The following is a 144,179-nucleotide window of genomic DNA, read 5'->3' as shown; positions in this document are numbered from 1 at the left end:
TTATGAGGGGCATTACCAGGACACCCTGGTGGAGGGAAAAACCTACTTGGAGCATGCAAGCAAACATGCTGTGTGTTTATTTACATAGCTCACATACCACAGCAACACATGGAACCAATTACCGTCTTGTTGAAAAGACACACAGTAACAATGCTTCTGAACACCGGGCTTATGGTACAGACGTGAAAACAAAATCACAATATTTTGCACTTGGAGAATGTTAAAAGACTTCTAATCAGCCACCAGTGGGAAAACCCGGTGCTTACAAGGTTTACAGGAGGAGCGAATGTGTGTCGGAGAGCAGCTTGTCGACAGCTGTTTTTGTCTTGTTAATGCGTCCTAGGTTTTCCTCTCTCCCGACTCCTATCTGATGGCATATGAGCAGCACCTCCCTCATCCTGCAACTCCCACTGCTTCTCAGATCGGCACTTCCCTCCGCAAAGTCAATATCTTAGACATGACATAATGCTGCTGACTAGTGACTACAGGGCTTCTGCTCCCCTTTTCAAAGCCACAAAATCTCCATTCTAGAAAAATGGTACAATAACATTCATGCCTATTTGAGTATGGCTATGCTATTGGTGATAAGTGATGGCCTAAGTTAAGCCAAGACAATCGGTATGAAACAAGGCCAAAATATCAGCACTGACTACAGACAGACTTTCTGATGAAGAGCAAAGCATATGGCTACTGTAGCTCAAATTTTCACACTTTATTGATATTTGGATTGTACGACCAACAGTTAACAAGAGCTATTAAAAACGTAAATCAGGCTGGTATAGCGCCACCATGAGGCCGATTAGAAATATTTGTGATTGAGTGTTCTTCCTTGGCCTACTGACAGTGTGCAGTGCACAAACGGTTTGACGCTGATCGGCCCAGCAGGTTGCAAGATTAGTTCCAGAAAGACAGAGGCAAAAAACATCATCTCTGTCATCCGTCCCCAGCCTTCGGCCTGGCAGAGATAATATGCAGCCCAGTGAAAATAGGACTACGCCGGCTGACTACACGTGTAGGCACAAATCATCACGGGGGCCCATGGCTAAGCGTCTTGGCAGGCACCACAATTTATCCATATGCCCATAGCACTGACAGTGACACAAACTCACTAAACACCATAAACTAGGCGTCATCTACTACATGGCTAGACTGTGTTGTGTTCAGAGGACCACAATGGAAATAACTTAAGTCCTGGAATTTATTGTGCTTTATCCTCAAATGTTTTTAACCATGGTCGATGCCTACACCCCTGCCCGACCACTTCGGTCTGCCACCTCGGGGCGACTGATTGCCTCGTCACTCAAGGGTCCTTCTGGCCGATCCACACGGTCACGACTTTATTCTGTTCTGGCCCCACAGTGGTGGAATGAACTTCCCACTGATGTCAGGACAGCAGAGTCACTGCCCATCTTTTGCCGCAGGCTGAAAACCCACCAGGAAACACTACCCTTCCTCTTTGCCTGGCCTACTTGTTGTTAACTAGTTGTAACAACGCTTGTTTTATTGTTGTATTGTTTTATTGGATCTTGTTTAGTCGATACACTTATTTGTTTTAGCTCCTGCTCATTTGATTTTGCTATTTTGTCTCATCTGTTTAAGGAAATAGGTAGCTGATATATTGCACTTTTACCTTAGCGCTAGGTATACTCTTGGTTGCTTGTTTTTGTAGAAAATGTACTTAAGACTTCTGGTGATTAGTAGTTTTCGTTACCTACCTATGTTGAATGCACTTATTGTAAGTCGCTTTGGATAAAAGCATCTGCTAAATGACTGTAATGTAATGTAATGTAACCAACATGTATGATTTGTGGGTAATTTGCAATTCAACTAAACTAAACCAAATTAACACATAGAACACACAAGGACAACCAAGAAAACTATCTAAACAGTTAGCACTAAGCAGTTAAAGTGTCAGCTAGAGAACATTTTGTCTGCAAGCAGTCAATGCTGCTCAAACCACTATGCAACATTCAATGAAGGCCAGGCATCAGACACAAGTACACACAAGCTATACAAATATAAATGAACACTGTAAGCCAGATAGCCTATTTGACTTATCATTGCTTTCTCCTGCTTTTCTTGAAGTAAAAGTTATTAATAAAGTAAAAAAGTAAATCCAATTAAAATCATTTGCTAAATGTGGTTGTGTTCTAAAAAGAACAGATCTACAAGCAATCACTGTGTCACGATCTGTTCAAGCAACACTGTTGCGTGGAGTATATATTAATGTTACAACAAACCCAGTCAATACATAGGAATATGCAGCGTCTGTGCAATAAACTACAATAGGAAGATCCATCTTGATATAGTAGTCTCAGTATTCCACATGAGTCAGTTCACTTGTTTACTTCTGCCTGGAGGCGGGCCTTACTATACACGAGGGCATCCACCCGCATAATAGCTGTATGTGTAAACCATGACAGAGGCGCTTCCATATATGAAGGGCAACATCTCCACTCCTACCTATGAAGGCGTACTCCAGAGGGAAGGTGAACAGAGCTATTGCATGCATAACATAGTTGTCGTTCACGGATTGGAAAAATATTCAAAGAGTGTCTTCCTGGGCACCAATATGTCCAGCAGTATGCAATATCATTTCCGGACTCACGCACACACTCACCAAAAGTGACATTTCTCTCATTGACAGACCAGGGGGGAGATAAATAAGAAATGACAGAAATCATTGACATAAGCAAAACATACAGCTAAAATGCACAAAACCACAAATAAACAACACTGTTGATATGTCACAATACACTGTAGATAGATATAATTAGTAATAAGTTAGTAGTTACAATTGCATTTACAATTTCACACTAGGGATTTCCCTTCTATTTGCAACAGGCACATTTTCACTCAGAGGAGATTATGTCATGACTGGAGCTTTTTATAGTGTAGTTGGCTTCTGTGTGAAACATCATAAAGGTCCCTTTGATTGACAGGGCACACCTGCATTTTGGCATGGTCTCCTGGATTTGAAAGGCTGAACTGCCTGACCTCTCAGACACTACTGCATTGACTGACAACTTCCTGCCGACTTCCACACGCACACACATACACACGTGCGTGCACACAATTCACACACAAGATTTCTAAAAGTCAACTGGCTCTTTGAGTCTTTGGGGTGACCTCTCAAACAGAGACGCTAATTACCACGGCCTTAAATCGCCCCTTGACTCCACCTAAGGCCCATCCCCCATGACACTCTCCACCAACCAAACTCCCATCTGTCACCTCCTGGCTGTCCACCCCCACACACTTCAGAGATGGAATTCAACTGTAGGTGAAAGTGAATGTTTTAACAAATGCATCCAATTAACTACAGAGCCATTACAGTCAGATCGTAAAACTGCACTTGACTTACAATAATGTTGAGTAATCATGAATTCATCTACTAATAGGAGAGGAATGTGATTGAAGCAACCAGATGCCTCAGTGGTGATTGTTTTAAATGGAGCCTTGGTAACTTTTTTTTTGCAAATGCAAAAACATTGCCATTTATTTGAGTGTGGTTTATTTTGTGCTGCACCATATTCATATGGGTGGTATTTATCTAAAAACAATTAGTTAAAAGTGTCTATGCACACTTTTAACTCACGCATCCTCCCAAACGCTATTTCAAAGAGCGTTGCCCCAAGCATGAGTGGACTAAAGTTTGTAGGCTAAAGTTTGTAAAATGTCAGTCATCTTCGAGTTCGATCTCAACCTCAAAATGATTCCACAACAGTTTTTCAAATGCCAAGGGATTATGGGCAATAAAATCTCTTTCTCACACTCCCTCTCTCCCACAGCACAAACACACACACACACACACACACACACACACACACACACGCACACACACTCTCTCTCTCTCCCTGTCCTATTTTCCCAGAGCCACATTATGTCGAAATGTAAACATCTATACTCGACCAAAGAGCAGAGAAAAACAAATATTGATAAGTGCGATGACGAACATTCTGTACAACTGTGGTGACCGGGCAAAAAGTTGTGATGTTGCAAGCAGGCTCATAGCCATAGCATTGATCTCTGTCCACAATGAGAGTGAGACTGGACTCAACTACAACCCAGATTGAGAAGATAAGATACTGGATATTTGTTTTGCACAGAATTCGCTGTATGTAATATTTAGCATGGGATGTGGGTGACAGCTGCAGAACCTTACATGAAAGGTGACATGAGTACAGTATGTCAAGATTATGCTGTGTCAGTTCATATGTACATAGATCAATTCTACAGTGACCGGGGGGAGGGGCAAGCCTGAATGCTGAATGAAATTAGAGTTGATGTGCATTTCTGATTAGTTTGCGTTCTGCAGGACTGTTGGGCAGACCAGGCAGCGATGACACTTTTTTTCACCAAAGGAGGGACCACTGACTGTATGGAGTGACACAGTGAGTGAGGACAGAAAACACAGATGACAGTCAAGCTCAAGCAGGGAGTCATCCAGACCAGAACCCTGAGTCACTCTAAGCTAAACATATTAATTTATGGAGAGCTGTCTGAAGTCAATTTGTATGGTAATCAAACCACTCTATCTTTACTCCAGGACGGAATGTAGACTCAATTAGTAGAATTTGAGCAACACTGTACAAACTAAGCAAGACTAAGCACAGTAAGTAAAACAGAATGCTGCGGTAGGCCTAGACATGCATTCAATTGGATCCAGTTTAAAAGAACGAGGCTTTGGCTTCAGTCAGCCATGACTCTTATCTGCCAGTCTCAAAAAGGCAGCAATTCAAGTCGTGCTGACATCAGTGTCCCCTGAGAAGGTCCAGCAATCACGAACGCAGAGCTGCCCCCGAAATGAACAAAGGGCCCTTTTATCAGCAACCTCAAAAGTTCTGTTGTGGGGATGAGAGGAAAGACGAGCATTTGGGAACTTAATCCAATGATAGTTTGTGGAGCTGAGCACACAAATAAACTAAGTGTGGACTGTGGAGGCAAATGTAATAGGTGTTACAATCTCCAAAAACCCAATGTTTGGATAGACAAATGGCCAATTATCAAGTTCACTGTCGCATAAGATAACACCATGCCCTCAAAAACATTTGGCAACTGGATGTGAGCTTTTAGGATCTAAAGTCAACAAATAACGAGCTTGTGTTAACATCCTGCATCAAGTGTGACTTTATCTGCACTTTGCAGTGGGGGGTCTCTCAACTTCACAGCGGGGGGCATCAACACAGTCGGCTGGAGGGGAGGGGTGGACCGACTCCCTTAAATATTATGCGACAAGCTGGAAAGTATTTTCGATTAGGAATGCAAGCAAGCACGCCTCCCCGAAAAGCACAAGATGTACCGGACTGCCACTATCTTCTATTCTATTATGTTCCATCTCCGAGGAGCAATGCATGCCAGGCTAAACACAGCTACCAGTGAGCAAATGATGCAGGGATGCTGCTCGAAGATCAATTTAAAATAATCGTACGAAAACATATATGATTTCATGTTCAGAAAGCTAACCTTAATTCTAAACACAGCCGCATCGATCATTAGCATAGGCTACGATGAAACACTATATACATCCATATTTTGTTTTAAGCTCTCTCTCTCTCATCATCACTGCGTTACCTGAGAAGATGATGTGCTGGTTGTTGCACAATCATCTAATCCTGGGTGTTCATTTAACCCTGAGAGGGGGTGAAAGTGGAACAGAATGACCCATTTGTACCATCCCAGGCAGCAAGAGAGTAACACAACCCAGCCCTAACCCAGGGTTTTACAGTGTGGTGGGGGAACCGACGCAGACTTTTGCTGCATTGAGTCAAGCCTCCTCCCGTGGGACGCGGACCATGTGACCAAACTCTGCACCGTTATCATCATGGAGGGAGAGGCGAGACGAGACTAAAAACTGCACACATTGCATTGAATGCATTCCCTCCCATGCAGCATGTGCGGGCGCACTGGGTGAGGAAAAAGTTAGGTGCGTTAAGGATTGATCAGATCTCCATAAAAAAATTATGTTATAGCAGGCAACGATCAACTTTTTATGTGTACAATATGCTGCTGCCGACGTGAGAGGCAAGACGTAGTAGCCTAGGTAATATAACAGTAGGCGAGGCTGCAGCTGTCCTTGGAATGCGATTGCGAAGGCTTTCGTTTCAATATAAGCGTTCAGTTCCATGAGAGGCTACTGTTAATAATGGGGAAAGGTGATTATTTAATAGCGGGAATCATAATAAGTATTTCACTTAAATACACACTCTTCTTTCGCTGTGTGTGAGTGTGTGTATATAAGCGTGAGTGCATGAGTCACAGAACGACGCCCACAACACACACAACGCCGTCCCAATAAAGTGATCACGAAAACGTCCCAATGACGACACGACACACCAAAACACACGCAGTTTGGCGCTGCATGCGTGAATGAAATTACTGCGACCCACACAGAGATGAGTGCAAAGTTAAACGATTATAAATAACAAGAGGCGATCCCGTATTTTACCTGATAGGATGATGTTTTCCGTGGCCGATAGTTTCTCAGTCATAATATCCCGCTGCAGCTTCACCTCCTCCAGGTCCAGAGCCTTCTCCCCTATGCAACTACACCAAGCAATCTTCCTGGCTTTAATGTGGAAAACCGTAACCACCGGAGAAAAAAAAAGATTTTTTTTAAAAAGACCTTCCTTTTACTCAAACTACCTCCTTAAACCCGGGTATCTCCACGTCCTCTCTCTCTACAAATGGCGCGTTAAAAGCACATCTGCACCAGGGGGGGCGGTTGGTTGGTTGACCCTTTCAGCCGTAGACTTTTGGAATTGGGGCCAATGTGTGGAGTCAGGGTGGACCTCTATCTACAGAGAGGATGTGGACCCCAGGCTGCTATACTTTCTCTGACTAGACGGACCCCTCTCTCTCTCTGTCCCGCCCCTCCCATCAGCTCTGCTCTGTCCTGGACAGGAATGCTGCATGCTGCCCATTCCTCCACAGTCCACACAGTCTTTGTTCAGGACAGCCGGTAGGGAACGAGACGGGGTAGGCTACTACTGTAGCTCCTATTCCTATCCTAACCAACAACCAGCCAGTTAGTTACTCTCCTCCCTGCCCTGACTAGAGAGTTTACTAGTGGTGGGAAAAGTAGTCCTCACATTTTTTTACTTAAGTAAAAGTATCAATACTGCAATGTAGAAGTACAACACACACAACGTCGTTAAGTACAGTGCTTAAGTAAATGTACTTAGTTACTTTCCACCACTGGAGTTTACCACATGTATGCTAAGTATAAAGAATACATTTAACTGGTTTTTCAAGTCTAAAAGTAAACATCTCTATAGACGTTTTATAAGCTGACGAGGCACACCCTCGGGGGAACAAATTCCATATTCCCAGTTCCATGCATCATCCAAAACAGAAGTGGATTAGTATCTTAGTCCAGTGGTTCTCAAACATTATTATGCCAAGGAGAAGGTACCCCAAGTTGGCCGCGGACCCCTATTTGAAAAGATGTGCCAGGGAATATTTTGCCAAGATATTTCAAATATATTCGAAAATAGCACATCTACAAGCTCAGATCGGCTATTTTTGAATATCTGAAAAGAAAAACAGGGTTTATACGTGTTTAAACTGTTCCCAATTTTACTGGGGACTCCTGGCCCTGGGGTCCCCAGACCCCACTTTGAGAACCAGTGGCCTAGGCTTAGATCCTTTACTTATAGCTACCGTAAGTAAAAGTAGTCTACTAGCTAAGGAAAAAATGCATAGGCAAGTAAAAGTCCTATAAGTAAAAGTCCTACATGAAAAATCCTAAGCTTCTTACAACTAAACTAACCTAAAAACTAACCTAAAAGAAATCCGGTCCTCAAAATACTAGTGATCATAGATAGTTTAACTCCTTGAACACCTTGATAGTACAATCCTCTGGCCCCCGCCCACCACTCCTTTCTCTGTAAATATACCTCATGATTCTGCTGAGCTGAGGTAAGTAGGTTTCTGAACTGTCCATAGCCCACCAATGAGACGAGGAGTGAGTAGTTGACATGAAATCAGCATGTAACTGCAATTCTTTCCTGTTCACAGATGACTCGGTGCTCCTTGGACAGGGACAAATTGATAGGTCGAAATAGCCCTCAGTATTGAGCTCAGCAGTATCTGCACTTGGCTTTCCGATAACAGAATGTCATTACACCTGGGAAAACAGAATCCATACTTTTTTGTCCAATACCAACCTCAGCAGGTCAGAGTCGGTGACAATTTAATCACAAGCAAAGATGAGGTTACCTATTTGGGTTGTATTTTGGATGACACTTCTGGTGGAAGAAATGCCATCAAAAGTGATCACGAAAGTCACCAAAGAACAAGATTTTGGGCAGGATCTCCTCGTTTATTAACAGGAGTGCACTGAGGACTCTAGGACTCTGTCATTTTGACAATACTTGCACCTCATGGTTCACCCCCATGTCACTAATAACAACACTGCAGACCTCTCAAAACAAACCAGTAACTGACACCCCAGGACTCACCTAACCCCAGCTCACTTTGCCAGGCTGAGATGGCTCAGGGTGGAAGACAGAGTACAGCAACTTGCAAAGCAAAGGGTATGGTCTTCAAAATACTCAGAGGAACAGTGCCCTGTCAAACTACTTCTCTAGAGTGAGAGAAGTACTTCTCTAGCGTGAGAGACGTACTTCTCTAGAGTGAGAGAAGTAGTTTGACAGGTACATGGGAATGGGCATAACACCAGAAGGAGTTCCTCCTACCTCGTTCCCGCTGAATTCGGCACAAACAGAAAATGCATTCTACTATTCTGTGGAAATGTGGAATGCCCCAGCAACAGCCACAAAACTACTGGAGTCCCCAACCAAATTTAAAATGACTGATGGCTGTTCTCAAAATACAATTGGACTTCGGTAAATGTGTCCCCTACTAACTTGCCTGCAGCAAGCTCCACGGAAGGAGCCCCATGTGAGTGCGTGGCATACTCTGTACCCAGTAACTGAAGCTGTCAAATAAATGTAGTGGAGAAGAAAGTACAATATAGGCTATTTCCATTTTAAATATAGAGGAGTGGAAGTAGAAAGTAGAAAGAATGGAAATACTCAAGTACCTCAAAATAAGTACAGTACTTGAGTAAATGTACTTAGTAACTTTTGACCACTGTCTACAAAGCTATCAGAAACATTTATCAGGCCTACTTGAAACACACACGGTGGTGGAACAAGCCAACACTGGACCCTAATGCGGGGTGGTCAACACGGGCCCAACACAACTCGGCGACTGACGCCTCACTAAAACGTGACGGCCGTGTACACACTGCCTGCACACCGCACACACTACAACTGATTTTCGGCCACAGACACTCTCCAACTCTTATCAACGCGGACGTCGGACCGGTGTGTGGGGGACTTAAGGCCAACTGTTGAAGACTGCAGTTTCCCATGCATATAGATACCTTGTTGGCAAATTAATTTTAACAGCCACTGTAGGAGCATGAAAGTGGGTAAAACACAAAATTAGCAGTGAATAGGGATCTTCACCTAACATTGCATTGTGATGATGACCACTCTAGGTTTGTTCTGTGATTGGTTCTAATTGTGTTTTTTCTGTTCTGTGTAGGAGGAGAGGGCCAGCCTGCCAGGGGTGTGTCTATAGGATGAGGCACACCTGAATCCACTAGTCCTGGAGTATTTAATCAGGCTGGCCAAGGATATTCTTTATCTCTTCAACCAGGCAACTATTTGTTTGGTTGACTTTAGCTTGGTTTTTGCACTTGCACATACAGTACACTTTCACACATCCACACATGCATTATACTACTGATACCACTGACTCACACCACATTGTATATTATGTATAGTTTTGTCTTTTTTAGTTCAAATAAAATAACATTTTAGTTACCCCTGTGTGTCATCTCCCACCTTTGTCATGATTGTTGAGCCAGTTCATGACAGCATGATGTAAAAAAAAAAACACACACACACACACACGCTCTCTTAATAAGAGCTTTGTGATCATTCGAGCACTGGAATATTTAGCATCCATCACATAGGCACTATCAAACTTTACATGAAAATGCAACACAATGTGCGACTTGAATCTCATGACCTATATGACCTCAAATAAACCACATATTTGAGCCTGGCAAAATTAGTAACAAGTAATGTTGTCATATTCCAGTCATTATAAGTTGTCCTGGAAAAGATAATTAACTGAAAGCCAAAAATAAATACAAAACAAATGCTAATAGTCCAACATGGCCACCACATGTTGTCGCCACTATGTGACAGTCACAGCAAAGTGTTACTTGGCCTGGTGTCTAGGTGGCTTTTAGACATAATGCCATGTGTTTAGTACAGCATTGGCCACATGGTAGCCATTTTGCTCTTATGTCATACATTTTACAGTCTATGTGTCATACTCAATGGTGGGGTGGGGTTTCCCACCTGCTGAGTATGACATGATAAGTGCAGTATAGCGGCCTTGGCACAGATTGGCTTATTACCTGTAGCATGTTGTTGCTCTGCATCATCTTTCTGCCCACTTGAGTCATGTTGAGTGCTGTAACAAAACAAGGATGACACTTGGGACTAAATCATCAAAATGTTATTTTGATGGAATACATAAGGTTGTTGGGTTTTCCCTTTACCATGGTAACTAGTGAGAATAACCTCCAAGGTCATTTCATTGCTCATTTTAACGCCAGAATGGTCAGTAGATCAGTGTCTTGCGCCATCTAGTGGTTATTCAGACTATCCATCAACTCACAGTGGATGTTTTATTTCAATTGGAGACTTGGTTGTACATGCAATATAGGTGAAATGACTATGCCTCTTAATGTGGAAATCCATGTGTGCTGTAGAGTCCAGTCAATGCTTTTGAAAATGAAAATATCTTCCACACAATAGTCATAATTATTAATATTGACAGGTATGTTTGCACATATGAAAACATTTGTCTCGGTGTGGTTGGTGCATTGAAGCAGCAGTATAGTTATCTACAGCTATTTACTCAAAATATAAAGATAAGCAAAACAATCTGGAAACAACACAATATGCAATATATATGCATGTGTACACTATAGACTCTTGAGGCCATTCCAGGGTTTTATGGTTGTAAGGTGATGGCTGGAGGAAAGGCCACAGAGTTATTGAAACCAATAGGGTGCATGAAGGTGCACAGTGAATTCTTCTATGGCAACCCAGCCTGTAGTTTGCTTTTCGAGATACTGTATTTCCTTTGGGACCATGTGTGGGATGGATCGACCAACATTGCCAGCCTTACAGCCTCACTGCTAGCAGGGCTAAGAATGTATCTGTCTGAGGAACGCAAAACAAGATTTGCCCAATGATGGGCTCAAAAGCACCTTATGCTGTGTCCTCAAGACAATCATCAACCCTTCCTTGGCCAACTGTAGTTTGCTAACAGACCCAACGGGTCTGTAGATGCTGCAGTCGACATAGACCTACACTTGATCCTCCAGCAACTGACTACGTCAGAATCCTGTTTGTGGATTCCAGCTCTGCTTTCAACATCATCGTCCCAGCACTGCTCCAAGACAAACTCACTCGGCTGAGCATGCCTGACTCTATACCACCTGCAGGTGGAACACTGATTTCCAACAGGGTAAGCTTGTCTGGGACCCCTGGCCGACTATCAGCGCTGGAGCACCACAAGGCTGTGTACGCTCTCCACTGCTCCGCCCTGTGTGACTCCCGCTCCCCAAATAACACTGTGTGAAGTAATTCAAATCCCTGGGGACAATAATCTCTCTGGACCTCAGGTAGGGAGGAGAATAACATAACCAATAATATAATCACCAAGAGGGCCGAGCAGCAGCTGAAGAAAATCAATCTGCATCAGAAAATGGCCCAGTTCTACACACCCATCCTCACCACATCATTCAATCAGCCAACATGGTCATCCGTCAGGGTTTTTACATCATGGCTCCTAGTGGCCGAGCCATAGACAAGGTTCTGTATGTCTGCCAGTCTGGCCATGCCAGGCTATGTCTGTGTGAGTCTGTTTGTCCATCTGTCTGTAATTTGGAACCATGCCATTCCCATCTGGATCCTGAGATCTTTAAGTCTAAAACTTGTTTGATTAACACAATGCTCTATCTTTCTCCTGCTGCTCTTATTTTGGTTTCAGAATCTGAACTGTTTCAATGAATTGTGGTATCAGAATCGGCTCACTTAATGTTGAAACTCTGGCCCACGCTTGTACCATCAGAACAGCATGTTCCCATGGAAGTGGGGCTCACGAACAATAGCTCTGCAGCAGCTGCTATTACTCCTGTAAATAATATAAGCAGGTGCAATAGTAGGCGATTCATGCATTATGCATATTCCTATTAATGCTCTTACATAGCTCATATTGTTTCTATAGTTTTTTATCCTCTACTTTTCAACTATAATATAAACAAATGCAGTAATAATATACTATATAAAAGTTGTAATATTAAAACTGATATTATTATATTATTATTACTCGGAAAGATGTAAATTGGGAACGATGCAAGATGGGAATGCATGCCCCATCTGGTTATGCTACCCGTTGTACCCATTGTCAGAGTACTCACTGTACCCGTTATTAGAGTAGGCTACCCAGTGAGGCTGCCCACTGGCCGATTTGAGAACGATGAAGGTCGGGATGTTGGGAAAGCATGCCCCACCCATTTGTGCGATACCCATTGTAATCATAATACTTGTTGTCAGAGTACACGCTGTACCCGTTCTCGAGGTGTGGTACCCGTTACCAGTTACCACAGTTCGATTGATTGATTGAATACTTTATTACTCAGAAATGTTAACAGCACGTAAGACATTAAGGCTAAAGGGATAATACAAAAAAGTCCTGGGGACTTGTTTCCATTGTGGTCCTATGTATTCAATTCATCAACATAGAAAATTATTAACACAGTAATACATGTCATCAACAAATACAAACAATATATGTATAAAAGAGATTACAGTTACCTCCCCTTGTGGTCTCTTAATAGATGTTTTTCATGCCAATTTAGAAAGAAACCAGTGTTACACATCCTTTAAAGGAGTAGTTCACCCAATTACTTATTCATGGAGATTTTTTTATTTTTTTGTCGCATTCCTAAGCCAATTATTTGATGACCGGCGGAGCTCCGGTAGAACACTCAAAGAGTCTCAGTAGGAGACTCAAAGAGTCTCCATTGAGTCTCCTACTGAGTCTCCTATTGACCGATGACCCGGTCATCAAATTATTGGCTCAGGAATGCGACAAAAACAAAAAACTCTCCATATTCAAGGCCTCATGGGGTGTGTAATTGATAGAAAATAAGTAATTTTTGGGGTGAACTACTCCTTTAATCATTAAAGGATGTGTAAGTTGTTAATTTAATGTAATGGACACATTTAATGGAAGCCATTCATTCAAGTGTAATGGATGGAGTCAGGGCATTCCACATTTTGGTGGCAGAGTAGTAGAATGAGAATTTTCCCATGTTTGTTCTAAATTTGGGTGGTACCAGATCATGTTGTGCCTGTGGGTGTCACTCGAGCACTGTCCTTTTGACTATCTTAAATACCAATCCCATTGATATTTGTTTAACTGTCTTCTACCCTGAGCCAACCCAAACTAGCAAAGTGAGTTGGAATTAGGTGGGTCATGGGCTTAATTAACTGAGTGAGAAGTAGTCGTATGTATCAGTTTGTTTTGGGAGGTATGAAGCTTTAAATACAGGCACAGGCCTAATTGGGAACAATGCAAGTTGGTAATGCATGCCCCACCTGTTTATGCTATACTAGTTGATGTACTTGTTGTCAGAGAGAGTAGCCTACCCAGTGCAGTACCCACTGACATAAGACTGATTGACTAAATATGGAGATATAGCCGGGACCCCTGAAGCTGTTAGAAACTGCTGATGCTGTGTTGTAAATGGGAATACAAGAACGCTCACCCCAAAACACGACCACCCTGGGTCTAATCCAGCGACCTCGGAGTGGTCGCCACTATATTCCTAAACGTAAACTCAGTAAAACTATGCCAAAATCTAGCCTTATTCCTAACCTTAACCTCAGTAAAACGAATACAAGAATGTAACCGCTGGGGGCGAGCGGTCCGCAAGAAAAATGATAGGGAGTACCAAAAAATCCCTAAAGGGGGCGTCAACATGTGTCAATTGGTAGCAGCCGTTGTTGGGTCGGAGGGTACATAACAGCTTGGAGTGGAAACAGAAACAGTGACTTTCTCCTCCGAAAATAGCCGATCTACAGGCAGTGTGCTTGTAGATCAGCTATTTTCGGAGAAACAGATTTAATGTGCCTTTTTCGGACACTTGGACAATGCTGCAGTAGCAGCATGTAAACTTGTAAAGCATTGGTGATTAACAAAATGTAGTTCACCTTTTATGTTATGTGACCAACATCCGAAAATAAAAATGAACTGAACTGAACGTCAGCAAGTACATTCCTCATGTAAAAACATAGTTGGCGAAAAATAAATTCTGATTCAATTTGGTTTGATTCTGAGACAAATAATCATTCGTTGCCACTAGAGGGCAGCGTTGGTGCAAAAAAGGAAAGAACAATTCCTTTCCTCTCTGACACGGCAGTGCATCTGTGTTTATGCTGCTGTGTCACAGCCTAGGAGCACACGGCCCACGGCCACTACTATGGTTTAGGCTACTAACTGACTGGTTTAATAGGTTATTTGAATTTGATTGAATCAATAAACCAATAAACAAATTAATAAACAAAAAAGTGAATTAGTTGCAAAAATGGATACAGACAACTTTTATAATGTATATGACCGCCTACCTATAAGCCTATCTAGACTCTAGAGTTTTCAATTATTATAGTAGGACTATAACAATAGCCACATTTCAGAAGAATTTGTTGCGGAAGCGTTGTCTATAATTGATATAAAATGCCCTACATCCTATGTAGGCCCGTGAGAATTAATTCAAGCAAGTTGAATTCATTTTATTATGTTCTGGCTAGTAAAACCACCTCACTAAATATGTTGTTAACATATAGGCCCATAGGCCTATTTTTTGTGGCCAAAGTTCATACTGTTAAGGCAGGCCCAACATTATAACAAAACAATGAAATAGATGAAGAAATATTAAATTATTATATACATTATTATTTGCCTTTGGTAAATTATTTTGGTGAACTATTTCTTTTTTTTTAGAAACAAAATAGCCTACCAAAAGACCTGCCGCAAAGCCTCTAGGATTTCAAACACAAACTAAAACTTGTTTATGCATGATCATGTAGAGAAGGTCGATGAAGTTATTTAAGTAACAAGTAAACATTTGTTCATGAGCTTTTTTTAAAGATATTTCTAGGCTACAATGAACTACTTTGCGGTTTACTTTTTATATAGGCCTAGGCTAGCATATTGCCCGGCCCCCGAGTGTAAAAAATACAAAAAACGAACAACAACTAGCCTAGTTCTTGGTTCTTCCATAATTCAAGCATCCAGTAAGCTGTATCAAAGTTTTGAATTCGCCTATAACGTTATGTCCTTGAACTTGAAGAACTATTTGAAAGCCGTTCCTGTTAAGTATAAAAGCGGCCTATCCATTCAGCTAATTAGTCAAGTGTCTTTTCGGACTAAATTAGGCCTACATACAAAACAAATAGTGTTTTGTGTAAAGCACACTCTTATGGCTTAAGGAGTTTTCTGTAGATCTTGTTTAAGACATTCTCCTAAGCCTGCTGAGTGCTGAGAAAGGGTTCATGGACAGGTCGACCGGGGCATTAAGGTTATACAAAGGGACAATGCAGAACAGAAAACTACCTGAGCATGTGTGCAGAATAGATGATGTAGAAATGTCTTCCCTTCCCCTCCGAGACGTGTTCTACAAACAAACAAACATCTGTCAAAACAAAAACACATGGGAATGAACGGCCTGTGCTACATCATCACAGACATTACCAAACGATATGTGTCTGAATTGTCTCCCCATTATGGCAGATCGGGAGTTGATAAGGTCAGGTGGGTTTGTCAGTGTCAGTGATTATGAGTGGCATTTTTGTTTTGAAGCGAAGAACATTCTTATTAACTTTGTTTCACAACTATGCAGCCTATAAGCCTATGGCTAACCACTATCATCAGGAAAAGAATAGCCTATTCCATTAAACGATGAAATTCCCATTGAGTACAAATACAAAAGTATATTGGCATCAAAATGTACTTATAAAGTACCAAAAGTAGAAAGTAGGCTACTCATTATGCAGAATGGCCATTTCACAAGTTTTCAAATATATAAAATGTATACAAATCTTTTGAAAATAGCAGATCTACAAGCACACAATGCCTGCATGCATTGTGAGCGTGTAGGTCGGCTATTTTCAAATGGCTGAAATGTATATAGGGTTTGTAATAATCAAAATCTACAAAGTAACTAGTAACTAAAGTTTTCAAATAATTGTAGTGGAGTAATAGCCTACAACATTTGCCCCTGAGATGGAGTAGGCTAGAAGGAAAAGTACTGAAAACTGGAAATACTCCAGTAAAGTAAAAATACCTCAAAATTGTACTTAAGTAGTAGTATTTGAGTAAATGTTCTTAGTTACTGTACACTACTGGATACGACTACAATTTATGGAGTCTGGCAGTGCAGTGTAGATTATTGCCTGCATGCCTAAAAGGCAAAAACATAGTGCGGCTGCGCTTTCCACAAATCACAAACAGTCTGATCAGTGAGCAACGTGTGTGTGAGCAACGTTTGTCGTGTTTGTTGTGCGTGGATCTTCTCTCTCCACAGCAGCTCAGTCATGTGTTCCTCTTCAGCTCCTTGCTGACACAAGTCTACATAAAAGAGAGCTTTTGGGGCCACCAACACCAATGCTCCCATTCAGACGACACCTGGTCAAGTTTGAAAACATGAGCGGGGTATTTGATTTAGAGGCAATTAGAGATGACAACCAGTCTACTACGTCAGGGTGTGCGGGCTATTTTAGGATTGGAATTGAAAAAGACGCGCTAATTAGACCGCAGGCATGTTGTTCTGCTTCACGTGACCCAGCGAGACGCATCGCAAGCTGTTTAACGTCATTAGGAGAACAATTAAAATGTGTGAATTCGTTGAACGGGGTAGGGGTAGGCCTACGCATGCTGATATAAACAGACATTTTAATGCAATGGGATGAGTTATAGGCCTATATGCTGCGAGCCTATATATAGAGCTAAGGGTGCCTTAGTTATAGATAACTTAGGCTAGGCCAATACAAAAAGAAATCTTCCTTGTTCTGGGCTTTTTTACAAGACATGACATCAACAAGACATAACAATAAGACAGACAAACACCAGACTACCAGGCGTGTTAAACATGAGTAATTAGCTAGCTCAGCTATAGCGTTATACACTTGAAGCAATAATTCAAAGCAATCTATGTATTTCTCATTTAACTATACTATAAAATAATAATAATAATAATAATAATAATAATAATAATAATAATAAAATGAAATTGTAATAAATATTTAAACAAAACAAAAACCTGGTAAAACAATTTCAAGTGTTTCGGTCGCCCAGACCTGAACCCACAGAACGTTTTTCTTGCCAGCTGTTTGTAAAGGCTGGATGGCCGGCCCGGCCCCAACAAGACCACCAGACCTATTGCCTGCTGTTCAGAGGCGCAGAGGTTGTTACTTTCAGGGTTCGTTTTATTGGCTGAAAGCAGTGCCTTTTAATATTTGGCTGTTCTGTTGTGCTATAAAGTATTACAAACTTGACTCAGCCATTGACTTTCTTCAAATCTTATAGGTATAGGCTATAGTCTAATGCTCTCATATAGGCTAGAACCCGTTAACCGTGCATGCTGTGCATAACAATCTAGACTTAATGTATGTGTTGTTTAGTGATTTCTATTACTCTGCTGTGTTTAAAAGTGTGTTAAAACACTGTGGCATTCTTTCAACTTGTAGGCTACGGAATAGACATATAACCGGCTGTGTCCAGGCAGGGGCGCCAGTAGCTTAATTAGGAGGATGCCAAATAACCATGCCATTTTAATGTGTGAGTGTTAATTTAACTAAATGTTATCCTTTGTAGTTACACAAAAATAATTTCGTTTTTATTGCTATCGTGTCTTATTTTTAATTAACCTACTAGGCGTTTTCATAAAAAGGTTCCTTTATGTTCCTTCTTTTATCATCTCGTCGCCAGCCAGAATTAGGCTCACTGAGGGGCGTTTTTGATATGAATTAACAATCTGTGATGACATTAACATCAATCTAAACGAACACCAAATGCCAAAGTGATGGAGATAAAGAGTTGCTGATTCCCATAAGACGGATTTACTTGTGTGTCAGATATCATTTGCGTCAATAGCATCTGTACACACCCCAGACACAACCTGGATGCCATCCAATGAGTGCGCTCCAATGGGTGACGTTGCCATTAGGCTACTGGTGGCCTTTCTGTGACTTGCTGTCCTGGGGCAAAGTGCCCTCTCAATGAACCCAGGCTACATGATGCTGGCTCTGATGCACGAGCCTCGTGGACAGCATGGTCCCCCTCTCCTCTTCCAGTCCAGTGTGTGGTAGCTACACACCGCCAACACCCCGATACGCGAGTCTGTTAATTTATCATTTATAATCACAACTACACGAATGAGCTTAATTATATGAACTTTCAGCTGTGTTTAGTTTTGAAATGCCCACAGGCTACATGATGTCACCAAATTACAAATTACGCACGGCCTTTTTCTGTCTCCTTTTTCCTTCTTTTTTTTTTTTTTTTTTTTTTGCCGGTAGGCTATTACATGGTTTATTGTTTAGTAGTTCTATAGTCACTATGTATTTATTTATTTATGTCTGTCTGAAGTGCGCGCGAGTCACATAGATAAAAAAGAAAGAAAGAAAGACGTAACAGCAGAGACAACCCTACATATTTTTCTTTTTTTAGCCTACCTACTCGTTTATGACGTTTTGTATATTTGTCCGTCATTAAATGTTTTGATGAATTTAATAGGCTACACAGGACCCCAATGGAAACATGTGCTTTCTTGGGTTTAGTCCTTTTAGCATCCTTTTTGTATAGAACTGTACTTTCATGGTCTTTTTTTTGCAAACTGTTATTACAACTCCACAAGGTTTCAACTTGAAGTTTAATTACCCGAAACTTAAAGTGTGTGAACTAACACACACTGTTTTGACAGCAGCCCTTTATGTGGATTAGGAGGCGATCCGTCAAAAATGTCTTCGCGTTTATCGAGTGCATTAACGACAATCATTTGGGGATGGCCGCCCGTGCGTATTGCGTGCGCTTTGACGCGCGGGAGCGTGGACATCTTATAGATGGAACATACCGCGCGCAGAGCACTTTGACTCGTTGATCCGTCATGAGGAATGTATTTATGGGCTGGTCTAAATTCATAAAACTGATCTTAATCTGACCTCTGCCCGCTAGTTGACCTCGTGTCACAGGATTGAACCCTGGCTGGCTTTCTTCACACAAGCTGTGATACCCTGGGATTTAACAAATAGAGAAATACAAACCGCTATTATAGCTATAGCCTACGGGTATAGTTATGTTTAAATAACTAGGCTATAACTGTAGGCAGCAGGCAGGCATACATTAACCTTCATTCATACCATATTTCTAGGCCTACATATTGATTGATTGATTGAATACTTTATTATACAGAAATGCAAACAGCAGGGGTACAGTCATATACATTTGGGCTAAAAGGTTAACAAAAAAAAAACCTGCAGGCTATAGGACCACCATTGTGGTCCTATAGCCTGCAGGTTGTCCTTTTGTGTTAATTAAACTCTGAGCGCGTAAATACAACCTGTATATACACATTCGTGTGTATTTGTGGTGTTACAAATGTAAAAACTAGGGGTTTACTGTAACAAACAGAACCACAATAACGCATTATACTGTAGTAGCCTACATCGCTGCAACACAGAAGCATTTCGGGCTATACTATCAGTTTTGCTGTAATCACTCTCTGTGATTCCAACGGGAGTCTGCAGTCTTAATTGTGTGCGAGAGACCATCGTCCATTATCCCCAACAGGATTTGAAACAGGTCAAGAGTTCATTGTGTTTATCGGCTACAACCTACGGGTGATTAAGGTCACAAACTCGGGGATTAGGCAATATTTGAAGGAAAGCGCGGATATGTGGCTGGACACAAACATATAGGCTATAAGGTTTATGTATTACAGCTTTAAGCAAAAATGATAAAATGTCAAACAAATCTGGCCAAATACCACCCATTTAGATTGTGCATAGGCAATCATATATTTTATTGTAGGCTACAAATAACTTACCATATCTTCAAGGCAACAATAAAATGTGCTTTTAACTAAAGGCTGCTATGGGGCAGTTTTTATTGAGTAAGTACGATTAACCTGATATGTATAGTTGTCAATTGACATTTCATTTTAGCAAATAATGCACAAAGCCCTTGGGTTATTTTTGGGTCCTGATGACGTGGAAATGTTTTCCATTTACTTTGTTATTAAGACTAACTGCCATGTGTTAGTTTGTTGTTCGATTGTAGTCTAGTCTGATGGTTATGCGAAAAATTCAAAAATAATAATGTATGACTTATGACTTAGGGCCATATGTTATAAGCGGCTGACAGACACAGATGTTAATGGTCCTATAAGAACTGTCTAATTCTATCCAGAGCAAGGAGGAGGTTGCGTTATTTAAACCCTCTGATCTGACTGATATAATTATCAATGTTTCAGCTGAAATTGAATATATATATATATATATATATATATATATATATATATATATATATATATATATATATATATATATATATATATATGTATATATATATATATATATATACACACAATAGGCCTACATATACAATATAATGTAAAGCCTTATTTTTGTAAGATCATGTGACTATTATAATAATGTATATAGCCTTCGTTGCCAATTAGATGTTTTGCAAAAACATTGTGTGCGTGTGTGTGTGTGTGTGTGTGTGTGTGTGTGTGTGTGTGTGTGTGTGTGTGTGTGTGTGTGTGTGTGTGTGTGTGTGTTGTGTGTGTGATATTAGTAACTTTAACTTTTTATTTAAAAAAAAACCCAAAAAATAATTAATATAACTGTTTAACGCTGTTCAAAAAGTTTTTATTTTATTTTATAGCTACCATTTGTATTTTAAGGGTTATATGGGATTGGGGCCACTTTTTGAAACTGAACTTGCTTTCCTTATCTTTAATATAAAAAGATAGTCGAACACCATTAGAAATAAATAAGGTAGGCTACATGTTAATTTTGGGGTCGATTATTTTTCTATACTGGAAATTTTTAATCTCATCAGTTTCTTGTGCCATAAAGCAAGTATGATGTTAGATTATTTAGTTGTTGTATTCTGTTAGTATACCAGCAACATTAAACATACAGTTACAGAAATCCATGGACGCGATGTAGGCTATAAGATCAAAGTGATCAGGTACCCAATGGTAGAATATCAGCCCATAGCCCGAAGGGAAAGTGGCACTGTGATTGGCTAGTTGCTAATCAGACAACCACACTGACACTAATGCTCCCATTCATTCATAATTTGTGTGTTGTGTGTTGTGCAGTAAACATTCTACACAACAAATAGGTTGTTTAATAGTTATAAAGGGTGTTGATGTTGATCAAAATATGTTGAGAAAAAAAACGAAATGTAGGCCAATCAGGCTAGTAGGCTATAGCCTATAATTGGCCTACATTTATCAGTATATGTGGAATTAAGCACTTATGTAGGCTATAGCCCATGGTTCTCAAAGTGGGGTCCGGGGACCCCCAGTCCCCCACGGGTCTTTGGGAGGGTTCCAGCTAAAGTTATAATATAGCATCAAAAGCAGTTATCACTTTACTTTAACCCAATATCAGCTATTTGAAAATATAGCCAATATGCTGAGCAACGTGAGGCGTTGTGATCTTGGTAATTTTGATGAATTTCTTTTAAACAACACAAATCTTGGTGGTTCCTGTCTAGCACAACATATTTTCCATGGCCAAACAGGCCTAGTGGCCAGGTGGTCTACAAATTAATTTCGGGGTCCGACTCCTTAATTAAAAAGTTTGAGAACCACACTGGGCTAGCCTGTCAAAACGATAATTATAGTATATAAGTAAGGCCTATTATTAAGTATTACAATATATTAAGTATTAAGTATTTTCCCTGTGAGAATAGGCTATATTATGTAAAGAGATGGACTCCATGTTCCAACATAAACTATATAATCGTATGAAAGTTGAAACAATAGAATAGATGGAGTAAATATGCATACAGATAGTTTGATAGAAACCAGAGGTTGCCAGACAACTTTGGTAACCATGGTATCAATTGCCTGTTCACTTGTTACGTCACGTGAATAGACACTATTTAATGCAGAGGTCTTCAACGTTTTTCAGGCCAAGGACCCCCTAGCTGAGAGAGAGATGAAGCAGGGACCCCCATTGCATATTGTGTAAAAGTGTGTTTCAGATGAAACTTTTACTAAGTCAATACTTAGTAAACTTGACCTTTCACTCATCCTATATCACACACAGATTTGGTCAACCCCTGTAGTAACTCTGAGGACCCCCTAGGTGTCCCAGACCCCCCTGTTGAAGACCCCTGTATGTTTGTTGGTCCAGTTCTTGCCCTGATGAAGAGCTTTTGACCAGTCGAAACATGTTGGCATTTTTATAGATTTTTTATTTTATTTTTTAACTTTACTTCCACTCCTCTACATCTTTTGAGTGCTCTGATCTCCTCTTTAGGTCTACGTTCCCGCTGATCAGAAGCCCCTTCAACACACGTTTAAGACATATTTATCTCCTGCAAGAGATAAATATGCACAATGAAGATGCAGTGCACAGACGTCAGTCTCTCTGATAAAGTAGTTGATGATGGTTATCGTATCACAGATGAGACATCAATATGCTTACGTAGATGCACATGTATGTCTGGGTCAAGCAGATGAAGGTCATAAATCATGACAGCCTCTGTGTTTTTTCGTTGCCAGACAACTATTTAGCCCATTGGTTCCCAAACGTTTCAGCTCGAGACCCAAAAGAGACATTTTATGTCTCCTCAGGACCCAAACTACTGAAAATAGCCGATCTACAAGCTCACAACGCTATTTTCACAACTTAATAAAAGTATTTTTTCCCCGTCGATTTCCCCCTTTTTTATGGAAGTCTTCTGAAAAAGTTTGAATTTAGTTTTTAACTTGTGATTTTTTTATTTTATTTTTGAAAATCTGTTGAAAAAACAAAATAAAAAACAAACTCTAGGAAACACAAAATAAATGGGTATTTACTCGCGACCCATACAAATTGGTCCGCAATCCACATATGGGTCCCGACCCACCCACTGTTTGGAGCCAGTGATTTAGCCAGTGACAGAGCGACGCCTCAGGCCATGAGATCTAGCGGTGCGTTCGAAAATACAGCACTGAGCGCACTGGCCAATACAAACTAATAGGCGAGTGTGCTCCGGTGCGTAATTTTCGAACGCGCCCCTAGACTCCACTACTAACGTCCAGTGATGGAAGAAGTAGCCTACTCACTTAAGTAAAGTATCAATACTGCAGCAATGTAGAAATACTCTGCTACAAGTAAAAGTCCGGTATTTAAAATTCACTTGAATAAAAGTACAAAAGTTTTGGCCAAAGTAGGCCTAAGTAGGCATATATATAGGGTTGAAGTGGTCAATGTATATTTTGTAATAATAATCCAAATCTACAAAGTAGGCTAACTAGTAGCCTAACTTAAGTTTTCAAATAATTGTAGTGGAGTAAAAAATACAACATTTGCCTCCAAGATGTAGGCTATGGAGTAGAAGTAAAAGTATTGAAAATTGGACGCACTCCAGTAAAGTAAAAGCCTACCTCAAAATTGTATTATAAGTACAGTACTTGAGTACATACATCTACTTAGTTACTTTAATTACACCACCGGTAACGTCCTATCACGTTCAGTTGCTGGGCAACCACTGTACACAAAACGATGCTTGTTTGTTGCTGTTGTGTGTTGTAGTCGCTCGACCCGACGTCCGTCAACAGATCGTTATTATTAGCTATAATAATACAATGTCTTATAACGGGTTTCTACGCTGTAACAGTCGGCTCTCAAAAGAGGAACAACAGTTCCGTCAACTAAAAAACAAAGCTGCAGAATTCTACCAAGGAAACGGAGTCCCACAGAAGATAGAGTGTGTCTTAACAGAGCTGTTCCTGGATCAGCCGGATGACATATACGGTTACCTGGTATGAAGAGTCATTTCATCTTAAAACTGTATGATTAAGCTGTTTGGTATAATTGAACAATAGGTGATGATTTGCATCGTATTTTATTTGCGCGCGCGCACACACACACACACACACACACACACACACACACACACACACACACACACACACACACACACACACACACACACACACACACACACACACACTTAGTGTAGTTGTCCAAATGACCCATGCAAGCTACATAGTCTTAACAGTTAACATGAATACTTTCTGCATTTGCTACTAAGTGCTGAAATCAGCTCATGCACGGCACTGATCAGCAACACAACAGAAAGAATTTGGCAACATTTTAGTGGTCGGTAAAACTTGGTTTCACAAAGGTCTTCCGGTTCATCCTATAAATCATTTAGCAGTTGCAGGTGTATAGTGTATTCAAAATGGCCATATGCATTTAGAATCTGCACATTTACAAAATATTTGGAGTGCATATAAGTGCATTGTAAAGAAAGGCCTGTATTGCACCTACATTTTATTTTTTGTCTTAGTGGATGGATTACATTGTTTTTTGGGTGGGCAGTAGTACTGGTTAGATTATGGTTATACTAATACAATGTCATCACAAGTTCTACATTCTTGGTCTGCTGCCCAGAAGATAAGCGTTCTGTTAACAGCTGTGATGCTGTACTGTACTGCAGAGGTTCCCAAACATTTTCAAGTCAAGGACCCGCAAATGTATAATTATGTATTTGGCAGCGGACCCACATCTGAAAAAGGTTTTGAGCCATGGCCCCCGAAGAGAAGAAAAACAATATCAAAATTGATGTTTTCCAAACACTTTAGCTATTTTTGAATCGTCAAAGTATAAATGGATAAAGTGTTTAAAATGATTGTGATGCTGTATTAACACATTTTGCTGGGGACCCCCTGGAACCCCCCCAAGGACCTCTGGGGGTCCCCGCCCGGACCCCACTTTGAGAACCACTGCACTAGGGCATGGCTCTAAATTACTCTGCAGTACATAAATTAGTTGGCTAAATTAGTTTGAGCAATCAGTGTCTGGGTAATTCAAACCATTCTCCAGCCAACATGCTCCACTTGTCATCACTGACATGAATAAATTAAACCCCAATTTCTCCCTGATAATTTCAACACAGACTTTAAAAGAAAATTGAGGTTGCTGTATTTTAATCGTTTAATTTCACTTTAGGCCAATTACTTCTCAAAACTCTCTGCACCACCACGGATCAGCAAACTAAAGGGCATTGAAGTATATAATGCAAAAGGACAAGCATCCATTGAAGCAGAGGTCTTCTGTATCATCCGAAATGAAGAGAAGGTAAACCTGAAGACCAGATTGTTACTGTTCTGCTTTTTGGCCTTAAAGGAGTAGTTCACCCACAAAATTACTTATTTTCTATCAATTACACACCACATGAAGCGTTGAATTCATGGATAGTTTTTTGTTTTTGTCGCATTCCTAAGCCAATAATTTGATGACTGGCGGTCTCTCCGGTAGGAGACTCAAAGAGTCTCCTTTGAGTCTCCTACCGGATACATTAGCATCTTTCCGCCAGTAACCAAATTATTGGCATAGGAATGTGACAAAAACAAAAAAATCCCCATGAATTCAATGCTTCATGGGGTGTGTAAATGATAGAAAACAAGTAATTTTGTTGGGTGAACTACCCCTTTAAGCTGCCCCCCCCTCTTTGTTGGGCAATTTATGCTTGGTCTTATTTCCATGATGTACGTGTGATGACTGAATGTTTGAGTTTCATACTTTCAATATCTCCTACAACTGTCATGGACTAATAGTGCTCCTGTTGCAGATCATCCACTGGTGGGTTTGTACACCTACAGTACATAGTTATATGCCAAAGCGTGAAGCAGGCTGGTATAGCACCACCATGAGGTGGATTAGAAAAAAATGGGGTGGGCATTCATTCTTGGCCTACTGGGAGTGTGTGTGCAAAGTGTTTGCCAAGCAGACATTTGGCCTGGGTTCATGATTTGTGGCGTTTTGTGCAAAACGGGCCTCTACTGCAAACTTTGAAAGCCAATCGTAGTCAATCGGAACAGAATCAGAAAAATCTGACAGATACACCTTGATCATGTGAACGCAAAGATAATGTGTACCGATTTGCGTGAGCTTTTGGACAACTTGAAGCAGCTGGTTATAGGGTCACCATGAGGCTGATTTGAAACATTTGAGGCAGAGGTTCTTCCATGGCCTACTGGGAGTGTGCGTGCAAAGTTTCATGCCGATCGGTCCAACATTGCGGGAGATTATGTGCTCATAGACACGCACGCACGCTAGCACGCACGCTAGCACGCATACTATTCAAGTGTTTTAACAGTAACAAGTATATGCTTATATAGGCGTTCTTTTAGTCCCCTTTCCCTTTGACCCTCCTAATAACGTCATGCCTGAGTCTGACACACAAGAAATAGGTTCTGATATCACTCTGAATGTCCACAGGCGTTTGTTTAGTCAGCTCTTGGCACATAGTCTGGTTCACTATGTAATTTTGTCGGATTTTTTTGAAGATTTGCAAAACTATACATTTTTGGAAAGGTTATTGTCTAAGGAATCAGAAAATCAATGTTTGCATTTGCCCAGATGTGTATATGGCGGCCATATTGGCAATTACAAAATGGCCACCCTAAAATGTACGTTTTTTAATATCTCGGCCTCTAAATAAGCTGGAACATTGATTTTAACTCCTAAACCTACATTTTCAGTGTCGAGGAATCCAATGGTGGTAATTATAAAGCTACAAAACTTTACAATATTAACCCTTAGATGCATGACTGAGTCCAAAATGACCAGATGTGGTTGTTTTCTTGCAATATCTTTGTAATTAAAAAAACATTTATCAATTCATATTGAAGATTTGCAAAACTATAAATTTTTGGAAAGGTTATTGTCTAAGGAATCATAAAATCAATGTTTGCATTTGCCCAGATGTCTGTGGCCATATTGGAATTGACAAAATGGCCGCCGTAAAATGTATGTTTTGTAATATCTTGGCTTCTAAATAAGATGGAACATTGTTTTTAATGGCTAAACCTACATTTTCAGGGTCAAGGAATCCAATGGTGCAAGTTATAATTTCATTTTTTGTATCATCCCATTGACATAATCCATCATATGGGTAAAAACAGCACAGCCCAGGCAGTCAGTCAGATACTAACTCAGTGTTCTTTTTATTTCTTTTAACTGTGAACTTTGGATGTTTGTGTAACCATCTTAAACATCATGACATGTGTAATCTTAGACAGTCTCTATCCATCATCATCGTCATCATCATCATCATCATCATCATCATCATCATCATCACTTTCGTGCATCACAGCTTGGGAATCATCATCATTCTGGCACTGGCTGCTGCACTGACACATTTCAGTACAGGCTAAGTCCTTAGCTTTGCAGGAACATCTGCCAGAAGAACAGTCTGATTTGCACTTGCATTGAACCATCTCAAGGATGGCCTTTGGAGCTGGGAGGACCTCTGTGGTCGTTGGTTTCAGCATGCCACCCGAGTGTTTGAAGTACCCATTTTGCAGGGGATCCAGCTGTGGATCCTGCAGAGCAATGGCTGCTTGTGCCCATGCCCTTGTTTGGACATGGACTCTCAAAATGTGCTGTTTCAGAGCTCCAGGTGTTGGAGGGAGCTTGTCACTTTCTGCCCTGTGCTTGCAGAACAGATGCCATCGCATTTCAGGGATTGTCTTGATGTTGATACCCTTGGGTGAGTAAGCTGCACATACAAAGGACTCCAGTGTTGACAGCATTCCTTCTGTCACTTCTGCTTCATCCAAAAGCATCTGCAGAGCTTTGATAATATCTCCATCCGTTTTGAGGTAGACCTGCAGCCAGGTTGCCTTGCTTATACGGGAGAACCTCCCTGTGTTGTCGGCCCCAGTGAATGCATGGAAGGCTGGCAAAGCCTTTGCTCTTTCTTTACCTAGAGCTCGCCACAATCTTCAATCTGCACAACACCAGAGGCCATAGAAATGGACGTGTTCATCAGCAGGAGGTCGTAGTTTGCTGTGACTAGCACTAAAACGTCCGTATCTGGGGAGAAAAATACCAACTGTGCATCAGGTGGGTTTCGCTGTGAAGCCAGCACAGCCTGGTGGATCAGCAGTGTGTCTGCTTCTTCGTGGTTATTTTCTTCAAAGACCAGGTCTTTGTTGCTCCTAGTGTATCTAGAAGCAGACGTGATGATCAGCTTGGAGGATCCCCTGTTGTACTCTAGTGTTTTGGTATCAAGATAGTCAGTCAGATCAGCCTTCGTCTTGTCATGGGAGAGGAACCTGCTCATCGGGATGTGTTTGATGGTAGGCAAGGCAACCTGGCTGCAGGTCTACCTCAAAACGGATGAAGATGTTATCAATGCTCTACAGATGCTTTTGGATGAAGCAGAAGTGATGGAAGGAATGCTGTCAACACTGGAGTCCTTACAGCTTACTCACCCAAGGGTATCAACATCAAGACAATCCCTGAACTGCGATGGCATCTGTTCTGCAAACACAGGGCAGAAAGTGACAAGCTCCCTCCAACACCTGGAGCTCTGAAGCAGCACATCTTGAGAATCCATGTCCAAACAAGGGCATGGGCACAAGCAGCCATTAATATGCAGGATCCACAGCTGCATCCCCTGCAAAATGGGTACTTCAAACACTTGGATGGCATGCTGAAACCAACGACCACAGAGGTCCTCCCAGCCCAAAAGGCCATCCTTGAGATGGTTCAATGCAAGTGTAAATCTGACTGTTCTTCTGGCAGATGTTCCTGCAAAGCTAAGGACTTAGCCTGTACTGAAATGTGTCATTGCAGCAGCCAGCGTCAGAACGATGACGATTCCCAAGCTGTGACGCACGAAAGTGATGATGATGATGATTATGATGATGCATAGAGACTGTCTAAGATTACACATGTCATGATGTTTAAGATGGTTACACAAACATCCAAAGTTCACAGTTAAAAGAAATAAAAAGAACACTGAGTTAGTATCTGACTGACTGCCTGGGCTGTGCTGTTTTTACCCATATGATGGATTATGTCAATGGGATGATACAAAAAATGAAATGATAACTTGCACCATTGGATTCCTTGACCCTGAAAATGTAGGTTTAGCCATCTTATTTAGAAGCCAATATATTACAAGACATACATTTTACGGCGGCCATTTTGTCAATTCCAATATGGCCACAGACATCTGGGCAAATGCAAACATTGATTTTATGATTCCTTAGACAATAACCTTTCCAAAAATGTATAGTTTTGCAAATCTTCAATATGAATTGATAAATGTGTTTTAATTACAAAGATATTGCAAGAAAACAACCACATCTGGTCATTTTGGACTCAGTCATGCATCTAAGGGTTAAAATTGTTTTGTAGCTTTATAATTACCATTGGATTCCTCGACACTGAAAATGTAGGTTTAGGAGTTAAAATCAATGTTCCAGCTTATTTAGAGGCTGAGATATAAAAAAACGTACATTTTAGGGTGGCCATTTTGTAATTGCCAATATGGCCACCATATACACATCTGGGCAAATGCAAACATTGATTTTCTGATTCCTTAGACAATAACCTTTCCAAAAATGTATAGTTTTGCAAATCTTCAAAAAAATCCGACAACATTGTAAATCTAAGCATAAGGAACCAGACTAACACTGAAATCTGCAGACCCATTCGATTCCACATCCTCCTGACATGGGGAGCTGAAGAATGGATAAGTTACATTTGGATGTTCTCCATGGCTACAAGTTTCTATCCAGCATTCGCTAGCCACATCCTGGTACCCTCTGGCTCCCTACAGGGAGACATTGAGCTGTCAGCACAGCTTTTGTTACCAGTTTCTGCTGACCTTGACTACCATGGGTGATGTTGCTTAATTACCTACCCTCATAAGGGAGTACATGCTCATTCTGGATCATTACCAATTTAGAGCAGTCTGCGACGTGTAGTCTGCTGGAAGCTGAGACCTTAACTCATAATGACATTAAATACAGTAACGCATATACATGCTCTATATGCATGACTTCTACTCAGGGTTCAGAGAGCAAGTTATAACATTAGGTTTGATTAAATGATACTTGGTTATTGTAAGTTTGATAATCACACAATGACAAGGAATCAACTAAGCTAGATAATGATTAAAAGCATAGTATATGATTATATTAAAAGAGACAATTAAACATTTAATGACTAAATGAAATAATATATACAAGCCTCACTTGGTTATTATAATCCAATATCTAAAATCACTCATAATCACCCAGCCTCCACAGTGTCGCACAAAAACAGCCGATTTGAGGTCTCTCTGTGCCCAGTTAAGATCTGGTGCATTACCTCTGGCAGTTGAGGTGGGTAGATATACTGGCATTCCTGAGGAGCAGCGAATGTGTGTTCTTTGTGACCTGGGAGTTGTGGAGGATGAGGTTCATTTTGTTTTTCACTGTCCACTGTACAATGATGTACGAAACTCTTTATTTGAAAAAATGCAGGATAAGAATCCAGATTTGTTTTGGATGTCTGAATGTTATATGTTAAGTTGGCTATTCAATAAGGCCGTTTTTGTTTTAGGAAAATTCATAGAGAAAGCATGGCAGTTGAGGTGGAGGACGATGTACCCGCAACCCACAGCTTGGACAATCAAAATGTTTATGTATTCTGTTTGTGGTGTATCTTGGTGTATGCACATTGTGTGAGTGTCTTATAAGCCTGTGCGGGCTGGGCATCATGTGGTGCAGGACACTATAATAAAAATCTATCTATCTATCTATCTATGTAAGATCACAACGCTTAGTATGGCAACGCATTGTGAGCTTGTAGATCGGATCACGATTTTTGAAAATGTCTGAAACAGTTTGATAATTTTCCGCCTATAACGACATGCCCAAAATAGGTTGAAAGCTGATGCTTTTGAAGCGACAGTAGCGGGCCTAGTCTGCAGCTGTACAGTAAACACTAATGTGAAGAGACGGCCGGGGGCAACAAGCGAGCTATCGAAGGGTAGCAATCAGAGGACAGACGGTGACCTTTGACCCTTGCCATTTCAATTTTCACAGTATCACACAGGACGGGAAAATGAGATGTGACACCATGAGCCAAGGTCACAGAGAGGTCACGAGAGCAGACACCTAAGGCCTTCTAAGCACACCTCGACCCTTTCACCCCGGAAATATTACCCTGCAAACCAAGTACACCATTTAACTCTGATCAGTGTAGTTAATGTACTCATGCTAGTTATCAATCGAAGAAATCCACAATCCCACCTGGGAGACAGATGCTGCTAACACAGAAAGGAAGTGCAATATATATATATATATATTATTATTTATTTTTCTTTTCTTTTTGGTATACAGTAAGTAAAAAAACAAACAAAAAAGTACTGACCAAACCAATCAAATGTTTAGTTGACACAGGTTACAGTTGGGAGAAAGGAAAATACAGGCATAAGCATGGTGGAGTGACTTTAGAGCGATGCTTTTGGATTATCACTCGGCCCATTTCCAGTCTTAGCACTGACAGTAATCTGTTGTGACAGGAAACAGCGATGATAGTGGTTCGACCTAAAGGAGGAGAGAGAGAGAGAGAAGGGGGGGAGAGAGAGAAGAAGGATGAATGGCGAGAGAGCGATGGGGAGGCAGATGTAAAGATGATGAAGATGGAGGAGATAAAGGAGGTGGGGTAGAGAAGAGAAACAGAGAGAGAGAGAGAGAGAGAGAGAGGGAGAGGAGAGAGAGAGAGAGGAGGATGAGTAATCGAGGTAGAGGGAGCATGGTGGCGTGCAGACATTAACTCAGATACTCCACTCCCTCTGGTCTCACTCCCAGCTCTAGGTCAGATGCTGACATCACCGTCACAGCTCCCAATATTCCGGGCTTGAGGATTACATGTACTGTAACTGTATGTTGACCGGCCGGGCAGAGAAGCTACACAATTAAATCCTAATTATTTTAACTGAATGTAAATGTTTTTACATTTGTGCTCCACAAATGAAAAAAAAAAAGAAGTTACATTTGCAAACTCTTGGGAGTTACAAATGGATATATTAACATTGAGGATTTTACGGCATTGCGTATATATATGTGTGTGTGTGTGTTGGGGGGGGGGCGCTTCATCTCACTGTCCTGCCTTTACTGCAGTAATTGGATTGGTTCACACATTGAGCAGTTGTTCAATCAGGGTCCCGCCATGAGGATTTTGACATCTGTTGTTGTGGTTTAACTAATGGCTCCACACACACACACACACACACACACACACACACACACACACACAGACACAGATATATTTAGCATATGCTGGCTAAACAAGCAGGTGTTTCAGTGTGCCTCATTTAATGCCAAGTTTTGAATCTTAAAACTATCACCCGGTAATAATACAAATGATACTGAAAGAGTCCGAGTCAAATGGCCTGTCCTTACTCTTGGAACTAATCATTTCCTTTAAAAAAAATATGTGTGTGTGTGTGTGTGTGTGTGTGTGTGTGTGTGTGTGTGTGTGTGTGTGTGTGTGTGTGTGTGTGTGTGTGTGTGTGTGTGTGTGTGTGTGTGTGTGTGTGTGTTTTGGTGTTCAGAGGATGTGCACTGCATCCATCTCCACCAACGACTTTGAAGAGAATTCAGTGGATCCAGGTGCTGACAGTGTCAGCAATGTATTGACTGCCCTCTGTTGGGTCAATGAAGATCTAAGCACATTGGTGAAAGACTGTAATCCTTGTGACCAGACTGGCGTGGATCAGATACTGAGGTAATGTATGTTAATAGTCTTCTTCTAATCTTTGACAAGCTTTTTTCCAATACTGCCTTGTATGATCATCCATCTGCCATCCAATGTTTCAGAGATTCAAATTGTTTTTTGCAGTTTCTTTACTCATTGATGAGACAATCACATTTACTCTCTGTCAATTCATTGTCATGTGGCTCATGGAGCAACTAATAAATATGAACAATATTTGAACTCTTTGTGACTGCAGGCAAGTTGACCGGAAATTGACCGCCACTGATCTTATGTACTCATTGCTGAGATTTCATAACTCGTACTCTTTCGTCCTTACTTTCTCCTTCAATTTGTTCAGTGGGGATTTGTTTGTTTTACTAGACGGTTGTTATATGTTGCTCGTGCACGTTCACCTAATGCATGTGTGTGCGTGGGTGTGGGTTTGAATACAGTGGTGGTGTGGTTGTGCACGTCAGTATACAAACCTAATCTATAAATGAATAACAAAAAAATGAGTTATAAAGACAAATAAGGGAACGAGCAAATGAATAAATAAAGGGCTCCATTTCTGTGCATTAAACTCAAACGGGATTAAACGTGGCTTGCTGCGCGTTGACCTTCTGGAGTGGGGTCATGTAGAGGTTGTTTGCCGATTGTCACATCCTATCATATCACGGCACACCAGGCTCCTCTTATTGGCTGCTTTTGCATCATCTCACATTAACCAACTGTAGTGCCAGATGAACTGCTGCGTGTCACTATGGCTTGACAGGGGAAAATGTTCCATAAATATGTCTATTGCATCATTTTCTCCCCCCATGGTCTCTAAAAAAATACAGTGAAAACGACGAGTCAAATATTTGGATGTACTGTAGAATAGTGAGTATATATTGTATTTTCACTGTATTGCATAGCCTATGGTGCCCGTTTCCCTTTTAATTGTTTTTGTGTAGCCCCCCACTTGAAGTCTATAATATAGTTTGTTGACCGGGGTCCCCCTGGGTTCTGTACTTGGCCGCCCTCCTTTTTTCCCTCAACACCAAATATCTTTGCTGAAAAAAGCAGATCTACGGTATAAGCTTGTATATCTGCTATTTTTGCTAAATGCTCGCCTATGTTTGTCGAACAGGGACGCTAGGGTTCATGTGGTTAACTGACAGCCCCTGGAGGGGCAGCAGAGAACCTTGGTGCACTGATTAGCTAGTGCAGAATAGCTCTCAGAGTTCTATTGTCTATTGTCTCTAATGCTCTATGTCTATTGTCTACTCTTAATGCCAACTGTCTGTCTGCATGCGGTTTTGGGCAGTGATTTCCTCTTGGCGCGCTACCTGGAGGAGCAGGACCTCCACAAGAGAGAAAGAGAGAGTCATCCACCATCTGAGCCTGAGGTACAGTCTCCACCTCCTCCACCTACAGCACCCACTAAGGAGAAGAAGGGAGGTGACAAAGGTAGGACGCTGACTAGAGATAATGCTCTAATGCTGCTAGTGAGGTTTGGGCAGACACCAGGCTGAAACCTGGGCACTGGCATCGCCAATAATAATAATAATAAATAATAACCGTATGTTTACAATATGAAAAAAATATATATTGGCGTGACAAAAGGATGTAATATACAGTATATGTGTGTCTATCTATACACACACACACACACACACACACACACACACACACACACACACACACTCTCTAGTATACGGGTATGTAGCCTTTTGTATCACCCCGGAAATGAAAATGAAGCTCTCTCTCTCGCTAATGGAGAATCTCTAATGGATTTACAGTATGTCAGTTGTAATGGCTTTGAAACAAGGGTCTAGCTCTTTATGTTTCGGTGAAAATAATGGATAATTAAAATCAATTCACAGTATGAGCCAAGATTTGGCACTTGTTACTTGGCATCTGTATCAGCAGGTATATTCCTAATGGTAGCTACTTTAAAAAGGACATTCAGCTGCTCTAATAAATTGTACCTGCTGTTGTGTTTAGCAGGCATTGTTATACTATACAGTTGCACAAGGAAGGTCTGGCCAGCACATGCTTTATTGGCATATTTAAAATTCTGCCTAACATGGACAATGGAGCATACCTCCCATCACATCAGACTTCAAATTCATTCATAATTCATAATTCATGTCATGCTACTACATAATTTCGGGGGTTTCAGAACATGAGTATGCTCTCAGTGAAATATCATAGCCAAAAACCCATGGGTGTGTTTAATGTGTATACATAAAGAGCTGTTACTTGCATGAGCGATCAGCTCTATGTATCTGGGTTGCAATATTCTCTATAGTAACCCGCCTCATCCATCCCTGAAAAACAGAGGAAAAAACTAAATATTAATTAACTATTTTTTTGCCTTGTTATGAAGTCCCCATCAGGATACCATCACCTCATAAGGCACCTCCACATGCCACACATAACTATCAGAATAATGCATTAACACTGAAAACATTAAATGATGCTTGTTTGTTCTGCCAGGAAAAAAGAGAAACAGCATAGCAGAGAAGCCAATCACCCCACAGGTTCCACCAGAACCGGTCCTGCCTGGAAGCATGGCCATCGGTTCAGTGTCCCTGGCTGTGGCAAAAACTGGAGCACAAATCCAAGATATTCCCCTGTACAAATATATTGCAAACCTGAGAAAACAAGAGGTTAACACAAGTATCCCTACAATTAACACCGCACACACACACGTACACACACGTTTTCAATTTTTCATTAAAATTGCCATTTGTACTAACCCTGACCCCTAAATGCCTAACACACACACACACACACACACACACACACACACACACACACACACACACACACACACACACACACACACACACACACACACTTACACAGACATGACAGAGGGCAGTGTAATGATTATTGTGTCTTTCACAAATTCATCCAGACTCCAAAAGAGTTCCACATTCCGTTGCCCTTGGTAACTTTGCTGAGCTGTGGGAAGATGTCTCCAGGAAAGTTGAATTTACTTGAAGAGGTCATCCTGATGCCCAAGGCAGGACAGCGAGTCAAACAAGTACTACTCAGCACTCAGAAACACACCTATTCTGCCATTGTCTGACTGTCTGCATGGAGTTGCACTTGTTTTCTGTCTTGGACCCACTTTTACTGTAGATGATTGGTGTAAGTTTGGTCTTATTGTTGTTTGTAAATATTTTCTCAAGTACGTCTGGGGGTTAGGTCAACAAATGTATTTTCTTTGTTCTTTCTATATGGTATGTTGGTTGGTAAGGCCACTTCATTTTTTCAAGGTCAATATTTACTATATCGTGGAAAACATGCTGAACTAAAGTGAAATTCTCTGACAGATCACCAGAATGGCCCTTGATATACAAAGGGAGATGATGAGAATAATGAACGCTACATCAAAAGCTGGGGTGAGAGAAATATAGATTTCTTTACTGTGGGGAAATGTAATTTTAAAACGTCCATACATAACACAAGAAATAGAATGCAGAGCTTTATGAACATACACTAAGCTCATTAAGTTTTTATACATGGCCAGAGCTAATGTGTACTGTAAATTAAGTCAGAGCATGTGTGGCATTATACTGTAAGTATGCAAAGATTTGTAAAACATTGAAAACGGCACAATTGAATACACCCATTCAACTTTTCCTCTTATGCAATATCGATAGTTCTTATTTCAGTTTAACTGTAAGCTGACATTTAGCACTTTAATGGTGAAGATAAGTGGCCTATAATACAATCATGTCTAGCTAAAGAACCTTATATTGATGACTGTCTCATTCAGATAATGAATACTCATTCACCGTCTTTAATGTAAAGATTCAACTCTTTATGTTAACCCTATGAAACAACCATGGGTTGACCATAATTGCACATGGAATGCTTCATTAAACCTTTGTGTCTGTCAAATAACTTTAGATAACTAAAATCTAATCACGTGTGACTATTCTCATGGAAGACCCTGAACAGTGTTTGTGCCTAGTTTGGTGTGGGCGTCTGGCCCCAAGTATACATTAGAAAGTTAAAGTGGACCCACATGGACACTTAATAACAAAAATGTTTAGACTTAAAGCCATACTGTATAAAGTATACTGTATATATATATATATATATATATATAGTACGTATATTTATACAAAATTATAATTACATAATTCAGAACATTTTAATATATATATTTCTCAAAAGGATTTGAGTGTACATTTAACTAATACATGCCTGATGAGTCTGCGTGAATAACATACGTTTGATGAGATATTCAATGTCTTTGCTCACAGGCAGTACAGGCAACAGTGTCGACGTCTGGAGCGCTGGTTGTTGGATACGAGCGACCTGAGCAGCCTCTGGATCTGATCGCTGATGCGTGCAGCAACCTTGGACTGGCACTTGGAACAGAGCTTCATTTGGCAGTAAACTGTGCGGCTCACGAGCTAATGGACTACGTAAGTTGCCGAAAGGCTCTCTCTCGCTCATATCACATGTGCCCTTGTGCCAGAGGCCTTGTATAAACCAAGCCTTGACTACATAAACCTGAACTGTCGCTTTAGGGCAATTCAGTAGCAAAGGTGGATAACGTTTGTTAAAGGCAGACTAGGAAAGAACTGAACAGCTTTTCTTCTCCCCAGTCTAAAGGAAAGTATGATGTGGTGACAGGAGGTCCCAAGTCTGCTGATGAACTAGTGAACATGTATGAAGCTCTGATGAGCAAATATCCATCAGTGGTGGCCTTGATTGATCCACTGAGGAAAGAGGTACAGTATGTTCTTTGTTACAGAAGCAACCTAAAGAGAAAATCAAATATGTATGCCAATATTTGTGTTCACTCCATTTGAATGTGAGTGAATGGTTCAAAAGTTCAAATATGATTAATTTGGGGGGTCATGGCCTGAAAAGGTTGAGAACCACTGGTATATATGACTCCAAATGTGGGCTAAGTTTCAGAGAAGTAAAAAAAAGGGGGGAAAAAGGTATAAAACATATGTGAGGTACTTCTGTGGTCTACTGCCAGTGTGCACAAGAGATCTGTCTGTCAAGCTCACACCCGGGGATGGAATGTAGGACCCACAATGCAGAAAACACTCTTAACACAAAAGAAGTTGTGGCAGTTGGGGCAAACCCTCGCCCCAAAACATGATTTACGATTCTGTGCCTATCGGTACATAACTCGGACGGCGCTGAGTCGGCTCAAGTGAACTTCGCAACGTTCGGCACAGCAACTCGCTCGCTTTAGCTCGCTCGGTGGTTCCTCTCGTGGCTCAAGTTTGCTTGAGACGGCACGCCTCCATCGTGGTCCAAAACTATATTTAAATCGGCAAAAACATTATAGATTGCGGTTGTCGGAAAAAAGAGTACCGGCAGCAGGATTCTATCACGGTGGGTTGGGGTCGTCAATTCAATGCTCAGCGAGACACGCCACTAGACCAGATAAAAAAAATGGGTTTTGGGCTGTATTAGAATGTGACAACGCTCCATGTCCTTGTTTTTGCATTCAGCCAATCGCAAGGCAGGCAGGGCAGGGCTTGGTAGAATCTAGTTACCATTAAAGGGGCCACACCATGAATTTCATTTTTTTTGGGGGGGGGGGGTATTTTTTTAACATTCAGTAATTCATTCTCATTTCAGAGATTTTCAGAATGGGCGTGTCTGAACAGGCCATTTCAGAATGGCAATGCAAGTGACATCACTTGCATTGCCATTGCATTGATGCTGGCCAGACAGAATTGCTCAGTAGCCCCCCCCTGCCCAAGAGGACGTTTTGGTATTGCAGCTGAAAGTGCTGTATAAGCCAGGGACAATTGACTTGGGATGAGTATATCTGAGTAAAGGTTTGAGGGACATACACCATATGATATTAAATATCAAATTTTTTTTTTTAATTCATGGTGTAGATCCTTTAAATAATACGCCTCAAGGGCAGAGTCACATTATAGGAGAAAAACTGGACAGCGAGGGGGACAGAGCAGGGGCAGATGCAAAGATTGTGACACTGGCGCTGGTCGGTCCAGCGGTTTGCAAGATTAGCTCCGGACACACAGACGGACTGGACTCTTCAAGACGGCTCGCCTCTGAGGAACCATGTTATAAAAACACAATTCAAATATACTAATGGGTATATATCATGAACTGGAATCACCCACAGTATTCAGGGGTATACTTTAACCATGTGTACTGTATGTATCCTCTCTCTAAAGGATGTTAAGCAGTGGGAGAAGCTGCACAGCGTAATCGGAGCCTCATGCTCCCTGCTGTCTGACGTCAGCTATGAACCCCTCAGTCATGGCATGCAGCCACCCGCCACACCCCTCCCAGGGGTCAAAGGTTTTATCCTGAAGCAGACCAATGAAATGTCAATCAGCGATCTGATTCGCATCACAACAGAGCACCAAGGTAACGGAACCTGCATGCATGCGAAGGGCATGATAAGAGGCCTCTGACCTTGTTCCCCCCTAGATTCGGCACAAACATGGGGAAAATGGGGAACAGCCATTAACTCTCGATTCCCCATTCACATTTAAAAACCTAAAAAATATGGACTGACCTCAAAATAGAATTGGAATGAATCCCTACTAGCTTGCCCCGAGAGAGTCAAACAACGCAACTCCCTCAGCGAGCTCCACGGAAGGAGCCCTGTGGGAGTGGCATCCTTTGCCCCCTCCCCCACCCCACTTTTTTTCTGAAAATATTCTATCATTCATTATTCATTGCTTTTAGTGTTGTTGCTGATTTGCAATGTACAGTATTGTACTATGTATTGTATGCCTTTATAATTAATTGAGTACAATGGCCCCCTGGGGCTTTTTGTGTTATCATTTTAGCATGCCTTTTTTTGTTTTACTTTACTGCCATACCGTTTTCAATCTGGCTAATAAAGTATTAAACACTCAAAAAGAAAAAAGGTACCAGATTTGACTTTAGGTGATTTTTTTGTTTGTTTTATATGACTGCATGCTGAACATAACTGATTCATAATTGGTCTTCTTTGTTTTAACATTAAAAACAAATTATTGCTTATAAGCAGTCTCGGGTTTTACTTAGTACAATATTGAATTAGTTCAGATTTCAGTGAAATTGTTGATACCTTAAAACAGTGACTCCTGTAGCGTGGGAGCAATATTTTTGGCCGACGTCCAAGTGAAACTACTTAATTTAGCAGCATTCATTGCAAAATGTGGTGTGGCAGCACCAACCTGACAAATATATTATTTGATGCCACTCAAACATCTTAAATTTACCAATGGAGTGATTTTATTGTGAGGGCATTTTAGATCACAGGAGCTTTTTTTCAGTTTTTTTTTAAAATCTACTTTTAAATGTATGAATAATTGACAAACAATTGTGTTTGTGTCCACACGTCGGAACGGCAGGTGCAGTGATAATGGGCATGACGTTCAGCGAGCCCTGCTGTGATGCATCTCTATCAGATCTGGTGAGTCACAGTCATCCGTTCTGTCTTTGTGTGGCTTTAACCGTTGCTTTTAAATGAAATATCCAAGACTATTAGCCTTTTGGGGTAGTTGTTGCTATGTACAGTATATAGCAACATAACATTTTTTGTAATTCTTTCAGAAAACTTATGTGTGGATTTAGAAGGTGTTTTTAGAATCGGCCTCATGTCTAAATGGGCTAATATTAAAATAATAACTGATAACACGCATTGAGAGCTTGTAGATAAGCTGTTTTCGCTGCACAACATGCGTCCATAGAAGACATGCTGGCTTCTATAGAATCCAAATGACAGAAATCAGTCGTGGGGACTGAGAACTTTAATCCATGAGCTCATCTCAGCGTGCTTTGCTTGGCCGTTCCTAGACGCAAAAACAATACTCTCTGTCAAGTTTATATCCCTTTGCACTTTCACCACAACAAAATGATCTCTATGTCTCTTTTCTTTTTGTTGCCGTGTGGTTGTTATTGTTATCACTCTGTACTGGTTAAACTGCTTTCTTCTTCTTTCCCAAGGCCGTTGGGCTGGGTGTGAGCTATGTCAAACTGGGAGGTCTGAGCGGTGCTGAGAGGCTGACTAAATACAACCGTCTGATTTCTATAGAGGAAAAACTGGCCCAGCAGGGAATCCTGGGTATGGCGTTTTTGTTTTGTGTGTGTGTGTGTGTGTGTGTGTGTGTGTGTGTGTGTGTGTGTGTGTGTGTGTGTGTGTGTGTGTGTGTGTGTGTGTGTGTGTGTTTTAACCCATCCCTTGTCTTGTTTGTGAGGTACGGAGAAAAGGAGGTTAGACAAAGCTGTGTGAAGGGAGGACGCAGTAATGGCTCGGTCTGTGAGAACACATCTCTCTCTCTCTCTCTCTCTCTCTGCTTTGGGTGTGAAAGGAAACTGTGACTGAGGAATCATAGATGTGTGTGTGTGTGTGTGTGTGTGTGTGTGTGTGTGTGTGTGTGTGTGTGTGTGTGTGTGTGTAGGGAAAGGAGGAGGATGGGGGGGGTTTGGAAAAAAGGAGCCCTACCTTGTATGTTTTAATTGGCCACCTAATTACACATAGAGACACATATTCCCACCCACCCAACCCTCTACAGCCACTGAAAGATGGTGTGTATATACAATTTATATATATATATATATATATATATATATATATATATATATATATATATATATATATATATATATATATATATATATATATATATATATATATGAAAAAGTGTGTGTATAAACAACATTTCAATCCCATAAAGCTGTTGTGGTTCCCTTTCTTTGAAAATATGATATTGTAAATGTACTTCTCTCTCTGTATTTTATCCACAGTCCCCCTTGAGAAGCACACATCCTCATGGTTTGCTGAAAAAACACAAGAGCAATCCACTACTATGGACGATACAGACGAGGATTGAAACACATGATTTGGTAATGGTACAAAATGTAATTTAGCACTAAACTCAACATTTTGTTCACCTTTCTTAACAAATCTGTTAGAGAAAATGCAAAGACTGTTCTATGAAAGAATACACTGGCAATATGAAACTGAATAAACCCGTTTTTAAAAAACACAAAACCTTTTGCCATTTCTTTCATAGCAGCTGGTCGAGAACGCTTCGACCTTGTTCAAAAAGGTCTGCATTCCTTGATAAAAAAAAGAGCTGATGGCGACATTAGCATGTACAGATTCATCATCTGAAGAGAGACAGATGAAAAGGCACAGAGATAAGCTTGAGATAGAAAACTCAAGGATAGCACCTCTCAACACGCTCAACAGGGCTACTCTAAGTACTGACCAAGTGGACCAGCAATTTAGAATGGACTTGATTAGAAACCTGCAGACACACTGGCAACAGTAACAATGTGGACTGATTGAGGCACCAAGGCTCAGGGTGACTGTTTGATATGACCAGCAATACTTAAAGCGGCAATGTGTAACTTTTCTTTAATGAATACAATGAAAATGTGTCCAATCTGTATGGTAGAGTATGTTAATACAATATAACTTATACAATTGGGGTGGTTGTATTTAGATCGTGTCAAAGGTCATGTAAATGATAAATGGTGCATTTATACAGCGCCTTTATCCAAGGCGCTTTTACAATGATTGTGCATTACATTCACCCATTCACGCACATTCATACACCGATGGCGGAAGAAACCATGCAAGGCACCAACCTGCTCATCGGGGCAATTAGGGGTTCAGCGTCTTGCTCAAGGACACTTCGACACCAACTCTAGGGGGAGCCCGGGATCGAATTGGGAACCTTCCCGTTCCCAAGCAACCTCCTGAGCCACTGCCACCCCTTGTCTCACCTAGACACAGGATCTGACACAAATTTTTACCTGATGGTCAAGATTCAATTTAGCCCCTGGGCAAGCAGGGAGGCTCTATTAGCTCGATGGTCAAAATGTCAGCACTTGCGCAGGAAACCACGTTCAAATCCGGGGTAGAAAGGGAAAGTTACATGGTGCAGCTTTAAATATCAAAATACTGATTTTGTTTCCGTTATTGATAGAACAACTTCAGAACAACCCCCCCCCCCCCACACACACACACACACAAAGCGAGCTCAATGTTGGCCATCAAAATAGAGCCTCCGCATTGTACGAGGATGTGCGAGAAAAGCCTCCTTTAAAACTAGTCAGCTCCTCATCCGACCCCTGTCATGGCTCCACTCTTCCTAGCGGAAATGATTATGTCACATTGTAAAAGACCACAAAAAGCAGGTTTGTCCCCAGATCGTCTGAAGCGTCCGCCTCGGCTCTGAGACAGAAAGGACCAGTTGTGTATAGTGGGAAGTAAGAGGAGCTTCAGTGCTGCTTTGTGTCCTGGCGGCTGGCCTCCAGAGAAAGACCAACACAGACTCACAGCTGCATCAATGGACCTGTCAATTGACTGCTTCTCTGTTTAACAGCCAACAAACTGAATATGAGACAAGAGTAACAACCTGACTACTAGTAAGGATATGAATTTAATATAAAAATTACTGGTAGGCATTGATTACTTCGATTCAAAGCTGAAATGACAAAACTTGACATTCCGAGGAGAGATGTAATTCGCACAGCGTTTAAGGCAAGAGAATACAGTTTAGTACAGAGCAAAGGATTAGCCTTGTGGACATTTACCAATTTTTCTTAGGTTTTAAGGTAACAAGTCACTCGAATTTCATTAAGTCACTTTTTTTCCCATCAAGTCACAGCTTCAGTTAAACATTTTAATTGACTGAATAATCAAATTTGTCCTAAATGAAATAAATTTACCCCAACTGTGTAAATATCAATTCACAATGTGCTTAATTTGAGCAATGGCTTTGTTTGCTGCACACTTAATGTTTGATGTTTTACCACTTAGACAGGCGTTCACTCTGCAAATGTGTGATGCGTACCCTACGTGTTCGTACCGTACAACCATCACTCTGTGATCAATAAGATGTACTCAGGCTACACATGCAGGAGTAGCTTAGAGACTTGGCTCTGAGCAACCACAGCTTCCCATCAGGCAATTACTGTGTTTGACAATAAATCAAATGACTAACAAAATAGCTAAGATTAAGTGTTTCCCAGACACACCAAAAAAAGGGTGTCCCTAATTGCCAGTCCACTCAAGGGACAAAAAAAATTCAAAAAAATATACAAAAACGTTAAGTTGTATCGGCCAATGATGAGCACACAACAGAGGACCACACATTAGCCTTGCAGGGGGGGGGGGGGGTTGGCAGAGGGAAGAAAGGAACGCAGCATGGCTTTGTGTAATTACAGCTTTTGCTTTGATCGACAGAGTGTTTACCACCCGTCAATCATTGCCAACTTCTCTGACATCTCGAGCAGATGGCAATGGAAGGGATGGAGCTGCACGGCCACTGACACCGTTTTCTGTAACGAAGCTGGACGGTAAGACAGATGGTTTCAAAAGACACGACGAAGATGCTGTACTGTATGCTGGCATGCTGCTGAGGTTTGACTGTACTTCACTGAACATGGAGGCCAGTGATGACTCTTAAAACAAAAGTGCATGCCATGCCTATCTCTTTGTTGATCTCTCCTTTCAGTTTTCAGAGTAACTTAGCTTACATTAGCTGGTATTCTTGTCATTGACACTATCCCCTCAGTCATTATCCTACAGAATTCAGAATTAATCTCATCTTTCTTTGCCTTGAGAGAATGACAAGTGAAAAGAAAATATTTGACATTGGTACAACTGGCCATTTCCAAGCACATATCTGTGGTGCCTCTCTTTGATGACTCTCTTTTGTCCACAAAGTACACTGTTGAGGCTAAAGCCTCATTTACGCTTTGTCGCACGATAGTGTCGCTCCTCTAAAATAACAGATTTCCAAGTAATAATTCCCTAAAAATCAGTTATTTTCAATGAGCGACACCGCCTTGCAACAAAGCATAAACTAGGCTTAGTCTGCTTCCAAATAAAATTACAGAGCAACTTCCTCTGCGATTTTAGGAGCAGTCAAGTGATGAATCAAATAGTTACAATGTATGGAAACCAGACTCACAGTCTGATGAATCTCTTTGAAGAGGAAGGTGAGGCAAGGGACACTCTGCCACATTGAATTTCCTTCACGCCACGTTAAGAGGGGATTGGGACTCTTTCTCTGGGGTGGAAATTGCACCTTAGTGCTGAATGAAGCCCAAAGTCTTAATAAGCAGCAGCACAAAACGGCTGATGGTCACAGCCCACAGTTTGCAGCTCTCATGTTTCAACCCCTCATTCAGGAGTAAAAGTCTAGGAAATTTGACCAGGTGTCAAATGAAAACACCACAAAATGACAAAGGGCCCACCATTGTGACTAACTAACCGCAATGGTCATTGAGTTCTTGTTTTGTTTTGTTTTTTGAGTGCACAAGTTTATCCTTCTATTCATTCCACACCTATAACTATAGCTTAACCTTAAGAGTCACATGGCCTAACCCTGGAGTCCATTCTACAGCAGAATCAGCCAAACCAAGCCACTGTTTGACAATATGCTGGTTATAATAATTTAGTCTTCGACGAGGTCATGTGCTGCGACAAATAATTCACAACAATGCATGCTGAAAGATCCCAAACCCTAATGGTTTGGGCACCACAGTGGCCTATAATTGCTCACTGAGAGTCTGCAAGGTTAATAGTGGTCTAGACAGACAATTCAAAGATACTTTGCCTTGGCAGACGCTCAAGGCTATAAAAGGTTCTTGCGGTGTAAACAAAAATAATTATGTCCATAATTTGACCTCATATTCAATACTGTACGAAGTTGGGACAAAGCCTCGAAAGGTGGTTCCGGGAAAGTATTTTATTATGTCTAAACCAAATGGCCCAAAAGCAAATTTTTCATCTGCTCACTCCCAAATCAGGGCTGTAGAAACTGTGATGTCTAAAAATGACCAGGGAACAAATCTTGAAATAAAATCCCACCAACACTATGGCACAACTTATATTAACTCTATGTACTTCTAACAACCTTGGCAAACAACAATATTACACTTAAAAGGTATTGTGCCACACAACATGTTGAACCATAAAACTCGTATGAAAAACTCACATGATTAGTGATTAGCGAACTCCCGCTAACATAACATGACATTCTCATGGTTAAGGGGTTTATATCTTTGCTGAGGGTTAGACACTCACTCAAGTGCCCCAAAGTTTGAGGATGTGTCCCCACGCTTGGAGACAGCTGGGTGAGTCTAGCTGGTGGTGGAGCCCTGGAAGCCTTGTTTGCCAGGGTTCTGGGGCCGTCTGACCCTGGTGACATCCAGCACAGTGCTGGGGAAGGGACGGGGCGAGGACCATGCACCTGGACAAAGACACATCCCAGCATCACACTGGTGTCCACTTTTCAACAAATAGTTACTCAAATAGTCAAATCGTTAACTTTGTATAATTAAACCATTCAATCCGGGAACGCATCTGTGTTATTTTAAGATTTATTTGGCTATTAAAAAATAGCAGATATACAAGCTCATAGCGCGGCACCGAGTGCTGCGCTATGAGCTTTTAGATCTGCTATTTTTATTTTCATCGTGATTTTTTTTTGCAAATCTTTGAATATATATATTTTTAAAGCGAACATTTAAAAAATATTTTGTTCCAGGGACCTCCAGAAGCAAAGATGTAAGTTACAAATGTTTGCTTTAAAAAATATGTATTTAAAGATTTGCACAAAATTTCACGATTAAAAAAAAATGCAGATCTACAAGCTCATAGCGCGGCACGAAGTGTCGCGCTATGAGCTTGTATGACAGACGCGTTCTTGGATTGAATGGGTTAAGATCAGCGTAACTCTGGCCATCTCAGATTCAGAGTGAGCAGCCTATGTTTATGACATCTGTTAACAAAACATCACTAAACTGAACACAATCAGTCCATTACATATTAATCTCTTCCAAGTTCATAACATGTTCATAATAGGTCTATAACCATGCATGTCTTTTATAAAGCAGTAGTGGCTAAGCAATTTCTGAAAAGTTTTTGGATCATTTGTTGTGTCCGGGTAGCTCAGTTGGTTGAGAACTCGCCTTTGGACCACAAGTTTCTGGGTTTGATCCCAATCTCTTAACTGTTACACCCAGTTAAATACTGCATAATTTGTCAGCAAAACCTGTCAGTTGAGAATGTGTGATCTAAACACACAACCAAAAATTTTAATAACTATCAGTTGTATTCCAATCATCTACAGTGTATCAGTTCATAGAGCGAAGGGAAAGTGGTGACAGAACAACAAGGGCAACTACCAGAGGGGACTGTGAGGTACCATTCAGACAGAGTGTGTTTGTTAAAACAGTCTTCTCTGTTAGAGCCTCCCATCACTGGAATAGTCTCCCTACAGATGTAAGAGAGACCAACAACTATCTAACCTTCAAATTCAACCTTAAGAGATGGCTTAAAGCTAACCAAATTTGTAATCATGGGTAATTATCAGCTCAACTAATCACCGGTGTCTCATATTTTACTGTATTGTGTTGTCTTTTGTACTATGTCTTGTATTGTTGATGATTATGTCTGTTTTTGTATGGACAGCTATATCACCATTTTTTAACAGCCTGCTCAGGGACTGCAGATGAAAATTAGCCAACTCTGGCTAACTCTGGCTCATTTACGTGGATGTGATAAACTGACATGTTGATTAATGTGCACTGTCCCTGGTAAATAAATAAATAAATAAATAAATATCATGTATTTCTCTTGTGTATTTTGTTGTGATCGGAGGGCTGGAGCGGCCAAATGGAACAACAATTTACCCCCAGTGAACAGTGCTGGTTTTACAGAATGTTGTGTTCAAAGGAAAACAAAACTCACTATTGTCCTGTGTGGTCTCCAGTGCACCTCGTCGCTTCAACAGAATCCTCTCCAGCTCTCCGCTGCCGTTTGTTGACGGAGATTCTGCCTTCGGCTGGGGGGAGGACCCCTTGAAACTCTCCTGTACACAGTTTTCGACAAGAAAACAAACTCAGAGAGACAGTGATGGAAAATAATCAGGCAGTCTGACTATTTGCACTTCACTCGACTTGATTTTCAGAGAAACTCCTTCAGAGTTACTTGTTGTATTTTCATCACTACTAAGTTACAGCATGTTACTTTTTCCAGCGTTAACACAATGCATTACATTGCGATGTGTTGTAAGCTTGTACATCAGTTATTTTAGGCAAATGTTCAACTACTGTATTTTTACCAAATGTTTGCCTATCATTACATGCCCAGAATACATAAAGTGAGAATGTAACCTTTAATAAGACCTTCATCCCTGCAGATGTTACCATACGTAAAGTCATACTGTGTAACTTTTTCAATTAAAGGAGTAGTTCACCCAAAAAATGACTTATTTTCTATCAATTGCACACCCCATGAAGCCTTGAATCCATGGATTTATTTGTGTTTTTGTCGCATTCCAAAGCTAATAATTTGATTCCTGTCTCCTACCGGCTAATGTATCCGGTAGGAGACACAAAGTAGATTCTTTGTGTCTCCTACCGGAAATACACACGGTCATCAAATTATTGGCTTAGGAATGCCACAAAAACCAAAATAAATCCATGTATTCAAGGCTTCATGGGGTGTGCAATTGATAGAAAATAAGTAATTTTTTGGGTGAACTCCTCCTTTAAACAACATATTTCCTTGGTGTATTTTTCACAAAACACATTCCACACACTTTTTTGACAACTTCTCGGAACATTAGTAAACATTGCTTTTATTCGCGAGTGTCTGCCGCCGACACTCGCGGCAACGTGGCGTCGGAAATGTATTTTAGTTTTTTTCTATGTCTCTATGTTTGTATAAACTGCTGGACTTATGAAAACGAAATGTCTTGTGCACAGTGCCAGTAGGCCAAGACAGTACATCCACATAAGGTTTATTTTGTAATATTTAATAACAATAATAATAATAATAATAATAACTTGAATTTATATAGTGCTATTCAAAAACCCAAGGACGCTTTACATTAACAAAAATAAACCAAAAATAAAGGCCAAAAGCCTGAGTGAACAAGTTTGAAGGTATTTAACTTTCATTTTATAATGTAAGTGAATGCTGGCTGGATAATTCTGAACCGACTTCATTTCAGCAAAAGGTTACACATTCAGACACAATAAAGTTGACCTTGAACCTTTGCCACACTGTGGGATATTTCAAAACGTTACACTGACAAAAATATAAACACACATTTGTTAAACATAACTAACATAAACATAGTTATAAAACATATTGTTGCAACAGACCGTAAAGTCTCTTTTGTTGAGGCAACAAAACGGGGGCAGCTAGAAAATTATTTATAGTGGAAAAAAAGGTGGCTTGTGGCTGTGAGGACATTTGATTGTGTGAAAGTTCCATTACCATGATTCCTTTAAGTTCCTGAATGGCAGAATTAGAGGGCAGCCTCTCCATCTGATGAAAGGAAAGGAAGACAGAAAAGATGGGTTTGGTAAATAAACAGCATTTTGACACATTATACTTATTTTCCCTCATTTGGCACTTAGAGGCCTTTTATAATGGAGACGAAACACTGTAGACATAGGCACCAGTGTTCTCTTAAAAAAAGACTAAATGTATCAACACAGAGTCAGTCATGTCAATTTTCCCATCTTCACATTATTGATAATTACTTCCTACAACAGGCCTAATTCTATCTAATTTTATTGAATTGTCACGGTCGAGACGCACAAAGACTAAAAGATATCTTGGGCATTTATCACGTTTTATCAAAACAGACTACACATAGATAATTGGTTACACTGATGGATTTCTAAGTGCATGAAAACACTGAAAAGTGTTTAATTCTGCGGCTACATACTTTCAGATCTGGCATCCGGTGACTCTACTGTGGGACTCCTACTAAAGGGATTATGCCCTTTAAGGTAAAAAACTAACACAAAACTGTAGGGGTAAAATGTACAAAGCAGTGGTTCTCAACCTTTTCAGGATCAGGGCCCACTTGAAAACCTCAAAAGCGTTCGCGACCCCACCCATCTGACCAATGAACACGACTGCCAGATGTGGTCAGACGGGTGGGCCGCGAACGCTTTCTATTTATTATTATCAATCAATTGTGTTTATTATCACTAACATAGTATACTTTATTTTATATATATAATTTTTATCCCACGATTTTGTAACCCTTATTTTTCACCCAGTGCCAATTTTCTAAGTGATCCTGGGCGCTACACTCCCCTCACCAGCCTAGGGAGGCCAGGGCCGAGCTCATGCCTCCTTCAATGCATGAGAGCCAACTGACCTTCTTATCACCTGACAGGGGGGAGTTTCCCTGGTTGGACGTAGCGCGTGGAAGGAACACGTTATTCCAACCAGTTCCCTTCCCCTCCATCAGGCGCCCCGGCTGTCATGGTGGAGGCGGTATAGCGACCAGGATTACTACATGTTTTTGTGAGCGTATTAACTACCCTGAGAGACACGGGGAGAACATGCAAACTCCACACAGAGTAGGCCCTTTCGCCAACCCTACCTAGGGTATGAGCGCTGATGATGCGGAGGAGAAGACACGCCCCCAGCGCCCACAGCGTCCCCGGCGCCACCGTGCCCTACTAACATAGTATACTTTAAGTTCCTATTTATTGGTATCACAAAGAAAACCTTTTTTTTCCAAAGGTTTTAAAGGAAAAATACCATGACCTTTTAATGTTATCGTGTTTTTTTTTTACTTTTTTCGTGTTCATCTTATATTATTATCATTAAAATCTTAGTGTTTTGCCAATTATTTGGGGGCCCTCTTGCAGTACCCTCACGGCCCACAGATTGAGAACCACTGATGTAAAGAATGAATACCGGTGGTTTGCTCCTACTGGGTGACGACTGGCCCACGGGTCGAAGGTGAACCCCTTTCTTTATCCTCTGCATCATCTCATCCACTGCTTGCTGCCTGACGTCCGGCTCTGATAGAGCAAGAGAGAGAGAGAGAGAGAGAGAGAGAGAGAGAGAGAGAGAGAGAGAGAGAGAGAATAAGAGAGAGAGAGAGAGAGAACCCACACAAATCAGGCCTTGAACCCATTCAATCCGGGAACGCATCTGTGTCATTTTAGATTTCTTTGGCTACTCAAAAATAGCAGATCTACAAGCTCATAGTGCGGCACCAAGTGACGCACTATAAGCTTGTAGATCTGCAATTTTTTTTAAATCCTGAAAATGTGTGCAAATCTTTGAATATATTCTTTTAAAGCGATTTTTTTAAACTCAAATCTTTGCTTATTTTGAGATGGGGGTCCGCAGCCCATCCGTTTTCTAAATCCTACCAGTATGTTGCTATATCAGTGGTGCTCCAACTTTTTCATGTCAAGGACCCCCAAAATTATATGTATTTGGCCAAGGACCCCGATCTCAAAATATTTTGTTCCAGGGACCCCCCCAGAAGCAAATATTGGAGTTAAAAATGTTCGCTTAAAAATATATATACATTCAAAGATTTGCAGAAATGTTCACGCAATTTTGTTGTTTGTTGCAGATCTACAAGCTCATACAGTAGGTGCCACACTATGAGCTTGTATATCTGCTATTTTTTAATAGCCAAAGAAATCTAAAGTGACACAGATGCGTTCCCGGTCTTAATGGATTAATGGGATCAATAAGCATTGCAAACACATTCTTCTGCTGCTCCACTGAAAATAAATGGTTAACTGACTTGAAGGCAGTGGCTTTGTGCAAGACTATTTCTAGCACATATTTATGCAAGTTCTGTCGTGATAAATGTTTATTAATATATAATGAATAGTAACAATAACTCAAAGTGCCCAGTTTTCAGCTGTGTTATAATTACTGTTGAGCGTTGACCAAACAGCAAACCACAGAATTATTCTCTAATGAATTTGATCAATTTAATACTAATTAGACAACCTCCATTTAAAAGCTGGAAAGTAAATTTAAGTTCAAGTCCACATGTTTAATTCATTCTACATGGATAATAAATTAAATGAATAAATGAATACCGAGGACAATGGCAGAGCTTTAAATCATCATAGTACCAACAATGACAACTACTGAATGGTAGATAAGAGCATTGGGTGCAATACAAAACTTCCATAAAAATTCTAACTATACTGTATTCTAACGCAGTACAGTGAGGTATGAACTGCACCGCATGGTGAAATTATGACAATGGAATGATGACGTGTTGGAGGTTACGAGGATAAACAGAATCGTACCTATGTAACGTTCAATTGTTTTAAGGCGATGAGAGAAATACTGATATACAATTGATGCACTTATACACCTTCTAAATACTCCTTCAAAGTGTTTAAATAACTATGTCTAAGCCAAATGAACACTGCATTTATCTGGGAGTTAAATGCATTCTTTAAAACTGACTTTATACTGATAGCTAGTCCCATTTAAGAACAAGGATATCCCTGATATTGCAGTTTTTAGCTTTAGATTTAGCTAACTCTGAAGGAAGTATCACTAAGACAATAATATTATAATAAAAAACGCACATATGGGAATAAAATATTTGATACAAATATTACATTTGAGCACATATATTTTATGTAACCTGGTCACAGAAATTGTACTTATACTGTATACTTGTCATGGGGAAACAAAAGGGGAATATAATATTTGTGCTGTGCTAGTTTTGCACAAGCACAGCACCCATTCGAGTGTGATGAGGATAACAACTAGAATGCTGTCAATTGCCTTTATTGCACTGTGGTCGAACGTTAGCAAGAGAGATATCAAGGGAGATTGAAGTTATTACAGTAACAGATGTTTGTGTATTTTACCTGGTGTCTTGGTTGAGTCTTGGGTCACTAGTGGAATATCAGTACTGATGTCTCTTCTCTTCCGGATCAATGACAAAAGTGAGCTTAAAAGAGTAGTGAAGAATGATGTGAACAGCACCATGCATAATGAAGACAGATTTAAGGTGGTTTGATCAACTTCAAAACTCTTGTTTAGTGACACAACGGTGGTTCAACTGGTTAGTGCACTGAACATATCTCTGCTGTCCGGCAGAAACCAGCTAAATCCAAAATGTTAATTTTTCAGGAAATGACAAAAACAAAACAAAAAGGGGAGTTAGGAGGTTTTGTTCATCATTGATAAGTACAGCTAAATGGACCTCCAAGCTCATAATGAGGTTGGAGGTCAAAAGGGGGTGGAGCCTGGAGTCAGCAAAACCAGCAAACTAAAGCAGACTTAGCTGCGGCCATAGCTGAGTGGTTAGTGAGCCCGCCTAGGGAGCCAGAGGCCCTGGTTGCCCCAGGTATGATTCCAGGCTAGGCCAGCAAATGTGTCGATGAAATGAAATTTGTCCCTGAGCAAGACTCTTAACCCCTAATTGCTCACAGGCCCTCATTGGAAACAAGACCGTAAGGACTTTCATGAACGGACCTGTTAAAGGAATTATCCTAGCTGGTTTAGCAGAAAGTTTGAGGATCCAATGGAGTTAGCTGGTTTTGTCAGAAGCACATTTTAATACTTTCCATTGGTTCAATATTTTTTTAATCAACACACAGACGTAAAGGGTGTTCAATAGCACTGACTTATGGAAAACAATGCAAAAGCGGAAAAAAATTGAGTTAGCTGGTTTCTGCCGGACAGCAATGACAGGTAATTTCAAAGTCCCTGGATCAAGCTTGTAGACCTCTGTTACCTGTCCTTCCCCTCCCTCTACACTTACTTTCCTGTCAGTGAGTGCACGGGTGTATCCTGCTACCAATCAGCCTCTGCTTCCTCTCCCCACTGGGCCAGTCCAAAGATGGTTGATATAGAAAGCTCGACCACCCCAATTGGAGCCACTAGAGGCAAAATCGTTCACAAATCCTACAAATGGTCTCAACGGCAACGGCAGATCTCGCGGACGTCCTATGTTTACTGGTGCTAGATCCCACCAGAGTGTGTTGCTGGGACAGAGAAAGGTCGAAAGTTTATTAGTATTATTAGTATTATTAGTTTATGTCTCTGAAAAAAGCCATTTTAGTATGAAAGTCCTGGGAAGATTGTCTGGCTTGTGATTATTGGGTCCAATATTTAGTTCAGTGATCAAAGGGCTAAGAAGGATTCAGGAAGCTGTGTTCACGTTCACTTTTCCATTGGAGATAATACTCCAACCTGCTTCCAGTCTCCTATAAAGGCGGCCACCTACTTTACGCAGATACGGGAAGTAAACCGAAGATGGCATGTCTTTCTTTTAGTTTTTTTGTCTCGGGCCAGTCTGCAGCATAGAGTCAGAACACACAGAAAGGACACCAGGGAGGGAGCGAGGAACGTGGCAGAAAAAGGCAGGGCTGCGACAGGGTGCCCTTAAATGTGTGCTCCACCACTTGCTTTCAATTGCATCTCTCGCTGCACTCACTTCCATTTCTCACCTCACTGTCCTCTCTAGTAACAATCAGTGGGCAGTGTCTATGTTTCACCTTACCCCAGAGGGCTGGAAGCAGGTGCTGGGGGTGGAGGTGGAGGAGGTGGAGGTGGAGGTGGGGGAGGTTGCGGTGTCTGAGCAGCTGGAGGGTTGGTAGCGACCTGGAGCCTCTTCTGGAGTTCCTCGACTGGCCAATCATAGACATGACACACGAGTGACCCTCAGCAATGACCACTTAACAGCCAGTGGTGGACAGTAACTAAGTGAATTTACTTCAGTACTGACTGTACGTAATAAAAAACAATTAAAAAATGATCTTTGCTTGAGTATTGTAAGGTGTAAATAATACATGTACATTTTGTGACACCTGCATGCTGCAAAGTCTGTACAGCTGTTACTTCTTCCCAGAAAAAAAGTTTAATGAATCCAAACTAAAAGAGAATTTGTAAATAAAAAGTAAATCAAATCTATGTAATGATGTAATCAAATCTATTATAAAGATATTTCTTTTCATAATCACAAGCAATACCAAAACAGTTATTGTCATTGGGTTGGATAGCTGTAACTACATATTACCTCTGGGGCACTTGAGATGAGATAGACAGAGAGAGACAGAGAGAGAGAGAGATAAATGGCACATCACAATTATGAACGCACTTATTTTTTACAGCAACGCACTCAATGTCACGATTGATAAGATGACAGACATCCTTTTATTCACAATGGTGGATATACTCCTGTGGAGAGTTTTGATGCCCATGTGATGAGTTTGGATGAACTGCAGTCAAGCCGCTTAGCAGAGGGGAGATGACACTCAGATGACACCTGCGTGCCTGATATACTGTAGCTGGTACAATTAACAACAGCTGGAGCTTTCCAGCCACGTAATACGCACATAGTAAATTACATGGACATAGTGAATTTCACACGCTTGGTCTAGCCAGGCCATGCATTTGGTCATGGGTACGTATACTGGTGTGTTTGTATGTGTGCATTCAGTGTGTATGCGTGCTGTTTTTGAGCTATGATTAACAGAGACTGTAGCTCAAGACAGCACACACATTATGCACACACACAAACACACAGAGCGAGTCTGTGACAGAAACCTAATGCGCCACGGTTGGTCACTAGATCCACATCACCAGCGTATCAGACGAACGATCCAGCTTAAAACCGAACCGACCTATTAATAATAGGACTACATAATCTCACACTGTCGAACAATTAATTGTATTCAGTGAAAAAAATGGTGGAAAATATCTAACATTCCTTGGGGGTGCTACAGGGGTGCTATGGTCTTCTTGGGGGTGCCTCCATCCCCCCCGCCCCCATGCCGCCTATGATTACAGTAGGTGAAAACAACAATCGACATGACAGCTGGTCAGTTTTACACGTTTCAGGGCCATAGATTGAGTGAGTGAGAGAAAGAGAGAGAGAGAGAGAGAAGAGAGAGAGAGAGAGAGAGAGAGAGAGAGAGAGAGAGAGAGAGAGAGAGAGAGAGAGAAGACGAATCCTAAGCCACCAATAGGTTTCCTCCTCCTCACCAGTAAAATGCAGATCCTTGACCTCCACCTCTGCCTTGGAACACCTCGCACCATACTCCTTCTTCTCCTCTTCCAGGAGCTCAAGTTTTCTCCTCAGAGCCGTCAACTCCTTCTGAAGCTCACAGCTATTCAGCCTGTCTTCCATCTGCTTCACCTGGGGATGCACACACACACACACACACACACACACACACACACACACACACACACACACACACACACACACACACAGTTGCAGAATGGATGGCTTAACAAAGACCTTGTGGTCATGGTATTGGTGTGAAGTGACAGTCCTGAGTTCACTGTCAACATTTATCACTTCCATTCAACACAAACTACATCTGCTCTGTTACAACATAATTTTCTTTCACACCATTTCCTTCCGTTCAAAGCAAGGCTGGGTAACTTAAAGTAAGCAATACATTTGTATTTGTCAAAAGTATTTGATCATGTAAGAGCATTTATCCTTCTTCTGTTCAGCAACTAACATGTGGACCATACTGGGGACCCAGACGCTGGTGTTTCCCAACCCCCCTGAACAGAGCTTGTGTTCCTAAAATACTATTTGTTCCTACATTGAACCCAAAAAAATAATAATTGAGAAGTGGTTATTTGATTAATAAAAAATGGCTCGCTAATAATTTCTTAGTTAATAGAAAATAATTGATAGTTGCAGACCTACAACCAGCTAACCAATTACAATGCGACAGTCCCTCTGGGTTATGGGATCGAAGAGGCTGAGGCGGCCCTCCCTCTGGGTTATGGGATCGAAGAGACTGACGCGGCCCTCCCTCTGGGTTATTCGATCAAAACAGCCAACAGGAAGCCAACAATAATAAATGCAGAAAAAACTAAACTAAAGCTCCAAAACGTAAGTAAATCTGGGGTTGGCTTTTACCCTTTGGCAAGAATTGAAGGGAAGGATGATGAGGAAGAAAGACACAGAGGTGATCTGTTTTCTGTTGGATTTTATGGCTTGTGTTTACAAGCATACTACTCAGCATGAATTAAAAAATTCACCATCTTGCATCAAACGACTTTGCATCTCTTAGCTGTGCAATGGAGTTAAACAAATGTGCAATGGAAAATTATTTGCTTTCCTGTTACTTTTTCTCCAGCTACCATAGCTACCATACTTTCAAGACAAAATTGTTCGGTTGGGAATCATTTCTGAATGATAGCTCTCAATTTTCTGCTAAGTTGCAATGGTTCGCTGCCAGTTGACATAAAGTCATTCATTCGCCAACGGGAGTTCCTTTAACAGTGTTAATTGTTTTATTAAATGGAGCGATGGCTCACTGCCACCAGGAGAGATCAGCGATCCCACTCATGTATAATTATTCTCCATCAGTGCCAGAGGAGGCAGGAGGAAACCAATGTTCCTTTTCTGGCAGGTCACTCCTATTGGTGCCCTGTCACAGCCCCTGATAATATAAAAGACTTTCTTCCACGCTAAATGGCTTGAAAAATTATACTTTTTGCGAGAGAGACAGGGGTGGAACAATCAGTCGCAAAATCCTTTTTTTCTCAGAAGATATTTGAGCTATTTAGCCTTCCTAATGAGTTACAAGTGAATCATTTATCATTATTAGGTAGTGGCTCCTATCATACCCATGACCATTCTGGTATAAGGTAAAAATGGGAGGTCTACTCTGGACACACCTGCTGCTTGTGCTCCAGCCTTTGGCTCTCCAGGTCTTGGGTAAGGCCGGTGACCTCGGTGAGGGCCATCTCCAGGGCCTGGCTGGGCATGGCACTCTGCATCAGGATCTGACTCTCCCTGTTCAGCTTCTTCTGCTCCACTAGCATCTGGATGACACACAAGTTGTCATGATATTGCCGCCTTTATAGGAGGCAAATGACATGATACAGAACATCTTCCCGGAAGAAAATAATAGCACATAACCGAAGCTACTGAGAGACATTTAAGTACAAGAAAACACCTGACAGAACTGTGAACTACAGAATACAGCTAAAGCAACGAGGAGCCCAAATAGAGCCTGATTTCAGGGACAGTAACACACAGTGGAGCACAACCTTATAGGTTAGAAGATGGAGATATACGTAGATCCTGACTCATGTGACAGAGGAGGGAACCACAGCTTCAGTACCACAGAGAGTCCTCCATATACAGCATCGTAAGTCTAATTTATACTTCATCACACAATGTATTGGTTTTCAAAGTGAAACTGGTTTTCAAAGTGAAAATCATTACTGCCACGGTGTTGTGTGACAAAGCATAAATTTAAGCTTAACTGATATTTAAGATATGCTGTGTAAAAGACTTAGAGATCTGAGCTGTGGAACATTCCTTTTCAGGCATTTATAAGCATTATGTTTTGGAATTCATTTATTGTGACATGCCAAAAACAGCGAGTGTCGTTTTGTTGAATGCATACATATGCTTATTTTATATTCAAATAAAAGTTGCAGCTATGTTTAATTATAATTCTATAATTCTGTCTTTATCCTGAACAGGTGCTATATCAGAATGTAATGATTGGCAGGTGGGCTGATTATGTCATAGCTTCCCTTCCCCATTCATCTGCACCAACTGCAATAGAGACTGTGGCCCTCATTTATCAACGCGGTGCAGACCAAATAATGGGCATACGGCGAGATCACCGCAACTTTCTGCATTTATCAATATATCCTGACGTTGGTTTCAGCCTACCGTACGCTGAGATCTCACGTCTGGTCGAGACCAGTTGTTGACGTTGGCTGCACCCGTTTATTCCATCCTAGACCTGCGGAGCAGCATTGTCTGACTGTCTGACAGGCATCTGGACGCATAATCCACTCCTAAATGTATATCTACACTAATAAATAATCCCTGTGAAAATATAACATTTTATAAACTAATTTAAACAAACTGCTTTAACAGTCATTCAGCTAAGCTTGCAGATCTGGCTGCATTGTCTATTTGAAAATAGCAGATCTACAAGCTCACAACGGGTTGCATCGCAACGTGTTGTGAGCTTGTAGATCTGCTATTTTCAAAATATACGAGCACTTCTGCGAGCGCATTTTCGGGAGTTTAGACCGGCGCAGCGGCGCTGCTGTTATATTTTCATGGCCACCGGAAGATCAGACATTTAACCCACGGTCCAACACACACCAGCCTTCATCCATTAATGTTCTCTCCAGGCTATCTCTCATTAATGTGGCGCGGCACGGGACTCGCCCGCCCGACGGTCCAAGTCTCACTGGGAAATGGGAATAGCCTTGACTGCTTTATTTTAGTGTAACTCGAACGCGCACTGCTCGGTATGGGTTAAATACATTAATATACAAATGTATTCCATTCATGGCGAAGTGGTATCATAATCTGTCATTCATGTAAGCTACTAGCCTACTTGATTGACAAAGATTGTACCGTTACGCAGTTGGGCTTCAAGTAGGTGTGTGTGTGTGCGTGTGTGTGCGCGTGTGCGTGCGTGTGCGTGTGACTTGACAGGCAGCGAGGCGAGGCGAGCCGGCGAAACTCTTTCTTATTGGCTTCCCATGCTTTATTTGGTCGTATTCTGGTTCTTCATGTCGTAAAATCAGGGTGTTTCGAGAATATTTAAGGGCGTGTTATTTAAATGACGCTCGGTTTCAGCCTTGACATTTATCAAGGCTCTGACCCAATGTACGCTAGTATTGGCTGTATAGGATTCGTTGATAAATGTGACTTCGACGTTGGTGTACGGCCGAATATGGAAAAATATAAGCCGGTTTTATACGCTCCGTTGATAAATGAGGGCCCCTCTCACTCCAGATTGGGCTGTACAGCCACAGTCGTCGCTGCAAGAAAAATTGACCCCTCAGGCGCAACCCATCGTCATCACTGACAGACGGATGCCTATGATGAGCTTTGAAACAGAATTAGTGTTTGGTGCCTAAGCTGTAATGATGAGACATGTTCTCATGTTCTGTGGAGTAGGACTGCAAACAAAGCAGCATATTAATCTCAGTAAATAGTGATACATCAAATATCCCTCCAAAATTGGTAAGCTTATTATCAGTAAGTAAGAAAGAGAGAGAAAGACAGACAGAGATATGTGGTTGAGAGAACTTACTTCTCGGGCAAAGTTCTCTGCCTTTGTCCTCAGGTCTCTCTCCAGGTCCAAGTTGTCCAGTAAAGTCTCATACTCTTCCACGGCAAACTGAGATACTAGACAGAGTGATATCTCAAGTTTCACGATCACAATTTTACCTCCACCTTTTCATAATTCATTCGATATTCTCTACCTTTTGACCTCCCCAGCAGGGATAGAGAAAATTAAACCTTCATTTTAATCTTGAGCTCTATCGTTAATTTAAGCATAGGTTGAGATTGACTAGCTAAGAGCACCAAAACATTTAAATAAGACGAGAAAAGAAACACAACTAATGTACTAACAACTAATATTAAAACATATTTTGCTGAAAAACAGCCGATCACATTACTTACTAGCCGATACTACTTACTGCTTAATGCTTAAACAAGCTGTTGAACTTCAATCACAAGAATGCAACAGAAGCAGTTTAAAAGCCCTGCTAACTGGCCCTAGAGGCCATGCTGCTCCTTACACCCAACGTGACCAAAATGGTTTGAACAGGCAAACATTACCTGCGCTCTCACTACTACGGCTGCAATTTGTCTATTAGATTATAAGATTATCTTAAGTGAAAAGTTTATATTTTTGGCCAATGTGTGGTGCAACAGGAAAGGTCATGGGGTCACTCAAATGGTTAGCGTTCATCATCTGGGGAGCATAAATATACTCAAGTTTCACGGTAATCCACCTATTATATTTAGAGATCTGCGTTCAATTGGAAATCCAGCTAGTAGGTTTCGCGATATCATGTTTGGGACCAAAGTGTTGGACCGACTGGCCGTCCCGTCCAATCGCCTGACCAAAGGACAGGCGATTGCCATCCTTAGAGTCCCTCTGCATAACTGATCATATCTGTTACTTTAGGATGAGCCAACACTCAGACCTAGAAGTAGACGTAGAAGAAGGACTGACACTGACCTCTGTTGTATTTTCCCAGGAGTTTCTTTTGTTGCACCGTCTCAGCAATGAGAACAGTATGATCATGTTTCTCTTTCAGCAGCTGCAGACATGGGAAGGGGAAAAGTGGAAACTTAAACTAGCACTAACTAACACCGTCTTACAAAATGGAGGCAATAAATGTGAAAACTACACTGTGTAAAAGCCCCATTACACATTGGGGAGCATCTGATCAAAATGACAGATTCCAAAAGTCTGTTTATACTCACATTTTCTCTGGTGTCCTTCAGCTGGTCTCTTATTGCCACAAGATCAATGACTGCTTGTTTTTTCTCTTCCAGTGTCAACTCCAATTTATTACGCAACTCTGAGGCAAAAACATTTACCAGCTGTTAAGTATCCTACTGTCTTTTATAATAACCTGTTCATCTATAATATTGGCTCCACGGGCTGATTGTCAACATCTTGAAACTTAATAATTAAATAATAAGTAAATAATATCAAGGAAATTGATAACCTAGTACTGTATTTACCAGACATGTAAGAACAGTGCTGATCTAGTATGCGTTTTGTCATTATTAGATGATGATTAAAAGGTTATGATGATTCACATGTACAAGACTGGATGGTGATCCTAGAACAGCACTGTTTGACCTGATGAAAAAGCACCCAGAACTCTATATTAGCTTAACTTAAAGACATGGCATCAACATGTTCCTCATTGATCTGAATGTGAAATTAATTGCGACGATGACAGATTCTAAAACAGAACATGTATTTTCAAGTTGTACGTATCGTAATGCAAATACATTTGTGGTTGTTAATATGATCTATTATCCTGAGTGCTAGTTTAATATTTGTGGTTGGAGGATGCAGTACCTTTTTATGGCATGGCACCAAAGGGGTGATATGATGACGTCCTCCATCCTATCCTATCCTATATTAATGGGGGGGCGGTTGGCTGGCCGGCGGACCACGTCATCACGCTCATGTCACTATGACTCAGCCATAAGTTCCCAATGCAGCTACGCCCAAATATGGAGTGTGTTGTCTAAACGTAATGTGTCGTCAAGACATCAGGCGCAAAAAAAAATCAGTCAGCTCCATTTATGGGCACAAAAGGTGGCATGCCCATGTATGGGCATATACTGACATCAAGGATCTCTTTATATATGGGCATAAAAGGGACAAGGACTGACAGATACACAGATCTCCATATATGGGCATATCAGTCGGATCGGTGGTGCGACGGACGTAGGTGTGAGGGCCCCATATAGTAGGGGGTACTAAGCACAAAAAATGGCCAAATCGTTACGCGGCGGATAAAAGCACCAAATTTGGTACACGCACTCTTTAGGATGTATCTCATCATCTCAGAAGGGGTGCCCAAAAATTTGGACCCATTAAAGGTTTTTTTAAAGGAAAAATCAAAAATGGCCGCCAGAAATGACCCATGATTCCTAAAAGTTGATATAATTCTGACATTTTGGCTGATTGTGCTAAATATAACTTTTACATTTATAGTAAATAGACTGATATTAAAGGATTTGGCAAAAATAACCCATGAAAAATGTCTTAAATATTTTTTAAACAACCCTAAATGCCCAAAATTTTCTTAAAAACCACTCTGAATAAGATGACCTTCTATACTTAATTGTTTTCTAAAACTTTTAAAAGACCCTATGAATGATTACCAATACATAATATATTGTACAAATCTTCATATGACCAGAGATCAAGCCCTCTTGATATAAAAAGAGGGGCGGCCATAGCTGAGTGGTTAGTGAGCCCGCCTAGGGGACCAGCTGGCCCTGGTTGCCCCAGGTTCGATTCCAGGCTATCCCAGCATATGTGCCGATGATATGAAATTTGTCCCTGAGCAAGACTCTTAACCCCATTTGCTCACAGGTTCTCATTGGAAACAAGACCGCAAGGACTTTCATGAACGACCTGTTAAAAGGAATTATCCTCTATTGGGGCACAACTCCATAGCGTTTTAATGCCCCAAAAATGTAGGAGAGTGTGGGAGCAGACAGGTTCTCGTGCTTGGAGTGTGGGAGCAGACAGGTTCTCGTGCTTGAAATTAAACAAAGTTGCAACCTTGTGCGGGAAAGCAGAAGATCAAAGACACACACACCAGCACCCCCCCCCCCCCATTAAAAACGGTCTGGGGGGCTCACAAAAGCCTGAGTAGACGATAAAATGACCCAAAGTTTTTTTGAAAGTGAAATATCCCTTTAACATGTTGTCCCTGCTACCTGCATGTCACACAGTTAACATGTTGTCCCTGTTACCTGCATGTCACACAACAGTTAAGATGTTGTCCCTGCTACCTGCATGTCACACAGCAGTTAAGATGTTGTCCCTGTTACCTGCATGTCACACAACAGTTAACATGTTGTCCCTGCTACCTGCATGTCACACAACAGTTAAGATGTTGTCCCTGTTACCTGTATGTCACACAACAGTTAACATGTTGTCCCTGCTACCTGTATGTCACACAACAGTTAAGATGTTGTCCCTGCTACCTGCATGTCACACAACAGTTAAGATGTTGTCCCTGCTACCTGTATGTCACACAACAGTTAAGATGTTGTCCCTGCTACCTGTATGTCACACAACAGTTAAGATGTTGTCCCTGCTACCTGCATGTCACACAACAGTTAAGATGTTGTCCCCGTTACCTGTATGTCACACAACAGTTAAGATGTTGTCCCTGCTACCTGTATGTCACACAACAGTTAAGATGTTGTCCCTGCTACCTGCATGTCACACAACAGTTAACATGTTGTCCCTGCTACCTGTATGTCACACAACAGTTAAGATGTTGTCCCTGCTACCTGTATGTCACACAACAGTTAAGATGTTGTCCCTGCTACCTGTATGTCACACAACAGTTAAGATGTTGTCCCTGCTACCTGCATGTCACACAACAGTTAAGATGTTGTCCCTGTTACCTGTATGTCACACAACAGTTAACATGTTGTCCCTGCTACCTGCATGTCACACAACAGTTAAGATGTTGTCCCTGCTACCTGCATGTCACACAACAGTTAAGATGTTGTCCCTGCTACCTGTATGTCACACAACAGTTAAGATGTTGTCCCTGCTACCTGCATGTCACACAACAGTTAACATGTTGTCCCTGCTACCTGTATGTCACACAACAGTTAAGATGTTGTCCCTGCTACCACTAAGTGACTGTCACTTCCTGTTTAAGATTTTTTTGGGCACCCCTTCTAGGATGTTTTAGGATGTGACACATTTTATACTTTTTGGAGATTCTTTAGTTGTCTTTTGAGTCAATCGACAACACTAGGCGGCCTTTTTCAATTTGGTCAATAACTCACTTCCTGTTTCAGATTTTTTTGGGCTCCCCTTCTAGGATGTCTTAGGATGACCCAAAGGACATGTGTGCCACATTTTATGCTTTTTGGAGATTATTTTGGTGTCTTTTGAGTCAACGGTCAACAGTTTAGGTGGCCATTTTGGATTTTGTCCATAACTCACTTCCTGTTAAGGGACATCTGTATCAAATTTCATGCTTTTATCCGCCGCGTAACGATTTTTCACTTAGTACCCCCTACTAATAGCGGCCCGAACCTCTAGTACTATAAAATCTCTGATGTCAGATTTACGACCTCAGAGATTCTCTAGTATATAGAGTACAGATACCTAATAACTTGCTCTCGTAGCAACAGATTGCACAGGGAAGCCATGTCGTTATTTGACCCCGTCTTGTTGCCATAGGAAAACAGAAGGTAAAGTATTGATGTACCTGAGACCACCTTGTACAGTACCTGAGATGGTGGCTTGGCACTGGGTTGAGATGCAGACCTTGCTTGCTTCCTGTACATCTAAACCCCCTTCATCCTCCTCCTCATCCAGGCTGATCTCAGCAATGGTTTCTGGGCCCAGGTGGGAGAGCATCAACATACTCTTCCTCTTTAGAGAGCGATTCTGGCGGTTCAACTGGATAGGGGAAGAAGACGTTATGGCAATATGAGGGGCAATGGTTTTAGGGCGGTCATAGCTGAATGGTTAGATTCAGGTTCGATTCCAGACCTCAGCAATGTGTCGAAGTGGCCCTAAGCAAGACACTTAACGCCTAACTGCTTCCCCCCATGCTCCTCTGTGGGTAGCACTCAGCTGGGTATCCAAAAGATAAAAACCCAGTCTAAACCCATCTATATCACCTGTCATACAGTATAAACTGACATTAACCACTATTAACTGGTTAAAGGCAGAAATGTGTGTACTGTTTAGTGGCAAAAATGTTGATCTGGACCTCATGTCCCTATCTTTTCCAGACATAGTGTTGTCTCTTATCAAACTGTAATCAAATGTTTCTGTGAAGTACAGAGTGCTGACAATCTTGTACTCTATATGCAAAACAAGGATGTGAGGTCTACCATTGAATCAGAATCAGAGTCATTGCATTGGCAAAGTAGCTGTAAGCTTGTACCAAAACCAACTTGAAATGTTTTAATTACAAAAATGTAGAGATGCAGAACAAGCAAGCCAGACTTAAACAAAATAATATGTTTTGGGTGATTTTGTGTTTGAAAATGAAAACAGTCCAACAGCCACTTGCAATGTCTGCAATGTGATTGTTTTGACAGGCGCCAAATAGGAGACAAACGGGAGACATGTGTGTTTACATCATAAACAATGATGTACACAATGTTTAAAATATAAACACAAAATATACGGTAAATAGTACCATGAACCTCACTCACAAGTATGAAATATTATGGATTGATAGAATCTGTACCTGAGTTACACAAATTCAATAAAAAAATGGATGCGAAATAACTGTGTTATTTGAGATAAATCTTTAAAATCCAGGGCATGGGCCTTTTACAAGTATTAAGGCAAAACAGCTAAAATAACACCATGCAGTACATGTAGCATAAAGGCAGCTATTATTAATAGCACAGCAGCACAACTCTAACAATAACACTGAATTCTGCACAGCTTTAACTCAAGAGGATAGCTACACTTACCATACTTTTATTCTAGATTAAATAGTGCTGTCACAGAAATGGCATCAGAATGTGCATCTGTATAGCCTCACAAGGCCATTCACTATTAAGCCAGATGAAAGGAAAATAAGATAGCGGAGCGACAGACAGACCAGATGAGATGCAGCTCTGATCTGCTCGTTCCTTCGTGCCTTCAATCAGCCGTAGTGGCAGGAAGCATCCAAGAGCAATAATAAGGTGTGAAATAACAGACATCTTAATACATCAGCATGAGGACGGGAAGAAAAGGGCACAATATCTCTCCTTTTAGATGTAATCACAGTTTTTTGATGGGATGCGTATATTTGCATGTGGCATTTTGGTGCAGCACTTTTCTCTCTGGTATTTGTACGTGGCATTTTCCTTTAAACTTCAATGCAATTTGATCAGTTTTATACGTATATCAAGCATCCATAAAAGTTCTGCCATCAAGGTGGCCGTATGTGTCAATTAGGAATACCATCACTAAGTAAAATACTAATGAAGCATATGGGATGGAGATGGATGCCAATTACGCGTATTTCTTGTCATCTGAAGGAGGGAGAGTGCCAGGAGAAGGATAAAAAATGAAGGCGGCCTGATAAAAAAAGCATTTATTAATGGCATCCCGGTGGGAGCAGATTGCAGCAATTCCATCTTTTGACGACGCCCTTCAGAGTGCATCTTTTTCTGAAATGCAATCAACAACACATAACATGGGAATCACACTCTTTTGATAATAAGCTACAACTGATGAGAGACGTACGTATAAAATTACATGCTCATAATCAAGGCTGGCGTATAGCATCAGGCTAGCACTCTCCGGAGGTCACTATTACAAAGTCACGGCCTCTCGTCTCCCCTTTGATCAGACATCAACACAAAAATGTCAAGCATCAGCGCTGCTTTCTGATTTGACTGGTTCCAAATTGGTGGCTCACTCTATCATTACTTTTTAATTCAAAATGTGGAGGGTTAAGGAATCACATTGAACTTTCTCTATCTTATGCTTTGAGAACAGTTGGCAGACAAAATTACAGTACATGCACACAAGGAAATTAATACAAAGTCAATTTTGCCTGTCTTCCTCTTGCAAAAAACTCCCTATATTTTTTGGGGGAGCTGATTTAAATGTAAATGAATCATAAATCAAAGCTGAAACTTTCAGCCTAAGCATATTGAATACATGAAATGCAACTGCCAAGAAATTATGCCTAAATCAAGTTCCCACCCTGCCCTTAACGATGGACGTCCATATATGGGCATATCAGTCGGATCGGTGGTCAACCGGTATATGGACGGATTACTGGTCAACTATTTAAAATTTTAGCACGTAATACTGGCTACCTGCAAAGTACATGTTAACAATACAGTCAACAGCATCCATACCTGCAAGGTTAGGTTAGGTTAGATTATTTTGGTCCTTTTTAAACAAACAAGTATAGTACAGTACATATCAGTAAAGCACCCTAAAATGGTCCGAAAAGGTGTAGGCTGAAGCTAAAGCATTCTGCCAAATCAAAACAGGATCTGCTGCAATTCTGCCGCAAAGTGACAAAATACCATTTGTGCTACAGCAGCTGGACAGGTGGTGGTTATAGACAGTTAAAGTGAACAGTTATAGACACAGACACAGTTTCTCATAAACAATAGTTTATCAATGATGAACAGAGGAAGAAAACGGCCTGCTGGGCAGACACAAACTAAAAGCTGATCACAGTCACTTAACCACTTTCCCCCTGGCCTAAATTGGACATGTCATTTGTAGGCGAAAAACATTTCAGAAATACCTGATCTACAAGCTCACAAGCTCACATTTGTTGTGAGCTTGAAGAATGGCCATTTTCACTCCACGACACCATTGTATGATGAAGCACAAAACAGGGCTTAAGTGGTTAAACGGCAGTGCAGCAAGCTTTTAGATGGCAAAAAAAGGACAAAAGAAAAAAAAAGATTCAATACTTTACTGTCAGTGCTGCAATGGAGTGTAAAGCATTGTAGCCGTGCCTCTTTGCGGTTGCTTTTCATTAGACATACACAGTCAAATCCAGAGTGTGAAGGGTCGAATTGTACACTCTCAGAGTTAAATGAACACTGTGGGTTTTACTGCGTAGTCCACTATTACTTTTATCCTCAACAAAGCCATAGGAAATTCGAAAACTTTGACCACAAACAATTCTTGCCAATGTTCACATCAACGCTTTTCAAAATGGCATCATTTACCATTATGAATTCACTCTTCACAAGCACTTCGGTTTATTTCCAAACCTATACCTCTGGGTCTTTTGTGTATCATGGCAAAGAATAGTAAATATCACAACAAAATTCCATTTGACGGCAATTTTAACAATTAATTGTATTACTGGAAAGAGTTTTACTTTTGTTCTGCTGATGTTAGTCCAGTTTTGTTTAGAAGCTATCCATAAAATGATGTCTATACAGTGGAGCAATTTTCATTATTTATCCAGTTTTGTCATGAATCCATATTTTAAAAACTTCCGCTTGTATTTGCGGCTCTTTATAAATGCCTGTGGCCTGTATTAACCTCTTTGTGTTTCTTATTTTACTTTCAGGTGTGGTACTTTAGATGTTTCCAATTTTTTACTTTCCATGTTTTAGCGACAAAAGCGAGTAAAGGAAGTGCTCCTCGGAGCACAGGTCTCCGCCAGGTCAGGTAGGTTATTGTGGGCCAGAAATATTCGGAATTCAGTCATTATAGAGATCTGTAGAAGTTGAGGGATTTATGTTGATGAAGTTATTTCACAGACAAAATACGTTGATTTGTGGGAGTGTAGAATATAGTTTTGTGTTTGAGTTAATTGTATTATTATTAATGTGAAGTGGCTTGTTATTGGCCTCCTGTTGGCACTATAAAAGGCCAATGTGAAAAGGGTGGCATTTCTTCCTCTGCCTTTCACGCAATCGGATGCTGCACTCATGATTTGAGGATTTTTTTTCAAAACGAGCCACTCCTGCAAACTTTAGATGCCAATCTTAGTTAATCAGGGATTATGGAATAAAAAACATTGGACAGATCCGTCTTGATCACATGACTATAGAGATAATATGTACCGATCTGCGTGATGTTTGGACAAAATCTGTAGGAGTAATATCCAAAAATGTGTTTTGCAAAAATCGGCCTCCTGGTTGCGCGCTATAACAGCCCGATGTGAAAGATTTGGGGCATAGGTTCTGCTCTGGCATCCAGGGAGTGTGTGTGCACAGTTTCACGTCGATTGGGCCAACGGTGCCGGAGATTAGCTGTACACAGACAGACACACGCACGCACGCACGGACGCCCAGACGAATGGACAGACAGGGGCGAAAACATAGTGTAGGCCACGCCTTCGGCCTGGTGGAGACAATAACAATAATAAAAATACATCTTCCAATTTGGTAATCATGATCTATTGCTTTTTGACTTGGATCATTATTTATTCAACATTTTTGTCAAAATCTCTGAGATGGGATGATTAGTTTAAAGATTAGATTAGGATGAGATAATAGAGGATCCAGTAGAAAATGAGGGGAACTGGAAGAAAGAAGCGGGCCTAGTGCAGCAAATAATACGAAGTAGTACAAGAACAAAATACGGAGGAAAACAAAAGTACCAAACAGGAAGTAGAAGGGGGAGTAATAAGGCGGCGGACTCAAAGGACAGCTAGAAAGACAGCAGCCTGCCCCCTCCCCATACCCCCCCCCCCTCCCTCCGAGCCTCCTGTCCCCCAGACGGTGGTGCTGCCAGGTGGACTCACAGGGCTTTTGTCCAAAAATTGAATGAGAAATGATTACAGTGATGAGTCCAGCACCAGTGGGCCGCAAAATCACTATGTGCCAGGCTCCCTCGCTCTCAATCAAACTCACATTTTAGTAAGGACTCTAAAAACCATGTTCTGGATCAAAAGAATCAAAAGCAATTTTAGACAGAGAAACACACACACAAAGAAAAAAAAGAAAAAAGAATAAAAATGGGAAAAGTAGCAGAATTGAGGGCGACTTACAAAAACTGTTTGTGTTGACATGACAATCATGTGCACAAAGTGGCCCAGGGCGCCATCAATTTGAGACTCATACGAAAAAACATGTTGATTTATTCAATGTGCACATTTTTCTAAATGCGAGTGCTAAGTACCCAGTGGGTTAGATGAAATCCTAAACACACATTGTATTGCAAGATGGGAACCTCACCTTGGAGGCCAGGGCTTCGACGCTTTGTCTGCATGTTCTCTCAATCTCCAGGTTCTCTTGAATGGTGTTGACCTCTTCAATGACCATGCGAGAAACTAGGAAGGGGGGAGAGAAAGAGAGATCTAAAGTCCATTTTATTTATATTTATATAGAGAATTTGTGTAATGGAAAATACGTTATTTCTACCGAGCGACGTGTTGCATGACACTTTTTGGCTGAAGCATAAATTAGGTTTTAACCTTACCATTAATGTGCACAAAATTAACTTAATAAGTTGATAAAAAATGTTGAAGCAGAGCATGAGTTGCTGAATAGCTGTTATTCATTAGCTTTGGCTGTGTCATCTTTACATTGAAGTTAGTATGGGACAAAACCGTCCACAATACCTGGTGTTTGTACTTATGGAACATCATAGAAGCCACTACATCTGACAGTAAGCCTACAGCGTGTACTTTTTGGGGAACAAACACAATTATTGCCAGTCTCTGTTGACACGGCCCTGTACGGGAAATATAAAAAAGCGGGTCATGTCAACACAAGGTTATTCTCAAAACTGCCATTCAAACTGATCAAGAAATCCAAGAAATCCAATTAGGACTTCCAAGTGAGGGGCGCATAACTTTGATGTTTCATTTCACCAAGCGGTTAATTGCCACAACACTTGACATTGAAACATGTTTCTTCTGGATATGGTATTCACCATTTGAGTAGCCTTCACACAAATGTTGTTACCAATGTTGTTCAGGGATTTTATTAAGCACCCCGACCCCCACTCCCCCAGCCCCACCTCCACCTCCTCCAGCAGCATCAATCAGGGAAAATCTGTTCGGCATAAAGGCTGAATACATATTGGACAAAACTGTAAAGCATCAGGGCCATAAATAAGTGTTTTGGAGCATTCGAGACCTTTTGATCCTGTAAGAATGGAGCAATTGAGGTTACACTTGACCCAACGTGAAAGGCAGTAACTTCCCTCAAGAATGTATTGTTTGTTACACAAGCATTAATAAATATAGGGTTGTTGTGTCCACCACAGAGAAGCCTTCAGTGCCACAAAGCCATGAGAGTTGCAACAGCTGCAAAAATCACTTAAATCACTTTAGATCTTCCAAGGATATGGCTGAAAGTATGGCTGAGAGTACATCGTGCTCAGTATATTGTCGGTTTCACAGTCGATTAGCAGCAGCAGTCTGTCAAAGGCTCATTGCAGTCTGATCTACTGTGAATTTCTACTGCTGGAGTTGGTCATTTACAGTGCACTCACCTGGACCTAATTGTGAGCAATGATATTTTATTCTGCATACACAAAAGTGACAGAATTAGTTTGAATATATTTTCATGTTTTTGTTAGGATTAAAAATCTGAAAACTCAATGCTCTAACCGTCGATATTATATTAATCTGTAATAACACCTCAGCACAATGAGGATGCACTTCTTGCCACTTAACTAATAAATATTGTGGTCGAGCGGGGGAGAAATTAGGCATTAATGCTGTTACTTTGGGCAATTCCTTCCCCCCCAGTGACACCTAATTAAAACTTGATGAACGCCTGTGCAGGGCGATATCTGAATTCCTCTGGCACCCTTTCCACACGGCAGTCATTGAATAGCACTTAGCTGCCAGTTTCAACGCGACCTTGTCTATGTTCCTCCCTCTCACACACGCAATAACGCTGTGGCCACACTCAACAACCAGCAAAAGGATGCCTTGAACTAAATGACATGTTAATTGTAATTATTGGTAGCCATGGTAAATAAACAGTAGTGGATGTAGGAAAGTGTATGAACGTCAGATGACGGGGACTCTGACATGTCAAAATTGGCAGTCTTAATTGTGAGTTTTGGCCTCCCCATCATCACATCTTTTTTTACCCCCCCCCCACTTTTTGCGGGCCTCTTTTTTTCATCGTCCTCTCAAGAAAGACAGTGATTACCCCCCATGTTGACGCGCTACATAATGGTATCAGCGGCGCCAACTGTGTAGTGAATTAAATTGTATCTGCAGCCGCTTCGAAGCCTTGATGAGGGGGGCAGATGCCTTTGTGGTGTTATCATTATAACACAATGGTCATGTTGTCATCAACCTTGCCATCGCCAATTGAAAAGACATGATTGTGTGTTGGGCGGCTTTTTCTCCCTTCCTCCCACAAACCCCCCCCCTCCCGCCACACAGCCCCTCTGCCCGCTTCGTTGTGAATAGCAGCAATTTTCTAAGAGCTATGAAATCACGTAATAGGTCCTAATATGCAGCTGCTTGGCATAGTGAGGCTGCCTCTATTAACGTGGAAGTCAAACACAATATTTGTTTTGGCTGGAGAACTCGCTGAATATATAAGCACAGGCCAGATTTATTCATATGAAAATCTGCGCAACTGCCATGATTACAAAGACAAACTATTTGCTCCATCTTTTGACATGTGGAACCAACCCCCCCATCACCATTTACATTCACCCTGTGCTTAAGTGGTCATAGCAATGCATTCAACCTTTAAGAAAAATCATTTTGCAAAATGAAATAGGAGGCCAAAACGTTTGAGACATATTTGTAGTGTGGGTAAACACGATGATGATGAAAGTACAGTACCAGCAGTATCTCTGAATGCTATCCTTTGTGGCATAGACACAACTGATTGGGTTTGTACTGAAAGAGCCAATGAGTACACTCTTACATGGGATGTCAACACGTGCTGTAATTAAAAAATGCAGTTTGAAAAGTAGATTCAAACTTGTCACATGTTGTGTTGAAAATGACAAATTGATAATGATCAGAAATTGTCTTCTTATTGCTTGGAAAGGTCTGATTACTGGCCTAGTTTGATTATTCACACGGGCCAGCAAACGCAGCAATAGAATCCTAGTCATGATTCAAATAGCGAAATTAATTACTAAACTGACTTTCAATGAAAATGTAATGTTCTTGCTGTTTTCCTTAACAAGTAAACAGACTCTCAAGCATTACCACAGTTCACTTCATGCCACACCAGGATGTCACGGCAAGCACAGCTAAATAATGCACAATAAAATGAGCAGTCTGAGTCCTTGCTTTAAGGTTAATAAAGTTTAATATAAAGCGCAGCGCTACAGTAACCCACCAGGGCAAAGGTTAGCGCACAGGTTTGAACTGAGACATCCTTGTGCAGGGAGGAACAATAAAGTTCCTTACAAAACACTGTGGAAAAGGGGAAGCCAGCAATTACATGGCATTTATTGAGAAGGACGAGATAGCAATGGGCTCCTGTGACAATGTGCATGCCGCAGGGAGGTCGGACAGAGATGGCCGCGTGTACAAATGTCAGCTAACGAACATGATTGTCAGATTCTGCCTTAAACCTGGTGTCCCTATATTGGACATGTCATTACAGGCAAAACTTCTAAAAAATAGCCTAGGCCTATATGGTTAAACCATACATACATAAATAGCGCGATGCGACGAGTCGTGTGCTTGAAGATCGGCAATTTTCTTCGTACAACGGTGTCAGGCTTAAGTGCTTAAACCTGATCTAAGCGATGATGTTAAGCCGGCGGATGACCTCACCTCGCTGGAAGTCACTCAACTTCTTGATGGCTTGGTCTCGCTCCACCTGCATGCGTTCACACTGAAGGTGATGGTGGGAGACACAGAGGAAACAGTCTTTAAACAGTAAACACAGTCAAATACTGTAAATTTAACTCTTTACACACTGGGAGCATGACGAATAAATGATACAAAAATGTGTCTGCAAATATTTCACAAAAAACATTAATTCGTGATGCCTCTTTCATACAGGTTGACGATTTTATTCGCCGAAAAATTACTACTTTATCGTCTTGTTATATCCACGTTCTGTGTGAATGTACTCATGACACAACAGGCATGAGCAGTTTAAATTAATATTAATTAATCTCACTAAATAAATGTTAAAATTTAAACAACTGACCCAAATGGACCCATACACAGTCACACACAGTACAATCCTCAGTGTTAAAAGAGTAGTTCACCCAAATAAAATCTATCATTTGATGACCGGGTCATCGGTCAATAGGACTCTTTGAGTCTCCTACTCTCCGGTCATCAAATTATTGGCTTAGGAACACGACAAAAACAAAAAGAATCTCCATTCGTTTAAGGCTTCATGTGTAAGTGATAGAAAATTAGTATTTTTTGGGGTGAACTATTCCTTTAAGTCTGAGAGTATAAAAATGGACCCAAATGGACACCCTCAGAGTTCAATTAACACTGAAGATTTGATTGTGTACAGAATATCCACAGTACACTATAGATTAACTCACTAAGAATCTTTTTTAATTCACCCACTCGTTCATCTGTAAACTTGATCCGTCTCCCTAATCTTCCATTGGGAAATGTTGACCCATGGGTAGGACATTGACTGGTTGACAATGTCGATAAAGTTATTTGAAGGAGATGGCGCACCGGATTGGACACTAGATGTGCCACCATCTTTATTGTAGTTCGTTCAGACATCGTATTACATACAGTATCTCTGTTGTTGGGAGGGATAGACAAAATTTGGGGATTGTAGCTTTAACACTCATATATACTCATACATATATTCCATGATAGATAGAATCAATGTTTCACTAAGCAAGCTGGAAACACTGATTGTATTCAACTGTATGGAAACATGTGTGTGCAACCATCTCACTCAACTTTCTAATCTATAACGGTTCCTATTGTCTGCACTTCACACAGTCTTTTTGAGTGATTTTTTTTAACCAATAGCATCAACAGGACAATATATGAACATAGGCAGGGAAAGGTGGAAAGTAACTAAGTACATTTACTTAAGTACTGTACTTAAGTACAATTTTGAGGTATTTGTACTTTACTTGAGTATTTCCAATTTCCAATACTTTTACTTCTACTCCACTACATCTCAGAGGCAAATATTGTACTTCTACTCCACTACAATTATTTGAAAACTTTAGTTACTAGTTACTTTTCAGATATAATGAAACATACATTAACCACTTTAGCCCTATGTTATACCTAGGCTATTTGAAAATAGCCGATCTACAAGCTCACAACGCGTCGCATCGCGACGTGTTGTGAGCTTGTAGATCTGCTATTTTCAAATATTTTAGTACTTTTACTTTTTGTACTTTAAGTACATTTTAATGCCAATACTTTTGTACTTTTACTCAAGTACATTTTGAATTTGGGACTTTTACTTGTAATGGAGTACTTCTACTTTGCAGTATTGATACTTTTACTTAAGTAAAGAATTTTAGTACTTTTTCCACCACTGGGCAGGGTTAACAGAAGATGTTAATGTGCAGTTTTAACACTAACCTCCATCGTTGCTCTTTCATGTTCTCTCTGTAGGCCCTCGTACTCCTGAACAGCTGTGGAGAGCAAAGGATGCCATTCAGCCATCTTCAGTAGTAAATCATATGAGAGCCAAATACATTTGAACAACACACATCATCCACCTTAAGAGCAAGATCCAAAAAAAGGGAATTCCTCCAGCATGTGATTAATACTCATCCAGTGACTAACATGCCTCATCATGTATGACTAATATGTTGGAATGTAAAATAATAATACAAATAAAAATAATAACCACTAGTCATTATGTGGGTAAAACTACATTGACCAGGGGGAGTATTAGCAAATTGGCTACAGCACCCAAATTACTATTAAATGAAGATGGTAAACAAACAACAAAGAGACACCATGAGAACAAGGAAGATTTTTTTTCTCCTAACATTACAAAGAAAGGTTTATTAAGAATATGGCATTACCTTAAAGGGATAGTTCACCCCAAAATAATATGTTTTTCTATCGATTAGTAAACCCGTGGAGACTTGAATTCATGGATTTTGTTTTGTTTTTGCCTAGGCCAATAATTTGATGACCAGCGGTTCCGGTAGGAGACACAAAGGAGACTCTTTGTGTCTCCTACCGGAACCGCTGCCGGTCATCAAATTATTGGCTTAGGGCGACAATGCGACAAAAACAAAAAAAGTCTCCATGGGTGGGGTGACTAATCGATAGAAAAAAAGTCATTTTGGGGGTGAACTATCCCTTAGTTTGATAACACATTAATAATTGCACTTGTAAGAAATGATATTAACAGGGGGTGCTTCATATCAGAAGAGTGTCTGCACTGAGAATCTAACAAAACAGGATTTCTACAATTCCAGTTGCATTACATTTAGTCAGTAATGCCCTATTGCAGTGGTTCTCAACCAGTGGTCCGGGGACCACCAGTGGTCCTGGGGGGGTCATACCTATGTTCCCCGGACCTATGTTCCCCCACTAAGGTTATGGTTAGGGTTAGGTTTAGGTTAAGTCCTATATTCCCCGCTCTCCTAGGAAAGCGGGGAACATAGAACCTGGGGAACATAGGTACGGTCCCGTCCTGGGGGGGGGTACACCCCCAAAATTGATATACCCCCCGCCCCTAAATTGATATACATTTGGCCACGGACCCCCACCTGAAAATGTTTTGTGCCAGGTACCCCCAGAAGCAAAGATTTGAGTTAAAAACGTTCGCCGATATGCACATTTTCAAGATTTTTCAAAACAGTAGATCTACAAGCTCATTGCACGGTGCCGCGCTATGAGCTTGTATATCTGCTATTTTTGAATAGCCAAAGCTAAGTGGTTAAAATGATTTTTTTACACTATGTTAACTAATTTCGCTGGGGACCCCCTGGTACCCCCCAAAAGGACCACTGGTGGTCCCCGGACCACTGGTTGAGAACCACTGCTGTGTCGTATAGAATTCCGACGGACCACATGGGCCTATAGGTCGACATTCTTTGGCTTTTATGAAAGTCGCAGCCTTTGTGAGTGAAGAATGAAGGTTTGCCTGGCATGTCCACTCTCAGGTGGACTTTGCCCTTGAACACAAAGCCTTTCCGAACTGGACAATTTCACGAACAAAAGCACAGTTTGTTGACGTCACCGTTCAGGTTTCCAAGAAGTTCCGTAGATGACACAATAATAAATTGCGAGTCGACTGATTAAATTCATAACGATTCTTCTGAACAGCACTTACAAAAAAAGGTGAGGTATAAACTGTGTGGAGGTGAGGCGACACCGCTGTAAAGCTTTTAAAATATCACTTTTTTTTGGGTCAATAATTTATTGTCCCACTCTTACCTTGGTTCGAGAGGCCTGCAATTAGATGGATTTTCTGCAACTCTTCTGCCGCCATTACGATCACATCTGCAACTCTTACCACTCTGATCATAAACAGCTGGCCGTGCAACAGGAAGCATTGGTTACACCTGCGCATTCATAGCAGGTAGCCTAGAGCAGTGGTGTAAAGTAACTGAGTACATTTACTCAAGTACTGTACTTGAGTACAATCGAGGTATTTTTTTTATTTACTTGGCATTTCCAATTTTCAGTGCTTTTGCTTCAACTCCACTACATCTTAAAAGTAAATATTGTACTTTCACTCCACTATAATTATTTGAAAACTTTAGTTACTTTAAGATTAGACTATCATTACAAAACATACATTAACCACTTTAGCCCTATATACATTTCAGCCATTTGAAAATAGCCGATCTACAAGCTCACAAACGCATTGTGAGCTTGTAGATCAGCTATTTTCAAAAGATTTGTATACATTTTAAACTTTTGAAATGAGGCATTCTGGATAATGAGTACTTTCTACTTATGTACTTGTATAAGTATATTTTGATACAGACACTTTGTACTTTTACTCGAATACATTTTGAATTCTGGACTTTTACTTGTAACAGTATTTCTAAATTGCAGTGTTGATACTTTTACTTAAGTAAAACATTTCAGTACTTTTTCCACCACTGGCCTAGAGTAAAGTTCCACATTCCTAACAGCTAGATTTACAGTTAGTTTATGGTATCCTCATAACAGGTATACATACCTCTGGTCCGTGCACCTCACAAGATAAGCGAGGCATGACATATCTCGTCATATGTAGTAATTTAGACCCGAGCTGGCTCAGCTGAGCTCGAACCCCAGTCTCCCGCTCAGCAAACCGACGCACAACCTACCGTGCCAATAGAGCCGAGCTCGATTGGCAGAGCTGTTGTGGCCGGCACTTGTCTGGGGCACTACATCTATACGTATCAATACAAATTCCTGTAAGGCATTCATAATGGGACGGGTAGATCGATACCAGTTGCTGCAAAGCCTAATTATACTCAGACATTGTTGCACAAATTAAGCTTAAGACCCAAGGCATTTATAATAAGTAAACCTATTGTACATGAATACAGTGTCATGTTCCTGTGAGCAACAAGTGTTAAACTAAACTGATTTGACATAGCAGTGTAAAATAAAATAAGAATAAACTGAACAAAACTTGTTTTTAACAAACTGCATTATCTATGAAGATGCATGTTCTTACAGGCATGGACAGACAAGTTAATTCCAACATAATTTAATTTATTCATGAACAGGAAAACATTCGAATCATTCAGCACACAACATAGAATTGCCTTCCGCAAACAGATGGGAATGTTTGTATATTTATATACCGTATATATATAAAGAATTTATTTTTTACAACACTCAAACAACAGAAATAATGTAAACAGCAAGAATTCTTTTGAGTTTGTCCAGTGTCAACCCAATTAACTCATCAAAGTGTTGGCTGGTGACTTGATCAAGGGATTTTGTGACGAAGTAAAATTTCTTGAACAAGCTGTAGCCACTGAAATGTAGCAAGGTGCAACAACTGCCTTGGAAAGAGAAACTCGTGTTAAATGTTTTTTCTTCCGTTTTTGGTGGGTGGATGGATGCCCACAAAGTTCAGTAAACAAGGAAACAAAAAGAAGAAAGAGTAAAATACCCCAATAAATAATGACGAATCTACGATTTTAAGGGTAAGTTTACCTGGTTGCACTAAGGTTTACACATTAAACACACTACAGACAATATTCATAGAAGATTCCCGGACTACAGATACAGTACAATACATCTACAGAATGGGGATTAGCGGAGGACTGAGGTCATTACCCAGCTCGCTTGTTACAGGCGGTGTCAGGACCTGAAAGAGATGCACTGGCGGGTGAGGAGAACAAGGATGAGGGTGGGTGGATGGGTGGGTGGGGTTGGACAACACCAGTCTCACTGGCCCCCCTGGGGAAACGGGTTTGTAGGGTGGAAGGAAAGGAGGGTGAGAATGGAACCAGAGCATCCCATCCACTAAGTGGACCTCAGTGGCGGGCGGCAGACTCCCTGGGGTAGAACTCGGCCAGAGTGCTCTGAGGAATCCTCTTCAGCATCTCTTTGGGGAAAATTCGGAGCAGCTGCCAGCCGATGTCCAGGGTCTCGTATACTGTCCGGTTGTCGTATGGGCCTGTCCAGAGTACGGAACAGCAAACACACTGGTTAAATTTGAACACAAGAGAACACTGGAACTACGATCTACACAGATGCATCACGTGGACATGACTCAGCAATATTGTGTGTCCATCTTCAAAAGTTGACTTACGTTCTGCTTGAACTTTGGTAACTTTATATCGTATTATATTGCGTCGTACGCATCAGTAAGATACTGTAAGCCTCTCATATGAAATGTGATTCTCTTTTGAAATATCCATCTATTCCAAGGACAGATGTGTCACAATCCCTGCTTTACAACATCTGTCATTCTACAGACATGTTGTTGGCCTTGGTTTCAGAACACAAGAGGCAGAACAAAAGCCTTTTCATCCTACATTGGTAATGGTTGCTTTCATGTTGCATAAGATGTTGATGCTGCCAATCTGTTGTCTCATCAACACTAATGAGACTTACACAAAAGGTATAACTGCTACTTCTGTGTCATGGTAACAAATGCAGAGGCTAGACAGACAGGCAGAAAACGTGCAAAACATGAAAGAATGCCACGGCCGTCGGGATAAGCATTTCAAAAGGAAAGAAAAAGAACTATCTGATTGCATTGTCATTAAAAACAAAAAAATAAACTTTCCTGACTAAATATGCCTGATAGCCATGACTAAAGAGAACAATCAATTATAACAAATGTGTGTCATGGAGGGGGATTAGTGGGGCCAACTGTGCTGAAAGCCCATCTCAAAGGTATGGGTTTTGAGTATATTCTTGAAGAAGGTGATGGGAGATCTGAGCAGGAACAGGGTATAAGCTTATGAGTTGGATATGTTCATGACTGTCTAAATGAATGCTTTGCAGAAGTTGCAGACTGAAGGATTAGCCTACAATATCTAGACGAATCAAGCGCAACAAGTCAAAGCAAGTAAGCAACCAAATGTGTCAATGCCAGCTAATGCCTCCAACTTAACAGTGTGAAAAGCCTACCCACATTTGAATGGCATGTTGAGGGGCCTCTATAGAGCCCACCTCCAAAACCGCTTGGGGTGATTAGATCCACTTACCCTGCGCAATGAAGTTCTTCTCGAACTTCTGCAGGAACTCAAGGTACAGCAGATCATCTGAGGTGAGGGCCTCCTCACCTACAACAGCCTTCATAGCCTGGACGTCTTTACCAATCGCATAGCAGGCATACTGGTAGAAGACAAAGAAAGCAACGTTCAGTCAACACATACTTGTTTAACTCGGGTCTATGATCTACACAACATTTGTGAGGGGATGCAAAACTATAATGCATTTATTTTTCTCCCATGGCTTTTCAGGGGCTCCAAAGTCTTTAGTAAAATAGATTAGAATTTGTTTACCAGCTGGTTAGAGACGTCAGCATGGTCCTTCCTGGTCATTCCTTCACCAATGGCAGACTTCATCAAACGCGACAGTGACGGCAACACGTTGATAGGTGGGTAGATCTACAATAAAGCGCACAGGTGATATTCAGTTATTTAATACAATTTCATACACCAATAAACCTATGTGACAACTTGCTCTATAAAGTTATGCAATTTAAGGTGCATCTCTAAATGGTTATAGCAATGTCAGGGCCTGGAAACTGCCTTTTAGGCTTACGGTATGGGAAGTTATATCAAAGCCAATATCAGGGACAGTCTAACCTGAAAGTAACGGCATAGAATAACCCATTTCTAGCACCAGAACTAGCCCAGGGATAGCCTAGTAACATTCCTAAGACAGAGAGCAGTCCCTGAACCCAATATTGAGAATGGCTGCTTCAAAGGAAAGTTGAATTAATCAATGACTATGGCTAGTACTGTACCTGTCTGTTATGCAGCTGTCTCTCAACGTATATTTGTCCCTCAGTGATGTATCCAGTCAGATCAGGAATTGGATGGGTGATGTCTGTCAGAGCACAGAAAATACATTAGTATTCATTTACCTCCATTGGCTAGCTTGTGGTTAGTAAATACAGCAATAGGGGGAAATACCCAGTCCCTCACCAGCTGTGCATACAGTATACCGATCTAATCAAACCCTTCTGAACTAGGAACCAATATTCTCTGACACACACACACACACACACACACACACAACTGCAATATGTGCAAAAAATGCAACACTACTCAAATCAGTTCAGGAAGCATCATCCAAGAGGGACAACAGATGTGGTATAAATCAACTCAGAACTGTATACAAGTAAAACAGTCTCAATGAAATGTGTCTGGTGCTCTGGATCAACAGAGGTAAAAGCAAATGGCAGAATTGCCTCCCTGTGATGCTTAAAACAGAGAGCCCCATTCAAGCAGATTGGGGAAGCCATTTAGAGAAGTTGCTATAATAAACTTGTGCATAAAAAAACGTCTCCTCTGGACATTTCATACACCTCCCCCAGCCCTTCAACCACTGACTCACCAAGAGGGTGATGCATGTGTAATGTATACACATACTAACAGAACGTTTAGATATTGTAAAGTGAGATTTAAAGCCCACAGGGGAAATATCACTGAAACAGTAGTCAGTGATTGAGATATTCACAAAATGAGATTTAGGCAACTTTAAAATACTGTGTTAAAATACTGTGTAAAATACTGTGCAATCTGAATATCTTTAATCTTTGATTCTGGTATGTATTTTATGTATGTCAACAGAGTTCAGAAACTCAACTAGAGAGAGATAGACATATAGATCGATATTTAAAAAAAAAAGAATAGCAGTAATGAAATTCTTATTTAATTCTGGGTAGCACAGGAAGGCATTAATATACACTTAAAAAGTGCTCTGACCATCGTTTGGCATGGTGAGGATGGGGATCTGGGTGATGGAGCCATTCCTGCCCTCAACTCGGCCAGCACGTTCATAGATGGTGGCCAGATCTGTGTACATGTAACCAGGAAAGCCACGACGGCCAGGCACCTCTTCCCTGGCAGCAGACACCTGGTCAGGGTAGGAAACAGTTGTTAGACAGAGGGCTCATTTAGCGTACCATATTCACATGGTGGCCTTTTTGCCCTTTACTTCATACTCTAGAACAGTGGTTCCCCATGTAGGGTCCCGGGGTTTGGTGGAGTCACCTTTTGTATTTAGGGGCGGCCATAGCTGAGTGGTTAGTGAGCCCGCCTAGGGAGCCAGAGACCCTGGTTGCCCCAGGTTCGATTCCAGGCCAGGCCAGCATATGTGTTGCAGGCATGCAAACAGCCCCGAGGTGAAAAAGGTGACAACATGTTGTTTTCTTTCGGGTCAGGTGTCACACAATTGCCCTATTTGGGTTCAAAAAGGTGACTGTAGCTGAAAAGTGACACTTTTGCATGTCTGGTGTTGATGAAATGAAATTTGTCCCTGAGCAAGACTCTTAACCCCTAATTGCTCACAGGTTCTCATTGGAAACAAGACCGCAAGGACTTTCATGAACGACCTGTTAAAAGGAATTATCCTTAAAGGAATTATCCTAAGACAAATACTGTATAACAAAAAGCGGTTACGTTTGGTGTGGTAAACATGTAGGGAGACATTCCCCAGGTCTCGCTACAAGCAATTAAAGGATTAATGCCAATGCATGCCCTGCACCAAAAGAGAAACCACATCCATGAGTTAAACTCGAATGTAAAGTTGTATCATGGTCTGCGTGATATGCACGCTAACCTTTTTTTTTTCTTCCAGTGAATCTCTTAGTTACACGAAGATTGTTCTCATTAAGCAATGTTTTACTTAATTATAAAAGCTTATTATTTTGAATTTAATTGTCATTTCCGAAGCAGACAATCGTCTTCACACAAGTTGACATGCCAGTTTGTCAATGCAGCATCAGTGATTTGTGCCGCTTCGTTCATGAACTGAGCACATGAAAAGTTGCTATCAACTTAATATTGATAGCAACACATTAGACATGGACGCCACACCGTTATAAGACTCTATACGATCTATGGTGCACGGCACAATTGCATCGGGGGGGGGGTGTCCGGCTCAATTTCGCAAGTTAGACGGGTGCAAAGCTTGACGCTGGGGGCAATGGGGTTGTATTAAGTCTCTAAATTAGTCATGGGTGTGTTTTGGGCATAAAATAAATTTTACCAATCAGTGCCTTCTCCCCTTCTTTTTAAGAGCAAGGTGCGCCTGAAATGGCAGATTGCTATTGAAATGACGGATTGGAGGAGACAATTTTCTGCTGAGGAAATGTTAAAGTGTGTGACAATCAAGCAGCATTAATAATGTGATACAGCCTAATAATTTCAGGAGACAGGGGAAACTGGCATTTTGGGCATGCACAAAATCACACCTTCCTCCACACTCTTCATTTAGATTATGTCCAAGACACATCTGTGATATCTTGACATTATCAACTTAATAATCACACGCATTCTCAGTTTTTTATTTAAACCACCTAGAATGGATATGGACTGTTACTGTTGTCCATTGAGCAGAGATAGATAAAAGAATGCCTGCCAGGAGGACATGGATTCACGACATTCTTACGTGATGAGGTATTTGAAAATATTTATCAGCTGAAATAAACTGCTTATTGAAGTAAACGACATGAACCTTTTCTCTCACTCTCTTCGTCGCTCTGGTCTCCAAAGAAGACGCACAGAGAAATTTGCATTATTATTCACAACATTCTTATTAGTGAACTTCTTGAAAAATCAAGTGCTTGAAAATGGTTTATATGCCCCTTTCTGCTGAATTCGAATGGACTTTTGATTGCAAGTAGTGTGTGCGCATTGCGAACCCGCATCCCTATATAGGTCAATCTACTACCTAATGCACTCTAACAGTAACGTGTCAAGACTTCTTTTGACCAGGGTGGCCCAAGTGGGGCACATGAAAGAGGGGAATGGGGTATGAGTGTGCACACAAATATGTGCACGTGAACACGAGGCAGAATAATACAATTACCATTCTTGTATCATCTACCCATATCTACTTTAACCCATTAAGACCGGGAACGCATCTGTGTCACTTTTAGATTTCTTTAGGCTATTCAAAAATAGCAGATATACAAGCTCATAGCGCGGCACCGAGTGCCGCGCTACGAGCTTGTAGATCTGCTATTTTTGAAAAATCTTGAAAACTCTTTTTCCAAAAAACTGTTAGGATTTAGAAACATTTTTAAAGAATCGCCTCAGGTCTTAATGGGTTAATAATACATAACATAAGTGACTATTTGGGTGCATTAGTAAATGTATGCTGTGAGGAACTGCTCCGACTGGTATTGTCGTCATAGATCTCTCTGATGGTCAATTTACAAACATAATCCTCTGAAAAAAGCCACAAAACATCGTATTTTGCAATGACTTCGTCCGACCATCGTTATTACAAATGTTCAGACACGTGAAAAAAAGTGTGTAATAGGGTGGCACCTCTGCCGCACGTGGGGTGGCCCGTGCCACCCTAGGCCACCCCCTGGACATGCCACTGCTCTCCAAGTAGTAGGGAGACTGCACTAGACTTTAGACTAGGTCAGAGCAGGTCTAAAGCGCAATTGCTTTTTTACTCTTCTCTCTGTGTTAGGTAGCATGGCACCAGATCACCTCTCAGTTTAACCCATTCAATCCGGGAAAGCATCCGTGTCATTTTATACTATTCAAAAATAGCAGATATACAAGCTCATAAGAGCTTGTAGTTTGCGCAAGTCTTTGAATATTTACATTTTCTAAAACAACGATTTTTAAGTCAAATCTTTGCTTCTGGGGGGTCCCTGGAACAAAATATTTTGAGATGGGGGTCGGCGGCCAAATACTAGAGGTGTCATGGTACACCTCTTCCACGATTAGACTATCTATTTTAAGCTCACGATTCGATATTGGATTTCTATGTCATTTGAATTATTAGGCTCTCAATTGACTCTTGATTTGTAGAGAAAAACACTTGTTTCAATAAATATTAATATTTGTATTATATTTATTTAAGAATAATAAACAAATGAGAATCTAGAATAATAAAATGATACATATTAACACATTAACTGCCAGAGGTATTTTCATATTTTTTTAGCCAGTGCCAGAGTTTTTCATTGGAAAAAAAAAGTACTCAGGAGCCGAAATACAGCATTTTAAAGTTTTAAGTTAACAAGGAAGTGGATAGGAGTCTAGATCTTCAACTAATCATATCTCCTTGGTCTTTGGGTGAAATTGAAAAAAAAAAACATTTCTTTATTTTATTTTTTTTTACTTCACGTAGATCTACGCGATTGGCACGTGGCGGCTTTAAAGTGGTTCGCGTAGATCTACGTGATTGGCAGTGAATCAGTTAATTTTATATTAATAATATAAACTTTAATCAACTGTCATTTTCAGATTCTTCTTCCAAGAAGCTTAGTTCACATTCTTTCAAAAGTTAAGATCTTTTCCCATTCCAAGTGGCTATGACTGACTTCGAAAGTTTGCGGGCCCTGGGTAGACAACCCGGCCTGGCGGACATTGGCGGATATCTGCGCTTTGAGGAGGAGCACAGCACACCGTTCCAGTTAAGGGAGGCAATCAATTCTACATGGCTGAGCCCTTCTGCCCTCTTGCCTTAATTTCTCATACATCGCAGGAAACACACTTGTAACGTTCTAGAACGCTGATTAAATGTTTAAATCCAGCGTTCTCCACCACTGAAAAGGCTTGCAAGCCGTGCATGTCACCGAGACAGCGCTTGTTATTTCTTGAGCGTGAGCCATGGGTCGAATTGTGTGCGAGTTTGGGGAGAAACGTACAGAAAAACAACCACAGCACGTGGCTTCCCTTGCACATGTGCGGGACTCTGGAGTAACAATGAAATAGCGTGAGAATCGCGATACGGCTTGTAATTTCGGTACACTATCTATCCAACGTCAAATTTGATTCATTTTCGGTACGTATCGAATATCGTGACAGGCTTACCAAATACGACATTTTGGGGGTTCTTGACATGAATACATTTGAGAAACACTGATATAGCAACATAGATTTTTCAGAAAACCGTTTAGAAGGCATTTGTAATAAGTTAAATACCGAAGTATCTTCCGCCCATTTAGCGCCCATGGACGTGTTGGTCTTAACAATGTGGGCGCTGGGCATTAACAACTGCGTCGGTTGGAAAATAGCAATGATAATTTCACAGAGTGTAGCTCCATATTGCGCCAGGTGAAGACAGGGCCCTCGAATATAACCTTGAATATCAAATTAAACTATAAAACTAACAAATGTATAGTTTGAGAATAAAATAGTATTGTTTTTAATTTGTCAGTTAACAGGAGGCAAACAGCAGGTTGCAGATTCTGTTATGAGTCCACCTAAAAACAAATGACAAAAAGAAAATCCCTGTTCCATTAGTTATACAAATTCAAAGCTTGCTTTTGAAGAGAATACGGCATTCATCCTTGGACCCAAAGGTTGATGAGTGAGCCAAACACTTGTGAACTGTGGATTAAATGCAAAACACATGAATGGGAATAGAAGTTAAATGTCGTCCTGGCTCTTTGTAAGTGGTTAAATACCCGAAGCTTTATTGTTGCAGCACATATGTGCCAAGGTTATGGACCGAGAACGCAAGAAGAGAAACGCTCTTTCACATGCACATACACCATTTAAAAACCTTGCTTTGTGTTGCCGGCATATTGAGACAGCAAAACGTACAACATAATAGGATTATTAAGACACATAAAAGGAAGAGGAGAGAAGGCCCGTCTTCTCACCACAAATAGGAAGGAGGGCAGTGGGGGTGGGAGGGCCCTCCCCCTCCCTCCTTCCTTTTAGAGGCAAGCCAGCGAGAATAATGAAGTTAAGGTATTTCCTATAAGGCTGAAGGACACGTTATCCTCCCTTTCAGCAAGGGACACGAGACATTAGTGAGTTTATCACCCATCTGCAAAACCTCTCACCAGATGTCTGGAGTTGGTGTGAGCAAATACATTTACACCCTAAATTTGCTACTACCGCAGTGAAATGTCAAGCCCTTCAGGGATTATTATAAATGTACTGTGCATGTTTAAGGTCCTCGTGTTAGGCATGTAGACATTTTTCACCATGCTGATGAGCACTATTCTAGACACAAGTGTGTTTAGATTTTTCAAAATGCTGATGTTTCTGATGAGCACTATTCTAGACACAAGTGTGTTTTCATCGTCTATCTAGTTGTCACACTTCAGCAGGGAATGCCTGCAGGTACGTGTCAACACATTCCTTGTGCACGGACTGGAAAGATTATATTCATAGGGCTTTGAGTTGACAGTTTGTGTTTTGGCGTATATTAGTAATATTAAATAATATAAGCTTATCCATTCAAACTATGAAATGATACTGTATAGTCATATACAGTATAGTCTATTACTTTGAATTTTGAAATAATCATGTTTCAAGAAAAGGAAAAACAGCATTTGGGGAAGGACTACACCTCAAATCTAACCGCAAACATGTCTGCAATCATACACTTTTGGCTTTATAGCAAAAACTGACTGAAATACATTCCTGAACATTTGCATAAGGGCAGATTATTTACTTTTAAGTATGAATGATATTTTGTTTATACAGTTGATGCATCATTCATATTATGTCATGACGACAAGCCTTTGTAAGAAAGGTTTGTACAGCAGAAGAAGCACAATAACAAGAGTTAAATGCATGGATCTGGTAGGTCAAATAACAGCTGCCTGATATTATGTACAGTACTAGAAGAATCAGCCTTGTCAAGGCTACATACCACAGTATGAAGTAAGTGACAGTTCACAGTTCATAAACCACCGATATTTGTATTGCTGTAAGGCGGAGTGTCCATAAAGTGTTTTTCCTGAGCGCCAGCGTTCTTTTTCAATTGTTCCCAATGAGCAGAGAGCGTATGCAGCTACCTAAAGAAAAGGCACTGCATCCAGCGTCTTTTTTTCAGAGCGCACTGACTTTTGTGTGTGGCCACTCCTAGCATTTCTAGTTGAAAATTTAGACGTGTTTGACTGTACTCTTGCGGTTTTGCATTTTTGTCCAATAAAATATTCAATCAATGAAAAGTACCCGTTGTCGTTACCACAGTACTAATAACGTTAGATATTACAAGCAATAGGAACGGTCATTTATACAGTAAAATGGCTTGTTTCCGCTGGCAGTAGTGGCACACTATTACACTATTACTCTGCAGGGGATTCCTGATGTTGTCCAAAAAAATGTGATGCAAAGCTTAACCAATCCGTGAAGCCGATGAGTTGGGTATGCCTATCAGGGAAGCCGTTGACTGCACCCCGCCCACAGAGATTTGGTGCGTCCTCCACCTCCACAGATCCGCCAACAGACATTCGTGGTTTTTCAGTTCTGGACAAAAGCCGGTTCCACTGAATTCCCACTTGGTGCTGCATATATATGGGCATTAGGCCTGACCTCGATTATTCGACTTATCAATCGAGGGAGTCTGATTCAACTGCCAATCTCTCAGTCGAATCAAGCACAAAAATAATAATATCATGATTCGACTATAGGCAGTATTTGGGCAATCAGAATCGACCATATAAATTCTTAGTCGGGGGCAGGCCTAATGGGCATAAGCCCATGTGGGCATATATGTCAGATTGGCGGTTCTGGACAACCGGATGTCATATCTGCCTATATATGGTCGGATCCGTGGTTCTGGACAACCGCTGAGCCGAGAGACACCACACTCCTTTGGGGCCTCTACAAAACGTGTGCCGAGTTTGAAGTTGGTTGGTCGGAAGCGCAAGGGAAAGATCCTCACACACACACACACTCACGCACGCATATACACGGAGATTTCATGAACTTTTATAGACGGACTAGACTGGTGCCCCGGCCTACTCGGGAATGATGCAAGTTGGGAACGCATGCCCCACCCGGGTATACAATACCCATTGTCGGAGTACCTGTTGTAGACGTCTGTGTGTCCCATTTATGCCCATATTTACAATTTAGTAATTTAGAAGACGCTCTTTAACTCATTCCCTGCCACTGACGTAATAAACGTAATTATTCCCGTTTACCAATGCTGCCACTGACGTAAAAAACGTAATTTTAATTTTTTCAAATTTTTATTTGTATTTTTCAAATTTTTATTTGTATTTTTCAAATTTGACCCAAAGACCAAGGAGATATGATTTTTCGAAGATCTAGACTCCCATCCACTTCCTTGTTAAAACTTAAAAATTCTGTATCTCGGCTCCTGAGTACTTTTTTCCCCGATGAAAAATCTCTGGCAGTGGGCAAACGCGGCCAGCAATAATTGTGGCAGTGAATGAGTTAATCCAGAGCGATTTACAGTAAGCATAGAAAACACAAGGTAATACATCAAATGCATACATGGAGATACCCGAAGGACAGATACACACTCCCACGACGCATGCAGACATTTGTGTAATTTATATTTAGATTATATCTCTGCTGTCAGGCAGAAACGTCCAAAATATTAACTTTTCAGGGAATGAAAACAAAAGTTTCTAGAACAATACTGCCTCAAAGTTGGTACGGTGACTTTATACATGGTCAGATAGGGTTTCTTTCTGCCTGACTTCGTCATTCTAGTCAATGATGGAAAAAACAGCTATCTAATCTTCAAAGTTGGAGTTTAGGTGGTTTGACCAACAGTTTTGAGGATCCAATGGAGTTAGATTTAGTCAAAAGCGCTTTTTAATACTTTTCATTGGTTCAATATTTGTAAAAACCCACACAACAACGTGAAGGGAGTTCAAAAGGACTGATTCATAAAAGTAAATACGTTGAAAAATGGAAAGCGCTGGTTTCTGCCCGACAGCGATACGATATGTAGAATATATACCAGAGCGAAGGAAATGTTTGTGAAAGGTCAAAGTGCTTGTTATGGAGACAATGTTCCATTGCTGTACCTCTCTCAGAGCCTCGGCATAGGAGCTCATGTCTGTCAAGATGACAAGGACGTGTTTCTCACACTGGTACGCCAGGTACTCGGCTGTGGTCAGTGCCAGACGTGGGGTGATGATTCGCTCGATGCTGAACAGAGGAGAAAACAAGGTATTTTACTACATGAACTATTATCACACCCTTACAATTAGACCCATCTGGAAAATATCTATCAAATATAAGAATGCACAAATTTGTGTCCAACAGGAACCGACTGTAGCCTCTTTTACATCACACACAGTTGAAGTGGCGCAACATTTAATTGAACTAAACGTTTTAATAATGAAAAGCTATTCTTTTAAATAAAATAAAGAATTTTGGGAAGAAGAAAAAATCTAAACGTTGAAAAAATAGCAGATCTACAAGCTGTTGTACGACTTCGATTTAGTGGAATGTAAAAAATCTATTAGAATATTGCTTTGATTCGTTGATAACATATATATTTTTTATTTTTATTTTATTAAAACGACCCGCTTCAAGAATATTCCATTAATCAAAAAAGTAATCAATACAATAATTGCTAAGAAAATAATCAATAGGTGCAGCCCTAGACAATTGGCGACAGAATCTTACGTTGGGTCATTGGCTAGGTTCAAGAACAGACAGACGTTGTCCATGGAGCCATTTTCCTCAAAATCAGACTTGAAGAAGCGGGCAGTCTCCATGTTGACCTGAGGGACAAATAATAACTTAAGAGGAATCGAGGTAGTATAGAAGTAGACCTTGGAACATTCTAACAAAAGGCTTAACACATCATTTCTGCCTATGTGAAAAGAAAATGGCACCCATGTGACTCTGCTTTAAAGAACATCACAATGGCTCAGGAAACATGCAGGAACAACACTGCATCACAAATTCTACAGAAATATTATATACCACAGGAAACATCAAGGTTCTATTGCCCTGTAAACATAAAGTACAACATTTCCGACTGTTGCTGAGGTTTGCCGTGACTAACTAGCCCTTTTTACATTATATTCATTAACTGGATTCTCCTTTTTCAAAAATGCATAACCACACACTGACATGTTCAAATCCCTATTCACGCTAGTCTGCCACTATGCAGTGCATTTCCACTCTCCCGAAAGAGACTTACCACAATGGGGTGTTAATTGGCAGGGAACTGGGAGAGGGATGGATTAGGGTTTAGCAACTAAAGCAGAGGGGTGTGTGCGTGTGTGTGCGTGTGTGTGTGTTACAGGTCAATCACTCCACAGTTGTGCATTAAAATAGACGAGAGGCGCAGCTGAGGAAGAGAGAATTTGATACTGCCTGGTTGAATCTGTTAAAGGGTCTGCTGAATTAGTAACCTGTCAACGTGGCATAGGGATCTGCTCAGAGACGCAGAAGTAACAAGAGCGACTTAAATGTTAAATCACCAGGTGAATGAGAGATGGGGGAGAGGAGGGGGCACAGGGTGTCACGTCAGGGTTAAGAGCGGGGGATTAGCATCAGAGAAGGAAAGAAAAACAGACAAGCAAAGAAAATGTGTTCCTCAATCAGTGTGGTTCACTCACCCCCATAGCTGCGAAGACGATGGCAAAGTTCTCCGAGCTGTAGTCCATCACATCCTTGGATTTCTGTACCAAACCAGCCTGGCGACAAATCTGGGCGGCAATCTGAGAGGATAAAACAATGGGATAGTCATTGGGTCTTAGGGTTAACATGTCAACATTGGCCAAACCGACATTCCTTCCAAAATTATTGAACACCATCAGAGTCTGCCTAGTTATCGAGTACTACAGGGATTACTTATTTTGTGTAGGCCAACCACAGAAGTTAATCCCGCCATGAGTTTCCACAGCAGAGTTCAAAGTTTTTGCAATGGTTTTTGGATAAATTACGAAAATTCGTTCTGCATCAAGCAGAGGCTTACTATAGACACAATTTCATCTCGATTCCCGGCTCCTCCTGGCTTACTAAAAGTTTCCTAGAGCTGTTCAATAGTTGTCCAATATGTAGGTGTACAAGGCTAATCCACCATTAACTAGATAAGTAACCGTAACTAGATAAGTCAACACACTTTTTTGTAATCAAACAGGAAATGATGATTACAAAACCAACTAATGGCTTAAAAATCCAGTTGAGATATTAACTGGTGTAATTTATGTTGTTGAGTAAAACGTAGATCTATTTAAAGCTTATGTTAACCACAGTAGAACTTTTTTCTTTTCTTTTTAACCTTTATTAGTTGAAACATTTGGAACCCATTGCCAACCCGGAGCATGGTCTGTATATGTACATTTATCTAAGAAAAAATAAATAAATGAAATGCAGCCCTGTGCTGGTAGAATAAGTGTATGGATGGTTAAGTGGTGGTCAGTGATGCTCCATGATTAGGAAACTGTGAAGAGGAGAGGAATTTCACGCCTATCACTTAATGTAATAGCTGCCGTCCGCTGATCCGGCCTGACCTCCCAGTGCACTCTGAGCTGAGACACCTGGCCCATGAAGGGGGACTGCCGTGCACATGACCCCATGACATCCGTTCAAACGACAAGCCGGGGTTTCTACATCGTCCCAGTGACACGACAAGTAGGCCGCTATCATTAGGCGGACAAGGCAGCCCCTGTTTAGCTGCATTTACAGTACAACCGAGCTATGATGTCCATTCAAGCACCCTCTCCCTTCCTTTTGATCATGGGTGTTTCAACTAGTGAAGAGAACAGGTCTGATGAGCTTTATTTAGGCTTAGATTGCAGCAGGTGCTGATAAAAAGGGGAGCCTAGCAGTAGACTATAAGCATGCCACATACTGTAGGAATGATGAATGACACAGAATTGTCCAATTAAGTTATTTGATGTTCACATACACCATATCTTTGTATATTATAACTTTGCTGCGTGGATCTGATCATAGCATTAGCCTCTGTGATGAAGAAACGCTGAGTAGAACTGTAAAGTTCCTACAACAGGTGTTGTCTGTGGAGTGCTCCTTTCTAGTCTTATTAGTTTAACCACTTTAAACCTGGTGTCCACATTGTGGGCATGTCATTACAAGTGAATATCTTTTTTTCTCTTTTTTATTAATCAGTTTACTTTTCAAAAGTGTTTTGCTATTTGTCGTATGATAAGTATATAGGGCTTAAGTGGTTTTATATTTGGTTTGCAGTTGAGCCTCGGGGGACATCTCCAGGCAATGACACGTGCGCCATCTCAGTCTCTACTCATGGTAGCTCTAGGAGCTTGACTTGACAAATGGCAAACAGTTCATTAACCGTTTGGATCAACTGAAACAATAGAAACGTGCAGTCTGAATATAGCCTGATTACTGCGGTGCTATTGGTGTAGCGTTCATGAGAACTTGAGAATATAGTTTTGTCTACTTTATAGCAATGCTTATATTTTGTCCTTTGGAAATAAAGCATAAATGACTGAGTCTTGAAAATAGTGAGGAGGACATATCCGCATCAATATGGGTCTCTACATTCCCTTTCAACCAAAGGCGAACAAGAACAGGGAAAGGCCTTGTATTAAAAAAAAACTCAATTTGCTTTGAGTGCTGTAATAGATTGAATCAATTTGTTTCCCTGTATACAATGGAGTTCCTCCAGGGCCACTCTTTTTCACCTTGGGACCAGATCTGAATTTGCTCTACCCAACTTTAACATTACCGCTATGAAATAACCTCCTTTACATAGGATTGTTTCCATACATGTTATATAGCCGACAAGAATAGATCACTCTCAAGCTTACAGCTCAAGCTTGTCATCTTAGTTAGCTTGCGTTTAGAAGAAAACCTTGGTGTTGAGTGTATTGGATGGGGTGAAATTATTTTCTGCTTCCTTTGACGGAAGCAGAACTTAAGACTACACAGTCTTCTAATGCCGACTCAAAAACCTGATTCAGAAGTATTTCTACTTTTCATATTTAGGTATTCCCATTGTGTGAAGACCACACATAACAGATACAATATCTGCAGGGCCATTATATTGTTATTACAATACAAAAAGTTTGCTTTGATGCAATCTCGGAATACTGTAGGCAGGAAGATCTGGTTGGAGAAAGAGAAATGTTTGGCCTTGAGCACTGACCTCTATGTACTCTCTAGACTAGTAGAGTCGCCAACAGTAGAGGACTGTAGTTGTGAGGAAAAACTGAGGTGATTCGGCTTTGACACAAGATATTATGTAAGTATCAGGGACTTGCGAGGGACTTTATATTTTCGCTTGTTGCCATTATTAATTCACACACACATACAGCACACATAATTAAAACACAAAGAGAAGACTACATTACTCCCTCCCTAGATCCTTACCTTAACCTCGCCTAAACTTAACTATACTAACAGCGCCTAAACTGAACCAGCTGCAGCTGCAGCTATTTTAATATTGTCCCCAACAATGATCCCAAGAACTACACTTTAGCCACACTAACCTAGCGTCCCTATTCTGGGCATGTCATAATAGACAAACATTATGGGAAAATAGGCAAACCTTCACAGAAAAAAGCAGATCTACACACGCCATGACGTGTTTTGAGCTTGCAGATCTGCCATTTTGCTCCGATATCCGTTTGGCACTTAAAACGTAAAGTATTTGTTTAACTGATGCCCTATTTAATTGGGTATGCCAGTTTTGTAATGCCAGCATTGATATCAGAGTATATTTAATCAAATACTGAGTTAAAGGAAAGCAGAGCAAGTTTTTGTTCACCATGGAGACATGCATCATAAGGCTTTTACTTGGTAGAAATTCATATTGTACATTTCTTTGCATCATAACATTTTTTTCTTTGAAATTTCATGCGGCAGGCCTGGGCAGGTCTCACCTCATTGTGGGGCAGCCCAGCGGCAGAAAAAATTGGGATCTTCTGTCCTCTGGCAATGCTGTTCATGCCATCAATGGCAGAGATACCAGTCTGGATCATTTCCTCAGGATAGATACGGCACTGAGGGTTGATAGGCTGGCCTACAAACCGCAGAGCAGGAAAAGAGATTGAGCTTGGGAAAATGTTTCCTTGTCAACACCAATGGCGCATTCCAAACTGTCCTAACAGTCCATTGTGGTGGGATAATAATGCCTAATTTATACTCCGTCACATGACACATGACGTGTTGCTTGCTGACGAGACCTGATTTTCAAGCTATATTATATATATCGCAATATTTCTGAAGATTAAGATATCTTAAGAAGATTAAGTTCTAAGTTATCTAATAAACAAACCTTTTCCACAAAGTATTGGTTATTTAAAAATAACATTCTATTCTTCAGTGGCGATGGACTACCAACAGGAGGAACAAACAGCAGCTGAGTTAAAACAGAGCCTTGATGTTTGAGATCAGAAAACGGAGTAGACGGATGGCACCCACGCACATGCTGCTGTTCAGCAATTACAAAATAACTTTAAAAAGGGGGATCTTCTTTTTTTTATATATATATATCAATGCATTGCCGTCTTTAAATTTTGACATTTTCCCCAAAAAGTCTTTCCAGAATCAACATTTTTTTTAATAGCAGAACAAATAGCAGATCTACCACGTGTCACATTGCTTGTAGACCTGCTATTTTTACTATATTTGAAATAATGTTTTCCCTTCCTAGAAATAGAGTCAAAAGTATTTGTCTTTGAAATATAGTGGAGTGAAGGCAATAAGTATACACAAATATGAATAAAATACTAATTTAACACATTGCATGCCAATCGCGTAGTTCTACGCAAACCTAAATAAAGCCATAGCGTGCCAATCGCGTAGCCTACGTGAAGTGTTTTTTTTTCTTTTGTTTCCCGCAGTGACACATTTCATTGTAGCACACCCGGATACGGAAATGACGTCAATCGAAGATTTTCGTTCCCATCTGCCGCCGCTCTAAAGCTTCCGCTAAATCGCCATTATCTCTGTTGTTTTTCTCCGCGCTGAACGCTGTTTAAAACGGGTTTTAGAATCCCTACTGCAAAATGGAATGTCGCCGCTTGAACATTTCTTCTCTGGGCCACTCACACAACTACCCTGTGTGTCTACAAACAGTTGAACACACGCCATAAGGTATTTAGCGAGGTCTGTGGCGAGGTGAAAAAAATAAAGAAAACAATAAATCGCTGGCAGTGGTGAGTACATTATGATATTAAACTCTGGCATGGAATGTGTTAAAGATGCTCAAACAAATGTACCTGTAATGTAGTTAGTTACTGTTCTAATTAACTGTTAGTTAATGTCTTTTTGGGTAACAGACTGCACATTTTTTATTATTTATTACTACACACGTTTTATTGCTACTAGTGTTGATGATGTCTAGGTAGGATACATTATTGTATGTCTTTAAATGTCTATGAATTGAATACACAGGACCACAATGGAAATAAGGCCTCGGGGCTTTTTGTGTTATCCTTTTAGCCCCATTGTATAATCGTACAGACTGAATACTTTATTAACAGATTTGCAAAATAGTACAATCAATCAATCTCAGAATACAATGAAAACGTGTCTCACCCATAATGTCGAGGTAGTCCTCAGCCAGCACAGTGGGCCCACGGTCAATAGGTTTGCCTGAGCCATTGAAAACACGTCCTGCAGAAAGAAGGTACGATTTTCTTCTTTAAGCAAAGACGAGGTTCAGCCTTCGTTCTCATTTGATAAATAACTGATATTTCATTCATTCACTTCAAGGTTCATGACTAAGAACACGAATATGAAATTCATTAGATGACTCTTCCAACCCAATCTGATCCATTATGTTTTGCGTCAGACAGATTGAAGAGGCTCTTGTTGAATCTACATAGCGTCAATTAATAGATTAATGATGCTTCAGAGACAAAAGGAGGTTTACTTTCCGCTCCTATGTAACCTTGTGCGGTGCTGAGATGATCATACTGACAGACATTCAAGAACATTCAGAGAAAAGATCAGACATTAAGCTCTAAATTTTAATTCGGTGTCATGTCCCTTTTATTATAGACAAAGAACAATCACAAAAAAGTGAACGAAGGATAAAAAGGGGAAATACACAACAATATACAACATTCAGTGCACGTTGAAAGCACAGTTTATAAAAGCTCAGATGCTAGCTGGGGATTTTATCCTTTACAGGTGGAGAGGTGGGGGAACAGGACTAGAGACAGCCTGGATGTAAGTGCAGATCTTGGACAGCAAAGGTTATTTATAGACAAATGGGCACTTCCTGCTGGTGGACTAGTGGGCTTGGTCAAAAGCAATTTCATCTCATGGCTAGGTAGGGAGGGAAGTCCTTCATTAATCTTTAAGTGGATGAGAGGCGTTGCCCATGTTGTCCAGCATTCTCCTCTCAGCCACTGTGTCCAGGCTGGCCCCCAGGAAAAGACCCAGCCTTCCTTAGCGGCCTTTCTATCCTGTTGTGTTTGCAGCTTTTATGCTGCTACCCCAGCCAGCACACAACCGCCAAGATTTAAGCTTCGTTGTAGGACAAAGTATCAATTAGAACTTATGCCCATCGCGTTGAACTTACCCAGCATGTCCTCTGACACAGGCGTACGCAGGATATCACCGGTGAACTCGCAGGCTGTCTTCTTGGCATCAATGCCTGATGTCCCCTCAAAGACCTGAGAATGACATTAGCCTCTGTATGTCACACAGGTAACCAAGGGAGAACTATGCTTCGCTTTCAAACCACAAATTCTCATGAACCTTCTCTACTGTGTAGTTTTCAGTACAGCTTATAGATAACAAATTAGATTGGGGCTTCTAGTTTGAGGTTATGAAACGTTATACGTGTATATCAGCAGCGACAATTGATGGGTTTGCAAGTTTGATGCCCTGCAGCTGAATCGGTACAGCTGACACTAAAGGAGTAAATGGGTGGATGGTTCTAGTGACAGTCTAGCAACAGACAGGGACAGTCCACACCTAAATGGTTCTCCAAATAAAAGGGGAAGAGGGACATTTTGTTTGCCAGCTGGATATGGCTGTCATGGACACCAATGCGTTAGTAAAAAAATGTAATGCTGTCAGCGGAATATTGCTGACACTTCTGCATCAGGAACGCTACATCAATGTTTTAGGCTGAAAATACTTCTTGTGAATACAGGATTTATAATTAGCACCTAGACGGAATTCAGAGGAAACACTGTGCTGGGTAGTTATCGGACAAATGGCTCCAGTTTACTGCCATTAAAGTAGAGGCCAGAGAGTTATAATTTAGTCAGTGAGTGTGGGTGATGCTTCTTACTTGGACAACAGCCTTGCTTCCTATCACCTCCAGGACCTGTCCACTTCTCTTTGTGCCATCAGGCAGGGTCAGGTGCACAATCTCAGCGTACCTGGGAAACTGGTCCAGAGGTACACATTAATTATTACAACTTGTAGTCAGAGAGCATGTCAAATTTAAGAACTGCATTTCTAACTAACACAATTGGCCCTGTTTGTAGAGTCTGGGAGAGAAGCCGGGCAGAGAGGGCGATATATGTCACTGCACTAGCGACTAACGATATAAACTAGAATATTCGCAATTCTGGGAAATTGCGAAGTGTGGTTGCGCCGACGCGAGTCGCGGGTCGCGGCCACCGGGACTCGAGGAATACGCTGGGAGGAATACCGTCGGAGGCTGCGCCAATTACATTGTCACGTCACTCCTGAGATCACTCGAGTTTCATTTTGAGAGGATTGTTCCCCCCCAAAATAATGTTTTTGAATCAAACGGTTACATTTTGTGCATTTGTGGCACCCCCTATGGATCAAAATGGAAATGCTTTAGGGGATTCATTGAGTAAACCACCCTTGACATGTGATTCAAATTTGGGATTGACCGGACGTTTAGTTTGTGATTTTTGGCCTTTTTTGTAAAAACAGGCCCCTCCCGCTAACTTTGGAAGCCATTTACGGATGAGGGAGGTGGGAGGAGCAAAGAGTGTGTTTTGACAAATTCTAAATGGTGAAAAATATATCCTGACGCAAATGGGCGTGGCCTATATGGGGAGCTGCGTTATGACCCAGGAAATTTAGGGGAAAAAATATTTTTATTCTACGACCTACGGTTCAAGAGTTATAGGCCAAAACATAAAGTGGGCTGTTATAGCGCCACCATGAGGCCGACTGGTGTAATACTTTTTAAAATAATTTTGCACTAAATTATGAACCTCCCCTTTAAGTCTTGTAACTCTAGCCCTTACGGTTTCTGAGAAAAAAATACTTAAGGGAGACATTTAATGCACTAATAAATCAATATCAATTAAACTATGTAACCAATCTCTTAGCAAAATACAAGCACATGATTCCCGGTGAAGCCGGTCATTTTGACATATGGCACGAGTGTGGGAAAAAATGTGGGAGGAGATGCACGGCAAAATAAACTGTTAGGGCCTCGGAGGATAACAATAGTGGGCAACCACACTAACTAAAGAACAAAGGCAAAAAATAGATGATAAGTTCAATTCAAAAACAGATAGAATGACAAGATAGTAATTACCTTCACATTATCCAGAATCACCAGGGGTCCATTCACACCAGAAACAGTAGAGTAAGCTGGAATTAACAAGCACAAAGAGGAAAAGTAAATCATAAATCGTCACATGAAATACACATGGAGAATCAAGTCAAGTACCAACTCTAAAATCAGTTCGGTTTATGAAGCACATTTTTGTGCTGAGTACAAGTTGAGTTAAGTAAAACTTGGAAGTTAATACAATAAAAATGCATACAAAAAAGAAAGGAAAAGAAAAAATGGATGTCTATGACAACATTTCCCAGTGAAAGCCATCCATCTACATTGGGGAAAGTAGTCTTCCTTAAGAACAGCCAATAATCACAAACTGACCTTTTGCATTGAGGAGATCTAAATAGCTTTCATGCACTTCTGCACCAAAATGTCAAGGCCAGACTAATGTCAAGAAAAAATATGAGATGCACTTTGCACACGCAGTGTACAATTGAAAAGTCCCTTAACCCTTGTAACAATAGGCTACAGAATGAAGGGTCATCATCATTACTGAAGGGTAGTACTACTATACGCAATTATACCCTATATGCTGAACTGGGGACCGCAGTGCCCCCCATGGAGTCATGGACTAGATCCGCCATTTTTCCCACCATATCTCTTCACCGAAATTAGCAGATCTACATTCAACGTCCCAAGTAACGCATGACAGACTCACAACATCACAAGCTATTTTTGCTGAATGTTTGCCCCAGAATAGGGACGCTACTGTTCATGTGGTTAATCCATAATTTCCAGCCAACAAAAGACACTTTGCTAACTCCCCAAAAGGAGCAATTCCCCACAGGTGGGGGCATGAGGATATTGCAAGTGGGACCACAAATAAACAGTAAGACTTTATTGATAACATAGTAATATAAAAAAAGATATAAGTTTTCTTCTTTAAAACCTTGAGAAATTTGTTAATTGTGACACTGATAAATAGGAACTTTTTATATACATATAATACTACGTTAGCTCTAATGATCCAAGCCGGATCACAATGATTGATTGATCATTAAAATAAACATGCTCTGACAATGCACACGAACCACCCATCTGACCACTTAACACGCAGCGTGTTAAGTGGTCAGATGTGAGATTTTCAAGTGGGCCCTGATCCAGAAAAAAAAGGGAAACACGGCTCTAAAGCGCAAATAAAGTTAACATTAACATTACAGTGTAAATTGTGTAAAGTTTACACAATTCTATTTTGACTTTATTTAATCCATCTGCCTCTCAGACTTAAACAATAATACATTTCTGTGTTATCCCATTAAGAAGACCTGAGGCCTTTTCTACAAATGCCTTCTAAACCAGTAGTTCTCACACTTTCAAGATTTTTCTAAAATGTTCAAAAAGTAGCCGACGTTGACACGCTGTGAGCTTATAGATCTGCTATTTTTGAATAGCCAACGCGCTAAAATCTGAAAATGACACAAGATGCTTTCCCGGTTGTAATGGGTAATTATCAGTACTACTATATAAAACAAAATCTCATTTAAAAGTTTTGTCCTGCAGCTGCAAGAAGCCCAAATGCATGACTGCTCACATGTAGCCATGTGTCACTGGGGAGTCTATCATCCAGAAGCACACCAGGTTTCTCAAAGCCCTTTCCTAACCTACAGGGACAGATTCACTGGCTGACTGGTACAGCAGCCTGGGTGGGCTGCTTGGACCCTCATTGCACAGTCTTTATCCTAATTTAAATGCACCCGGATACAAACACTACATCAATGACAAAGTTATGTCTAATTAGAAAATCATCCAGGACTCTTGGCAAGAGTTACTGATCCACGGACGCCCCTTGCTTCAGCACATGAACGAGATATGGGTAGTGTAATTTTAATGTCTAATATGGAACATGACAACAAAGTTAATCATCCATATTGCATTTTTATTTATTTTTTGTGGATTTCTAATGTGATGGAGAGGCAGGTACAGCAGGGGAATCCGCGCGTTCATGAGAATGTGTGGTTGTTTGTCTGTTAGAGGCTTAAGGTGGGACAAACACGTGTGGTCCTAAGAAATCTCTCTATGGGGCAAACATTAATTCTGCTGGCACTGGAGACAATTTTGGTTGAGTCTGCAAAGAAAGACTAGGTTACTCCCATCTGTCGCCGTCTGAACATCTGCAGCGTTGCAGATAAGAGGGGAGGACGGGGCGGTTGAATCAGGGTTTGTATAACTGGGGTGTGGGGGTCGTCATTGTTACTGCTGGGTCTTCTATCATGGCCTGGTGTTTCGTTTTGTGTGCGAACCGTCAATCTCTGGGCCGATATCAAAGGCACGAGGAAATTAGAGCAGACTGGTTCTAACACAAAGCACTAAAGCCTGGTGGGGTGCATCCACTATGCCACTAATTAGGCAGAGGCCAACAAAATAACCTGTCAATGCGCTATGTGGCACTGGAGCCATTTCCCACACACACCTGCATTTCACCCCCTATTAGGCAGACAGGCTGCAAGACACAAAAAGGAGGAAGAACTCGGGGAGGGAGAAAAGCACCGAAATGGACAGTATGTGAGAAATGTAGAGTTTAACTACTTAAGTAGTCTATTACCCATTTATAAAAAACACTTTTATCTTATTTCAAAAATAGCCGATCTACAAGCTCAGAACACACTGAATGGCTTGTAGGTCGGCTATTTTCAAAAAATGTAATAATGACAACCAAAATAGGGATGACAGGCATAAAGTGGAGGGATTTACAAGGGATAAAAATAAAAAAAAAGTGGGCACCACAAAATCAGGACATTTTCTCTTCATAAACCACATCATAACTTCACGACTACAGGACCATTTTCTATTTTGTCATATGGCAACTTTTATGTTTGGTTGTTATTTGTATTGTCCACTGCAGTGCTTTATGTTAAATTGTTTTGTGTTGAGCTGTCATAACACCAGGACCAAAGAAAATTCCTTGCATGCAATTACGTATTTTCCCTTTTTTAATTTTAACATCTGGTGAAGTATTTCCTGCCAGAATAATTTTAAGAAACGTAATTATGCAGAGGGAGAGAAGAAACAACATTTACTTAATTACTTCTTCTGACCTCTTTTCCCTCTCTTAAGCCAATGAGAACTACAATGTAGGTTAATGAGTCATATACTGTAACACTGTTTGTTTTAGTGCAGCACTAATCCCCAATACCGGGATAGACCATAAACTATAAACAGGTTTACTGAAACGATATCGTCAGAGGGGATGGAAATCCACACTCTATTTTACAAAGAGAAATGAGCAAGTGAATGTGTCCTTGAGCAAGGCACTTAAGGCTCAGCTGCTTCTAGTGTCTTTAAGTGCAAGCATGTGTGTTCATGTTTACATGACCCTCTCTTTGTCACTCCTCCCACAGGCTGACAGCCCACAGCTAGAAATAAGATGGGTATTCAACCTAGCAGCTTAAATAACTAACATGTTTAAGTTCAATGTAATCATTTAAAATTAAATAAAGAAATATAATATAAACAAAGTATAAATCATTGATTAAATGTTCGACATTCAAACTTGTAAAAGGTTTGCTTATGTTGGTAATGTTTGACAATGAGAAAAAAACGTATATTTGGACTTATGATGGCAACTGGTATATTTTCCATTCACCAATTAATCTCTTATAAATGTGGCTTCATTCACAAAATATTCTATGTTGCAAATGTGAGCCTTAACATGCACTCTTACCCTTCTCTAAATTACAATTTCGTTGAAGTACCAAAATGGTTATTGGACATTAAGTAAACCACTGTCATTCTCCATTGTGTGTTGTGTGTGTGTGTCATTCTCACACACACACACACACACACACACACACACACACGTACGTAAAGGGTCTTTGAGTACTTAGAAAAGCGCTATATAAATTCCAGGTATTATTATTATTTTAAAATCAGGCTTTGAAACTCTAAATAAATATTACTGGATTAAGTGAGACATTTTCAACTTTTTAAAGATTTATTTTTGGGCTTTTAATGCCAGTAGGCTGACAGGAAATGGGGAGAGAGATGGGGAGTGACACGGAGCATAGGCCGTCGGGATAGGGACTCGAACCCGGGACGCTCCGTCAGGCTACATTGAGCCTAGGTGCCGGAACGCTACAGGTTCTCTCAGCTTTCATCGTGAGACACCACTTATTATTCATGTACTCTTCTGAAAATTCAATCCAACTTTCAAGACATGATCTTTTATTGTTCAGCTCCTTGCGCCCCAAAGAAAACCTGCAGAATGTGCACTGCGTGGTCATGTTCATAAATGGACTTAATAGCTACACTTACCCTACAAATTGCCCATATGTCTCAAAACAGATACATATGGCTGGTTACCAAAGAATTATAATAATGATGATTCAGGGAAAATTGCAGTTGTATAATTATACAGCAACCTTTTAGAAATCACAAAAGTCCATTGCACATCTCATAATAGGAGATGCTGGTAACAGCAATAGCGAGACATAATTACCAGAAATTCAAAGTGACCTTACCATCCTATTTATTGTGGGTAGGAAAGATGTGTGTTGCCATCACCTGGATTCACATATATTAAAACATTGTTTTGAGAGAACAGACTTAAGATGAAAATAAAAACATGGCCCTCCAACATAAAAATGTATTGAACACAAATAGCAAACAGATTATGGAAAAAAGAAAATATATAATATCTTAAAGGACCATACTATCAATTTAGTCCACTGACTACGACTCACTGTATACATCATAGTCAACATATACTGACAACCATTTTCCAAAGCATACTGTTATGTGCTTAGTTTGATTTCTGAGGAAGCCATTACATCGATTTCAGTATGGTATTGACAGACAACTTACAGGGACTTGAAACTTGCTTGTAGGCTTAACAACCGACAGACAAAATGTCATTGAGCAGTTTGTAAATCCATCTATAATTCAGTTTTAAATGCCTTTTACAGTACAAATTGATTTGAAAGGTCTAGCTAGCCAAAAATACTCCCTGGAGAAAAGATGTATAAGTTAAATTCAAACATCCATGGCTTATCAGCCACAAAATGATGTTTAACCAACACCGACTCAATTATTTCAGGTAAGTTCAGTTACATTTGAATGACTATGGAGGAGAGAGAAGAGAAGAAAAAAAAAACACTGTCTTCACTTGCTCAATAAAGAAAATATTTTATATTATAAGCAAGGTTTCAGTCAAGGGCTTTCTTCAGGCAAGCCTTGCTAGGCAATGACTATGGAAATAAAATGCAAAAAACCCAAAAAAGAAACCATGGTCTACATTTACGTATGATATATGATCAAACCTGTGAATGAATAGACAATGAATGACGCATTGACAGCATGGTATGTACATTTATTATAATGCCATGAGAATGCATTGTTGGCATAATGGCCCCAGTGGGAATCAAGCCTCTAAACCTATGCAATGTTTTTACCATCCTCAAACCATTGAGCTACCGCTACACAGGACCTCATCATTCACATCATGAAAAATAGTACAGTTCAGAGTGCTCGTACCCTCTTCCGTTCTACAAAGATTTTCTCTCTTTTTTTTTTAAAGGAGTTTGCTCGCTCATTTCACAAGATAACGATTACTCAATGGGCTATACATTCATATGGTTTGAAGTAGCAACATTTCCCATTAGGTTTGAAAAACTTTCTCCACCCCTCTTTTGCTACTTCAGCTCAAGTGCAGCGATCCCCTGGCTTGGCATGCAACAGCAGTGTGGGTCACCCTGTGGCCCGTTCAGCTGCCAGAGCCCTTTGTGTACAGAGATGTTAATTGGTCCTAATCCGCCACTAGAAGCTGTTTTGGTAGCCTGACCTCGCACCCTGAAGGACACCTTGGTGTGAAATACTAAAGGCCCATTCAAGTGCCAGAGAAAAGAGGCACAGAGCATTCCAACACAATTCAATTTCCCAGCTAAAAGAGAGGGGGGGCAATAAGGGAGGGGATGGAGATGGGATGGATAGAGATGGGGATGCATCATCATTCTGACAGTGAATGAGTGGTACAAAGCAGTATTAACTAGGATGTGCTGGCTCACAGGCACATGTCTTAGGCCATGCTACTTGGAGCTTCTCACAGACACTCACAGATGGGAATGCTAATTGCCTCGAACCTAAACTAGGAACCACCCTTCCAAAAACATGAAAACACTTGAGTCAACAAATCAATTTGGGAAAATGTACACATCCTATGGGATGTGTAAGTAATTTGGTTCGTGGTTCCTGATACTACAGCCTCTGTCACAGTGCATACAACAGGATGTGCTACAAAGACATTTCAGTAATGGTGATTTAGTTTGTGTCTCACTTCATTTAAATCCAAAGCAAAACCATTTGGCATGTAAATGCAAGATAACTGGGTTGTGTGGATGTGGCAGAGGCTGTATCTGTTCAATCGTTAATTTAATTTGGCTTTACACGAGTAGTCAAGGTTTATTAAGTGAGTGTATTTAAAATCGTACACTTGACTTGAAATTAAAAAACAAACATGTACCTCCCCAATGCCCACGCAAAACAATATTGAAGTAAAATTATGGTGTGTTGGATATTGACAACTGTGGATGTTTGCAAGCGATCAAACATTATTATTATTAATCACTACTGGGCAGTGGATTTTGTAGCTGCCAGTCATTTTCAATCAAAGCAAGGTAGATACTGTATTTGCATTTTTGTTCAAAAACATTTCTTTAAATGTTTCTTGATAAATACTCTACATATTGTTCTGTATGCACTTCTGCAGAATACGGCTATCAACTTCAACCTACACAAATGTCCTGGCATGAATTACAAATCCTTCAATACATGCTTGTTAATGTTTACATCCATGGCCTTGCTGCCCCTTGGGAGGGATGTCAGCATTTGTATTGACTGACCAATTTTAAACAGATTGCCTGCATCTAGCAGCACACATTTTAAACAACTCAAAAAGGATTGCTCTGGACAAGTTGCATACGCCTGTTTGCCGCAAAGAAGAGACCTCTACTTGTTTCAAAAATGGATGAATGAAAATGTATTATAAAATACAGGGTTAATGAATGCCATCACCTGAAAGACATTTTTTTCCTCGATCAATGAAACTGAAGTAACCTTTAAGAGACACAAAAGAGTAAGGTCATAACAGGCAGCAGTCGGCCAACAGGGCTCTATAGAGCATCGCAGTTCCCGCCCACTTCCTGTTTTTTCGTGGTACCGGAAGGAACAACTCAATGCATTTTTCCCATTGACATTTCCAAAAATATTTATATCTATTAATTTAAGCCTCGAATCAAGCCATCATGACATGACATGAATCATGACCATAAAACATTTGATTCTGTGATTATTTTTTTTTGAAAACAGCAAAACAAAGGGTATTTATTAAATATAGTATATCATATAATTACATATAAAATAAATAAAAAATCACAGAAAAAAACGTTTTATGGTCATGATTCATGTCATGTCATGATGGCTTGATTCAAGGCTTAAATTAATAGATATAAATATTTTTGGAAATGTCAACTGGGAAAAATGCATTGAGTTGTTCCTTCCGGCACCACGAAAAACCAGGAAGTGGGCGGGAACTGCGATGCTCTATAAGGTTCAGTGAAATAAAGTCAACATTGTGTGTGCTCTACAAGGTTATCAACCATTATGTTGTTAAAAATTCAAGCTATTTGGGGTATCTACCTACTTTTTTGTTGTGAATACAATCTGTGCCGAATGCCGACAGTATCTGGCAGCGACTGTACTCTATAAAGACAGATTACCTGAGGGGTGAAAAAGTGGAAGGGGCCATATATACAAGACTGTTGCCAAGCCAAGGTGCACTGCACTCCTTTCATTTCCTCCTACCAACAAATCCTTGTGTCGACAAGCCACCGCCCCCCCTGGCCCCCCCCCTTCATGATGATGACACAGCCTCAGAATGTGTATGACTCTAACCCTGCAGGTACACAGAAGCCATAATGTAAAGAGGACTCCCCACCTCAATGCATTGATGGGAGAGCAAGCATGTAATCATGCTCGGACTGGGAGCAAATTGGTGAGCAGAGTTGTCTACGGGACATTTTACTGGGCTATAGCATTGGTATGACCCAGCCCATACTGTAGAGACAGATGTTTGACCCTAATGCCAAGTGTTTGTTCACAAGAATTGAAAACTGTAACCATGGATAGAGCACATTTTGTCACACATGGTCACCTGTATGCCAAACCATTCTGCATACAAAGCCTCTCTCCTGCATTTCTCATTCTTGGCAAAGTGAAAATCAGAAACTTCTTAACTGGAACATTTCCTTAATGTCAGAAGCAAAAACTGAAACAGACAATAACCTGCTTAGTAATAGGTTATATTTCAAAGTCTGTGTGCATGTGACTTCAGCATCAGCACTGCCACGCAAAGATAAACACCCCTTTTCCACCCGAGGAAAAGATCTTTAGGAGGGGAAAAAAGTGATGCAGCTTTAGCAGAAGTTAAGAAAGACTGGGTTTTTCTTAGTTTCTAAAATACTCATTCTTACTTCTCTATATGACCAACCATGTATTCAAATGGATTTTTTTTTTGCACCGTTCACTTGGATAGGTTTGTCCTCTTGCAACATCAGGAACGGTGTCACATGTTTAGTCCAAATGTTCATATTCTTTCATTAAAAGAATGGCACACGCCCACTTCTTTCACTGACAAGCTAGCTGCTTAGACTTAATTAGAATGCAGATTATAGAACCGTTACAAAAATAACAGATTTTATAGAAATTACTTTGATGCTGACAGATGAGACATTTGTTTATTGTGACTAGACTACATCATTGCCATTAATTAGTTCCTCACAAAGAAGCATACTGCCTTGTCTTTTCATACCACCAAATTACTGAATAAGCCACTAAAACAATGGCAGAAAGACATTTTGTGGGTTAATAGCCTTTGTCGCATGTGACATCAGAGACAAAGGACTCTTATAAGAAAAGACTTGCTCTTGTGATAAACCTCTTTATTTATTTTCCCTTTACCGCCTCAAGTCTTCAGGAACCCTGTAAAGTCACAAAAGCAATGCAAAACCAACACCACCTTGCTCTTCTAGATTATTTTCAATGCCTTTTCTGTCCTAGAAGAAATTAAGGTAATGGATTGCTTTCAAAATATGGGGTCAAGGACAGTCAATGTAATTAACAAAGTAATTTAAAAGAAATAAGTAACAGCCGAGTTCCTATGGTAAAATGCCACTGACAAAGGGATGTTCATCTCAACTTCATATTATCCATACTCTACAAAAACAAAAAATAAAGGTTTAGAAATGATCAATAATACAGTTTAAAATGGCTGAGATTAAGTGGAGGGAGGACATCAAGCATTAGGTGTATATAAAAGGTCTCCACTGTTTGCCAACAGCTGCTTGAGATTATCATTTGGGTTCAAACTGCTACCTCAACATCATCAGAATGTGCCTCAGCCTCACCTTGCTGCTAGGGCACTATGTTTGATGAGGGTGAAAATAGGAGGCAGAAATTAGGGGGAAGAGGTCCCCCCCCCCCCTGCCAGAATGAGGGTTCTAACAGGCGGCATCTTCAATCCTTAGATTTCTGATAGCCTCAGCTCCATTAAGTCATTTCATTCCCTTTCCCATTTTGCTAAGAGGCTTTTAGTGCATGCTTGCCTTTCTGATACTCTCACAAGGAAAAACATCACCTGGCTATCTTCATGGCCTGGGAAGTGTTCAAAAGGCATAATGAGGGAGATGTGAACTAGGCGGAATGTCTGTCAGAGGCAGATCAGAGGGCCAAGAAAAAGCACAGGGGGAAAAAAAGAAAACAGTGCAGAGCTGAACACAGGGATGTCAAACGAAAGGTATGAGTGGAAGTTAGTTACAGGGCCAGAAAGGCTTAAAATAATTCCTTAATTTATACACATAAATATAACACTGTGATTAACTGCTGTTGGCCAGTGCTTAATCAAGACTTCATTGCAAATATGCAATGCTGCGAGATTCTTTTAAATATACAAATTGAAAAGGTTTCATCCAGCTTCTGGACTAATGAAATAAATGTCATGCTTATTTTCCGTTTGGGATGGGCTGAAAGCTGACAATGTACCCATTTTCACATCATTGTGAAAATACACCAGTAAAATTGCAGATAGTTGATGACTCCACTGATCATTTCTTTAATCAATTAGCACTTTTAGGGTAACGCGTGTGTCTATATTTCATAGGTGATCTGAGTAATTATCTTAGTCGTGATAACTTGTGAATGTAGATCACAGTGAGATTTTAAAGATAAGATGTTTAACTTTGGTAAAAATTCTTATGCTTTAATTCAGACGAGAGAGTATAGACTCTATAGAGAGACAGGAAACCAAATGCAGAGAGAGAGAGGAGAGACATGATGAGATACAAGACGGTGTCGGGTCAGATACGAACTCGGGTCCTCACACTCACTGTATAGTCTGTGCACTAGCTGAGCCACCAGGCACCACAACAGGGAGATTTTAAAAAGGGGTATTAGTCATCAATATCGTTTCTGCATTCATTCCTACTTGGTCTTGCGTTGTTTTAGTTTACAATTATCAAAGATTGAAGATAAATTAGACACTTTAATGATCCTTTCAGCTATTTTATAATCGTTTGATTGATACATGTCAGGCCGGACAGACATGGATCTGTTCATTTCTGTAATATCATGCTATTGTTACATGTTAAGGACTAGGAGGAAAATGACCATTCTTGCCAACATTAACATTGCTTCTTCAACTCAAAGTTGAAGGTCAAATTGGGGGAAAATGCACACCAATGAAAAATAAATACAGACCCAACATTGTAGTAGCACCTACACTTTGTTTTTTTTCATCAGATACCCAGGTCTATGAACTTCTGTCATCAGTGTGCCAAAAATGTCATTACACAGCAGTATAAAAAAATACAATGTTTGTTGTATTCACTTATTGGGGTTTCCTTTCCTTGCAACCACATGCTAATCAAACCTATAATGTGTACCTATACAGGAACTCAGACTTAAAGTTGTACAATGCAAATTCACAACTAACGATTTATAGCACCTCTGCTGGTCACTACCGTCACTGCATACAATTTCCGTGGTCCTCGATTACCCAGAATTCCATTCGTTTTCACCGGAAGCCGGAAGCGTTTCAAAAAGCGATCTTTTAATTGTTTTATACTATCTACGGATCGTTTCTCTTAGCCAGTGGAGCATTAGTTACCATGAGCTGTGCTTTGTTTTTCTGTTCTTTTTCGATCTTCTAATCCTACATTCTCTTAAAATCAGCGTGAGGTTCCTTTTTGTTATTAGCGCGATAGTTCCTGGCCAAACAGGAAACCGTTGCGGTAGTTCCTGGCCAAACAGGAAACCAGTGCATTTCCACCTCCATTTTCCGGCCAGATGACGTCATTTCCCCGGGAAAGTCCCCCCAGTCCACGTTCAATATAAAATATATAAATAAAAGGCTTCCGGGGGTGAAATTCATGGAGTGGGTGTTGTGAAACTTTTGCCACTCACAAAAGATATACAATTTAACTTTAGTTTTGTTGAAAACGTTACCTAGTATGCCTTTAAACATTAATTCCTAATCAGAGACACTGCAGAATTCTTCCACACATAATTCAACCATGCACCACTACCTAAGGGTTTCATAGAGGTGAAAACTGAAAATATAAGTTCATCCATTTATAACGAACATTTCTGAGTGACTCATTGTTTAAACTAAAGTGAGTGCACTGGGAATCATGACATGAGCAACTTGCTCAGCAAAGCCACCATATTTAGTCCTCTATTAGAAGACAACCTTCTCTAGTCTACAACAGACAGCAGTGCATGCAGCATCATGCTGCAGGGTGCGCTTCTCACGTGACCACGTCACATGATGGACAATCACGCACTCCCCCCACCCCCATCTGTCACGACACACCGTATGAATCATAACAACCTATGAAATCAACCTTAAATACAAAAATAGCAACCACGCCAAATAATATTCTAACATAGCTTTACAGCAGATACATTGTTAATGATATAGCTCTAAATTCGCACAACCCAAGACAATAACATACGATTCCGTGTGGAATTCATTCATTCACCATGTCAGTCAGCTGATTTTCACTCAGGACTGGCTCGTGACGTCTGCTTTAAAGCCACCGTTAGTTGCAGATGTTCTGCAGAATCTGCACATTATGATTCTAACCCGTGACAATCACATCAGCTTACTTGCATTTACATACCGTAGGCACATCACGAAAAAGCCAACAAAGCATTATTGTTAATTGTAACTAAATGCGACGCTCCTCGACCAGACACCGTTAGCATTACTTAGCTTAGTTGTGCTAGCTGGCTTGCTAGCTGGCTATACGCACGTAAGATGTGCAAAAAGCAATTAAAATGAGCCAGTAAAATGAATAGGACAGAATGTTGCTTCAAGGCAACTGTAGTGATTTGACACTGCTGTGCATTTTGCAGCGTCACAGCTGACTAGCATAGCCATTTAGCAGCTATAACCGTTAGCAAGCTACTTCCATCCACGGCCAATGTAACTAGACTAGCATGTTAGCTAGTCTAGCTAACATACAAGATAGACATTAACGTACTCAGCCTGGGTTGAGAGATGTAGTTTCTGGACACAGCCTGGTGGTGTGTCCTCGCTGCTGCTATGCTGCCGTTGATGTCCATCGCACTGTTTGCCACCAGTGTTGACATTAAGGTCGAAGGGAATGGAACGAGAAGCACCTTGAACTACAGACAGACGCCAAGCTCAATATAATTAGGTGACTAGAGAGGGCCGGAGGACTGGTCATATGATACAATTGGTGTTGCCAGGTTTTGTGAGAGAAACAAGCAACCAGGTCTATGAAAACAAGCCACATGACTCATGGAACTCAGGTTTAAAGTGCTCATGAGCATTGGCTTATTTCTACATATCTACAAGCTCACAACGCGTAGTGATGCGACGCATTGTGAGCTTGTAGATCTGCTATTTTCAAAGAAAATATTGGGAAAAAATGACAAAATGTGGAATATTCTTTGAAACATGTTAACAACACAAATCTGGTCCCTGCCCCTGCCTGGCACAAAATATTTGCAGATGATGGGAGGTCCGTGGACAAATACATATTAATTTGAGGGTTCTTGATTTGAAAATGTTTGAGAACCACTGGTTTAAACAGCATTAGATTGCAACCAAATAAGCAACTACACTTTAGGGACAAGTCCAACTTCGGAGAAAAATAAGCCCAAAGTCGCTTATAATAAGCAGACCTGGCAACACTGGATGATGTCTGTCTGCAGAAACCGGATGTGTTGTGTCTCTCTCTCTCTCTCTCTCTCTCTCTCTCTCTCTCTCTCTCTCTCTCTCTCTCTCTCTCTCTCTCTCTCTCTCTCTCCCTCCCTCACTCCATCCCTCTCTCTCTCACACTATGTATCACTATGTATCATTGTGGTCCCTAACCGTAAATAATAATTATGTAGTGTACATTAAAAACAAATGCTTTATTTTACAGGCAATAGTTGTTCTTCAGAGCCAAATACTGTGTTTTTCTTTTTCTCTCTTTCTGGAAACAAGTTACAACACAAATATGATGGAGCTTATTGCACAAAAACGTATTTGTTTCACCCACTGTTTTACACATGTAAACCTGTGATGTGACAATAACAACATTTCAAAGAGTCACAAGCGACAGTAAACCCAAATCTCATTTTACACCCACCATCGCAGCACCACTGCAACAAAGACAAACACTGACAACAAATTATTATTATTATTATTATTATTATTATTATTATTATTATTATTATTATTATTATTATTATTATTATTATTATTATTATTATTATTACCCTTATTATTAATATTATTCAGTTTATGTCGTAATATGTCATAGCAGGCTTGGGAATCCAAGCAAGTCACAAGTCATTTTCCTTTTTGCCAGATACTTGGTGTTGGAGTCACACCATGTCCATGATGTCCTGCATGATGGACGTCAACTACATGGCAACACTGGAAAGGACAGAAGTCATCAAGACAATAACAAGAGTCCTGGCATCATGGTGAGGGGATAACAACCTCCATTTGAACGTCAGCAAAACAAAGGAGATGATCATGGACTACAGGAGGCTGTAGGCACGGACCAGGGTGCACGAACATGGCACCATCCAGGCAGTGGAGAGAGTGAGCTGATGTGACCATGATGTGACCAGCCCAGATCCTGGGCTGGTCACATCATGTGGGCACTGACATACTGTAAGGCGGAAAGACAATGGCTCTTCTTTCTCCACAGACCAAAGAGGATCTAACTAGATGGACTCCAGCACACTGTAGCTTGTACATGTGTAGACTGACTGCATCACTTCCTGGTACAGCAGATGCTGTGGGCACTAGGGAAATCTGGTCACCATTTTTTGGGGAAGACTGGGCTCTAGGGATGAGTGGGCAACAAACGTGGGCACTTTGGGTGAGAAGAGTGGGCACTGCTAGAAGAGTGGGCACTCTTCTCACCCCAAAGTGCCCACTCTTCCGGGTGCCCACATTTCCCTACTGCCCACTCTTTCCTAGGTGCCTAGTTTTCCCTAGTGCCCAGAATGTTTTGGTGCCCACCTTTCCTGTTATCATTACAACAGCGCATGCAGCACAAGCACATCACCAGAACACAAGACCAGCTATAACTGTAACTGGATTAATGTTACAGACGCAGACTGTACAGATGTCAGATTTAGTATTAACATTTGATACGTACTATCTATGTATTTCAGTAATGCACACATGCTGTACATATAGATTGTGCAGATTTGTTGACAGTTGACACAAGTATATATTAAGGACTGTACAGAATTGTTGATATTACTACTACTATTTTATCACCATTTACTTCAACCTTTGTATCTCATTTGCCTTTTCATTCTTTTCATTTACTTTTATCAACACTGTTGAGGAACCTTGAAGTATAATAATGTTACTGGACATATATGCAGATACCAGCTGTATTGTCTGTGCATGTGACAAATAAACACCTTGAACCCACTGGACCTCTATCCTTTCTAGGGTGGCCATCTAGTGACGACAGCCCTGTACCGACTATGGGTCCTCACTATGTAGATTAACATGCTGATAGCTCTCATTCATCCTATTTCACTGTTATATTAAACTGTGGCTGAATGAAATCTGTCAGTCGTTAAGCTACTATTGCTTTGTGTGACCTTGGCTTGAGCAACCATTGTGGCTGTCTCGGCTCAATCCATAACCACACAATGTCCTGGTATCCGCGGAGAGCACAGCTGAGTGACAGGTAAAATAGCATGATTGCACACGCTTTTCCCCTTAAAAACTCAGTTGCTGTTTTCTCATTTTTGAAGCTCTGATCATGTCTCATTTGACACAGCATGTCCAGCACAATAGGTTGTAAGCAAGCGTTTGAAGATCATTTTGAACCACTACCCCCCCCCTGCCCAACCAACACACTAGCAGACACAAACTGAAAGAAAAATACACAAAAAAAAAATGGTGTGCATGCTCAGACTGCGCACATTCTTGCACGCGTGCACGCTCGCGCGCGCGGACACACACACATGCCATTTTTAACCCTCCCCTGCGACATATGTGAGCTTGTGGATCTGCTATTTTCGGTGTGTGAGACGGCGTGCAGGTAAGTATAGATCAGGCATAAATCAAAACCTTACCCCTGGCCCGGACGGCTAGGGTAACAGTCCGGGCGCTTGACAGTGTGTCGCGGGAATCCCGATCCTGACGACCTTTGCTGCGTGTCACTCCCCATCTCTCTCTCCCCATTTACAGTCAGACTACTGTATACTATCTAATATTGGCAGAAAAAAATATATTTTAAAAAAGAAAAAGAAAAAGCCTAACATAACCTCTAAATGTATAATCCTATAAGCCCAACTTGAATATTTTCCAAACTGTAGGCCTAACTAAGATTTCTATCGTGGGGACCAGGACAATTGTCCTCATAATCTATGTTTTTCAGCGTTTGGCCCTCAGAAGTGTAGTAATGCACACACACACACACACACACACACACACACACACACACACACACGCACGCACGCACGCACGCACGCACGCTCGCTCGCACGCAGGCACACACACACACACACACACACACACACACACACACACACACACACACACACACACACACACACACACACACACACACACACACACACACACACACACACACACACACACACCTCTCTGATGGCAGAAAAAGCACTACAGACTGAAGTGGTGAGGACTGCCATGGTTATGCTGACAGCAGCCCCTGGAGAGCTCATCCAAACGTTTCAGGCCGCATGCAAAAAATAGCAAATTAATGCAAGTGAAGGACTCCTGCCTACAGGAGCACTGCCCTCATTTTAGAAATATCATCTTTTTTCCCCCATGAGTCTTTTACAATGGGTTCAAAGGGATATGATTTCCCATAAACACCTCACATCTGTGCATCTGGGCAAGTAAGGTAAGCATCAGAATATTCATGCATTCATCATGCTCAGTAGAAAAGGTGATTGAAAAAGCTAATGGTTGTGGACTAATGTATTTCTTGCCCCTCAGTAAAAGTATGATTGAAACTGTGACAAAAGCGAACCCAAAACGATGTACAGTGTTTCGCAATGGTTGAGCGGCGCCTTAACCACCTAAGCCCCATTTTATAGTTTATTGTACGATGGAATAGGGTTAGCCCCCCTAACCCTATTTTCACTATTCTTTGGAAATGTTTAATTAAATAATCAATTTGATGTTTGCCCATAAGGATATGCCCAAAATTGGGAAACCAGGTTGAATTGAATACACAGGACTACAATGGAAACAAGCCTTAGGGATTTTTGTGTTATCCTTTTAGCACCACTGTATAATCGCACCACTGTACTATTTGCACTGTTAATAAAGTATTTAATCAATCAATCAATCAATCAATCAAAGTGGTCTAAATATGTCCTTTGTCTTCTTCTCTGGTGTGGAAGTCAGGGTAAAGGTTACACCTGCAGTGACAATTCTTGGAATAACAAAATACCTATTCTTCTGTAGCCTATATCTAGGCCAAGCACTTATATAGTAGATCTAGATCTAGCGCTCGGTGCAACAAGGAAGTGGAAATTGGAGTGTCTGGGACATGGCTGAAGATAATCACACAGCCTACATGATGCTACAATAGTTGCTCTCAACTGGCTTTGCCCTTATTAGAGTAGAGTAGAGTAGAGAGTAGAGTAGAGTAGAGTAGAGTAGAGTAGAGTAGAGTAGAGTAGAGTAGAGTAGAGTAGAGTAGAGGTTAAATATACAACTTGTGTATTCTGCAGCATCCATTGTTACAACCCAATCCCATTGTGTATTTACCAGTTTAACTTGGTACTTGAGGTAATAACCATCTATAAACCGTCTGCTTCCCGACATCCTCACATCAGGATATGCTCGTCCCTATCATCCTCTGTTATGAATGATCATGCTAGCTAGAGAGATAGCCAGTTATTACACAACTACCCAACCCTCTATCCATTCCTTAATTCGTCGGTCCATCCATCCACCTGCAGGTGCAGTTTATTTCTGTCTTTTTACTTTTGGCGTGCATGTTTGATTCTCCCCTTTAGCATGGATAAGATTGTTGTCAACAATGAACGTACCATATAGACCACACATGGGCAACATGTGGTCCGGGGGCCAGACCCAGCCCCTGGACCACATAGAACTAGTCTCGCATGGCCAGACCTCCCACAATTTTCAAATGCTTCCGGTCATACAGTCTGGAGCACGGAAGCTCTGCTGATGATCAAGCGATAAAGCGGATGTGAAGCGCCTCCTCCTCACTTCCGTTTCGTCTTTACAGTCGCGCAATTATCCTAATATGAATCAAAATCATCTAAGCATATATAGCTTGCTGCTTAGCAGAAATGGAAAAAAAGAAATAAATGTAAAAAAAAGATTTAAATATATTTTGGTGAACGAAAATGACAAACAGAGCCTTCCTGCCTCGGATTTCGGGAGGTGTAGTTCCAGACTCTATATAGCATTCGGAGATTGTGGAATAGTTGTCGGGCTACGCAAGACTAAAGGTCCTTACACACCGGGGCGATTTTTTCGTGCGAATAATACGCTTTTTTTAAAAACCTTATAAAGTCAATGCAAGCGTACATGGCGCGAAAAAGCGGAAAAGCGAAGCGAAAAAGCGTCTTTTAATTATTCGGAACGAGTCCGAATTTTGCGTATATTCGCACATTCGCCGGTGTGTAAGGACCTTTACTTAGAACTAACAGCACCATGACACTGCTATCAGTGCAATGCTGTAGGTGTACAGCTGTGAAGGCCAATTAAACAATCTAGTATTTCAATACAACTGGAAACATTGTCACAAGACTTTGTAATAATGTTCTCGTTCATCTAGATTCTAGAACAAGAGGATGACTTGCCTAAGGGGGGGTGGCTGGGGGTGGATCTCCCAGCAATCCTTTGATTGCTTAATTGGATTAATTATTTAGTGAGGTTAGCAGAGTGGCTAACGTGCAGGCTTTTCACAGCCTTGGGAGGCCTGGAAGGAGATCCTGTGAACTGGTTGCACATTAGGGCCTAAGAGGTCACTGGATCCATGTACAAGAGAGTCATTTCTTTGGCAAGACCCATAGCTTACTAATCCCCATATCCACTGTATAGCAAAAAAAGGGAAGAGGCACAAAAAACTGACAAGACAGGATGTAGCCTTTCTTTCACCTCCCATGGTCTTAGCTTTAAAGGCAGGGCCATGTGACAGCAGAAAATGTGTTGGTGGTCTGGAGCTATGAAAATACCCATTCCCTCCCCTCCATGCACACGCACATTGACACACACACGCACGCGCACACGCACACACACACACACACACACACACACACACACACACACACACACACACACACACACACACACACACACACACACACACACACACACACACACAGAGACAGAACTTCACCCACTGCCCTAGCCCCCTTACATACAAAAACCTCTCCGACCTTCTTTCTAATTGGACTTGGGGTGAAGGGAGAGAATGGGTGATGGGGGGGTTGGAGGGTGGTGAAGAAGCATAAATGTGACCCCTTTTCTCTCCAGGGAGATTCCCAAGACACAGTGGGAAGGTTGGGGTTCTTTGCCTTGGCTCACAGTGGGGATGGACAAAAGACCCTCTGTCTCCTCTGCTACAGGACAGTCCCTACATACTCAAGCCTAATTTATGCTTCACTTTTCACTTGAAAATACATCATCTGTGTCGAGCGAAATGTCGCGAAACATATTTTTTTCCAACAACCTAGAGCTGAACTTGAACATGCTGTATATGAAGAATGCAAATTAGATATTGTTTCCCCAAAGATAATGATAATAAAGTCCCTTCCCTTTAATTAACACAAGCTATGTGTAAGAGCCTGGAGAGTATAGGCTGTATGATTGTTTGCTGCAGCAAGTCTACTAAATTTACGGTTACATATTGCTATGGTAAGTTCAGCAGTTCAACTGTTTTAACAGCTTTTGTGAAATCTTTGAGCAACAGCATCAAAATCCTTCAAATTGTAATAATTTGTGGTAACATGTGGTGCACAGTGCTGACTAAGTAAGAAGAACACTTTTATGGCATGCATTGTATACAGCTGCATAGAAGCATTTGAACACTTGACCTGAGCTGAAGCTATATTTATCTTTATTGACTAATTCTTGGCTATATGCTGTCATAATTTTTCATTTAAATAGTTCTGAACATTACTTTTCTAGAGAGCTCTATGCATGTGTTTGAAACTGGTGGATTTCAATTAATGTAACTTTAAAAAAAGAAGAAAGAAAATATAGTGAGACTGTCTCAAGCAAACACAAAACATCTTTGGGCTGAATAGTTTGGCTTCAAGAGACTCAGTGTCCATTTTATCCAGTTCAGTAGCATCTGCCGATTATAATACTTTAACTTAGGATATCTATAGAAAAGAGTGTGAAATAAATAATCGCTCTATTAGTATAGCGCAACCGCTCAAAAATCAGATAAAAAAAGCAGATATACATAGCAGTTATAACTGCTATGTATATCTGCTATTTTTGAAAAATAGTGAAAATGTGTGCAAATCTTTGAATATATATATATTCTTTTAAAGCGAACATTTTAACTCAAATCTTTGCTTCTGGGGGTCCCTGGAACAAAATATTTTGAGATGGGGGTCGGCGGCCATATAATTTTGGGGGTCCTTGACATGAAAAAGTTTGAGCACCACTGATGAAACATACGTTTTCAGAAAACTGTTGGGATTTAGAAGACATTTGTAGAATCGGCTTCAGGTCTTAATGGGTTAAAAGATTCACAATGTTCAAAGCCATGCCAGTGTTATGCGTATGACTATGTACTAAATGGAGAGTAGTTTATGAAAATAATGCAAATAATGTTACCATAATAACAAAAAAATAAAGTTAAATACACGATAGGCCATTGTATATAGGAGGTATAACTGATGACATTTATCATAACATGATTATCATCATAGCAACATGTATGATAAAAATGAGAAAGAAAACACACAGCTGGCTTTGTCTGTAGCCATATACATAATATATAAGCACATTTGTATCACATTTCACAAATTTCAAGATATTTCACAACAGCACCACCAAAGAGCTTTGATTGATTTATCACCCCTCTAAATACATTCATTCATTCATTGTTTTGCAGATATACTAATAATCTATTAATTACAGACGTGAATAATTTACAATAAAATAACAATTTTAAGGTACATTAGTCATTTTCCATTCTTTTATACTACAGTAATTCCATTCAGCCTCATCGTGCATCTGCCCTCTTAAATCTGTCATTAAAATTGCGGATCTTGATAATGTCACAGAAAAAAAGGAATTATTTTGTCTTAAAATTGCTAACCCCTGTTAAATTTCAGTATTCCAACAAGGCAAGCAGCTTACTTATGTTCAAAAGTTCTCTTAAAACTCTCTGCCTCCTGTCGCTTTTGTTGTCCTATCCTGTGTAAGCCCCTGTAATGAATATAAACTGTACACCAAAATCTGAAAACCCACTCTGGTATCAAAATCACAAACAAAAAGTGGGGAACTGCACCATTAAGACATGAATGCCACAAATTTCAGACTGTGCTCAAAAGTCATGTAGGAGAAAATTCTCACAAAACTATTTAGAAAACAACCAACACGGAACAATTGAACTATCTTACTGACAACATCTCTTTAGTTTGTTTTGGTCCAAACACGAAAGAAAATACAAACTGATATATATAAGCATGTTATCATAGCATAATATTGCAAGACATCTGCATATGTAAATGGTTCACATGCATTGTGCTCCCCTTGGTATGTGCAATGATCTCCAAAGATGAGGTGGAACTGAATGGCATTTTATCTTCTGCAAAGCCATGTTGAGAAAAGGGCCTGGTTTCAATTTAATAATCTTGTATTTTCAACTATTTTTTCTTATTTGTTGCCTGGATTTGGTGACTGAATTAAGTTCTGAATCAAGTGCTCAACAACTCTCTCCCGATTTCTCTCTCGCACGCACACATACGCACGCACACAACACACACGCACGCACGCACGCACGCACGCACGCACACAACACACACACACACACACACACACACACACACACACACACACACACACACACACACACACACACACACACACACACACACACACACACACGCTCGCTCTTTCTCTCTCTCCCTCTCTCTCTCTCTCCAACTATAGCTACTCGCTACTACTGACATAAATCTATCCAACAAACAAATAATGAAACATAAATTCAAAAACGTACATCATCTAATAGTCTCAATCAATGCCCCTATACTTCCTGCTGTACACCAAGTTACTTTCAGCAGCATAACATTTGTGGTGTATAGCAGCCATATACTGCAGGCTTCTTGTAATGTGAAATTTTGTCTAAATAGATGTGAAATTCTCTGTAGAGCAGAAAAACAAAACAAAGCCCGTTTTTGTAATCTCTTGGGAATGTATCTATTTAGTATTTTCAATCACAGTCCCACAACAGGGAGATGAAAAATGTGTGCAAAATCTTTTCATCACTGCCGTTTTTGATAGAATGAGCACTTTGTTTTTCTCCTTGTATGAATAAGATGTGCAACAGGATTTACATGAACTGCTACAGAACACACAAGACACTGAGAGGTGAGAGAGACCAAGCAGAAGAAAACAAAGACAACAAAAAGCTAAGAAATCATCCCAAACGCATCCGGAGGGAGAAAAATCTTTTTTTTTTTTTTTTCTTCAGAAAGTAATCATCATTCCATAACTTTTTTGTCCATGGAGTCTTTGCCATTTGTCCGCGAGTAAGGCTCAAAAGCAGAGGAGCTCAGGTAGCGGGCTGATAGTTCTTGCAGGTTTCCGGCCAGAGAGCCAGCCATGGACAGCGGGTTAGAGGAGATGCGAGTGCCCACGCCACCAAGCAGGGAGGGCATGGGGAAGCTAAACAGGCCGTGTGCCGCTGGAGAACTCTGCAGGCCTGCCACTGTCCCTGAGCTGGTGACCGTGGGGAGAGGTGGGCTCCCGCCTGTTGTCCTTGTGCTGCTACCGCTACTGCTGCTGCTACTACTGCTCTTGTTGACCATGCCCATGCCCATGCCCATTGAGTGAGGCCGCAGGGCTGAACCCAGCGTGCCAGCGCCGCAGTGGGGCAGGAGGCCCGACAGGCCAGGCGGCGTGAGGAGCCGACCCTGCTCCAGCAGTCTGAGGACGCTGCAGGTGGCAGCTGTTTCTGATACCACCGAACGCAGCTCAGAGTCTTTGCCCTGATCTTTCTTCTGCTTGGTGCGTCGATTCTGGAACCATACTTTGACCTAGGGAAAGGAAGCAAACACAGCAAAATCCTAGTTACAGTAAATAAACAGTCGGAATTGTGCTATGTATTAAATCTTTTAACATATACGTGCGTGTGTGTGTGTGTGTGTGTGTGTGTGTGTGTGTGTGTGTGTGTGTGTGTGTGTGTGTGTGTGTGTGTGTGTGTGTGTGTGTGTGTGTGTGTGTGTGTGTGACGTGTGTGTGTGCGTGTGCGTGCATGCGTGCGTGCATGCATGTCTCAATAGTGATACACATGACAATGCATTGGGTTTCAAGGACACCAGTTGTAAATCAAGAAGATTTAAATCAAGAACTTACACGTAAGCAGCTAAATGTTGTTGGGTCTTGTTCAACATTTCGCTGTTTGAACTGTAGTGATAGTATACAGTATAGTATACTTTTCTCAAGCTAAATTTTAAAATGTCATTCTCTTTACATTCATGTGTAAAAACACTATGAGACTGAAAGTTACTCTATTGGAACCCAATCAACCCATTCAAACTCTCACATCAGCTTACAGTATCATTATATCTGGAAAGAATATTGCTTGACGAGGGCTTTTAGCGATACAGTGTCTTAGCTAATGTTGACAAAATGATTCTGTAACAATCACGGAATATGGACAAAACATAAACAAACTTGATATCTAAAAAATAAAGCAATTTGGCCGATGTTGACAATGGACAATGATATAAAGTAACACTGGTATGATCCATTAAGTTGATTTGTTCAGTCCAACTGTCTCATTGTTTTCATGCAATACATGATGCACCCCATGCCTACCTATTTTTAAACATACACATGTACAGTACCCCCCCCACACGCACGCACGCACGCACGCACGCACGCACGCACGCACGCACGCACGCACGCACGCACGCACGCACGCACGCACGCACGCACGCACGCACGCACGCACGCACGCACGCACGCACGCGCGCGCACACACACACACACACACACACACACACACACACACCCCACACACACACACACACACACACACACACACACACACACACACACACACACACACACACACACACACACACACTGTGATCAACTAAGTAATTATTGTAGACTTTGATTACATCCAATAGCAGCTGTGATTTCATTCAATCATGGGGAAGAAGGCCCACTGTGCTACTTAAATATGCCACTGGGTCAGATAATTCAATCAAAGCTAGCTTAAAATAGTTGTTACACATAAAATGTTTTTTTTCAGCCTCTTTAGACTATAAAGCTATAAATCCCGAGTGTTAATTAAATTTACACTCTCAGAAACTGGAACAATTAACACTGGCTGGGGACTTTACTGTGTAGGTTTGGAGGCAAAATGTGCTCGGCACTTGTTTCAGGTCTCCAAAAGACAACAACGAAGCGAACAAAACCGCTGAGAAAACGTTGCTATAATACATTTATAATCGGATTGTGTGGCTCTACAATGCATATTTCCTATGCATCAGTCGGTAGAGCTCGCCTTTGGACACTCAGCAACCCATCTCCCAGTGGTCTAACCCAGTGGTTCTCAAACTTTTTCATGCCTAGGATCCCCACCTGATTTTCAAGATTTTTCAAAAATAGCAGATCTACAAGCTCATAGTGCGGCACTCGCTGCCGCACTATGAGCTTGTATATCTGCTATTTTTGAATAGTCAAAGTATAAAAGGTTAAAGTGATTACAATTATTGTGATGCTAGATTAACACATTTTGCTGAGGACCCCCTGGAACCCCCCCCCACAAGGACCCCTGGGGGTCCACGGACCCCACTTTGAGAACCAATGGTCTAGCTCATTGAAACGGGAATAGGCTCCCACATTCTCGGCTGATACCGACAATAAGCCTCTCCGACCTACTTACTTACTTAAACGTATATGTGTGTGTGTGTGTGTGACACACACACACACACACACACACACACACACACACACACACACACACACACACACACACACACACACACACACACACACACACACACACACGTACTGTATATACAACAACAAATGTCTAACAACATGCAATAATGTATCTATCTCCTAAGTTACGAAACCAATGTGTACAGAAAGTCAGTGTTACACTACACACATGAAAAATAGTTTTTAGTGGGAAATACAAGATGATATGATGATTATAGCTTTTTCTGTGTCTTGTGTTTTATCTTACATCATGCTAAAGCAACAAAAAGCAGGGGACGTACAATGGGCAAAGATATGGAGACAAAGAAACAGGTCACTAAACCGTAGATGCAAACAGAAAGAAAGCTAAAGAACTGAATATTGATTGAAGTGTGACTGTGGCAAGAACACAAATATAATTTCTAAATGAATTCATTCACGTTTAGACAGATCCATTTTGTCAATTTCAAATATCCATATGTCACTTGTTTACACAATTTTGCAGGGGAGGGGGCAAATGAGGGAGTGAGAGAGAGAGAGAGAGAGAGAGAGAGAGAGAGAGAGAGAGAGAGAGAGAGAGAGAGAGAGAGAGAGAGAGAGAGAGAGAGAGAGAGAGAGAAAAGAGAAAGAGAAAGAGAGACAAACAGATTTTCTATGTGATTGTTTACTACATGTATCCTTGATGAAATCTCCAGCAATCATACCTGATTGCTTTCATACACAGACCATAATTACACCTACCAATCAGCGGCCAGCATTTTACTCAACACTACGGCTCGTCCAATCACATTGGAATATTTTATTTTCCTCATTTCAGCAGCTGGATTAATTCTTCACCAACTGTTAAGAAGAGTTTTTTTTTCTCTCTCTCAGGGTAATATGAACTGCACTGTAATCCAACATCCTGTTTTCAATATAAACGCTCAAAGGTGCACAGACGGGAGATGTATCTCACCTATCACTGTGCTAAGGTTGCATTCTCCATGTATAAACGCCAACCAAAAACAGATATGCAGCAGCTCAAACCAAGAAGATGAATGTAACACATGAGAGCCTTGAAACTAAAATGTTAATTTCATGATGCTGTCATTAGAGGGCACTTCATCAGCACATGAAGGAGACATTTAAGATTCACAGTAATCAAGGAGCATGGCTGCATGTAACAGAACATTAAAAAAAAAAACTGTTCTGCCTAAATAAAGAGTGAAGGCTTGTTAAACAAAAACTTATATACTATATAGTACTGTAAATAAAAGGTAAATGTACATAATGTGTTATGGGAAAATAACCGTATAATGGAATTGGTATGTAATAGTAACATCAAATATGTTATGAACTCGACAACAATTTATAAAAGAAAAAGGTTTGTTTCTTTGCTGTAACCAAAGCGACTATGTGGGTTGAGGCCTGCCACTGACCCTGCTCAAAGTCAAGCTTGTTTAGTCTCACTAAAACATTCATGGCATGAACTATAAACATATACACAGTAAGTGAGGCAGATTGTGTCATTAGCCAGCTTGCAGGATCAAATAATAAATAAATCAAAAGTGCTACCAACGCTTTGAAGCGGAGAGCTTGCCCTCCCCTAAGTCAAAACTATATAGAATGACTGACTAAGTTTGATATGTTATGGTGGCTGCACGAGACACAGAGTGCAAATACAGTTCACCCACAACAGGCACAGCCTGGCCTTTTCCTGACCCCGCAGCTCAAGTGCAAAAGCGCCTGATTTTTCACGCAAAACATACTTTTCAATTTTCTTCTTCTTTAACTGAATGACTGAGTGTTGCTCAGGCATGGTGTTATAAAACTGTCATCAACAGTGAACAAGGTGATTCAGGTTCTGAATTTTAAATTGGGGGGGGAAACATGATCTACATTGGAATAATGTTATAGCATTGAGTTAATTCAATTTGCTGTATCATTTGTGTCTATTTAATTATTTATTAACATGAATGAATTAACTAATCATTTATAATAAATAATTATTTAATTATTCATATTGTATATAACTAATTCATTGCAAATACGCCATTATGTGAGTAGAAACATGTTTGTAGCTGTAATAAAATGTACTCGGCCAATTTAATCTTCAGTGCAAATTAATGCAGCTCGAATAAAACCAAGGTATTCTCTGAATAGTATTTCATCAGTTTACTGTGCTCTTATCTCTTCTAAAATGACCTTTCCTTCTGGGTTGAGGTGCAACGGGAGAGGGAGTGAGGATTGGTGGAGGGAAGCGCGAGCTATAGGATCAACTCTTCTTGTGCATGCGCCCGTATGTGCCTTACTCAATTTAAAGTGGTTCACAGGATTCATTTAACTAGGGCCAAGCTGAGCAATTTGTTTTCAGATAGAAATCATTCCTGTATCAGGTCTCTTCAAACTCCTGCAGTCCATACACACACTTTTAATTCTTTCCCCAAACTTGTTTCTTTTTGTATTGCTTTTTTTTTTAAATATACTCTCTGTTCAGTTCTTGTTTTTTCTTTTCTTTTTCTTGTCCCTTAGTTGCTATTTTTGGTGTGTCTCCCGTGGTGGGCAGGATCAACAGATTCGGATACAAGAACAGTGGGCACTAAGGAAGAGTGGGCACCTTGATCTAAAATTGGCTATTTTGTCCAAAATGTTAAAAAATGAAATATTCGAAAAATGGTCTGAAGTGATGTTAAGTATACATGATTTGAACATGCACGGTACATCATTATCAGACCTAAATGTATCCTTCAACTTCTTGTTTATGCCCACAATGATTGGATGAACAGGTTTTGTAGCAATTTGTTGCAATTGTAGAAATATTAGGCCTTTATTGGCAAATGTTCAAGCATGTTCTAATCATGTATACTTTACATTATTTAAGACCATTTTTCAAATATTTAATCTTTTAACATTTTGGGGAAAATAGGCAATTGTACATCGAGGTGCCCACTTTTCCGTAGTGCCCACTCTTCCTGTTACCACAGATTGCAGACAGACTATGTGTTTGCTTCCCTCACAGACATTGCATATTTCTCCATTGGAAGAGTGCTAGCCCCCCTGGCCTGTCAATCCTGGTGAAAAGACCTGTCATCTTTTCACCAGGATGTCATTTTTCACAGAACTCTTTCTTTCATATATGAACTATTTAACTGCAATACATGTTTAGATTAATATCTCTTACTTTTTATACATGTATTTAATTTGTATTTATTTGCATGTTTTTATAAACCAAATCTACTCCCCTCCGCAGGTGCAAGGGTGGTTGGGCAGATGTTAGGATTTGTTTTGTTGTATTGTTTCTTTTGTGTGTATGTATCGTCTTGTATTTTAGCATAGAAATATTTCACACCAAAAAAAGCAAAAAGTAAAAAAACAACAAAAAGACAAGGTGTATACAAATATCTCCATAGTTCACTGCATCCAGTGTGTTGCATGCTCTGTATGACAGTCTGCATTACTGCATCCAGTGTGTTGCATGCTCTGTATGACAGTCTGCATTACTGCATCCAGTGTGTTGCATGCTCTATATACTGTAACAGTCTGCATTACTGCATCCAGTGTGTTGCATGCTCTGTATGACAGTCTGCATTACTGCATCCAGTGTGTGTTGCGTGCACAGTCTGCACTAGTAGCCTACAGCGATTCTCAACCGGTGGGCCGGCCGGGGCCAATTGGTGGGCCTTGGGGATATTGCAAGTGGGCCCCCAAATAATTGTGAAAACACTACGATTTTAATGAAACAATTAATGTAGAAACAATTTCATGGAATTTTTTCCTAAGGAGCATAAAGTATAATTAAAACAAAATGCACGGGGCCCACCCATCTGAAAACATAACGTATATCGTGTTATGTGGTCAGATGGGTGGAGCACGAACACTTTTGAGATTTCCAAGTGGGCCCTGATCCGGAAAAAGGTTGAGCATCACTGCACTAGTGTGTCCGCATGCTCTGAGTCTGCATTACCTGGGTCTCGGACAGATTGAGCTGTCGGGCCAGTTCCGTGCGTTCCCGTCCCACCACGTACTGGCACCTCTGGAACTCCATCTCCAGCCGATAGAGCTGCTCAGCTGTGAAGGAGGTCCGGGTCCGCTTGGGTCGGTCCAAATCTAGTCCCTTTGGCAGAATAATCTCTCGGATTGAGCCTTTGGCGTCTGCAAGACGAAAGACCGACAGAGATGTGTGTGAGAATTGAAACAACAAAAGGCTGTAAAGTCATATAAAAACAATAAATGCTAAATGTTCATAGGCTGTGGGTTGGTATCGGTTTAGCATGACTTTATGTTGCGTTTCTTATCTTGACAGAATTATATTATTATTATTGTTATTGTTGTTGTTATCATTATGAATTCATTGTTATTATTATCATTGTTGTTGTTATTGTTATAATTATTATAATGGATTTAACAACATTGAAATCATCATACCATATCGAATAAAATGTGTTAAATCGTATGCGTGTGTGTGTGTTTATATATATATATATATACACACACACACACACACACACACACACACACACACAGTCGTGCATACACGCACGCACGGACGCAGGCCACACACACACACGCACATTAATATACTTTTTTTTGCAGTAATATATATTTTTCTTTTATTTTTCTAATTAATACAGGTACTTTAGTTTGCAAATAGTACAGTGGTACGATTATACAATGATACTAAAAGGATAACACAAAAAGCCCTAAGGGCTTGTTTCCATTGTTTCCATTTATGTAGTATTATTTTTATTAGTGGATGAGTATTTAATTTTTTATCAAAATTATATGCTATGTTTTTTTTTATATTTTAATGAAATAAGTAAACATTGATTTACTTTAAATGATGCTGGTCAGCACAAATCAAAAGTATACACACCACTAGACATTTGTGGAGAGTATAACAAAATTGCCACAATTTTCTATTTATTTATTTTATAACAAAGGTACTTCATTTCAAAATAAAAACATCTAAATTACTGTAATATACAAGTATTATGCTTTAATTTAATTATGCTTTTAATTTTTCTTTCAAATTTTACCTGTGTCACTACAGACAATTACAGGACAATTTCAATTTAAAATCTAAGCACTACATAAAAGTGGTGCCTGGCTTTTAAACTTAGTTTGAAATAAATAATGTAAAATCTATATATGCAAACTGGAAGTGGTTGCAATACTTTATTTATAGTGAACAATTATTGACATAAAGGCTGGATGTTTATAAACTTAAATATAATTCATTTATTCATTCATTTATTTTCAAAATGATGAATGTGTGAGTTCTTTGTTGTATGTATTGTATCGAAAATATGTGACTATATGACACAGATATAGGACATAATTATTGGTCTTAGAATGTCAGAGAATTCATACAAATAAATATACACACGAGAAGGAAAACAAATCAACAAATCATATTATGCAGAAGTCTAGTCTAACGGCAAGTATACCTAATCAAATAGTTTTAAAGTACTTTTGAATGAAACATTAATATGTGAAGATTTTTGCATATTTTCCCCATTCTAAATGTTAAAAGAGTTCATGCAATTAACATGCACCAAAGGTTTGTAGAAAGGACAATTTGCTTTAAAATTATTTAGTAATTATATTATCATTGTATCAGTGTTTTCTTAAAAAAAATCGTGTTACTGTCATGGTACGAGATGGCCTGCTCAAAGCAACACTAAAGAACACAGGCAAAACACTTGCGTTATTTCCCTCAGCAGATGGAAAAAATAGAGCCTAAAATATACCTAAACCAACAGCATTCCCACCACATCTCGAGTGTTGACGGTTGACAATATTACAAAAGCCTTATTTTTAAACATTAACGGTTGTTAAACAGGATTATTCTTTAATAATCTCTAAGAGGAGAGTTCTGTGAATCATATAATGTTATAAATGGTTTGTCTAAGAATGAACATACAATATGAATTAAGAGGTCCCACACCACGAGCTGTTACAAAAAAGAAGAAAAACTCACCTCGGACTAGTATTCTCCGGCAGTAGTCTGGGTCCCCCGTGCTGCTCCTGTTCTTGTCGCAGTTCTCCGCGGTCCCAGAGGGGGTGAAGGATTCCTGCTGCTCCTTCAGGAAGGTCTTGGACAGGCTGCCCTGAGAGTCCTTGCCATCTTTCCCCTCCTTTAGTCCGTTCTTCAGCACCATAGCTTCCGACTCTTGGTTGTACCTGACCTCCATGCTCATTTATCCTCTTGGACCTTCCGATCGTGCGCCTCTTTTTTTTTTTCCTTTGTCAGTTGAAAAAAATTTAGATTACGGACAATATTGCTCGCTGGTTCGTGTGGGCAGAGTGGATTTTACTTTCAAAGCAGCACCTTTTAGGGCAGAGTCAGCAACCTAATGTTCCGAGAAACACTTCCCTTAGCCGACTAAGGAGCCCTATTATCGCTGACCAAACTCCCTTGCCCAATGATCATGGACTTCTCAGTGAAACTCGACAGTGATTTAATGCCCCCCTCGCCTTGTTACATAGACATCAGACTGATAGATGATCTCCAAATAATCAGAGCCATGGACGCACACTTGCTGTTTCAATTGATTACGGTAATTTTGCAGCCTCCACATTCGCGTAACCTCATGAATACACTAAATTGTTTGGGGAAATAGATCACATCTTAATGGAGGGGTTTGCGCGTCCCGTCCCCTTCTGTTCGGCTGCTCTCTGCCCAGGGAATCAAGACAAATGATTGGTCCTGTCTCGCAACACAGAATCGCACAGGCACGACTCTTCCAGACCAGAAAAAGTTCCTGGACACCTCATTCTTCCATCCGCAGGGCATGGCCAGCCATTTTCCCCTCCGATTTTTCAAACTGCACCTGTTTGACTGAGGATGAAAGCTAACTTTGATTACATGGACGTTGGGGTCTCTTGCCAAACAACAGATCGCTGCTACACACAGCGTCCGTTGCTATACTGTAGTACGTGAGTGGGAGAGCGAATGAGAGAGAGACAGAAGAGAAAGCGACAGAGAGAGAGAGATACAGAGGGAGAGACAGAACAAGAGGAGAAGTATAAGAGCGACAGAGAAGATGAAGAATAAATCCACTTAGTTCAAATTCTGTAAAGGCAGTCGGTTCCAAAAACTGCAAAATTGCTGGGCTCTGCTGTAACAAAACTGTTAAAAGTTTCCTGTGTTGTGGGCCATCAATTGACCACAGCAAACAACGGCTGAGGAGAGAAACCCGGTGAGCCAAGGTCCCGTAATTAATTCCACATCCCTAACTATTCAGATGTACACACCCCAGAAGCCGTCTGCAGCTCTCATAATCTTAACCTACGCATCTGAAAAACACAAAAAGCGGAACAAAACTTGTCATTAGTGCTTAGACTGCCTACACTCTCTCACACACATACCCCTGGAATGGCCCCCACCTCTCTCCGCCACTCTACTTCCAGCCCACTACACACCCACCCACCAACTCTTAGCTATTTTCATTGTCAGTGCAACAATATCTCTGAACACAGCAGTGGCCAGTAATCCAATAAGACCATTGATTAGGCTACAATGATTCAATTCAAACCAATGGCCTTGTGCAAAGAACATTCTCTGGCTCTTCTCGTCACCTTAGCCGGCCAGAAGCCCTCTTCAGGTTGCCCCCCTCCCCGAGCACCATTCATGCCTTTATGGGAAACAGAGAGGAAAAGGAGTGAAAGATGGCAATTATCTAATTGGACTATTACCAAACAATCCCATGAGTGTGGCTGCCCGGCAGCAGTCTCGGGGTGGGTTTAAGGGCCGCATGTTGGACTAACTTTATTCACAGAGTGTTTGGGGGGTTCTGCTTGGAGTGAGGAAGGAGCCATTGTTAGGGAAAGGTAAAAAAGGGGGTAAAAAGAGAGTGACTAAAGGGGACCTAGACTTCTCAAGCTGTGTTGCAGAGCCCCAGCCTGGGAAACAGATTTGAGGATGCAGCGTCCTTGCCTCTCGGATCCAAACAATGGGTAAGAAGGAGAAAAGGCTGGTGTTTCAATTGTTCTGTATATTACAAAAAATATCACACACACACAGTTCCAGCTAAGTGCTAAGAATACAGTGTGTATGCGTTTGTACTGTAGTGTACATACCTGAAAATGTATGTGCTTTATTACATTTCTTCAATCCATGTTTTTACAACAAACAACACTTTTGCTGAGATAAAAAACACACTCCCAAGAGAATTGTGCTAATCAACAAACACATAAACACCCTTACATACTTATATCACATGCACGCACGCATGCACACACTCACACACACCAATAAAATATGAATTCATTTCTCTCCACCTATGCCAGTCCTTCAAATACAGAGTCACAGCAGAATCTGAATGTTATCTTGAATGCTGGCAACAACTGAGATAATTCCAGTCAAAGTGGTACTCAGCCACGTCATTTGTGGCCCGGCAGTGTGCTCTTGGATCAGATGGCATAAGCATCCGTACTTAAATGCTGCTCCCCACTGTGTGGCTGCTTTATATTTAGTCCTATCCACTCCAGCTAAAAAAAGAGGATAACAAAAAGGGAGTATTGTTCAATAATGTTGCAGAACACAACAGAAGTCACCATAAAACAATACTGAAGCTATTATGAAGCACGGCACATCATTCCTTTTTTCATAAAATATAATAGAGGCCAACGGATTGAAATAATTACAGTCAGTCATCTATATATTCATCTGCATAGTATATTTCTTAAAATGCAAGTGAGATTCATGTGATTCGAATAAGACTTTTATACTTCCCAGTCGTGACTAGAAGTCTCAAATGAGACTGGCAAGGGGCTAATCCCAGACCCTTTCCCATTCCAGCTGTACATCATACTGTAACTACAAAATAGGAATATCCAAGGAACTTTCACATACACATGCACATACACAAGACACACGCATGCATGCGCGTGTGCGCGCGCACACACACACACACACACACACACACACACACACACACACACACACACACACACACACACACACACACACACACACACACACACACACACACACACACACACACACACAGCTTGACAATGACCAAACCACTACAGGGTCACTAGTAATCACTCGCATCATCAGTCTCACAGTCATCAGGTTTAATAAGATTCCCTCTGCTGGAACGACAGAGTCTAACAGTGAACATGTGTATGTGTAGTGTCGTCGACAGAGAACCAAACCAGAGGAGATTTCATTACACTTCCATTCATCAACGCAGGAAATCGGATGTGTCCTCTAAACACATTTAATGCCTGGTTAGAAATCAATGTGTCTTACAAATCAGGAAACCAGGAAATCAAATCAAAGCCTAAATCGCTCCAATTGGCCATACTGGATGAAGGTGTGAAATTTCAAGCTATTTCCAAGATGAAAACGGTTACTGTTGACAGAGAATTGGATCAGATGCCAACATGTCTTTGCACTTCCGTTATAAAGCCTTTTCTTCAATCAAATTAAGGGGCTTCTTGTGTCAATAAAGAGTCTGTTAAATCAAGAAAAGGGAACTAGGGTTTAGGAACTTTCATGTGCTTAAACAGCGCATGAACGCCTAATTACCAAGTTCCTTCACTGTAGCCAGTAGCCACTATTTGACCTCAGAAACTAATGTTACGTGGCACTTATTTGGAAAGCCTTTTAGGTTTATGAATATGAGGTTAAGTTGCCGTGGAGCTGATCTCAACACCGGTGATACACTTTCCTTCCTGTTCAAAAATCCTTGGTGCCTTACAATGGAGCACTTGTGATTAAAAATGATGTTGTGAAAACAACGTGTCTTACCTGGGTACTGGGTGAGAGTCTTTTAAGTTTGGGCAGTGAGTTAATAATAGCAATTAATGGATTTGTGTGTTGGGTAATGGTGGTGGACACCATATGTTCTCACAGTCACACCAACTCTTTTGTTTATGGGCGCTGAGGGTTTTCAGTTAATTTGACCTAAATCTGGAGGTTCAATATGGATTTGTAAGAGAAGGCACAAGAATACAGGCTCTACAACCAGTGCTGTATTTATTCAGGGTAGGGCCCAAAGCTGAGGATAATTTGAAGAATCAATGAACATCTACATTGAAAAAGTGTATAGCCTATATAGTTATATCACAATGCATTATTGTGACGTTTCAATTCATGGGACCTGAATGAATTGAGCAAGAATGAGGCTATATAATTTTGCCTAGTTTATAATGTATTTTACCACAGCTATACCATGAGAATCAATCTATCTCTGCTTCCCTTTTGTGAGCTTGGTTAGGAGGAGAGGCAGGGAAAATAACAAAAGCTCAAGAGAGGGGAAACAGGGAGAGGGAGGGAGAGATAGAGAGCATGAGTGGACCGTTTCCAATAGGTGAGCCCTCCACACATGCACACGCGCGCACACACACACGCACGCACGCACGCACGCACGCACGCACGCACGCACACACACACACACACACACACACACACACACACACACACAGCTGGTCTCTCAGTGGACACTGTTCAACAACTGCTTGCTGCATAATAGCTATGGCTCCCAGCAGAGCTAATCCACCGTAATTCTGTATCACGCAATACAGTTAAGATGAGGTTAAATGGGAAGCACTGCAGCCTCACAAAGTTAGGTCTCGCTCGTTTCCACATACTCCCAAAAGACATACCTTGCAAAGAAAAAAAATCCATCAAATGGTGTTTATTTTTGAGTGGCAAGAGAAGGAATGAGGGGGAAAAAAACATGATTTATTTTCAAAGCTTTTACGGTGCTTTTCTTTGTTCCTCCTCGTGCTTTAGTCAAGGCGCACACTGTGACCGACAATGGGGACATAACTGTTGCAGATACAAAAGAAGTGCTCAAATTACACCTGTGGCAATTACTACAGCGAGGTACTATCCTGCAGGACAAAAGAATGGCATCTAAAACTACTCATTGAGAACGTACACAAGTAAATCAATTACAGCACAGGATTGTTGTGGCTTTTAGGCTGTCTGTTATGTCACACGTAAAGTATTGTATTCTAAATAGAAGATTAGTACTTCAGCACTGGGATGTGTTCTCTAATTTTAACATACCAATACATCTTATAAATCGAAATCCCTATTGGGTATATATTACTCAGTTTTTAACACTCTTGTCTGTCCCGCAAGTAATTAAAACATGATGTTCAAGTCACGAGTGTGTTTTACCACTTGAACCCTAGCATCCCTACTCTGGGGGGAACATTCTCCAAAATCGCATATCTACTTTATATATAAAGTAGCTCACAATGTAGAGGGTGACGAAGCATTCCTCCCAGGCCGTGTCAAGTTCCACTGATCTGAGTTCATGTAATTCTACATTTTACAAATTATTTCTCTCCAGAAATATCGGTGGGGGTTCGTTTCGTTCGGGTTGACAAAAGGCCTAATATAAAAAAAAAGGTATCAGTTATTTTTCACTGCTTTGTGGTCAGGTTATGTTCCCCAGCATGATGAGGCTTGTTGAACGAAGCCGTCACTTTGTCTGCAATGTCTATTTGAGAAGTGTCTGGGAATGAGAGGAAGTTCCATGACTTCAGACAATATGGTGGTGTCTGAATAACAGTTTAGATTTGTAGACAACACAAAAAAAGAGAGGTTATAACTTTGTGTTCTGGTATTGATATCACTTTAAACACTTAAACCCTACTCAGTTGACCAGGGCCCGCCATGGGCCATGGCTGTATACTAGGTCCACTTGTATTACCCTCTATACCCAATCTCTTCGCCGAAAATAGCATATCTACAAACTCGCAACACGCTTGTAAAGTCTGCTGTGGCGAATGTCCCCCAGAATAGGGATGCTAGGATTCAAGTGTTTTTTTTTAAACAAACTCACAAACTCATTCTGGCAGGCCATGGTGGCTATAAGGGTAAATCACAAGTGCCATTTGGAAAAAAGTGTAGAAATCTCTGGGTGAGAGAAAGAGATAAAGATAGCTATTCAAATGTATCAATAATAGCGCTTTGCTTTCTCCTCCTCTAGTATTCATTGGCACAATGATTACACAGGCATAGGTGGAGAAAATGATAAACAGAAGCTAATTTCCTCAAACATACAAGAGCATTTTGCATGTAGTCTTCCTATAATCATTCAGCCCTCGAAGAAGAAAATATCAATACTGTTATACTGCAGCACAACCAAAGCAGAGCAACCACATAACAAGCAACAATGGATACTTAGATGGATAAATGCAGTGCTATAAAAATATGATGCTTTATCTGTCGCTTTTGTCCAGCTGTATTGCAGTGACACCCCTGTCAAGTGTTCCTGGTGATAGTTTTCACCAAACAAGGGGATTTTATAAGCACTTTCTTTATAGCAGGTTGCTGGGGATCAAAGAAAAAGAAAAAAACAGCCCGAGTGAGATGGAAGAAAAGAGAAATTGTTTATTGGCAGAATAGGTGGAAGAAGGTTCACGATAATTGGTTGCAACTGTTAAAGGAAATTGTATTGCCTCACAATTCACTCTGTTAATGTATGACCAACTGAAAACCTTCTTAATTTAACAATGTCCTTCAAGCTTCGTTAACATCAGATAATTTAGGAAATACTGTAGCAGACATAGTAGACCAAAGTGTCTTTTGGAAGGTAGCTCATATTATTATCTTTCTAAGTAAGTTGTAAGTATACTGGTCGGAGTGGCATATTATCAGTTTCGGCAGAGAACGAGGGTGTCAATCCCCTTTCCAATGCGTTAGAGACCCCTGAGAGATTGATTGCTGAGGTGGAGCGCAATACCCACCATCAGCTCCCAGGACTTATCGCTTAGTTAGTAACCCACGCATACTCATGATAAGTTGGCTTTGTCGGGAATTGAACCCAGAACCTTGTGGTCCAAAGGCGAGTGCTCTACCAACTGAGCTACCCCAACACATCACTACCTAGATATCTAGGGCCCTACTTATGTCAGGAAAGTGGAGCATATCACTCCAGTTCTTAAATCCTTACAGTGGCTCCCTGTGTGTCAAAGAATGTATTTCAAAATACTACTGTTGGTCTATAAAGCTTTGAATGGTTTAGGGCCAAATACATTTCTGATCTTATACGATATCATGAACTATGCAGATCTCTCAAGTCATCTGGGAAAGGTCTGCTTTCTATCCCTAAAACCAAAAATAAACATGGGTAGGCAGCATGTTTTTATGCATCACATACAGTACGGTATCTGGAACAAACTCCCAGAAAACTGCAGGTCTGCTGCCACTCTCATTTCTTTTAAAACTAAAGACCTTTCTGTTTGCCGCTGCCTTTGATTGAGTTACTTTTCTTTTTCTCCTTTCGCTTCTGCACTGTATCTGTTAATTTGTACTTCTTTTGTTTTATGCATCCTAATGTCATTTTATAATTGTGTTTCATTTGCTTGATGTTCTGTGTAAAGCACAATGGATTGCATTGTTGTTGAAATGTGCTACACAAATAAAACTACCTTGCCTTACTACAAAGCTCCTCTTCATAACAATTTTTGAATTCATTTTAAATACTCAACTCTGATTTCATAATGAACGAAGCATCATTTTGCTTGTGAACTTCACATACTGTAGCACAACTTGAACTTGTTGAAAATGACCATGACACTTTAGACAAGAAACTTAGTTGTACTACTCCTGCTCCATTCACTAGAAGGCTGAAATTCTCTGATTTGATCTGTTTGTTTTTTGTTTACAAGTGAACCAAATATGGGAATGTTGTCATTTTGTATTTCTACAATTTACACTGCATTACACACTATTTTGAGTTCAATAGAATTATGTTAAAGATGAATGAAACAATTTTGGCATTGTACCAGCTTTTTGTGGAATCAGATAGCTTTTCAATGGAACTAATTAGGCTACTACAACATTAACATTAACTTGATATCATTACTACTTATTTGGTCATAACCACAGTTACACATGGCCATTAGGCTGCATTGCTTTCTAGATGCTGTGGCATCTGTATTGTGACAGGTGCTGTGTAGACTTTTACTGTTGCAAGTCACCAGTCAATATTGATGAAAAACTCACCTTCAAACTCATTCAGTCTAAAACATCAAACATGCTTGAGAAAATACAGCTCTAATCTTGTACTATGTCCCTGGATATTGCATTGACCAAATATCATGGCTGGGTTATTAGAGTGATAGGCCTATGCATGATTGATATCGTCAAGCATGTTGTAGATTTATTTCGCATTCTAAAATGTATGTTTGCAATATTACACATAAAAGGCAACAATACAACAAGAAACAGTTAATAGAGTACCCAAGAATTATGCTGGAAAGCCTTGACAAGAGAATACAGAAGACTGCTGTCAAATCACAAATTATGTTAAGGATAGACTGCAATCCTGTGATCAAAGGTTCATCAGGCCATCATCCATTAATGTTGACGCTGGAATAGATTCAATATACAGATTTACATATTCAGGACACATTCTATGGCATGGACCATCAGAAAGAAGGCTCAGGGACAGAGAAGCAAGAGTGTGGGACCAAACTGTTCTTTTTGTGGTAAGACTTCATTTGTCTGACTACTGAGCCTCTAGCGCCCTCATGTGGCCTCTGACTGTAATAGTACTGAGATGAAAGCGTTTCTAGCTTGGTGCTCTTCCTCATATAACTTTTTTGCTCACTGACCTATTTGGAACCCACTGTTCTTTTATATGAATTTCTTAAATGAAACCCACAGCACACTGCATTACCAGAACAGTACAAAACAGGTGCAGGATAATACAAAATGAATACCGGTACATATGTTACTGTATTATATTAATTCGGAAAGCTACAGCTATGTTGAGTTATGTGATGGCCATAGTCTCTCACTGCCAATATGAAATAAGTGTATAATAAGTAAGTAAGTGGAGGGAAGCCTTGTATGATCACAAAATAGCCATTGGAAGCAGAAATTAACTGCATAGCAATAGCTGCAGGAGTGAATATAATAAATAGGGACCCTACGACATGTCTCAAATCTTACGATTTGATTCCTGTTTTGGGGTAAAAATGTGAACGTAATTGAGAGCAGTCAAAACGGTTAAGGTTAAACAGTTAAATGAATGGACATATGGACATATGAATGGACATAATTCAATAAGTCTTGCTCAAATCCATGTGTGAAAGTTCAGATTGATTGGCCAACACATTGAGGAGACAAGTGGGTGCACTGCAGATATAAAGTAAACTAATGCTGTAAAAGTTGAGTTAATTTGGACAAAACTGTCACCTGGGTTTCAATACAAAGTGACTAACCGCTACATACTGTATGATACAAAAAAAAACATCTCTACAGAAGAAGTTAATAAATGGAGCAGCAATGCACACACCTCATTCATGAAACATGCGTATTACGAGCTTTAATCTTAAAGTGCACTTATTAACATTTCCATAAAGATAGAGGGCATTCATCCTTTATTTTCTCATCTGACTTTGTTGCAAGGCTTTTTAGGCTATGGAATTGCCCTATTCTTTGTGCAAAATCAATATTGATACAGAGTGCTATACCTCAAATGAACAAACAAAATTTAGCATGTTTGTAGACCATCAGGCTTCTGATTATAACCACGAGGAACCAGTTGTAGCACAACTATTAGAGCTACGTATATGAAAGTGCACATTGCGTTCCTCTGGTACAAAGATGTACCCTAACACTGGTAGAAAGATATTCACATAGCCTATCTGTGCACCCAGCACCACAAACAGCTGCGCAACGCATGCATCAAGTTTTAACCCCTTAATGAAGAGGCTAGAGTGTTTACTGTGAGACAAGACCTTTTCGGACAGGCAATAACAGTCTCTCTCTCCCTCTCTCTCTCTCTCTCTCTCTCTCTCTCTCTCTCTCTCTCTCTCTCTCTCTCTCTCTCTCTCTCTCTCTCTCTCTCTCTCACTCTCTCTCACTTTCTCTCTCTCTCTACGGCTTTGAGAAACAGAGAGAGGTCGGAGAGTGAGAAAGAAAAAAAGAAAGAGAAACAGAGAGAAAGGGAGAGAAGTAAATGTAGGCTACATTTCAAGTTGTGCAATTTGATTATTAGCGGATGATAAGATTATCAGACTTTGAAGATTACAGAGAGAGAGTTTGAATGACAGACATCCCTTCAGAATTATGTGTGGTATAAGACCAGTATCATGCATCCCGCGCAGTGCACACGTTACAAAGCATTTTAACCATCCGACCGGCGCATTCCCAGTGGGTGCTTGCTGTCTCCCATGGGTGCTCGAGCTCCAGAGCACCCACAGGATCGGCGCCTATGACACCATGTTACTAACAGCTCCATGCACACACACTCGAATGCATGGCACATAGTACTAATGTATGGGCACACTGAAAGGATGTGTGAATGTTTAGACACTGCAGGCTGAAGGCTCCTGTACACACCTGGTGTATGAAATGCAAATACAATACATAGAATGCACTTTCCTGTTTAGTTCTAGACCTGATTAATATTACCCATCGTGTTTTGTGTGTTGTGACAGAATACTATGATAGCATTTGTGCCCTTCAGCATTGGAGACACGCACAGTCGCACACACAGACAGGTTGCACACACACGCACAGACAAAAAGTAATTCCAGCCCGTAGGCCTACAAAGTCGAATTTTGACCAAATGTGACCCGCGACCTAAAATGAGTTTGACACCCAGCTGCCTTAGAACATTTGAAGGGAGATTCTTAGGCAGGACACGCTCCAGTCAAGACTCTGAGTACATATGAATAAAGTGCTGAAAGGAATGCTTATGTTTTATGATAAAGTTAAGGCTTATGCATAATGTTGAGAGAACATTCTTGACTTCTAAACTGAATTAACCACTTAAACCCCACACTTCTTTGACCGGGGTTCCCCAGGGGTCTATAGTCCTATTTCTTTGCCGTGACATCTTTTATGTCACAACGCGGCACATTGTGAGCTTGTAGAGCTGCTATTTTTGCTGGATGTTCGCCACAGAATAGAGATGCTACAGTTCATGTGGGTTAACAGGGTATGAGGGATATATTTTATAAGGAAATAGATCTAGAATTTATGATAGGTTTAACAAAAAACAAAACAAGATGGCTTCAGTTCAGTCACAAAACTGGACAAGAGGACAAGGCACTGTGATGGCTGAAAGATTACTGTATATTAAAGCGGAAAGAAAGATGTTCACATGATCTTTAAACTGTAGACAAAGTGAGGAAGGGGTGCAGTGCTCTTGTCTTTGCATGTCTTTATGTATGTATTTTGTTGTTTTCTTGTGTCATGTCAAATGTGTGTACTGTTATATGTTGCATACATGGCTGTTGGGTCGCAAGACAAATTTCAGTGCAAACTGACAATAAAGTATTATCGTATCGTATCGTATCGTAGTGCTGCAGTCAAGTGTGGAACGAAGCAAGAGGATTTATAAGTCACCCTACCTTGTCAGAATTCCTGCATTGTTATCCTGTCACTTGAGTGTGAATGGAAAGTGTCAGTTTACTGGTACCATCATAACGGTGCTTATTTAACATGAAATGTTAAATCTATGACAAATCAAATGCTTCACGAAAACAATGTTGGTGTAAGATATAATAAGTAGTAGAGAGAGAGAGATCTGCAATCAGAGCACAGAGTTAAACTAGCTGGTCTGCCAGCCTGCAGATGGATACTTATTGTTTCTGTTCGTCCCAAATAAAATGTTCAGCATCCCCAAAGGGGACACCTCTCGCATGATCATCTAGTACTGTGCCCATAATTGTTAATCTCTGAAAGAGTCTAGCCGACGACGTCATTCGCGCCCAAATTTGGACAAACCGAGTCCCACTGACTTCCAATATGAAAAGTGATTAATTGCACAATTAATTTGGACAGAAAGACAGACAGACAGACAGACAGGCCTTCTCGTAGACTGCTATCTCTTTCAAAGCCATGCTGTAAAAAGGAGGGGACCAAATATGGACCCCTGTGGAACACCGCCCGGTCAACAAAGTATAGGGCTTAAATTAAACCCTGTATACACCATTAAATAAGTGTATAGGGTTGTGTCACAGGATTTTATCAAGACATACAATACTATACAAGATATCATCAATACTAGGAGCAGTAAAAGTATATTTACAGAAGTATAATTTTTTTACATTTTGGTGCCATAACAGTAGAATGAATTCATCCCCATGTTTGTGCCGTATCACTGACCTGCAAGACCTCCATCTCTGCTTGCTGGTTCTCTGCAAGAGGTGCCGAAAGATGGAGATTCTCAACACTCCATGATGTTAGCACACACCTGATGGACACAAGAATATACCTTTCACTTTTCAGTAATTATCAACTCCTTGTGCATGTAGTTTTCCCCCTCTATCAGCTTAGAAACATGTAAAGTACACTGCAGTAGCCTACTATAGCAGTATATTTATAGTAAAACATGAAAAATTTGCTGTTATGAACTGCATGGCTTCATGTCTAGACTAGACTTAGACCAATAATGGTCTTCTTCTCAATTCTAAATACATACTGTACAAGCCCCATACCTATCACTATAAATCTATAGTGAATCCACTAGAGAGAGAGAGAGAGAGAGAGAGAGAGAGAGTACACTGAAGTACTACACTGAAGCTAAAAACATTTAAAAATGATTAGACTAATAGCTAAGTGTATCTAATCTAAATGCATTCGAAAAAATCTAATGGAGGCCAATCAATGAGATTAAGGTGTGTTGGTAGGAACAAGCTTAGTTTGTTGAGTGTAATACATATTTTCCAACTTAAATAAAAAGCAAGGACATGCTCATCTCCATTTCTGTCTTGAAAAAAATGTGTTAGATTACCTAAAATTCGTTAATGATGATATCCTATTTTAGAAGATTTCTTTGCAAATAAAATGCAACAGCAAAACATATTACGTGTTCCTTCCTGATTTTAGATTGCGTTTAAATCGCAGGTTCTTTACTGTCACCAAGCCTGATTATCTGACTGAAGGAAGTCCACTCACTGAGTGGGCGGAGTCTATGGTCTGGAGCCAGGGCATCCTCCGAGCAAGACCTTGGGGTCAGTGGGAGTGCAATACAACAAGTAGTGCTCCAGGTGGCGCCACATACAAATGGGACCTGTGAGGGGAAGCTGAGGATGTGAGCAGGAGAACTTGACCTATCGTACTTTCCAGGAAGTGGACAAGAAATGCGCAAAAACATCTGCAAAATTATCCAAGCAATAGAAGGTAACAAATATATATATCTATTTTGATATTTGAATCAACTACCCAGGGAGATAAAACTACTCTGATTGTGATGAGCTTCCCAACCAAAGAGCCGAAACAATTACCAAAAATCTGTTGAATTGCCTCACTAGACATGGCTTTGATCAGGCATATTTGAAGAAGCAGAAGCAGAATCAAACTTTATTGTCACATCACATTACAAGTAATATGGGTGAAATTCTTAATTGTGCAGGCCCATTAATGCAGTTAATAGATAGAGTAGAAATACAGTAAAGTGCATTTAAGAGAGTGGCCAATGTACATAATAAATTAAGGGAAGAATGTGTCAGTAATTAAAACATAGATCAGATCATCTGTGCATTACAAACACAGTTGCAAATCTGGAGTATAGCTAAACAGTTGTCTGATCTGTATCCTAATAAATTGACTCTGCATTGTTTAAAGTTTACCATCGGCTGGAGCTGGCCGTGGGTGACACTGTCTGTGAAAGATGTAAATGGTGTCAACCATTGCCAGGCATGTATGGATAAATTGTATTCTGTGTACAATAGATCACCTCTAACCCAAAGCGAACTGGCAGAGTGTGCTGCCAATCTCTAATGCCAAGTGGGAAAATTTGACCGGGTCTTGAGCACAAGATGGGTGGCAAGTTCTTTTCGCTCAGTGTCTGCACATAGAGTCACTATGTGCTCACTTCAGCTATGCAAAAACATATGCAAAACGACCAGACAAGGATAAGAGAATGTATGCTGATCTGTTAAGGCGGATGACTTCAAAGCAGTTGTTGTTAGATTTAGCACTCATGCATGACTCACAATATCTGTTAACACTATCAGAATCTTTATCAAATCGAAAAGCTACAGTAGCCCATGCAGACACACAAGAAGAGGTTTGAGCTTGGTTAGAATGCAAATATTCTTCATGCATAAACATTTTCTAAGATATTACTAGAGGAAGTGGGACACAATTGACCTTCAACCAGTTTGAAATACAATTATCATAATGCGTGTGTAAGGCACATTTCTTTTATATATGTACCCAATAATGCTGAAATACTTCTTAACGTTATTAGAA

The 144,179-nt window shown here is 40.6% G+C and overlaps 5 protein-coding genes across 6 annotated transcripts in view; 1 reads left to right on the top strand and 4 right to left on the bottom strand.

Annotated features, from left to right (window-relative positions):
* hspa12a (heat shock protein 12A) overlaps positions 1-6,906 on the bottom strand; it is a 45,703-nt gene extending 38,797 nt beyond the window's left edge. For both annotated transcript variants that reach the window (XM_080450054.1, XM_080450055.1), the window contains exon 1: positions 6,449-6,906. In XM_080450054.1, the coding sequence (XP_080306180.1) occupies positions 6,449-6,491 (43 nt within the window). In that variant the 5' untranslated portion in view covers positions 6,492-6,906. The remainder of the gene's footprint in view (positions 1-6,448) is intronic.
* A 17,068-nt stretch (positions 6,907-23,974) lies between these two features.
* eno4 (enolase 4) lies at positions 23,975-41,713 on the top strand (the record flags this gene model as incomplete). The annotated part of the gene is made up of 13 exons (XM_080449674.1): positions 23,975-24,151; positions 25,344-25,472; positions 32,737-32,909; positions 34,186-34,328; positions 35,361-35,533; positions 35,785-35,913; positions 36,206-36,274; positions 37,145-37,309; positions 37,493-37,618; positions 39,059-39,254; positions 40,208-40,293; positions 40,827-40,944; positions 41,628-41,713. 13 exons carry the CDS (start codon positions 23,975-23,977, stop codon positions 41,711-41,713), a joined length of 1,770 nt encoding a protein of 589 aa, XP_080305800.1.
* Positions 41,714-45,942: 4,229 nt separating this feature from the next.
* shtn1 (shootin 1) lies at positions 45,943-76,999 on the bottom strand. Its single transcript, XM_080449014.1, has 16 exons — positions 76,927-76,999; positions 75,109-75,161; positions 73,354-73,414; positions 69,818-69,912; positions 64,427-64,598; positions 60,896-60,993; positions 60,648-60,729; positions 59,709-59,803; positions 57,310-57,456; positions 55,648-55,801; positions 54,164-54,290; positions 52,524-52,606; positions 50,578-50,684; positions 49,132-49,182; positions 47,596-47,716; positions 45,943-46,093 (listed from the first exon to the last, which is right to left on the bottom strand). The coding sequence occupies exons 1-16, from the start codon at positions 76,979-76,981 to the stop codon at positions 45,984-45,986; spliced, it is 1,611 nt and encodes a 536-aa protein (XP_080305140.1). The 5' UTR covers positions 76,982-76,999; the 3' UTR covers positions 45,943-45,983.
* Positions 77,000-78,183: 1,184 nt separating this feature from the next.
* On the bottom strand, positions 78,184-112,059 carry atp6v1ba (ATPase, H+ transporting, lysosomal, V1 subunit B, member a). The gene is made up of 14 exons (XM_080449128.1): positions 111,870-112,059; positions 99,313-99,368; positions 98,077-98,175; positions 97,357-97,450; positions 96,366-96,443; positions 94,706-94,845; positions 91,454-91,555; positions 90,510-90,607; positions 89,903-90,026; positions 81,891-82,041; positions 80,927-81,009; positions 80,460-80,564; positions 80,160-80,289; positions 78,184-79,120 (listed from the first exon to the last, which is right to left on the bottom strand). Exons 1-14 carry the CDS (start codon positions 111,976-111,978, stop codon positions 78,978-78,980), a joined length of 1,512 nt encoding a protein of 503 aa, XP_080305254.1. The 5' UTR covers positions 111,979-112,059; the 3' UTR covers positions 78,184-78,977.
* A 9,495-nt stretch (positions 112,060-121,554) lies between these two features.
* On the bottom strand, positions 121,555-130,196 carry vax1 (ventral anterior homeobox 1; the record flags this gene model as incomplete). Its single annotated transcript, XM_080449145.1, has 3 exons — positions 129,969-130,196; positions 127,953-128,140; positions 121,555-122,109 (listed from the first exon to the last, which is right to left on the bottom strand). The coding sequence occupies exons 1-3, from the start codon at positions 130,186-130,188 to the stop codon at positions 121,555-121,557; spliced, it is 963 nt and encodes a 320-aa protein (XP_080305271.1). The 5' UTR covers positions 130,189-130,196.
* Between the last annotated feature and the right edge of the window lie 13,983 nt (positions 130,197-144,179).

This window comes from Gymnoscopelus braueri (assembly GCF_963280865.1).
Source record: "Gymnoscopelus braueri genome assembly, chromosome: 14".
In the NCBI taxonomy this organism is placed as follows: Eukaryota; Metazoa; Chordata; class Actinopteri; order Myctophiformes; family Myctophidae; genus Gymnoscopelus; species Gymnoscopelus braueri.
The sequence above is the reverse complement of the archived record's forward strand: the minus strand, read 5'-3'. Positions and strand labels throughout refer to the sequence as shown.

Bases quoted from the DNA above. Each gene is read 5' to 3' on its own strand.
- shtn1 (XM_080449014.1), bottom strand. From the start codon at position 76,981: ATGGCGGCAGAAGAGTTGCAGAAAATCCATCTAATTGCAGGCCTCTCG. The intron at 73,415-75,108 runs GTTAGTGTTAAA...CATCACCTTCAG, and splicing joins ATGAAAGAGCAACGATGGAG to TGTGAACGCATGCAGGTGGA. The intron at 49,183-50,577 runs GTATTCATTCTT...TCCTTTCATCAG, and splicing joins CCAGTAGGAGCAAACCACCG to ATGGAGAGGCTGCCCTCTAA.
- atp6v1ba (XM_080449128.1), bottom strand. From the start codon at position 111,978: ATGTCAACACTGGTGGCAAACAGTGCGATGGACATCAACGGCAGCATA. The intron at 82,042-89,902 runs GTACAGCAATGG...TACCCTGACCAG, and splicing joins ATGCCGAGGCTCTGAGAGAG to GTGTCTGCTGCCAGGGAAGA. The intron at 81,010-81,890 runs GTCAGAGCACTT...GTGCTCTGACAG, and splicing joins CCTCACCATGCCAAACGATG to ACATCACCCATCCAATTCCT.